Genomic DNA, 142,172 nt, shown 5'->3' with positions numbered 1-142,172 from the left:
AATTTGAACTCTAATATTCACTAATGCTAGAGTTAGGAACATTAGATCTCTTGCATGTAGTACTTACCAATGCCAGATTTGAAAGTATATCTTAGCTGAATATTCACTGGCGCTAGAGTCAGAAATATTATAGGCAAAAAATAAATAGTAGAGCATAATAGACCCTTAGCAATTTAGGACAAGACCAATAATACAACCTACTTTAGGTATAAAGCTTTAAGGGTGATAATATCTTTCTTTTTGAGTAACCAGTCATTTACCATAAAATCTCTATACATAAGTTTGAACTTTTTAGAGATCATAATATTAGATGGTGACTCTATAAGTAAGACTTTTTCCATTAAAAAAAAACATGATGTCAGGTATGTGTTCTTTCCTCTCTTTTTTAAAGGTCATTGCAATGTCGGGTAGCGACATAAATAAATAAAAAACCTTTAGCCATCCAAACTTTCTCCCTCGAAAAACAACTTCTCCTTGCAAATTAACATTGTTTTCCACTCATCTCCAGCAATGGCAAAATCCACCCCACTTCTTTGGTAACAAAGCAGTAGCCCCACCACCACGCGACACCATTTTAACATCTCACTTTTCTTCCTTATAGTCCAAGCCTTTCTTCCCCTCTCTAACCAAACCAAACACCATGACAAAGCCCATCTTTTGGTTGATCACCTCCTTTATCAATTTAGTCTTCCAACCATCAAACAACCCCTCACCTCATGTCATGTTGATAGAGCCACCAAGAGTAACAACCAAACATAGTAAGGTAGATAAAACTGACAAGAGAAAGAAGTTGATCTTCTCTTGACTCGATCTCCCCCCACAAGCATTGGTGTGCCTCATTGCTAGTAAGAGGAAGAGAAGATGCACTTTATCTAGTTGGTCTCATGCACCAACTCTTATTGGAACATGATTCCATTTGTTAATAGTTTATTTAACAAAACAACATGTGTCTCTCATGCACCACCACTTTTCAACACACTTCTAATAGCTTTTAGATGATTTTTGTACCTTTTAAAGGTCGATCTTAAACCTCAAATGAATATTTATGTGTTTTGAATGGTTTGATGTATTGTTGATTGTTGTGAACTTTAATTTTTCAGGATTGTGGACTGTGATATTTTAGTGCAAGTTTAGTGTGTATGGCGATTGTTGATTTATTACGTATATAATATTATTGTCCATAAAGTCAACCCAATATAAATGAACCATTCAGTTGTTATTCAAGGATGTTGGCACATGAAAGACAAAATTCCTTGATTTGTGATTTGATTTCACTATATTCAAAGTTATTTAGAAACATGTTATAATTTTTCTCATAGTTTTGTTTTGTAATGATAATCGTTATTATTTATAAATCCAACTTAGGATAAATAAATCATTTGATTATTGTTCAATGATGTTGACAAGCAAATAACAAGAGCTATTATTAATATATGACTCCTCATTACTTATATCTAAAAAAAAAAATTACAAATCTTTTTATAATTAATATATGTTAAATGTTGGGTTTTATTTATTAATCTTTTAATTTAACATTAATGTTTTATTACTATTAGGTTGGTTGCATACTACAAGAGGGTTGAAAAACTATATTTGTGCTTCATAACATTAAAGAAGAAAATGAAGGATAAACCTATGTGTCCTGGTGGTACAATGTTTGTCGCACTATACTTGAAACTTTTGGAGAGAGGTTAACTCTTGATGATGTTATGGACCTAGATGCAGTCGTGCTATTGATGAGCCCGGATCATTCAGTAGACGACAAAGACATAGATAGATAAATGAGTTATGTTGATATATTTTGGGATTCCAATTCCTAGAATGATATATTATTTAAGTATTTAAGATTCATTTTACATGTATATGTTTTTTTTTTATTTGCATTCCTGGGACTACTTGTAATTATGAAATGTGAGAATTTATTAAGTTTTGTTATTGTGTTTCTTTGCATGTTTTTTGAAGTGAGACAAAATTTTGGGTATAGTTCCCAAATAGGGAAAACTCGACCTAAATTTTGATAAATTCAAAATTTCTTAACTTTCTAAAATCATTAACTAAATTAAATTCCAGATTAACAAACTAAATAATAAATCTCATAAGAAACATTTATTTTTGTTAGATTTAAATGTTGGAGAAATTTGTTGCTGGGAGGGGTAGTAGCCTCATTGCCAATCCTCTAGCTTAAGCGGCCGGCCGATTCACATAAAAACAATAACTTTATGAAAATTTTCTTCCAAATATATTTTATGAGTCAAAATATATATTTTTGTCCAACTTGTAAATAAAAAAACAGAATCCAATTAAAATCTCAAAAATTTATTGTTCATACAATAGTTGTTCTTTGTTTTTTAGTTTCAACCAATCAGCTGATTTAAATGACCATTACAAACCAGTCGAATGGTTTGTCCTTCTTAATAGTACTAAAATTTAATTGATGTCACGGTTATGAACCATGACATCAATTAAAATCTTATCATGATTGTAAACTACGGCATTTAATTGATATCACGGTTTAGAAACGTGATATTTGATTAAATGTCGTGATTTTAAACAGTGATATTTAAATAAATATCACGGTTTTGAATATAATATTTAAATAAATATCATATTTCTAAATTATAAAATTAATTAAATATCATGGTTTAGAATCACGACACCTAAAAATATGCTATTTTATCAAGTTTTTTTTTTTTTCTGTAATTGTGTTAATTTGTCGTAACTTTTTATTTTGTATGGTAATTGCCGAATTTGTCCCATCCAAAATAGGTTGGATGGTCCCTCGAATTAAACTACAGAGAAAGTCGTTCGTCATACTTCATAAATCCAGATCACTTGCATGTGACAACTTTGTTTATTATGAAAACGGATGACAATTATTTTTTGACTATTCCCACGATGTTTCACGTAATTGTCCTGTCCAGCTGTGCCTCCCCACCGTCGTCGTCCTTGCATTTTTCTGGTTACAGATGGTGTCTTGTAAGATGACTAATCCACCCCCTCCAATGGGTTCTACTTCTGTCGCTTGCATCTCTTGCAAATCAAGCAAAGCCAACTCATCCAATAACAGTGAAGTTGTTTAAGTTGTTATTGTTCTTTAAAAAAATTAATTTTTTTTATATTATTTTGATATACTAATTTTAAAAATAAAAAAAATATTATTTTAATATTTTTTAAATAAAAAATATTTTAAAAAATAACTGCTATAATACCTTACAATAAACAGGGACAACACAGTTAAAAAGGATATGTAAAATAAAATATTCTTGCTTATTAATTCAGTTGTTCTCCTAAAAGAACTGGAAAAGGGGAATAAATTAGGGAAAAACTTCGATATCAAACATGATGCCTTAGTTTTTCTTTTCTTGACGAGAGTTTAAAGGCTAGTCTGTTCATGATGATTGAGATTTGTAAACACCTGAAACACTAAGAATTAATTAACGGGTGGATTAGCCATTGGATTTTTGTCTTTTTTCTAATTTCTAGACCTTTTGGATTTAAAAAGAAAAAGGAAGGAAAGAGAGTTCAAGTTTCAAATTAACAGGTTTTTTTTTTTTTCTTGGTAAATATTCTCTCCACACTTTCTTATTACTTGAAGAAACAGAAATACCCCCAGAAGACAGCATATGGCAGCCTTCTCTGTCAATGTCCCCCTCTCCCCTTCAAACTCCCTTCCACATCAAAAGACCAATTTTCTACAAAGACTTTCGAAACTCTTTTGAAGTAGACCTTCATTTCTTAACGCACAACAGAGAGACTAATTTTCAGAAATGGACAGGCAGAGAAGTTTCTCCTTCAAATCCACAAGATCCTTGGTATTTTCTTTCACAATCTCTTCTTTATTCTTTCTCGTATTTTTTACCATCTGGGTGTCCAAATCTACCCCTTCAATTCTCCAAGAAACAAACTTTGAGCTCAACAAAACCTCCCTTGTAGCGAGTTTAAAACCACTTAGTGTACAGCCCTTCAGTGACTTGACTATAAATTCCTCATCATCTGACGTGAAAAGTTCAATTTTTGTAGATACCCATTTTAGAGAACCTGAAAATATTTCTGGATTTGCTAGCATTTCAGTTATTAAAAGAAAGGGCAACGAATCTGAAACTAGTGAGAAAGACAGAGATGGTGTAAATGGTAGTTTTAGCACGGTACAAGAGATTGCGCTGGTACCAGAAACTGCGAGTGTTGAAGAGAAGAAGAGTAGATCAATTTCAACGCAGAGAATTGAAGTTCAGAGTAGTGAGAATATTGCAGAAGAGACTAGAGGAGCTGCTTCACAGGAAAAAAATGAAGCTCCAAACAAGGAGGGGATTCGAAAGAAGAAAAAAGGACCAATTTCAGTGGCAAATATTAAGACTTCGAGGAATGAAAGAAACAAAGAAAAGAGCATGAGAGAGTGTGATGTTACAAAAGGGAGGTGGATCTATGATGAGAACTATCCTCTCTACACAAATAGTTCATGTCCTTTCATAGACGAGGGCTTTGATTGTGTTGGCAATGGGAGATTGGATAAAGATTACATGAAATGGAGATGGCAACCTCAAGACTGCAACATCTCAAGGTACATCAATTTACATCAAACAGTCTTTCTCTTTCCTTTTATTTTGAAAAAGTAGGGGCTTTATGATTTAATTGAAAGGGCAATGGTGGAAAAGACAGAAGCACACAATGTTGAAAATTCTTTTCGTTTTGAAACGGGGTGTTGTTCCATTCCACAGATTCAATGCGACAAAAATGCTGGATTTGATTAGAGGGAAGAGGCTAGTTTTTGTCGGCGATTCAATTAACAGGAACCAATGGGAATCCATGCTGTGCATGCTAATGGGAGCTGTTAAAGATCCTAAGAAGGTGTATGAGACCCATGGAAGGAGAATCACCAAGGAGAAAGGGAATTATAGCTTCAAATTTGTGGTAAGATCAAATTTTGCGATACTAACAAGTTATTCTGTTGGACTTGTTGCTGATTTTTGAGATTGGTTTTGCAGGACTATAAATGTACAGTTGAGTACTATGTGTCACATTTCTTGGTTCATGAGAGTAAAGCAAGGATAGGGTCCAGGAGAGTGCAGACATTACGAATCGATGCCATTGATCATGGTTCATCAAGATGGAGAGGAGCTGACATTTTGATTTTTAACACTGCACATTGGTGGTCTCACTTCAAAACAAAAGCTGGGTCGGTATATTCTTGACCTACTCAACGTCAGAACCTAGGCTAGTGCATAGTTTTTATGGGAATTCTGATTTTTCAAACAAAAAATTGCTACTGCTGGAAGTTTTATTAGGATCTGGTTTCATTAAGAAAGCATGGAATATATTGGATGTGGCAAACTAACAACATTATTACCAGCATGCAGGGTGTCTCTAAAATAGAGCAATATAACTTTGGAAAAGACCATCTGTAGTTTTAATATCTTTGCTTCCTTGTATCTATATCAGGTCGTTTGTAACTTCTGCTGACCTTGTAACAGGATCAACTACTACCAGGAAGGTAACCAAGTTCATCCCCAGCTTGATGTTTCTATAGCTTTCAGAAGAGCTCTAATGACCTGGGCATCATGGGTTGATAGGCACATTAATCCGAGAAAGACTCGTGTTTTCTTTCGAAGCTCGGCGCCTTCTCATTTCAGGTATGTTCAGTGCTGTCATGTTCAATGCCTTGACTTCCACGTATCAAATTGTTGAGTGGCTTATGATGCATTATACAGGGGCGGACAATGGAATTCAGGTGGGCAGTGTATGGGTGCTACTCAACCCCTTAATGAAACTTCAAGTACGGGCTATTCTGAGAAGAATTCCATTGTTGAAGAGACCATCAAGCACATGAAAACTCCTGTAACTTTCTTGAATATAACTGGCTTCTCGGGCTTTAGGACAGATGGTCATCCATCTATATATGGAAAAAGACCTGGTAAGCGCTATGCATCGAGCATCCAAGATTGCAGCCATTGGTGTCTTCCAGGTGTTCCAGATACATGGAACGAGTTTTTGTCCTCTCACTTGCTATCTAAAATAGGCTCTAAACAAGGGGATACGTTTCAGTAGAAGTGATTTGTACTTTTCAGCTTGTACATTCTTTTCATTCCTCGTAATCTTTCAGGCAGGCATGTGGGGATTTTTTTTTAAAATTTAATTTTTGGGGGGGAGAGGTTTTTCTTGAGATTCAGACGAATGGAAACTGGAAGAAATTCATCACTACGAACCAGATAGAGTCCTCTGCAGATTCTGAAACGCTAGTTTTCCAACCACAAGCATGACGTCTTTACACATATACTAACACTGTGGTTACACTGATAGCGTTCAAGGAGGATGTGGATCTGATGAGACGCAAACCCACCCCAGCTAATAATGCACATGGATGCTTCAAAGCTCAAGGTCAAACAATTGCCTACCAGCCTCGAAGGAAAAAAAACAAAGTAGGAGAAGAAAAATGCCTTATTAGTTATGATAATAACAATTTTACATGAAACAACAGCATATTTCATCGGGTACTGTTGGCTTCTACAGGAAACTGCAAGATCAGTTTCAAACTCAATATCAATAACAATGTTTGACCTTATTGCTATCCTGTCTTTTTGAAGGAGTCAAATTCACAGGAAGCGCACTTGTGCGTGCATCTTTGTACAAATAAATGATGGCATGACCTGGTATAGGCAACTTATGTTCATTCTATGAGTAAGAGACTGTTCAAATACACTTAGGAATTACAGAAACATGCTCCATAATATCAAGCCATGCCAATAATCATCCATCAATGTGATTGGTGTTTCTTTGCTCTACCTTGGGAGATTGTGGAATCATCTCTTTTGGAACCCTCAGGTTTTCGAGCCCACGCGGGTGCCTGGTCTGGCCCATAGCGATAATCATAGAATAGCTCCTCACAAGCTTCTATATGCTCCTTTGCAAAGATGCCCACTCGATGATCTCCTGCTACCAGCATTACCTGAATGATCCAACATGATATCTAAGTCCATGTCGAGAATGAAAAATTAACATGGTAATCACTGAAACTTGAATACCTTAGCATAGCAATTAGGATTTGATGAATGGTTTGCAAATTTCAGCTTATCTCCCTTTCGGTAAGCATCAAGGACAAACTGGGAAAAAAAAAAAAAAGAAGAAGAAGAAGCAAGCCACATTAACCGGCGAGGAAGATAGCCACAAAAACAGACTCAGTAAATCACTCTGAAGAGGATAGAATGCGACATTAATCAACGAAGATGACAGTAAGAAAATAGATTCTGTGAATTGCATTGAACTTCAGAAAATGTAAACCAATTTAGTTCTGCAAATCAGATACCATCACTCTACTGCTCAATTGTCAAAGGAGCAGCCATTTGAACATGAGGTGAATTTGGTCTCAAAGGATAGCATTATTATTATGTTCTTACACACGGGATTATCTATTTTGTAACCAGTAACTATCACTTGCCTGATCATTCAAGTCAAAAAGGAATGATGAGTTAGCACGATCATAGATTTTCCCACGCTTATCCGCTTCTCGATGAGAGATCAATTCACCAGTATATTCTCCAAGATAATCATTTTTGTTGACGGGGTTCTGAAACCACATCATCAAATTCAATGCACAGAACAAGTCACGAGTAATGGAGAGCATGACAACAGAAGCAGGCAGTAAGTAATACCTTTAAAAAGGCTCCCCATCCAGCAACATCAGACTTTGCCAAGAGGATCTGAAGAATGATATTATATATTTAGTGTGGAAGACAAAAAATTTCTTTCAGAATGTATCTATAATATTAGTATGATAACAGTTGTTTTTCTGAATCACTCACTCTCTGCTGCTGCCTTAAAAGAAGCCTCATGTTTCCACATTGTCCATCTCCTCGTTTTGGAGGCTCTCCTAATGAGCCATCTCCGCAACTGCATAAAAACAAAAATGTTACACAAAATGCAGAAGAATGAAAGAAAGAGAAGGTCAAAGAGATTGAAAAATTCAGTAACCCTGGCCATCAATAGATCCCAGAATTTATTAACTCAAACCGGAGATCAAATTGCAAAAGAAACATGGATTGAATAGTTCAGTAATCAGATTCATGGGACTGAAAGAGACACTTTAATTCAGAACAGACAGGTTCCCATGACTGAATAAATCAATCAAACAACTTCATGCTTTACTTTTCTTTCTTTCTTTCTTCTTCTTCTTCTTCTTCTTTTTTGATATGAAAATCCCTGAACTATCACTAGTATTCTTTAAGTCACCAGATTGCTCCGAAACTGGAGCCTTTGAAACATGGAACTGGACTGATACAAAGATCAAATGTTTGTCTGCCTGGCTCCAGTTTGGATAGAAAACACTAAAGTCCAAAAATTCCAACTTCTCACAACTAGATAAAATGAGATCAATTTCTGAGACAACTAATATTCAGTTGTGAAACATCTTTTTCTACAGTAAACAACCAACTAATAACTTGAGACGAAGCCTATGAGCCTAATATTCCATTATCTCAGGGGCACATTTGTCAAATGATTCAATTAGTTTCAGAACAGCTGCTTAGACCACCATGTAAATGTTCCTATAGTTTGATAGGCATGTGGTGGTCAAGTAAAAAAAAAAACAAAACAGAGAGAGAAAGAAAAGCATTTCATCCAACTTTGTTCTGGAGCTAACATCTACTTCAATCTGCCGCCCCTATTGGATAATAAGGTCTTGTAGTATAGTGTGTGCGCATAAACTGTCACTGTTACGAAATTTGGAGGATGCAGGATACAAAGATTGAGTTAATGCCAAAAGGTGATGTACAGGTATGGCGAACTTGACAATACAATGCCATGGTGCTTACAGAAACACACACATATAAGAATGGAAATGCAATAGAGGTATGAATCTTTGCATAAAAAACAAAGATTATCAAGTATAAGCATATAAAATACTTTACCTAACCCAGCAATTCCTACAAACATCTGGGTCACATTCACGACCAGCAGCAAAGCACGGGCATTGTCGACTTCTGCATTGGCTCTTTGCACAGTGGCATCCTCTGAAGCGATTTTTGCAACTTTTCGAGCACCTGAAGAATTTTAAGCCGAGTGGTAAGAAGCTTGATCCTGATTCAAATACTACTCATAAAGATGCTGCATAGTACAAATGCAAAAGAGACTATTTTCTACATTCTATATATGTTGCATTAACTTCTGTAATCAGTAGTCACCTTATGGAAAGATACATCAACATACCCGCAATATTTCTCACAGCAAGTTCCGTTATGCAGACAAGGGCACTGCTTTCCACACATTGACTGGCATCCACAAGGTGTAAACTGCTTACATGACTGATTTTTTCCATCAGCAATTCTTTTCCAAAATGATGGATGACCAGCAGACTTCCAAGAATATTTTAGTTTCCGTGCCCTTCCCCTCCTACGAAGTAAACGGGACCTTGTTGGCATATCTTGCTCCTACAGAAAACAAAAGGTATGGAAGAGATGGCTTTATAATGTAGAAACAACTTGTGGGATGAAAAGGCAGAACCCTACAGGAAAAGAAAATGGATATTGGTAGACCCCTATGGAATCAGAAAGAACAGAGGGAGGGAGAGAAGCAGTTAACTATAACAACATATTTAAAAGCAACTGCTGAATACAGTTGGAAATCAATATTCGAATTCTCACAAATATACGAACATGATTCTCTTCCACCCTTCTTTTGTCAAGGGCAGCTATCTTTTCCTGAAAAATCATTGGCATATGCCAAATCTATGGAGTACAATCACCAAGAAAGACAGCAAACTGAGATGAGTTGAGGCAGATGGTTTCCTTACAAAGCAAACTTAAGAATATGGTAGTATAATCCTTCCTGAAATATCATAAATCATAATGCATACCACATAATCCGTATCACTCTTCCCACTGTCTTCTAGAAATGATCTTGGGGCAACAGATCTATGAGGCATCATAGCTCCACTTTCACGCATGTAATTGGACACCTCTATACAAGTCTTTAAGCCTGAAAGTAAGTTCCTTGCAATAAGACAACTGCAAAGCACAAATCATACTTTGAGCACAACGTGAAAAATAAAGACATAAAAGTTTTGTTTGGCACAAAAGATAAGTGAAGTTACATTTGGATTTATCAAAACCAGTAAGTTAATTAGAAGAGGGATAAAAATTTCTGCTCTTTTGAAACCAACATAATTACATTATGTAACACTTGGTTAATAACAGGAATTTATAGGGTACATCCAGATTCCTAATAACTGAACATGGATTGCAAGCTTGCACTCCTGCATATCTAACAGTTTTCAAACAAACATTTGACACCTACCAATGATAAAGGTATCTCAAGACATGTATTATTGGCATCTGCATGCAAGTGTGAAATGTTATTTAAATAGGTAAACCCCATACCTGTTTTTCCCAAATATCTCCACTCCCTTCAGATATAGTTCTTTCTCAATGGGTTTCCACTCAGATTTTCTTAAAACCCCTTCCGCTGCTCTGTCTACTGAGGATGACTGTTTTGGTCTGGGCACTCCAAAGACATCCTTTGCCCCATGCCCAACGTTCTCCTCAGTACCAGAACAAACAGTTTCAAAGGAATCATTGGTCGTCTTTTTTATGGTCATCTTAAGTTCAATTTTATCACTTGCTTTTTTAGCAGTGGAACCATGATCAGGAAATACACCTTCAGCAGCTTCATTTACTACATCCAAATGCAATAATCTTTTCTTTTTCTTACTAAAATCCTGCATATCATCAGGAGCCTGTGATGAGCCATCTGGTGCTATATCTGTATGCTGTGGTGCTTTGCGCTTTCGCATGTATTCTTGGTTATGTATCACCATAGCAGACATATCCAGATTCGGAGCTTCGGAAGCAGGTTCCAAGTTACAAAAAGCTTCCATGATACTTTCTTCATCTATCATGAAGTCTACACCACTTGGCCCTTCAGCATCTGAGGCTGCTGCAGTCTTTTTTTCCTCTGTTGAGGTTGCAGTTTTTGTCCTATTAACAGAACCTCCTGGCAAGTCTTTGACAACTCTTAGCTGAAAGGCATTTACATTAATATCAGACTCACAATTTTCAATGCAGAATGTAAGAACTCTAGATGAAAAATTATAACAGCATATGCAACAGAAAAGATACATTAGAAGTCATTGGTATCCATTTGATCTGGCAAGTCCCTCGGGATTGAATGAATACGTGTAATGGCAGTAGTAAATAAGAGTGTCCACATGAACAAAATATACACACACATTCTAAGAATAATAATTACCTAAAAATTTGGAGTAACAGTGTAACTTTGAGTAACTTGTTTATGTGAGCAGTACAGACAGCACAATTAGTTACCAGCTTCAAATATGTAAGAAAAACTGTCTCGTAATTAAGGAATAAAAAATTAAAAGGAGCACAAAGGATCATATACCACAGAAAGTTAACCTCTCCTGTAGCCTGTTATCTGCAGTTTATAGTTATTTTTGGTACATATATGACCTCATCTGGCCTAATGTTCTTAACATTTCAAGTTCCAATTGGTTAAAAATTGATCTTGTTGACCAGAAAAGCATCCCACTGTTTATGCTGAAAGTTTAAAATACATCAAATAAAAATTGAAGAGAATTTTCAACCAGATAAAAGAACACACCCGAAGACTACATTGATCGCTGCAAGGTTTCCGATCATCTTCATATTCAGACCAATATGACTGCTTTTCACTCTGCCAAGCAAAGCCTCCTATTAGATATAAGAACACCTTACATTAAAAAATATATACTTTATACACACACAGAGCACTCATATATAATGAAGGTTTCTACTCACAGGATTAATCAAAGTTTGCGAACAGCCATGGAGGCGGCAGTCAAATAGCTGTTCAAGATGAAAAAATCAAGGTTGAAGCAATCAAGGATTAATTCAGAAAAATTTCATCTCATGATTAGGCCAGAAATGAGTACCAAGCAACGGCGACAGAATAGGTTATCAAAAGAATCTAAAGCAGCGCTAAGGCTCTTTTCCATAGATATGCCCCTCCCAGTTCCTGAATCACTAGTATCTTTGACACTTTGGTCACCACTATATTTCTCCTCAAGAGTCCTACATCGCTCCTGCAATATCAAACTCAGTAAGTAGATTAAGCCACAGGAAACCATTTTCACCAAACACATAGTAATAGAAGCAACTAATGATGAAATCAGTTCAAAACTCAAAGCAGTTAATATAAATTCCTTTGTACTACCTGGATTTCTGTGGTGCCAACTCCAATAAACTGGCTAACAACATTCAGCACTTCCTCAGCTAATCCATGTTCCCGAGAGACCATCCTGCCAAATTTGACAGACACATTGTGAAGTACTTGGGACTGGTGGAAAATAATTGGTCATGAATTACAATCAGGGGTGTCATTAAGACCAAACAGATAGCATATTTTAACGTCTGCTGCTTCTGATTTAAGCACCAAAAGCGACAATTTTGATAAAAACAAGGACTTTAGAGTATGAATAACTACAATTGGTACATCCTAGAAGACCAAGAACGACAATAAGAACCGAATCTAATGAGAGTCTTACAGCTTTCAAACTGATCTGCGCTGTTTTTAATTTTGATCTTAATATCAGTTCTTGACATATACTCTTTTGTGAAAGTTAATTAAATTTTGTTCAACAGCGTAGCTTTTGCTTAGGTTGCTAGTTTAACAAAAAAAAAAAATGGTAGAGAGCAACACGGTTCATTATTAAGAATGCAATCATGCCATCCTAAAATTTAACAGGAAATTGCATTAAAAATATGTACCAAAATAAAATCAATCAGCTTACCACAAAATGCGATCTTCACCATCGCAAAATTCATGTTTTTCTTCCTCTGGTTCATTGTCTTCTTCACTGTCACTACAAATCAGAGCTTCACTGCCATGTTGATCATAGTATATGCGTCTCCTGCCAACCACTGACTGGTCTTCTGCCATCCTCTGATTCCTGTGCTGCATAATTGCATACTTGAAATATAACACAAAAACAAAATCTCCATATATGAAACAATACGAGGGAGCCAACAAAAATCATCAAATGTTTTGCATTAATTTCCCAACATATGGCAGGTTAAATTTCTCCAGTATCAAAAATGAATTATTGATATCCTCAAAGAGCACCCAAAAGGTAAATACAACAGCACATGTTTGCTTGCTCATTTATTTAGCACCGGGTAAAAAATGTGAAAGATGAGCAAGTACTATCTGACATACTTGTCCAAAAATATCCACGTCGTATACGGAGGTATCTTCTCTACGAACGGGAGCTTGGTACCCGTAGTGGCTGCAACTTCATGACCATTGATAACATCTTTATCACCCGATCCTTGAGCAAATCCACCATACTTACAAAGAGGAGTTCCAATTCTCAAAGATATCATTTTAGAAACTCCATTCTGCCCCATAAATGTTCTCGAAGTTGCTAATCTTAGCTGAGAAACATCGGCTTCAAGTTTCCTTCTGTTTTTCTCAACTTTATCCTATACAAAAAAGAAAATAATCAAACATGAATTGCTTTCTTGTATATAATTATTGACCAAGCCATGAATAAACGAACGGCGATCAGATCACTAGCGACCCTTGAATACGGTCAAACTTCAGACTTACTTTTATCGAAACAACCCTTTCCGCTTGAATTTGTCTTTTAAGCTGATTCATCTTGGACGTCAGGTTTCCAACACCGTTATTTGACGGTTCTCCATCTGATTTCTGCCGATAACAACAATAATAATAAGAAAAGGTAGAAATCGAATTTATAATCAATGGAGAAAATACCTTAAGCATAATAGCAAGCGATTATGCATAGTTCCATGGTGTTATCAATTAAATAATGGAAAATGAATTTATTATCAGCAGCTAAACACCTCATACATTCAATAGATTGAAAAATCTTAAGAGATTAAATGTATCAGAACTGATTTTCATTGTTTTTCCCATGCGATAAGAGTGAATCATCGTAATTATGTTAATCCAGGCCAATCAATAATTATCTATCTTATACAAGGATCAAGACCTGAATTCAGAGGTCTAGAGAGAGGAAACTAACTCTGAATTTAGAGGCAGAGTCGCTTGATCTTGACATCGCTCCACTGCTCTGCGACTCTCCACGGTGAAAGCGAGTGGCAAGCAGAGGGAACGAAGGGAGAAAAAGAAGAAGAAAAAAACATGATTCGGATACGAGATTGACACGTGGTATGTGGTACGTGGTAATGGCGTGGCCTACTCTGTATGAATCTTGTCCATCGATGAGATGCCAAGCATCCATGAAAGCCCAATGGGCTAGGGTCGTTTGGAAGCATTTAGAGTGTGTTTGGAAACGATGTAAATTATATTTTTTTAAATGTTTAAATCTTTTTATTTAAAATAAAATATTTTTATAGTTTTATATTGTTTTGATGTATTGATATTAAAAATAATTTTTAAAAAATAAAAAATAATAATTTTAATATATTTCTAAAATACTTTCAACTGCTACAAGTATTATAATTCCAAACAACAGATATTTCCAAAACACACCAGATAGTATAATCAGCCTTTCAGCCAATCAAAAGATTCGAGGTATCATTTTCAATGAAATGGAAACCCACCCTTGTCGCTCTATTTATATTGATATTTTATTTCTTGTATTTGGTAGCTTCACATTTTGTTTTAAAAGGAAAATTCAATTTTACCATTTCCTTGAAAGCTACGTGACACTCACTTGAAAATTATTATAGAAACCACTCAAATATGTGGGGTTTTTACTCTATCATCCCAAAACCGCTCTGTCTTTTATTTACACAAAACAAAAGGCAAGAAATAAGAGGTATTATGGTTTTTGTTTTTTTGTTTTTTTATAGAGATACGCCTGTCTGTTTCAAATTCACTGGGGGCATGGATGTTTTTTTGTCTTTCTATAGAACAATGAAATTTCCAAAGTAATCTTATAGGAAAAAAAAAGGTTTTATGTTCAAGGGTTTTATAGTAATTTTGTTTTTTGTTGCGCAATAAAATAACAAAAACACCCTCAGAATAAAAAAATAACATTGTCTTTTAAGGGTATTTTAATATTTCTATCATGGTTCCTTTGTTATATCTATAAGAAATAAGAGGCATATATATATATATATATATATATATATATATATATATATATATATATATAGAAAGGTTGTTGGCACCTGCTGGAGGGTTGACATCGCCTATGCTTTTTGGGCAGCATATGTGGCGATGTTCATCATCGAAGTATTGCTTTCCGCAACGGTGTTAGAAGCATCGTGAAGTCCTCTTTCAATGTATACACCGTGTGCAGGTAGTGGATGGTCAGTTCATCATCAGTGATTGTTTATGTTATTTTCTTTTCTCTCTTTTCCCTAAAAAATATACCTGGTCCTCTTTTTTTCATATATTTAAATTTCAATCTTTATTTTTTTATTTTAATTTTTTTTCTTAGCTTTTTTATGAAATTTTTTATTGTTTTAAATTTAGTCATTCAATTATATTTTCTCATATATTATTTCTTTCAATTCGATCATTATTCTTTTGGTTTCTAATTTTTTGTGCTTATCCCTTTTGTTAAAGTTTTATTGGCTTTCAATTTCATCTTTTAATCAAAGTTTATGGTACATATATATTTTTTTAATTTGATCCTCATTCTCTTAATTTTTTTTCTCTTTTGTTAAAGTTATTATTCTTTTCAATTTAACCCTCCAATCAAAAATTTTTGGTTGCCTTCTAGTTTATTTTTTGTTTTTATTTTCAATCTCGTTTTTTTAATTGTGATTTTTGTTTTAGGTCTTTTTGTGTAATTCATTTTTTCCCTGGTTTAATCCTTTAGTGTTTGATTTGCTGGGAATTGGGCTTTGCAGTTTTTCTATTCATGGTGCTTCTGATCTAATGACCTGAGTTACGAGTTTGAAAAGTAAGCGCGGGTTAACATCATTTTTTATTTATTTTCTTTTCCGATTTAATCGTTTGACATTAGCTTTTTTTTTTTAGATTGGGCTTATAACCCCAGTCATTTGTTTTTCATATTTTTTTCTGCTTTTGATTTCTTTTATTGATGTCTTTTTTTAATGTGTTTTCTTTTTAAAATAAAATTTTAATTTATTTTTCAATTAAATTTCATTCTCTATGATTTTTTTTTATTTGAACTTATTTAATAGATATTTTTTCTTAGTTATTTTGTTTTTGTTTAATTTTTTAGAATATTAACCCAAGTCATTTGTTTTCATATTTTTTTTTTCTGCTTTTGATTTTTTATTGATGCCTTTTTTAATGTCTTTTCTTTTTAAAATAAAATTTTAATTTATGTTTCAATTAAATTTCATTCTCATGATTTTTTATTTTGCTTATTTGAACTTTTTTAATAGATATTTTTTTTGAGTTATTTTGTATGTGTTTAATTTTTGAAAATATTATTCTGATTCATCTATAAATAATTTTTCATGTTTTGTTTATATTCAATTTATTTTTTTAAATAAAAAATAATTATTTTTTTGATGATATTTCTAATGTGTGCAACTTTGCATAATAATTTTTTCAGTTTTTGTTTTATCCAATCAATTTCATGTATGTGTATGTTTTTATTATCATTTGATTGAATATAAGTTTTATTTTGATAAAAACAATTTGGTAAACACAACTGAGTAAATGTTTCATGTTGCGAGATCAAATATCTTAATCTACATCTATCTCATGATTGTTTTAGGTTTTTTTTAGTTATCATTAATGGTTTTTTATTTATTTATTTATATTGATGGCTCTTGATTTATTTAAGCATGTGCTTGCATGATGTTTTTTTATTTATACTTATATATTTTTTTATTTTTTATGTTAGAAAACACGTTAGTAAATCCTATATATCCAATGTTTTTATTGAAGAAAAATATCCAACCACGATAAGTGAGTGACTAGTAATATATTATTTGGAATAGCTCACAAAAATGGGAAATAAATTACCTGCTGTGCTTTTATTTTTTTTCAATATTTAAGAGTAATTTAAGATTGTTTTGTAGATCACTCAAGACTAAGTTTTCATTTTAAAAAATTTTAAAATGCAATTTCATGTTGACTTAGTGTATCTAACAAAAAAGTAAATTCTTTTAGATATTAGCTTTAAGATAAGAAGTAAAAAAAAACATTAACCTCATTTATGTCTTGACTTATTTTTGAAATTAAATTACCAACATTATTTTTCCTTCTTTTTTTAATTAGCTATAGGAGTTTTTTTTTTTTTTTTTCTTATCTATGTTTGGCTCCTGCTTATTTAGATTTTGACTTGAAGAAAAATAATTAAGAGCATTAAATTGGCGTTTAGTTAGAGACATTTCGACTCCTTTGTCTATCGTGAATTTAGCTTTAGACTTGAAAGCAAAATAATTAAAAGCATTAAACTAGGTTTTAGTTGGATACGTTTTGATTCCTTTAATTAACTTACTAAAAATGGTTAGAAGCATACTTACAATCAATTTGGATATTTCAAGCTCATGTTATTTAAATTTAGAATTTAATTAGATAGGCGACTCGTGTTATGTCGTAAAATAATCTAATTTTTTTAGCATAAAAAAATTCTAAAAAGATACTAGTGTTTTTTAAAAAACAAAAACAAAAATGAAATTCAGGTGATTGATTGGACTTTAATAAGCTTGAGTCATTTAAATAATTTGAACTAAAAAAAATACAATGACAATGAATAAATGTTTTTAAAAAATCAACAACAAAAAAAGGTTCAAAAAACCCTATCTAAGCCCATTCGGGTTAACATGCCAAATCTATAACCTGGTCATGATACTGAGGTAACCCCGTCAAAAGCAAACTTGATAAAAATATGAAGCTCAACGACTAAACAATCAGATGCTGAAGGGCAAAATAGAATAAAAATATTTTTTAAAAAATGCAAAAAAAAAAGAATAAGAAGATTTGTGTCAACCTGTGTTAACTCGCTAACCCACGACCATGGACATAAGATTGAGATAACTCCATAGAAAGAAAAGTGAAAAAAAAAACACGAAGACTAATTCCCAATAAATCAAATGATGAAGGATGAAATTGAAAAAAAAAATAATTTTAAAAAAAGACCTAAAAAAGACCAAAGTCAACCCTTGTTAACCCTCAAAACTCATGATCCTGGTCATAAGTCTGGGACTAATATCGTAGATGACAAACCCTAAAAAAATAAAGCAAAATTCTCAATCAATAGAATGTCGAATGATGAAATTGAAAAAAAATATAGTTAAAAAGGATTTTAAAAAAAGAAACAAATAGCAATAAAAAGAACAAGGATCAAATTTAACATAAAAATAAATGAAAATTAAATATTGAGAGATGAAATTGAAAATAAAATTCAATTAGAAAAAAGGCTAAAAAACAAACAACAATTAAAAAAATAAGGACCAAATTTAATTGAGAAATTAAATAAGATCAAATAATGAGGGATAAAATTAAAGAAAAAAGATAAATAAGAAAAAGATAAAAACAAATAAAACAAATAGTAATCTAAAGAATGAGGACCAAATTGAATATAAAAACAAATTACCGAAACCCTTATATTTTGGTAAGGAGGAAAAAGAGAAAAGAAATAGAAGAAGAAAAAAAAGGTTTAATAGAACCTACTTTGCCATACACATTTGCCTGACCACCGTGAAGATCATGTCGGGACACTTCCTACACTACTGCAAAACAATGGTGTTTAACCATTGGACGATGCTGCATACGCTGTTCGAAGGGCGTATATAGTGTCCACGCGCTGACGTGTAAGCCATCTTTATATCTAATATTATTTATTTTAATTAAATTACCAAATCACCCCTAACTCGACTTAATTATAACAAACAAACCAAACTGAAAAAACAAGAACATCCCTGAGACCTAGCTTTATATTTTTCTTATTTAAGTGTAATTAAATCATTTAATTGTTCTAAAAAACAAAAAGACTAAAAAGTCTCTAAACCCTAGTTAATATTTTTTGCTTTTAAAAGTATTTAAGTTATCTTTTTGTACTAAAAATAAAAAGACCAATTTATCCGAATCAATCTAATAATAACCAATAAATCATGTGAAAAATACCTTACTACCCTCACTAGTGAGGCTATTGATTTTTTGTAGAGAAAAATAAAATTAAAATATCATTAAACTATCTTTTAAGTTTTATTAATTCAGATTTGAATCACTAAATGTTTAAACCTGACCTAAATATATTAGGTTAAAACAAGTTCAAGTTACGAGTTCAGTTATTTTTCTGACAAAAGAAAAAACTCAATTATTATTTTAAATTAAAAGAAAAAATATCCTAACTATTATGTAGTTTACTTAATTTTACACCTTGTATTTATTAATTTAAAAATTACAGAATTTAATAAATTCATAATTTTTTACGTGATAAAAAAAAATCCAAGTATTTACAAATTTGATATTATATTTCAATGTCTGAAGAACCCTGGTACATCGAGTTAAGGAAGAAGCCATTATAAAAAATTCAAGCACTCGCGCATCATTAAGAACAATCAACATTAGGGCTCCAATTATGCATTCAGATTGCAAGTTCCATTCTGGTCCCTTTCCATTATTCCTTGCAAGACCCCTCCCTGTGGTTATCTGTTGGCCATAAGATTCTGCCCGTAACAAGAAGAGCAAGAACCTCAGGAACAAAAACCTCATATCGAACCACAAAACAAGCAGTAAGTCTTCAATTTTTAAACAAAAGAAGAGATTTTGAATTGTGGGTTTTTCACTTCATGATCTCAAGTTTGTCTGTATTTTTGTCTCGGGTCATTTGGGATGTCATGCTCAAAACCACGAGTAGCAGGGCCGAGTCCTCTTCATTCCATATCACTGCTTCCAGATGCTTCAATGCCATTGAATTCGCCAACATTTGGATTAGCTGGCAGTGGACGTGATCAAGTATCTGTTGGAAATACATAGCAGAAATAGAATAAAATGAATAAAGAGTTTGAGTTTTATGGAATACTTGGTACAGCTGCAGCAGCTCAATACCATAGACTTCTCTTATTATAATTATTTTTTTGTTCTCATTACATGACAGAATGTGAAGAACATTATATAGGATTGATAAACAATCTTGACGGAGGAAATCAAGGAACTCCAAGACTTCCAAGATTAAACTAAAAAAAAGAGAAAATAAAGAGACCTTTGACTCATAAAAACAATTACTCAAGACACTGAAAATCACAAATTACATCTTAACACACCCTCTTAATTTATAATCTTCAAGAACCTCCTGAACTGCTAGAACTTATCTGCAGACATAGCCTTGGTAAGCACATCTACGTACAGGCTGATCACTGGAGTTGATGAGATCCAGATTTATCTCTTTCTTATTTACATTTCACGAATAAACTGATGACGCAATTCAATGTGTTTTGATCTTGCATGGAAGACAGGATTATTAGTCATAGCTATAACTGATATATTATCACACAGAATGATATTAGGATCGGAAACTTTCTGTTGCAAATGTATTTAGCCTCAGCGGATAATAATGCAACAGAACTTTGCTTCCTTGAACTCCATGAAATCACATTTGATCCTATACAAAATACATATCCTAATGTGCTTTTCCTTCCATCATAGTTTCCAGCCTAATCACTGTTTGTAAAACCAATCAACTTGTTGTCTTCTTGTTTCTTATATTTAATCCCATAATCTTTGTTTCCCTTATCATGCTATCATGTTAATTTCCTTAAGCAGATTTGCAACATACTTTAATTTCTTGAGAAATAAAAATCTCCTCCGATGATTGTTTCACTTGAATACCAAGGACACATCTTAAATCTGTCATCTCATACTCTTTCATAATTGACTTCTTAAATTCTACAACCATCTCTGCGTCAAGACCTGCATATATTATCAGATCATCAACCATCATAAAATCTCCTCTTTTTTTCTTCGCATAAAATGATGGTTTAAATTGACATATTTCAAAACTATTTTGATGAAAATAAAAATCAATCTTGCTATTCCATGCTCTTAGTGCTTTCTTTAAACCGTAAAGAACCTTATAAAGTCTATAAACTTTGTTTTCTTTTCCTTCTGATGGTTTCCATTCTAGCAACAGGTGCAAATATTTACGTGAAATCTACTTCATTCTTGAAAAGGTTTATGGTGTTGTTTAGTTTGTTTTTCTAATATAATATATATTGGGTAATTTTAATTATTTTGATCCATTTGATTTCTTATTTGAAAGTTATATTGTAAGATGGGATAAGATGAGGGTTCGACATGACACATTTAGTGTTTTTTTTTTTTTTTTATAATTTAGAAATAATATTATTAAGATCATTAAGAGTTCACTTCTTGTTATACATACTATTATTAAAAGGTTACTTCGACGTGAAAACAAATTTATCTTAAAATATAATTACAATTGATTACTTTTCCTCGCTAAAAGGTGCAATCCTCATGAGCTAAAGGATTCTACACTCTGGGAATTGGGGATTCGCAACTGTTTAATGGCATACTTTCGTTTTGGTTTCCAATCTCTCTGTCAATGACACAGAACAGTAAGGAATTCTTAAAAGGAAGCCAACATTTTCCCTTAGATATGGGGGCAGAGAGAAACCTTGTGATGAGATTTTAGGAAATAGAAACCATTTTATTCAGTTCGAATAATAAACTTGAAATTAATAATCTTCAATCTAAGAGTGCAAGTAGCTACTACAAAAGCAGTTTCAGAAGTTATTATTTGCCAACGGCCTCCATAGTCTCTCTGTAGAAAACTTCCAAGCTGAAAGGGAATGCAATGGTGTTCCTTTCCACCCAACAATCAGGCACTTGCCATTCTTTTCAAGAGTACATGAACTGCCACAAGGAAATTGCTTTGGAATCAAGCCAGCTTGGTACAAGGATGACTCACTAAATCCTACTTCCACCATTCTAAATCTTGAGAAAAATGCCCTCCATACGTCCATCTTCACACTTCTAGCAATCCTGTCTGTGCCCTCCATTGTCACAATATTTTCTATCCCATTAGAGAAGGTTGCTTCAGTTATCGTTCTGTGCTCAGTGTTCTGTTTCAGGCAGGTCTCAAGGCAATCGAAATATGCACCATAAAAGAACAGTGCTTCAATGAAACGATTCACGAATGTTGGTGAGTTATGATTCGCCTCAACTTCGCCGACGATCATTATTGAAGGATTAAGATTTTTAATCACTCTCATCAAATTTTCCAAGCAAGCTGGCCTTGAGAGCATGGTCCTGAGTATCATGTTAGCGACAACAACCATGGCTTCATCAGCTGCAGTTTCAAATAGCTCCTCTTTGATTTCAGACATGCACGATACCTGTATTGGCTTGAAAGTGAATGGGAAGTTCATGGACCTAGCAAAGATTTCTAACCTCTTACCAGTCTCCTCTATCTTTTGTATGCCTCTCAAGCCAACGGCAGTTATCTTAAGATGGTCTAGCCGGCGTTGACGATCCGCAAGAGCTTGCATCAAGGCTGTCCATTGAACTCCACTCCTGATTTCGAGGTCAATCAAATGGATCTTTCTTGCAGATCCAACATTTTCAATTATTGCTTGGATCGCCGTGAGTTGCATTACCTGACTAATAGGAACATTCTGGTGCATGCTAAGGTGAGCTAGGTGTGTACTTAACCCGTGAAGAGTTTCACAGTTCGGTTTTCCCTTCATTTCCTCTGGAATGAATCTTCCTGTTGCCTTATGAATCCTCCCTTGAAGAGCTTCTGCAAAGTAGTACACAACTCTCTGCAGTGGATTGGATCTCTCGGATGCAACCCATTCACAACGGCTGAGCAATCTGCTAGCACGATCAAATTGTTGGTAGCCTACCTTCTCTGCCGTGGCTAAAAGAAGGTGAGTGAGTTCTACATCCCTTGTTTCTTCCTCGGATAGGCCTGAGAGTGCATAACCAAAAGGGTGCATGAGCATGGAGAAATCATCATATCTTTGATCAGAGAATTGTATGAACCTTGATCCAGCTACTCTTATGATCTCCTCAGTTGACAGTTTCTTTCGAGTACTGAACCAAGTTTCATCGCTAGCACCGCCAAGCTGGCTGCATTCAATTTCTTTCCTACTTCCATACTTGCGTAGGAGTTGTAGAGATGATGACAGAGCAGGTGTGTATAGCGTTTCTTTACTATTTTTGGCAATACTCTCAAGCCTTTTGATTTCCTGCATTGGTTGTGCTGGTGCTGGCAAACAAGAACCAAGGAAATCATCTAACGTCAAATAACTCGATTTGGGTGGCGATTGTTGCTGTTGGGGCTGCTGCTGATCTCTAAAGAAATTAAGCCCCTTATTCTCTGTGTTATCTTGATAAGCACCATATTCAGAACATAAAGGATAAACCTGTCCCAAGTCTTCCATTGAAAATAAACGGCTTTTCTCTCCTTTGATCATTAATTCCTCTTTCTCATAACCTTCAATATGACTATACCCACGTTGGACTCCACTGAGTCAAATGAGGCATTTGCCATCTCAGAGTAGAGTTGCTAATCGACAAACTCGCACTCAAGTGAGACAATATGCTTATCTAATCTAATGAAAGCATAAACAATATGGTTATGCTTCGAAAGCTTATTTCATTACATATATTAATCATCGTAAAATCCGACGAATCTAATGGTAAGGACTGTGACATTGATGATGATATTGTGAAAAAAACAGCACGGCCTGCTTATATTAAAACACAGCTTTGAGTGGGAATAAGATGGTATATTTTGAGATATCGTTATTGCTAAATCTAATGTAAAGAGCCAAGCGGATGACAATGGTGAATTGTATCAAGTCAGTCGATCCAAATATCCTAAGAAGCTCAGCCATGCAAGAGTAGACAATAATTGAACGAATTAAACAAAGAAGAGTTGAATTTCTTCATGGGGAAAAATTCAGAATAGAATAATCACAGCTTTATAAGACAAATGAAAGAGTTATCAGTGAAGTACAAAAAGCTGCAATAAGAAATTAATTTCCGGCCAATATGTCAAATGGGGCTGGGGTAACCTTGCCAGCTGCCAGGCTGAAAATAATAAATGGTAATTCATCCATAAATATGCATATAGACAAATAAATCCGGGTAGCTAGATATATGCTTCCATTAATGTCTATGATGAAATTACCTTGTATCAGAGACGTTTGCAGTGGGTAGGATGGATTAAATTGTTGGTAGAAATTAATATCTCGTGTGGTTTTCCAAACAGTATGAGAATTTTTTGAAAATCTTGGGAGGCCTAGTTATAAATTCCAAGTCTAATATGAAAGGATGCCTAAACTCAAGGACTAAAATGAAGTCGATTTTGTAGATCGATTAATCAATTCCACCAAGTTTTCTATCGGTGTTTATTTTCCGGTATAAAGAACTTATAGTTTCACCAACATCTCGAAGTCGGTATAGGAAATGGGTTGTGGTTGAAGTGTCGATTAATCTTGCATGTTGAAGTGTCGCAAGATTTTCTTCAAATAATTCTTTTTGTGAAAGCCAAATCTTGCTTTTACTTTTGTTTCTATAAGTTTGCATCCCTAAAATATTGTTTGTTAGTCCTAGGTCTTTCATATCAAACTCCCTAGCTAACCGTATCTTTAATTTGTGGACTCAATCTTTGTTGAGGTCTATTACCAACATGTCATTCATATACAACAACAAAATGATAAAATCATCATCTTCTTCAAATATTTTGTAATTTGTACAATAGTCTAAACAGAGTCTGTTATACCCAAGACTAATTATAAAGGCATCAAATCTCTTTTACCAACACCTAAATGTTTGTTCGAGACCATATAAAGATTTGTTTAGCCTATAAACCAAGTTCTCCTTGACTATTTCAGCAAAACCTTCTAGTTGAAACATATAAATTTTTTCTTCAAGTTCTCCGTGAAGAAATACAGTTTTCACATCTAACTACTCTAAATAAAGATCAAATATAATTAAATCATTATTAACTTAACCAATAACATCTTGACATACTATCTAATCTTTGATGATGTTGTACCCATTATCTTGAAAGAAGAAAATAGGCGCAAGAACAAAGAAGACAAAATTAACAGTTCACACCACATATAGGGATTATTGACATCAAGAGGAAGATTAATGGAGTGTGGCTCCAATGGGAGCTAAAGGCAAGGAAGATATAAATAAAGAAGTAAAAAGACTATGAAATGCTACAACTGTGGTAGAAAGGGACACTATAAAAAGGGACTACTGGTATACAAAGGTATAAAAAATAACCCCGATGTAACATCCCCCTTTACTTAGGTATAAATTCCATGTAATAAATCTGGAATCAGTGTAAATTTCAGCAGAGAATCTACTAAAATTCAAGCAGAGTCTCCCCTATATTGAGAGATCCAAAGTTATCGACTGAACCTATTATACTTTAATAAATAGTCAATTCACATTCCAATCGTTATCCAATATTTTTGAACTCATCACATCACAACTCATCCCATCACACCAATCATATTTTGTATCACTCATTTCATCTCAAGAACCCTAATTAAAATATTGCTAATTTTGCATTAAATCATTAAACACTTTTTCAAATCGATATGAAAAGGTTTTGAACACCTTACCTAGTTGCTAAACGTATTTCAAAAGTCGATCCGTCAAGATTTTTCCCAAGCTTCTCTCTTTTCCTCTTCTCTATTTACTTTTTCAAGAGGAAACGGGTTATAATAGAGACAATAGTCAAAACGGTCTAACCATTTTATGTAAATCGTTCTAGCCATTTCTCAAAATGACTATATCATTTTTGTTACTAGAAAAAAATATGTCTTTTCGGCCAAAAGCTATTCTTCTTTTATCTTCTCATCTCATTTTCTTTTCTTTTTTCTTATTTCATTGCAATACAACTCGTGTCTTTATTATATTATTATTTTTAATTTATCCTAAGGTTTACACCTAATTCATCAAAACCTCAAGGACGTGTTGCCAACACTTTAGATGATAAAGAAGTTTTATATAGTAAAATAGTGACAGTCTCTGAAGATAGAATAAAGCTCACTAAGATTTGGTTAATGGATTCAGGAGCAACAAGGAACATGACTCCTTGTTGAGATTGGTTTCATACATATGAACCCATCTCTAGAGGTTCGATGTTTATAGGTAATGATCATGCCTTAAAGATTGTTAGCATTGGCACCATCAAAACTGAAGATGTACGATGGCTCAATTCATATTGTTTTAGAAGTATGACTTGCGAAAGGCTTAAAGAAGAATATTTTGTCTATGAGATAATTTGATAGTCCTGGTTGCAAGACTCGTATAGACAATGACATCATGAAAATTATCAAAGGGGTGTTAGTGGTATTAAAGGCAAGAAAAATAGCTACAAACTTGTTTTTGTTAATGGGAAAAACATATCGGGAGGTAGAGATATCAATTGCATCGGCCATTCCTACAAAAGAAAAGATATTGATGTGGCATTAAAAACTAGGTCACATGACATAAGAAGTTATTCCCTGGGTTTGGAGAGGTTTCTTTACCTTTTGTAAGCATTGTATTACAAGTAAATAACACAAGTTGACGTTTGACATATCAACAACTAAGAGCAAATACATCTTTGACTCGATTTATTCTGATGTTTGTCAAACACAAATTATATCCATGAGATAAGCCAATTACTTTGTATCATTCATAGATGATTTCTTCAGGAGATGTTAAGTGTATCTAATCAAAAGTAAAGCAAATGTGCTCTCAATTTTTAAATCCTTTAAAGTGTTAAAGGACAGAAAATGAAAGAGAATATACTAGCGATGAATTTGATAACTTTTGTTAACCATAAGATATCAAAAGGCAATTCATAACAGCAAACACTCCATAACAAAATGAAGCTCTACACAAGAATAAAACTTAAGATCTTGTTCTTATACCATAAGGAATGAAGGTCATCAACACAAAATAGATTTACAAGATAAAACGTGATAACAATAATTAAATGGTGTGTTATCATACAAGATTGGTGGTGAAATGATGTGCTACAAAAAAAGGAATATAGTTCTCTAGTAATGAAAGAACAATTAAAAATCTCTCTATTAACAAGAATAAACACCTCGCACTATCATAAATACCTCACAACTTTCTTTTGGAATTTCTCTTCTTCACTCTTGTATTTAGTGTATCGAAAGACATGGGATGTAGCCTAATTATGCCATTTCAATAAATGGTGCACCAAAAGTTGTCAATTATTGGGCAACTTTCGGTGCTAACCATTAGAATGGGATGGTAGTAAATGAAAGGTAGGCTACACATTCAAGACATCCCTTCCTAATTTTTATCAAATCAATATTTAATTTGATTTAACTAAAACAATTCAGAGTCAGGATCTGTTCAACTCACCGATTTAACAACTACACTTGCTTTACAAAGGCTATTCAAATGTTTTTAATGCGTGGCTGCGTTTTTGAACTTCTGTCATTAGTGTTGAAATATTGCTTCCAGCCTTGTTTTAAATTCGAAAGGCAGAGAAAAGAAATTTATCAAATGCATGGAGGTAAGTATGTCTATCCATACATCTTCTGTGTATGACAAAAGCTAGAAAGGCAGTTGTGATTAGATCATACAAACACCTCCTAAACCATGTCTTTTATTACACTCTTTGAATTATTTTTCTTTTTCTCAAAGCAACTCCTAAACTCGCATGTTTTCCTAAAAAACATCAAAAAGATTAAAGAGAATTCCTGGATTCATTTCCTGGTGATATTTCTTTCGTAACTTTGATGAAGGTTGAGGTGGGGATAAATGACATGCCTTTCTGCTAGCTGAGTTTTAGGTGCTGGCTGCAAGGCCTCCTCTACTCTGGGGTCTGGCTTTCTAGGTTGGAGGTGATTGCAGAGATTCAACTACAACAATTGGTGCTGGTTTTGGGGGTTTAGTTTTTGAAGTTGCTGAAGTCTGCGAGGTCCCTTGTTATGACTATCCACAAATAATGAGATCATCCAGGAAGCTGATGAGTTAATTGGCATCACTGCTTCGGGATCCAGAGAACAGAGAAACAACTTGTCCTGTCGATCTCTTTTCATGAAACTTAAGGGTTAAACTCTGCCAAACTCCAAACACGGTATCTAAATGTCGATCTAAGAGGAGGGAGAAGGTAAGAGGGCTGAATCTTATAGCCTCTCCCTTCCATTTTTCTCTTCTATTTTTTGGTATAGCACGGAGGGCAGTCATAAATCAAGCAGTCGCAGCAGGAATATACAAAGGAAGGAACGACTGATCTGACAAAAAATAACAGAGCGAGAAAATTCCAAAGCACTAGCTTTCAAAAGTAACCCACAAAATTCCTGGATATTGTAGAAGGTTTCAATATATCTTTACTTGGCAAGCTTCTGTTCCCTGTTCATCGGCCTCCAAAATCCGTAAACAGATCCCATATTCAACACTTTATTTACACAAATCTTCCATGTATAGCTGCAGGACAACATTTATGATTGGTTACTAATGGAAAAGTTCATATCCGATGAATTTGGTAGCGTTGTGAATTCACCATTAATTCTTAGATGCGTTGGAGACCAGCTTCTGACATCTTGTTCCAATATTCAGCATCTGTCGTACACTTCTTGAAGAAATCTGCTATCCTATTTCTAGACTCATCTCCATTGTTGGGATAACTGTGGGATCCTGAGACCCCATCAACAATAGTTTCTGCTGGGCCACCTTGATTGGTGGCTAGGCTAGGTAATCCACAATTCATTGCCTCAATGACTACAAGGCCAAAAGCCTCAATAGAGTGCAGCTTGAACAAAAAATGCCTTTGTATATATCTGCAATGCAGCGGTATCCACTCTTCAATCTATATACAGACTAAATAAAAGCAAATTGCATTGATCATCAATGCCACCGCCGCCACGTGCCATCATTAATTCGAAACCCATAAAAACATGCATTTCTCAACCCTTTTTTTTTAAAAAAAAAAACTTATTGAATACAAAAGAACATGTACAGATGAGATATGATAGGTATAATGTATATATAACCAAAAAAAAAAGTTCTTGAATCATTATCAATTTAAATTAAAATATATCACTTAAAATATATAAAAAAATTAAAAGATTTTAGATGTTTGTAATTATAATTGTCAATAAAAATTATATTCATCACTTATTATAATTATCAATATTACTTTACAAGATAATTTAATCAATATTTATCATATCATTTTTCTACGTTTACAGATTGAAATATTCAGAATTGGTCTAAAATCACAACTAGAATATTGCATAATATTGTTGGATTATTTTGTCGGTATTTAAAAACTGATTTTATCGAAAAATAATTTACTGATGGAATCATGGACGGTAAGTGATTATCGAAAAACTTATCATCAGTGATTTTTATTATGTCGGTCATTTCATCGATAATATAATCATTGATAAATTTAAAAACGAAAACAGCTCACTAAACAAAAAAAATTTACCAGCATCATTTTGTCGGTCAATGACAAATCACCAACAAAATGAATCAGTGGTCATTCCATCTATGATTGAATTTATATTACGGATGAAATTAACCCATCGGTGAATCACATATTGTCAGTAAGAATTCCTGTAATTTTTTTTCCAACTCCCTAAAACTTTTTGATGGGCTTAGTCTGTTAGTAATTCTATTTGAAATTGTCAGTGGTAAAATCATTTAAGTTTTTCCCAACTCTTTGGAACTTTCCAATTGACTTAATCTGTCGGTATTTTATATGATTTTAAAAAAATAAACAAAACATAAAAAATTAAAAGAAATTAAACTAACATAAAACTAAATTTTTATTATTAATTTAAAAATATTATTGAATACAATTTATCTAGAGGATAAAGGATAAAGGAGGAGGCAGAGGTGGATTTTTGTTAGGACTAGGTGGGCAACAAGGTAGACAACATGAACCACCGAGGCTTGACAACAGCTCCTCATACAATCACCTAAGTTCAATACTCTCGGACGTAAGTTGGTCTGTCTCAACACCAAGCCGAATCGTCTAAGTTTCAACTTGTTCTTATACAATCGCCTAGACAACCAAAAATTGAGAGCTTGAACTTGATTGTGAGGAACCAACGATCGATACACGACGACCCGTCCACATATCCTCGGCTGTAGTGTTTGAAATACCATAAACCTGATTTTTACTGGGTCCATTAGACAATCCAGCCTCCAACCACAAATCTAATCGAGTTTTGGATAGGTTGAATGATCATCCTCATATCTCTCCTGCAATCAAATGTTATATGTTTCATTAAAAAAAAAACAATAACTTAAGAAAAATGATTATTGAAATTCAACTTACCACGAACTTCTGGGCTCGGCTATCCACAAGTTATTGCACCCCTTTTCGACGTTCCTCATTTCACTTATGAGTTTCAAAAAAAAGCTTCATCAGTCTTGGATCACGTCCAAGAACCGTAGCCTGCAAAAGGAAGCTATTGCCAGTTAAACTTTTTTCATATAAAACAATGAATTTTTATATAAAAAAAATGTATGTAATAAAACATAATCTTACCATCTACTTTGCATGTGAAATGAACAAAATGGATTCGCTGGTGTGCGTGGTAATTCAACCATGAATCTCCTTGTTTCGGTTCTCTGCACCAGACTGAGACTGCTGCACAAAATGCTCATACTTCACGTGCTTGATACAAGTTTCTCACATCACCTTCGAGACATATAGAGGTCTGAAATCCCTCAACACAACCACGTCTTCCTAACTTTAAAGACCTATTTCTTTTGCATATTTCTTTGATTTGTTTTGCGCCTTATACCATAAATCACACAACTTATATGGTAAAACTAAATTATCAGTTAAGATAACAAAAAATAAAATTTGAACATTTAAAAAAAATAGGAAATTTTGAATTCAATCTTACCTAATGACATTGTGATTCCCCCACACCCTTCTAACAACAGCGTTGTCAACTTGCTCCAAGTAAAATTTGTCATTGCATGTCTTTTTTATAAAATAATTAATTCATTAAAATTAAAAAATTGACCAAATTAAAATAATAATAATTTTTTATGTATATACTAACCTTGAACTTTTTGAACCATGCATCAATTATATGATTCTATTCAGGATTATTAGAAACATGACTTTACTAAAACAAAAGCATTTCCATCTACAATTTCATCGTGGATGTTATCATGCGAGCAGCCTCCACATTTGTATACCTGAAATTCTATTCATTCATTAAAATTAATTGTTAAAAAATTATCCATTGTTGTTTATTTCTTAATCCTGGAGGAAAGTAAAACAAACTTACATGTTGTGATTGGGCTTCCACTAAGCAATGTATTTCGCAATATATACATGCTGCTCGAAATGGACACCCCTTCTGTGAGGTGGCATCTCATTTGATGAGTCTACATCTAGAGAGGGTGTTTGTGCCTCAAGTGTCTAGCTATGGTCGGCACCTAGCAACTTATGGTCATCAAAGGCGTTGTTAGAAGAACCAATAATGCTCCCTTCCATATTACTCACTAATGACCTTCTCTTCATCATTTAAACAAATTAAAGTATAAAAACGGAAATAATATTTTTAATATTTTATATTTTAAAAAAACTCGGCAACACCTTCTATATAGAGGAGACTACCTAAAATTTTATTACCTGCAAAATCAACCATTCAAACAACCCAACAAACATTTATATCCCTCATAAAAGGTTCACCAAGCTTTATGCAAATTAGCCATAATAAAGATACAATGAAAAGAACATGATCCAAAGTAGAAAGCAAGACAACATGAATAAATATCCAATATTTTCACATTATTCTTTCTTACAAAACAACCGAAACCTTAACACCAATTCAACTCAATATACTAAATTCTCATTAACAATTCTAAAATTTGCACAACACCATAACCCAAACAAATCTTTCTCACTAACATAATTAAAACAATAATATTAACATAGTTGAGCAAATTAACATCACATAAACCAAGGTAAATCTATCAAACATAATTGGTAATTTTGTTTTTAAGTCTTAGTGGCATGTTTCTATAATTATTTTTCAACTCTCTGAAACTTTTCGAGAAACTTAATTCGTCGGTTATTCTGTCTAAAAGTCTTGGTGGCAAACTATTACAATTTTTATTCCATTGATGATTCCATATGTAATAATTAGTGGCATGGTCCTATTTTTTTTCAATACTCTACAACTTTCAGATGGACTTAGTCTGTTGGTAACTCTATTGGTATTTTACAAACCATCGGTAATCATATCGGTGTAAAACAATTTTTTTTCTAGTGTTTTTGTATTCCCTATCTATCCAACCTACAAATATAGTAAAATCACATTACAATAACACCATTTTTATTCAATAATATAATAATAAAATCACAATAATAAATATTCTAATAGTGTTAACAATAGTTCAATATAAAAGGAACAAAAAAAATAACATTAAAGTCAATTTCATTACACAGTGATGTTTTACAAATTAATTAGAATTATCATCTTCTTCTTTAATTTCTTCAATTTCATCATTGTCGTGTCCATCATAATCTTCTTCTTTGAATTGATGCTCATCAATATCATCTTCATCGACTTCTATATATATCCACTGATTTTTAATAATCATTTAAGTCATCAACATCAACAAAAATATTCTTAGCTACACATAAACTTGAATTTTCTTCTAAGTCAATAGACCAAGCAACTCAATATACATCAATTAACTCATCAATTTGAAAGAATTCATCTCTCGCGGTTGCTTCATCGTTACCATCCTAAACAACTTAGACATGACCTCTATATTTAGTTTTCATTGTGGATAATCAATCAACCTTAGAATGATTCTTTCTAAATGAAGAAGTGTAGATGTAATAAACTTTTGGCATTACTTGGTGAAAATAAAGACATCCTTGATATTGTGAAGTCTAGCTTTTTTATTAATTTCGACCAAAACATGATGGAGATCTACTCTGATTCCTCTATTAGTGGTATCAAACCAATATTATTTGAATAAAAAGACTTTATTATGCTTTCTATGATATTATAGTTCAATCACTTTTTCTAACTTCTCATAATAATCAATTTCAAACTCATTAGAAGTTGATCTTTTAACACAAACTTTATTATTATATGTCTTTCTACCCTGATCATACTCTTCAGTATGAAAGATATATTCATTGATGAAATACTCATTATAGCACTTGATATTTATTTTAGGACCCAAACATAGTAAATTCAAACTACCACTAGCATTTCCTTTCAATTGATAAACCTAGTACATGAATACAAACATTAACAGTTAAAAAGAAATGTGTAATGAAATTAAGTATTACGAGAGATAAGAATTATTAAGTAGTGCTTACATGTGTACTGAACCAGATGGAAAATTATTCATCTTGTAATTGAAAAATTTAAGATCCAGTCATAAGTGAATTTTGAGATGGTAAAAATTAACGATGTTGCCTGTGAGAAATTTCTCAATCTATTAGTTTGTAAGATTATAAGAGAAAAATTATTTAAAAATAACAATTTAATATTATACTTACTGAATAAAAGGTCTTAATTCATCGCAGTTAAATAATACATAATTATATGCATGTCTAAATTTGATTTCTGTCAAGTATTTCCCCTCACTGTATTGTTTTATAAAGGTTATTTAGGATGGGAAAATATTGAGAAATTCTCACTCGAAGGCACTTCCTTACCGTCATCATGTCTTAGTTAGCAGTTGATTTTTGTTCTCAAATGAGGCTAAAAATAATACAAGATAAATATTGAGATCTCTTCAAAAATTTAAGTCTCGCATATTGAAGCCTCAACATGCGTCTTGTTTTTAACTTTTTTCTTGAGATTGAACATCCACATGGAATTAAATGAATGTTTTAAATTAAAAAAAAAAACAAGACAATAGAAATGTAATTAGAATGCATGTGTAATCCCTAACCTCTCGAATGGATACATCTATCTGTACTGGATATGGTCTCTAACTTTTGCCTTAAACATTAAATGTATAGGTAGATGCTTCATTGAGTTAAAGAAAGATAGAGGGGTTATCATCTCAAATTTGCTGATTGTCTGGACTATATTAGTTTCAAGCTTTTTAATATGTCGAGTATGCAACTTGTTATAACATATATATAAAAAAAAAGTGATTGGTCTTCGTAGGTCCATCTCATATTCTTTTCAACAATAAATCTTAGTAAGCAAATGGAATAAGTGTTTGCATAAATACATAGCAATCATGACTCTTTATCCATACAACTTGTTATCCTTCAAATCCATCCATTTAGATATGTTTGAAGCATATCCATCAGAAAAACACAAACTCTTAAGCTATTGGTAGACAAGTAATTGTGCATTCTTGTCCAAGACGAAGCTAACTTTGGACTTTGTGACCTGTGAACTAAAATAAACCAATTCTATATTTTTATGATGGCAAAACAAAGGTATATCCATCCTAGCCTTCATATTGTCCTTTGCTTTCCCTTTCACGTCCATCATCGTGTTAAAAATATTTTTTAAATATGTTCTTTTCAATATGCATGACATTCAAATTATGACAGAGGTGATTAGTTTTCCAAGAAAAAGCTCTAAAAAAAAAATTCTTCGCTTAACCCAGTTATAAGTCACACAAAAACAAAGAAACTTCTACTTACTAGAATGAAAACCAAACACAATGCTTTGTACTATAAGACCACGTTATAAAAAATTTCAGTGGACGGTACTGGTGATGCAACATCATTTTCAACTCTATCTATAAAGAAGTTTTTTTTGTACTTGTTATCAATTGGCAAGAACCTCCAGTGACAATAAAAAAAAAGATGTTTTACCATTATTTATTAAGGTGAAGGCCCTTTTATTTTCCATACAATATGGGCATGCTAATTTTACATGTGTGCTTCAATAAAAAAATCATCTTATATACAGGAAAATCATTGATAGTCCACATCGAAACTACTTTTATCTAAAAAAATTGTTTTCTTGAGACATCATACATTAAAGTTTCAGAGAACCACAACTACTTCAACTCATAAATCAACAATCAAAGACAAATACATATATTCCTACCTGGACTATTAGGATCGTGTATAACCATAGATAAGAACATGAACTTCAGCCTCATACACATTCCCAATGGCAAATTTTAAATCATCAGTATCACCAGCCAATAAGAATATGGTGCAGCAAATAACCAGAATGGATTGAATCCATTTGTATATAACCAAACATGTATGTTCCATGGTTCCATTCAAAATTACGGACACACCCTATTAAACTGCTTCCAGGTTTCATAATCGAAAAGGTGCATCATGACTCATCAACCACATCATGTAAATGATTCCAGATCATGTGCTTAGAAATCTTTGGAGACATGAATAACTTTTGTAGTCTAAGAGTGATTATGAAGTATCTCAGTTTTCTATTTGCAACAAGAGTCATTCCCCAGCCAGTTCTGGGTTATATCGAGCATGCCCACAGGTTTTGCACTCGGTCAAATATATATTTTCTATGTAGTACAACATGTATAAGTTTGGACACATGTTAATTTTCTAGTAACCTAGCCCAAAGGGATTCATCATGGATTTATTAGTATAGAAGTTATCTTTTAACCTATTCCCTTCATGTAAAATGCTTCTCGTCTATTTGACGATTATGTTCTAATCTGCATCGCTCAGCCCATGATCTAACTTGATGGTGAACACCTATGCAACGACTGATAATTTACTGTGATTTATGCATTCATCTTATAATGCGTCTGCATTTAGTTCTTCTTTTATGATTAAACATTCACCTGCATCACCCTAATTCATTTCCATTGTATCTATAAGCATACTCTTATAATAATTACTATATCATGTACACTTCATACACGTTGCTAGAACTAAAAGGTGACCCAACCATCATTTTTATTATGGTCTTCTAAGGAACATATGGTTTTCTGTGTGCAAACCAATACAAGGATTTCTCCATGAATCCTTTTTGTAGAATATGCATCTTAACAATATCTGGATCAAGAAACTTTTATTTTTACACATCTTACATTGACATCTAATACTGCCTCTACTAATATTTTTTGGATTGCATAGTGTGTATTTAATAAAACCTTCAATCTCATTACAATAACTCATCATACACAACTCTTCGGGTGAAACTCGATACATCCAAGAATGATCATCCATTACTTATATGAATCATATATAGAATATTGATGACAACATGTCTTAATTAATAATGTGAACTAAACAAATTATTGGTACCCAACTCTTTAGCTATCACTGGTTTAACTTAAACTTATTCAATCTATTTTAATAATATCCTTAAATCATTATTAATTTTCTATAAAAAAATCAAATTCCTCCAAATTTACTGAAATTTTCAACTTAACAATAAAATTGAAAAAATGTGAAACATACCCATTAAATAGGCTATTATTTATTTCATTATAAAACTCCTAAGTTACAAAATCAAACTCAATTTCATCAAATGACAAACAAATATAATTTTTCAAAATCTCAAACAAACCTTAATATGTATAAATCATACATTCATACAACAAATTTCTATAGAAAAAACTATAAAATAAGTAAACACACAAATAAACTACATATACTATATCAAAATGCCAAAAAATTAACATTTTAAAAATGGATTACAAAAAAAAAAAGATAGTTTTGCTTACTTGATATGTTGAATCTTCAAAAAATATTGAACCAGAATAGAGATATCGACAGATTGAGTGTTGGTGTGGCCAGATTTGTGATGATGAGATATTGATTTGTGACAAAATAAGAGGGGTGTTATGTGTTATTTTCTATAGTTTTAAAAAGGAAGAAAAAAAAAGAAATGGGAAATGGGGAAAGAGGGTCATCTATCAGGTTATGACTTAGATATTATTGACGGGTATTAACAAGGGATATATTTCCTCAATAATTCCATCTGAAATATTAACACATCATTTTTTCTTTTTTCTCTCAATCTTTCATTTACAACTGTAATTCCTTCAGTAGTCACTGATGAAAAAATTCTATTGGTGAATACCGAAGGAAATAACGAGGTAATATTCTGTCCATAAATGTCACTGTAATTTACCAATAATATTTTTTCTATCGGTATTTCAATTTGTATTTGACAATTTCTAATAGTGAATTTTCTATAATCCATTCGATTAAGATAATAATATGGACAACGATTGGATTAAGAACATAGTGGTTGCTTTGTTAATTGTCAAGTCTGTAGTGTTTGCTTTCTCTCTCTCTCTCTCTCTCTCTCTATATATATATATATATATATATATAAAAGCAAACCCAAATTTCTTTTTGTTTCCTCTCTTGCACCATTTTTTCCCCATCAATCATGCAATTAATATCGTTGTGTTTTGAATCCATCACTCAATTTCTCAATATGGAGACCATATCTTTGTCATCCTAACATAAAAATTAGTGGTATAACTAAATTGATTTCATAACCCAAATCATTAATATGATTGGAGATGTTTGTTTTATGATGATTTTTCATTAATCATCAACAATCTTAGAATATAAGAGTACCATTTTATAAGGATTTATTATTAGATAATTATATAAATCATATCTTGGGGTCTCACCTAATAACTTAAGCTATTGGGTTGAGATGGTTCTTTGACATGGTATCAAAGTCTTGTTGACCAAGCGATCACGAGTTCAAATCACACTACCCCATTTTATTTAAAAATTAAGCACAAGGTAATATGGTATTATGCATGTTTCAAGCTCAAATAACTTTCATTTGAGGGGGTGTATTAAAAAGTAATATAAATCATATCTTGAAATCTCGCTTAACAACTTAAATTTTTAGGTTGAGATGGTTCTTTGACATAGTATCAGAGTTTTGTTGATCAAACAGTCACGAGTTCAAATTTCACCACCCCTTTTTATTTGATAAAAAATAAGTACAAGTTAGTATGAATATATGCATGTTTCAAGCGTAAATGATTTTTACTTGAAGAGGTGTATGTTAGAGAATTATATAAATCATATTTTAGGGTCTTACCTAATAGCTTAAGCTATTGGGTTGAATTAGTTTTTTTGACAGTTATAGAGTGATTATGAAAGCTTAAAAAAAAAGAATGATAAACAATCTCTAGAAAAAGAGAGTTGAAACTTAAAATGATTATGCTAAGTATAGTAACGTTGAAGAATTTAATGAGTTCAAAGGAAAAGGAGAAAATGGAGAAAATCAAGTTATAAATACAACTTAAAAGGATTTGGAATTGGTACTAAATTTCTTAATTTCAGAATAGCAGAATGACTCACATTATAATTATAATTATAAATACAACTAAAACATGTGTAGTCAGTAGTTTCAGTAAATCAAGTTAATTATTTTCAAAATAAAAAGGAGAAAAATTATTGGGTTAGGAATGCGAGCTTCCTTCAAGCCCACTCTTTTTAAATGGTCAATTTTAATTTTTAATTTTTAATTTTTTTATATTTTAATTTTTTTTCAATTTAATTATTTAGTATAAGGTTTTTATTGAATTTAATCATTCAATGTTGAGGATTGGGAGTTTATTAAATTAACTAAATTAATTCAATCCAGTAAAGTTTAAAATCCAAGTTGTGGGTTTGTCAAGTTGATTAAATATTTATCAAAAAATCAAGTCAAATTTTTTCAAGTTTAAACTATTATAGTGATCAGTTTAATAATAAAACTGAAAAATTTCTAACAATTTAAATATTATTTTATTTTATTTAAAAAAATTTAGGTTCAACCTCGTGTGAAATTGCAAGCAAGAAACTAGTATACATCTAAAGCGTTATACAACAAGGAACTGAACAGAATACTTGAAAATGAAACCTTAGCAAACACATCATGAGATTTAACCTCTTGGACGTGGAACCTAAAAATACCTCACCCAATTCCAAGGTGACTTTTATTGTATGTCAAAAGTTCTCGAGCGCATACTTTCCTCTTAATTCCAAATAATCAAATGTTTAGGCGCTTCCATTTGATTCCAAACGGATATTAAGGAGGTCGATGCTCATATCACATTATTTCTTAATATTCATATAGAGCTGATATGGTTGATATAAAAATTAAGCTATCCAAATATAAGTGTGGCAGCGGTTGCTTTTACGAGTGTTTTTCACCTTGAAATGTATTAAAATAATATTTTTTTATTTTTAAAAAATTATTTTTGATATTAACACATCAAAATAATATGAAAATACCGAAAAAATATTAATTTAAAATAAAAAATAAAAAATATTTTTTTTTAAAAAAATATTTTTAGAATACAAAAACAAATAAATCGATGCATTTTATATTGGCTGATTGATTTTCAATTTTCAATTTTCAATTTTCTATTTTCTATGCATCCAATGGACTAGTCGCTAGCCAGGCTAAAAGATTCAGAACGGAGAAAGGAAGGAAAAGGTTCTTAAAACAAGTGGCCAATTAGGTGGCTCTATTATTCAGGTTTCGCCACCATGACTTTCCAGCAAGCTACCTTCGCCCCCAGCAAAGAGGTAAAAACCCATATGAAAAGGTCATAAACCAAGCATTTTTTTACGTAATCAATTGGATAACTCCAAATGGGTTGACTAATTTTACAGCTTTCTTTTCCCACAAATTTACAGTTACGAAAATGAAGATTCCTACGTACAATTCTCGGTACAATATTAAAGGAATGCGACATATTAAAGAGCAATTGCTCAGAATGAAGAACGAGAATACTATATATTAAGAAGCAAAAAAGAAAAAGAAAAAAGAGGATGAGCATCGGCGTGGAAGAGAAAAGGTCAAGTTCAGACCTTGTCAAATTCATCCTCACAGGTCTCCGTAGAATTCCGTCGTACCCTCTTACATAGCAGAATCGCCCCAATCCAGATAAGACTCTTGACAACTCTTACCATTCCGATCGTCACTGTCAGGTAATACAGCCACCAACCAACCAAGTCAGCCACTCCTAAATCCATCGACAGCTCTATCTTTGCCTCTGCTACGAAAACCAGAGACTCAACTTCATCCCTTATACTCAACCACCACAAAGTACCATAACTCAAAGCTATGGTCACCCTCTGTGCCCACTTCTCATCTCCAGCAGCACCAAAAATTGTGTCATCAACCACTGGCTTAACAACAGTTCTTGACCAGTGGATCATGGTCTCATGCAACCCCAAGAAAAATATGTATCTACACAATAAACCTCTTCGAGTATCAAAACCAGAACCATCAAATATTCCAGCAGCTATGCTCCCTTCAATGCCCAAGCCAACACAAATCTGTAAAGTGCATAACACAATCCATGCGGTGTACAATCCGGGCCGGTAAATTACGCCTGGTGACTCGCTTAGAAGGGTAGTTCTTCCTGCCAAGCCGTGAATAAGAGTAGCTATGCTAACAATTGAAACAAGAAAACACAGAATTGATGGATTGATGGACAACAATAAGGATAAGATGAAAGAAGAGGGTGATTGCTGTGTAGGATCAGATGTGATGGTCAACATATAGTTATAACTAGAGAGCCTGGCAAGGAGGAGAAATGAGAGAGGCAGCAAGAGACTGAGGAGGGTAATGGTCACGACATGGAAGGGTTCTCTGAAGATGGCACAACCTGAGAGCTTTTTTTCCTTCTTTTGCCACCCCATGGTTTTTCCCTGAAGCTGAAGCAAATATGACCTGGTGACAAACTTGGTTACGTGACAAGAAACATCAAACGAGGTCTATATTTATGTGAAGAATTAGTACGTAGTACCGGAAAAGGAACATGATCGAAGTGGTTATCACGTCCATGGTTTAAATTAGTTGAGACTGGACAGAGTCTTAGTCCATGCCTTCTTACGTTTTTGTTTGAAGCCATTATTATATCTTGTATCCTTCATGGAAAGCGCTGATAGTATGTCCCATTCAGCGGTTGAGGCTGTTTTTTTTTTATTTTTTCTTTATTAGTTTTGTGGTTGCAATTTTAAATTATATATTTTGATGCTGATTGTTTTTGAACAATTGGATGGATAGGTTTGATTTTTCGTTTGTTGTCCGAATTACTGTTTTCTGCTGAGAATTTCTTCGTACTAGAGAGATGGAGAGACTTTTAACTTAAGGACGGACATACTAAAATGGTAAGTACGTGATTCCATGCAATTGTGGAGGAACCAAAGTGTCTACAACTACTTAACGAGACCACATCATAGCCAGCTACTTTAATGTTCTTGTTCAATTACAAGTGATCGATACTATATATTGGATTCAATAAAGAATTATGCTAATCAAGATTAAAAAAAAAAAGCTAAACTCCCTTTGAAAAACATTGTTCACCCGATTTATTTGCATTATTCACTGTAACAGCATAATAGTAATTTTACCCTTTAAACTAAAAATAACATTAATATTTTTGTTTTTACAAAACGTGTTAGTTTTTACTAAATTAAATAGAGACAAATAATTTTATTTGCATTTAAAAAATATAGTGAAACAACCAAAATATCCTTAACATAAAATTCTTAAAAATAGCATTAAGGGGCAATTTGGTATTTTCACAATGTTTTTTTCATTATTATCATGTTAGTCGAGGGGCAATTTGATATTTGATTAAATAAAATAAATTAAAAAAATAATACTGCAGTTAAATGGCCAAAATTCTCTTAAACACAAAAATATTAAAGCTAGTGTCAAAGAGCTTTTTCATTTTTTCACAATAGTTTTTTTGTTATTACTATGTCAACTCAGGGCAATATATATAAGGTATAGGCATGTGAGAGCCCTCTGACACTTTGGACGATGCATGTGGCGCCTCCTGTTGGCCAAAAATACCCTCTCATCATGCCATTAGAAGCGTTGTTGCATCCTCTTCCTGTTGGTATGGTGGTAAGGCGGTTTGTTGCTAGTGGATCTTTTTTTCTCTCTCTCTTCTAAATTCACAATTTAGTTCTTTTTGTTGTTGGTATTTAAACTTCGATCCTTATTCTTTTAATTTCTAATTTTTTTCCTTAGCTGTTTTGAAAAAGTTTTATTGGTTTTCAATTTCGTTCTTCAATCTAAATTTATAGTATTATTTCTTCCAATTTAGTTTTTATTATTTTGATTTCTATTTTTTTTCGTAGCCTCTTTGTAAAAGTTTTATTTGTTTTCAATTTCATATTTCAATTTAAATTTATGGCATATTATTTTTACAAATTTAGTCCTCATTATTTTTATTTTTTTCCTTTTGTTTAAGTTATTTTTCTTTTCAATTTTACCTTTCAATCAAATATAAAATTTATTTTGTATTTCAATTTTGATCCTTATTCTTTTAATTGCTATTTTTTTAATCATTTTGTACAATTAAAATTATTTTTTTCAATTTCATCCTTCAATATTTGATTGGTTGAGAATTGAGCTTTATGATTTTTTTTCTAGATAAGGTGTTTCAGGTTTAATGACCCGGGTCACGAGTTTAAAATGTTAACATGAGTTGACAGTTTTTTATTTTAAAATGAGCTTTATATTTTTTTCTATCGGGTTATTTCAATCTCAAAATCTAAGTTTGCGGGTTGGGCATAACATCTCGGGTTGGTTCGGCTATATTATCGGGGTTACAAGTTTGTCATGCCAACTCGGGTTAACCATGGCCGATTTTTTTAGATCTTTTCTTTACTCCATTTCATCCTGTCGTATTTAGAGGTTATGAATAGAGCTACATCGTTTATCCTGTTTTGAAAAACAAATCCCCAAGCTACCATGATTACTTTTTTTAAAAAAATATATATGTTTTGTTGTTGTGTATTTTTTATCATCTAATTAAAATAAAACTAACTTATTCTATCCTATTACTATATAAATTGCCTTGTCGCCTTATCTATTACAGAAGTCAACGGATTAGTTTTCTTTATCTATATAGATGGTAGAGATGACCTTTTCCAATAATTATTCTAATATGTTATATTTTGATGGGAGAAGTATGTTCGATGTTGTTGTTCGTTATATATGTTTAGATTTCCTGATATGTATTTTTAATTGGAGTCGGTAATTGTTTATCGATGCCCTGTAATTTCTGGCAACAGAAAATCGTGTGATGAAATCGGCAGATTTTGACCAGTTCCCTCGACGTACTTGTCTCCATGACATCTACCAATTATCTGCCAATCATTTCCATCTCTGTTTGTTGAGGCCAAGTTTTCTCGGGACCCGCATTACCTTCTGCTAGACCCGCTCAAAAAGATTGTGTGCTACTACTACTCAAAAAGGGGTGGATCCCAAATCTTGGTGATACGAGAATATGTAAGTGTTTTTTAAAAAAAAAATATTAAAAAAATATTTTTTATTTTTTAAATTTTTTTTTCATCAATTAAAATCATTTAAAAATACTAAAAAATTAATTTAAAATAAAAAAATTAATGAAAAATAGATTCAACCTTAATGTTAAACACCTCCTTTTAAAAAAAATATATCATTTTAATTTATTTTCTCATAATGGTCTATGTTTCTAAGAGGGTGTTTGAGATTATGGTGACATTTATTTTTCAAAATCTTTTCACTGGGAAATACATTAAAATAATATTTTATTTTAAAAAAATTATTTTAACATCAACACATCAAAGTTGATCTAAAAATATTAAAAAAAACAATAATCTTAAAAAAAATTAAAAAATTTTAAAAATATCGTTTGAAACGCAATTTCAAATGATCTCTAAAATTATGTGGCCCCACAATCAATCCGACCGATTTTGTTATCATCAAATGTCTACAATCCAATAGTTTTTTTTTTTTTCCTAACTAATTTTCTTTAAACTTATACCTATCAAAGCAATTGGTTAGGTTAAATGAGAGATATATATTGTGAATAAAAAACCAGTCCATTTATCTATGTGTGGGTGTTTCAAAGTCAGAACTCCTCTTGGTTGATTAACAGTGTCCTTAGATTAATTTGAGTGTATATGTATATAATAAACATTAATTAGAAATGGCCCTATTTTCTTGTTGCTTGTGTTAGTTCAGGCCGTACAATCGTTCTAAAGGAAGCCAGCATTTTTATCATTAATGAATGTTAGATTTATTTTATATGGGCCTGATTTTTTTATTTTTTTTTGTTATTACTGTTAGCTCAGGCCACTCCGATGGGCTTATGGTCGGTAGACCGGATTAATTTTTCACCGGCATAAAAAAAAATGATCATGCGATGGCAATACTTTAAAAGAAATAAAAAAATATAAAACAATTAGTAAATAAAAAGAGATTGTATATATTGCAAGAACAGTGAACCACAAAGTAAACAAACAAAAATGCCATGAAGCGAGCATTTGATGCTTACACTCATGTAATTAATTTAATTTAATTAAAAACAATTTCTTTTAAAAAACACTACATTAATAAAAATTATATATATATATATATAATATTAGAAAAAAATGCTGGCATGAATTAAATATTAAATCAGAAAGTTATGAGATTTATGCAGATTAAAATATCTGATTTTATGTCGTAAAGATAAATTCAATTTTTTATTTAATTACATATTAATATTTTTTATATAGAAAGTAATAATTTAAATTCTATAGAAACAAAATAATTTTCTTGTTAACCCTTCCTTTTCTTATTAATATAATTTTCTAAAAAAAAATATTTTAGCAAAGTAGTTCATTTAATGAAATTTGAAGGCAATTATAATAAATATCCAGAACACTCTGGACGAGATTAGAATAAGAATAGAAAGATATATCTTTATTAACATGCTTTTTAGCAATCTTTAATTCAAAATATTTATTTTTTTAAAGAAAACAAAATTGTAAAATAGTAAAAGCAAGTTTTAATAAATAAAAAATAATATTTTAATGATTATGTTGTGGATGCTTTAAAAAATATAAAAATAATGCATTATAACTTTATAGTTTTATAGTGTTTGTTTTTTATTTAATAACGTGATAATAAAAAAACCTGCATAGAAAAGCGAATAAATAAAATTTAAGGAAAAAAATGACAAATTATGAAGGCTTTGACAAAAAAAATTATTTTATAATTTTATAAAAAATGATATGATGTTTTAAGAAACTAAATATAAATTAAATAATATTTAATGAAATGATATTTTTAATATATTTTTAATTTATTTATTTTAATGAGGTTTTATTAAAAAAAAGAAAAAAAACATAATGAATTCAATAAATAGAGATAAAACACTTGAGCTCGGGCGACCCAAAATGCTTGGCCAAATAAAAAGAATGAGAACGTCCCTTGAGTGGGCATATGAGCTTTTCTTTTATTTATTTTTTATTGGTAAAAAGGGTGGACTTCTAATGGGAGAAAAAATAAAATAAAAAATTCAAACAACACATCATCTATCTATCTATCTGCCTTGATTTTAACCACCCAAAGAAGTGGTCGAAAAATTAAGTCTGAATTTTAGTGACCTAATAATTTATTTTTTGATCCATTTTCATCTAAAAATATTTAATAGACATCTTTATAATATTAATAAACTAATATATCAACTCAAAATACCCTAAAATTTATCTAAAACCATAAAATCAAATCGAATAAAAAATCATTTATCAACCATGATTTACTTTTTTCAGTAAGATAAAGGAAAAAAAATCTCAATGAAACTCTCTTTGTTAAATGTAACTCGTTAATACTATAAACAACTTTTTTTTGCGATAAAAATATGATCAAACAACTATTTTTTTTTATCGTTTTCTAACAACTTTCTCTTTTATTTCTCAAACTAAAAAATTAAAAAATAAATAAAATAAACTTTTTGTTCATAATCAAGATTCTAAAAAGTTTGAGATTCATCGTATATTTTCTTTGTATTTTATATTATAGTATTTTTAAATTATGTTTTTCCACTGCAATTTAAGACTTTATCTCAAGAAATTAATTCATAAAAAGATTCAATAAAAAAAATTAGGATAAAATAAAAAGAAAATAAAAAAAGAAGTTGGGGAACAGCTTTACTGTGAAACCGTCCCAGTTATTTTAGTATTAAGACAATTTTATTGTCTAAATGTACCATTGATGCTTTATTACCAGTGGCTACCACAAGATAGAGATGACGTCTTTGTTTGTTAGCTGTATTTCATTGGGGCTTATTTGTCCACCTGCTGTTACTCAAAAGGGCTCCACCCTTTTCCTTGTTTAGATCTTTTGGACTATGGATTGGTTGGTTAGCTGGCGGCGGGCAGCTGTGCTCCATATGATGCCCCAATTTTATAATTTTTAATTAGTGAGAAAAAAAAAAAAAAAAAACATTAACTATGTCGTTATCCTTATCTCAGTGGTTCAAGTTCCTACAGTGAAATCAGAACAGATGTTAATGACTGACAGTTTGTGCTTGCTTTCATCTAAAGCTTGTTTCTCAGGCCCTCAGCCCACATGGGGTGGCGGGTGTCATGTCCGGCAGCCATCTTAGGTGGACATTGACTTCCATCTTTCTATCTAAAGATTGCCCGTCACCTCATCTCGAAACTTATCACAAACTGGGCGTAGGGCACCCCTGCTTGGGCATAATTAGAAAAACCTTTCTTAAATTAAACTTATCGTGGTTATATGATCTCACCATGTTTATGCCATAAAAGAGAAAAATATAGAGGAAATAACACCGTTTGAATATAATCATCTTTAAAAATAGTGGTTAAACACTGTTTTTATTGAAAATAATTGTTGTTTCGAAAACATCTCTCTCTCTCTCTCTCGGTTGAATTAACATGTATAAAAAAAATTAATTCAAAATTTTATGAATATCTAATAATCAAGAAATAAGATTCTAAATCCAATGGTTAATAAAAAAAGGGTCATTGATAATACACTGAAACTCTATTTTCGACTCATCCAGTACTGTTAGAAAGATCTCAACGAGATGATTTTAACCACATCTTAAAAGGCCATCAAATGTAGTCGTAATTTATTAGGGGTTTTGTTCATCGTTAATTTAGGATTAATTTTGACCTCCTTTAATGTTCTTCCAATGTGTAGTTAGAACCGTTTCGTTGAGATCTTTCTGACTGTACTAGATGTGTTGAAAACAAAGTCTTGGTTTATTTACAGTGACATTTTTTTTTTATTTATCTCTCCTACCACATCATCTTATCTCTTTTTTTTCTTGATCATTGAATTATAAAATATTTGATTGATTTTTGTTAAGGTTAATTAATTTGTAAAAGAAGATATTTTAAAACATTCACAACTGTTATTTTAAATAGTTGTATAGAAAAATATATTTTGAAACACGATTAATATTCCAAATAATAATTGGATATAAAAACAATATTATGAAATATGGTTGTATTCAGACTGTGCATTCAATATTTTCTCATAACTTTTAGCAAACTATGAGCTTTTTCAAAAAAATAAAATCCGTATATGCAGGGACGGAGCCAAAAGATACAATTAAAAGGGGCAAGATTTTAATTGTATTATTATTTTAGCTAAAATTATATAAATTATCAAGGGAAAGCTGGAAAAACAATTTTCTTGCAGGGGCTGGGGCCCTGCTTGCCACCCCCTGTCTCCGCCCCTGCGTATATGTATATATTAATATGGTTAACCAAGGAAGGTTGCTTGTTGGAAACATGGTGCAATGACATTGTCACCTTACCATATCCATTAATAACCAAATGCATTGCATCTTTTATGTTTGGAAGTTTTCCAAAATGTGTCTGACTCTGCACCCACAATAAAAAAACAGAAGAAGAAGAAGAAGTAGCGAGTTTCTTACATGGCATGCGGACCATAATAATTTCCACATGGCAGCTCCAGAATGTGTATAGACATAGAGGAGGGCCCCACTCTTCTTCCTGCCAATCAAGTGGAGGGAGGGAGGGAGGGAAGGGGCCAGAATATTTTTTCCCATATGAGGGCACCTATCTTCACATTTATGTGTGCAGCTATGTGGGTGGATTTATTTTATTGCAAGCTGAGGGTAGTGCTGATAAATGCATGGTTGTTTGTACTGAATGTGTGAAAAGAAAACTGAGAAAAAGCAACTTGAGGTTCTTGTCATCTATTGCCAGCTCCCTGTTTCCTCTCTCTCTCTCAATCAATTGGGTTAGAGTATGATCTTGATCTTCTTATTTTCTTTTTCACTGACTTCTCCAAGTTAATATTCAGAGCAATTCTGTGTTTCATCAAGGCATTTTTTTTCTTGGCATAACCTAGTTAGAAGCAGCATAGCAGAAAAACTGAGTCATGGATGGTTCTCCATCTAGAAAATTGGACTCTAATGTTTCAGAGCACACCCAAGAAATTCAGACATCCAAAAGAAGGTAGGTTGGTGCTCATTTTCTTGCTTTTGTTTTCTTTTACACTCTTGTTAAGTATAGTTTCATTTTGAAAAGCTAGCTAGTTGATTGAGAGGCATGTTTCTGCCAAGTCTTCTCCTTTATGTGCCCAAAATCATTCTTAAAACATCGAGTTCATTTTGTAGGAAGGTGGTTGAGAAGACTGTTGTTAGAGTGAGGATTGGAAAAAATGCTGGGAAATTAAAGAATGAAGGGCCACCTTCTGATTTCTGGTCTTGGAGGAAATATGGGCAAAAGCCTATTAAAGGATCTCCTCATCCAAGGTTTATCATCTTCTTTCATTTTGGATCAAGTCTCTTTTCTCTTCACTATATATCTTAATTCATGGTTTAACTCTTTTTCCCCCCTTAAAATTACAGTAGATCATACTTCTTTTCTAATGTTACTTTATCAGCTGACATTTTGGAGGTGGAAAGTGAATTCCCCCCCCTGGATCCACTGGATTTTGTGTAAATGTTCCAAAAGACTGCCTTCTTCTGTCACTGTAATTTCTCCATGATTATTTTCCCTGTACAAAACAAGAGTACTTATCAGCTGTCTCTGTTTTTCATGCCTTGCAGGGGCTATTACAGGTGCAGTACATCAAAGGGCTGTTCAGCTAAGAAACAAGTGGAGAGATGCAGGACAGATGCTTCAGTACTCATCATTACTTACACCTCAAATCACAACCATCCAGGTCCGGATCTCCACGAATCCAGCCTGAACCAACAGTCAAAAGATCCCGAAACCCCTCCGACTGATCATGTAGATCATCCCACAACTCCCAAACAAGAAAAGCCAGAAGAAGAAACAGAAGAAGGGCATGGCCACCCCATTGTGCCAAGCGCTGATGAAAATGCCAGTGAAGGTAACAGTTTTCACTACTTACAATCCCCAATAAGAATTTCTCAAGATATCATGATCAGCCAAGAAGATCCTTTCGCTGAGAACCCAGAGAAAAGTCATGATACATTGGGTATTGTCTTGGATGAGGAGCCCATCAGTTGCTCCAGACTGATGACATTTTCAGCACCCAAATCAGAAGAGAACAACGACTTCTTTGATGAACTAGAAGAGCTACCCCACATCTTCGTCTTTCACTAGCTTCACGAGGGGCAGTTTTTTCGATGAAAGGATTCCTGTTGTCCCTTCTTGATTCTAGTTTTTTTTTCTTGGCCTCTTGGGGCATCCTGCCTTGAAAAATGTTCTTAAAATGTCCATGTATAGGGCACTGCTAGGAGTAGTTATTACTTGTAGTTTCTCTTCTTTACTTTCACCAAACGAGTAAAGTGGTTACTAAAGTTGCGCACACTAACAGAAGGTAGTGGAGAGATACATCATCTTTTATCAGGTTTCTTGAGATTGAGACTATATGCTCTTTGATAGACGAGAAACCCACATTTTTCAGAGTGGAAGAGGAGAGAGTTGTGAGCATATTTCTGTGTTTTAAATTAAAGAAGGCACGAGGTTCACAAGTGAGTGCTCAGAGATCTTTTATGAGATAAGGGTCTCTCTCTCTCTCAATTTGCTTTTTGGGGTGAGTGGTTGCTTTGGTGAAAGAGATGTTTGGCCTTTTTGGAAGTAACTTATTGTTCAGCTTGATTGAGGAATACCAGCCAGCATCGCTCTTTTTTAAAAAAATTAATGGTGCTTTGTGTTTTCGGGCGTGTCAGCTGTTGTAGATTCTGCTGGTAGACAAGGCCAAGCCTTCAGATACATGTCTTTTGCCGGGGAAAGGAGTGGCATAAGCCTCCAAAAACGCCTAAACTTGTCAAATATTATCATACCTCATTTAGTACTCGTGGAGGCAAGTCATTTACATCAGGAAAAAGCCAGAGGGACGTAATGTGCATCAATAATTGGGGTATTTTATATCATGATTGCTGTTGAGAATAAAAGTTTAATGTAATTATTGTCGGGAATAATAACTGTTTTAGAAACTATATACCTCACAATTTAATTAACTTACATAAAAAAATAACTAAATTTTTTATGAAGATTTAATAGTTACAAAATGAGATTTGAAATTCAATAACTAAGAAAGAATGGGTTACTGAACTTCTATTTTTGACATGCTCAGTATTGTTAAAAAAATCTTGATAAAATGATTTTAACCATACCTTGAAAAACCAATGAACGTAATTGTAATTTGTTAGGGTTTTATTCGGAGTTAATTTAGGATTAATTACGACCTTCTTTGATATTCTTTCAATGTGTAGTTGAATCGTTTCATTGAGATCTTTCTAACGATACCGGATATGTCGAAATAGTCTCGGTATGTCCTTGATGACCTATTTTTTTTATTTTTTTTCTTCCCTCATTTTTCTCTCTTGACACTTCACCTCACCTGCTCTTTTTTTCTTGGCTATTAAAAAAATCTTGATAAGATAATTTTAATCACACTTTGAAAGACCACTAAACGTAATTGTAATTTGTTAGGGTTTTGTTTGGAGTTAATTTAAGGTTAATTACAACCGCCTTTGATATTCTTTTAATGTGTAGTTGAATCGTTTTATCGAGATCTTTCTAACTGTACTGGATGTGTCGAAAATAATCTCGATGTGTCCTTGGTAACCTATTTTTTTTTTCTTCCCTCATTTTGCTCTCTTGCCGCTTCACCTTATATGCTTTTTTTTTCTTGGCTATTAGACATTTAATCCTATATTTTAACCATTGGATCTTCGTAAAATATTTGATTGATTTTGTTGAGATTAATTAATTTGAAAAAAATAGATATTTTGAGGCATTTACTGAAACAACTGATATTTTGAATAGCAGTTATGTAGAAAAATATATTAAAATATATTCTGAGACACGATCACTATTTCAAATAGCAGTTGTGTATAAAAATAATATTCTAAAATGTAGTTGTGCTCATACTAAATTATTTTTCAAATACTTTTTCAACACATGTTATTTTCTAAAAAAAAATTAAATAAACTATGCTATTTTTTTAAAAAATCCCAATAATTAACCTGGAAAATTTTTATGTGCAAGGCCAGGCGATATGCTGCACCAATTATTATTATTATTTTTTTAATGCAAGCCCGTGTAAAGAACTAAGAAAAAAATTGTTCATCCAATGAAAAAGGAAAACCTGGAACGCTTAGAGCACAGCACAATTGATAATATTAGATTATTCTACAGTTGTTATTTCATTGTAGATGGTGATGATTTTTGAGATAATTACCAAAATACACCTACAAAAAGATTTGTATTCTAAATAACTCATCAAAATATTAATTTATATCTATAAAACCTCAAAACAAGATTTTCAAATAAAAAATTAAAATCTGAACTTATTTTATTAACTGCAGATACAATCTATATGATATGATTTGCTTTAAAGAAAAAGGAAAATTGTTGTATCATATATTATGTGTAGTTTATGGTAAAACATGTAATTGTATACAAATATTTGTAGACATAAAGATGTATAATACTATAGATATAATAATATGGATGTCTATATAATATAAAACACATTTGGAGTTAGTATCGTACCCTTAAAATTAATGTTTTAGTATTTTTGAATTGTTTTAATATGCTGATGTGAAACATGAATTTTAAAAAATATATTATTTTAATATATTTTTTTTAAAAAATACTTTGAAACACAATCTTTCTCATACTCGGAACTTAATCTATCTAGATTTTTTTTTGTCATGAAGATAAAAAATATTAGATGGATTCTTCTGATAAAAGATTTTCTTAAAGGAGGTTAAGGTAATTATACCATTATTTTATTAAATTTGGAGGCAAAAAGCAACCATTTTGGCTTTCCTTTTGTCTGTAAACAGCTTTCAGTTGAAACACAAGCCGCAATTTATAAATGAACTTTATACCATTTAAGACTAATCCGAACTCGGGGAGCCTAGTTGAAGTACAAAATAATTTGTATTGGAATGCCTCTACTCCAGCTGACCTACAAATTAAGACATCAAAATCCATATTCAGGCTCGTAGTTTTACTTTCTCGCATTTTCTCCTCTGCCCACCTTCTTTTAGCCTCCATCTTCCATGGTTTCTAGTACCACCATAAAATAAAAATACAACCCACTTCATTGTTGCAGAAATGTGCAGCACGATTCAAGAGCTTTGACATGGTGCCCTAGGCAGCGAGTAAAGAGGCAAGGAAAAAAAAGTACAGTTTTAAAACTGCCCCCAAATTACATTGCCTCTCCCTTGTGTTTTTGTTGTAATATGATTGAAGGCGATAAACATTGAAACTGTAAACATAGTAACAGAGAGACTGAAAATTATTTAACTTTTGAGGTCTATCTTGAAAATTGCTATATAATTCGGGGGCATGAGTATTTACTAAATAACCAACTGAAAGAATTTGTTGGATTACTAGCTATGCCTCGCTGCTGAATAAGCACTACTCCACATCCAAGACACTGCTCATCAAATTGGTCCTTGCAAACTCAGCACCGTGAGCGAGAATCTAGAGGTAAAGTTGGTCTGAACTCAACTATAAGCTCTCTAGCGAAAGCAGCACCATTCATTTACAATAACAATGATGCTGAATAAAAATGGTGAATGAAGATCCTAGGGAAAAGATGCACATATCCGTTCAATCTCTTTCTCAGGCTTTAGTTCAACTAAAACTCGCCCAGGATGTAAAAGATTCTGAGTGAGAGTGTGTGGGGAGAAAAGGCTCTGCCTGAACTAACAGCAAAACATGTTCTATGATTCCCTAGCACATGGATATCAATATGCTTGATCATTAAATGCTACGTGGGTCATTGTTGATCTGCCGCAGCTGCCAGTGGCTGGAGAACCTTGAGAGGATTCAAGATAACACCATCAATAAGCCCGTAGTCCTTGGCTTCTTTCGCACTCATGAAGTAATCACGATCTGTATCCTGGTTGATCTTCTCAAGACTTTGACCAGTGTGGTAGGCGAGATACCCATTTAGGTTTGCCTTGTGATGCAACATTTCATTTGCCTGAAAATTATGCCAATGTTATGAGAGATGTTTAGGCCAAAGACAAATGGTTTCAATGATATGAGAAACTGTGCCAGGAACCAACAGGTCCCATACCGCGACATAAACTCATTTCAGATCAAATCTAGTTCATCTCTGGGACACATGTACGACTATAAATCAGAAGCACTATGGATATATCAGTTAAGGATAAATAATATAAAGGCTTCACAAACAAATACAAGTTTGGGAGAAAAAGGATGGCATACCTGGATATCTATGTCAGATTGCCCACCTTGAGCTCCACCAAGAGGCTGATGGATCATTATCCTTGAATTCGGCAAGCTGTATCTTTTTCCTTCAGTCACATAGTAAAAGAGAAACATATTCAGTAAATTTTGAAGCAGCAACCACAGATTGGAACTTTAAGTCAACAAGTCAATGGAGCATTTTACCTTTGGTCCCAGCACTAAGCAGAAAAGCCCCCATACTGTTTAACCAAAAAAAAGGAGATCAAACGACATAAGACAGAATGTTAATAATGGAAAATATTAAAGAATCCTGGGTGAATTAAATGGTATTGTCAAGGGCATATTTTTTCCCTTTCCCACCATTTCATAGAATTTAAATTTAAAAATATTTTTTTTACACGCAACACAGAATGTTAGTGGTTCCATAAGCACTCTGTTCATAATGTGTCTGGAGAAAGATCAGGTAGATAGTTTAGTATACTGAGTCCTTGGCCTGTAAGAGGAAGTATGGCAGAAGTTTTGACAATTATTGGTAGACCTTAATTGGGAAAAAATGCAGCATAGAATTCAAAGGAAAAGACTTCATATATGCTGGGAAGTCAAATATCCTTCATGGAATCCCTACGAGGATGCACTATAACTCTAAGGATATAGAGGATAATCATCCAAAAGACAACCACAAGCAGCCACATACAACACTTCATACACAGGACAAGCAATAGCAGAAATATTTATCACGCCTTAAGGAATATTGGCTTTAATTTGTGTCATGGAAAAAGGTGGGTTCTGAGATCCTAGATAAATTCAGTTTCTACAGTTTTATTACAGTGATGCATCAAGCTCAACTCTGTTATCGAGAAGAAATCATTAGGTGAGCATGGCTAACCATTAGCCCACACAAACAAAGGGGGGAGTCCCAGAATCACTTTAAGTGTGGTCCAATGGTGAGCTTACCTCACCTAGTAATTTCCTTGCTGAGGATCTATCATAAGAACCTTGAGGTTGCATGATCAACAGCCATTAGCTCAAGATCTAGACACCAAATCATTTAAGTTATTCCCATGGTAAAATCACAGAAAAAAACAGCTCACCACATGCATCTACTGAGACGGTACAGATATAATTCTCTGATCATCAACTAACATTCCATATAATTCACTGAAACTTATTTCTCCCGTCCTAACACTTGGGCAAGCCTGACAAATCTACATCATATAGATTCCTTTGAAGTTTCAAAACTAATGCTGTTTGACTCATAAAGGAGCAAGGTTGGAAATGTTAAATCCAATCCATGACAGAAAAGCTACTTTTTCATAATTCAATTAAGCTCCTGTCAATAAAACATAGTTCTTCTAATAGTTGATGAATAAATGAGGCAATACATTGGTCTATAATGATTCACTGTGCAACTAAGGTATAGGTAACAGTAAAAATATAGTACATAGTATAAATCAGTGATTCCTGTAGCAGTTAGGGAATAAATGACAAGAAAGAAAACAGGGAACTAGTAAATCTTGTACCTAGCTGCCAGTCCAACACAGACAGTGGAGACATCAGGTCGGATGTGCCTCATTGTGTCAAATATTGCCATGCCTAAGAAAAAAGAAGCACAGAAAAAAGGCACAGAGAGAGAGAGAGAGTAAGCCTCCAAACAAGTAAAAACAACATTACTTCACATGCTCAGGAAACTGAAAAAAGGTAACAAATAAAAGGAGACTTCAATCTGAAAAGGAATTACCAGCTGTAACTGATCCTCCGGGAGAATTCACATACATAACAATATCCTGCTTGGAAGAAAAAGCAATCCCTAGTTAGTAAACTGTTTGCCTCAATTCTTTGTATAATCAAGGACAGTGATAAAACAGGTTCATTTTGTCTCGTGTTTGTGCATGTGTTATAGTCATGGACTTGACTAAAATCTGTTAATAATGGAAGGATGAAATCATTAACTTTAATGCTGTTAGGGGGCTCAGAAGCAAACGCAAATTGAAATGAAGTTGACAATGACCGATAAGATATCAGCCAGCCACAACGAAAAGTCACCAAACTCACTTTGTTAGGATCAACAGCATCGAGATAGAGAAGTTGAGCAACAATAATGTTTGCCATGTCATCATCAACAGCTCCACCACAGCGTATAATTCTCTAGGAATTTTAACAACACTAAGATCAAATCTCATATAAAAACAGCCAAGCATTCAATGATAGATGATAAGCAAGAAGAGAAAGAAAGATGATTGATGTATTCACTTACATGTTGAAAAAGTTGACTGATAACACTCTGGAACCGTTCATGCACCATTGGAGGTGGTCCTTGCCCTTGAGCTCCATTTGCATAGGCAGGGAAGAAGGGCGAAGAAGGGATTTGCAAATCTTCCCTACAAAACCAATTCCACATTTTCTTCTCCATTTATTAGCACATCAAGCAAATAACACACAGCAAGTTAAAAGGGGTAAATCCTACCCACCTCATAGACCAAATCCCCTGCCGCAAACTTCTCTCAGGTGCCCAAAACTCACCAGAGTAAACAGCCTTCACTGAAGACGTCTGGATTGCCTTTCTATCACTACCTAACTCTCGCAATTTGCTGCAGTACATGTAGAAAACGAGGACATTTGAATTTCTTGAGTAATTAATCACGGCACACATGGAACATTTTTCAAATGCAAGAGGTAAATTCTAGCTTACTAATAGCAATTATCCATTCTAAAAAAAAAAGATTATTCAGAGTATTTTCAATCGAGCTTAAATCCAACCTGCAATTAAAAACTTACTTTTATAAAAAGCAAAAAAAAAAAAAAAAGATAGTTCCAATACGGGTTTAGTATCCAATAAAACAAAAAATAGTTCAAAGATTCAATTTTTTTTTCCTTTATTACTCTTCAGTTAATCCAGAAACACTGATAATAATAATAATGGCAAAACCATCGGGTAATTGGCAAACATCCGTGTCTCAATTCTGGAAAAAACAAAATTAGTAAAAAAAGAGAATGGTTGACCTGTAACGGAGATGGTGGAAAGGGAAAGAAAATTTGTCGGCATTGGGAGCGGAGCCGAGTGAAGGGTTAGGAGAGAAGAGAAGAGAGGTAGATGTGGAGAGGCATGAGTGTGCCATTTTTTTAGCTTTGTGTAAAGTGAGTGCTAGATGGAAGCCCCTTTGAGTTAGCTAAGTATTATTAGCGCCTTTATCCTATAAAAGTTTAGGGCTCGAGGAGGACGATGCTGCGGTAGATGGAATTGAATTGGTAGAGTGTGTTCGAGAGGAGAGAGATGTTTATCCTTGGTCGTTGGTGGCGGGTGAAAAAACAAAAAGAGGATTTTTCTTGCTGGTGTGCAAATGTGAGAAGTTTTTACTTTTTTTCCTTTCTCAAGTTTTCTTTTGTTTTGCTGGAAGTCCAACCCCAGCAGACTCTCCATTGATCATAACAATAATAATAACAATAATAATAATAATTGAGACTCAAACCTTATTCTAATATAAAACTAGCTTCTGTATAAATCAAAATATTTTTTAAGTAAAGAAAGATTCATAACTCAAGTCATAATCCTGTAAAAATTTATAATAAATAGTAAATGAAAAAGAAATTCTTAAATAAGCTTCGATGTATAAAAAAAGAAAAGACGTGAAAAAGTTTTAGTATAAACCCGGAAGAAACTAACAACGTTAATAAACTCATAAATGAAATAAACGATGAAAATGCAAAATGAATATATATGGGAATGACAAAATGATACCTAGAACTTACTTGAGGAATTAATTAGGTTCATGTAGGAATGACACTAGAAAATTTGAACTTTTAATGTAAAATCACTTATTAACCAGTTTTACGCTAACTTGCATAAATCTCAATTTGATAGTCAAATCAGGTTGAAATTTTACAAAGAATCTCCTAATATATTGTTTTATCTTTGGGTAAATTTTAGGACAATTAGTGTTCGGGAAAGCCATAAGAAACTGTTAGCAATTGGACAGAAAAGTAAAATAGAAATTCATTAATAACATTATGATAAATAAAATGAAAGATTGAGAAATTCAATTCTTCTTCCTCTATATACTGCTGGCCAGAATTTTTAGAGAGGGAGGAGGAGAAAAGAGAAATAAGAGAGTTACACATCAAAAATCTTAGGATGATTCAAGAGTTAAGGCTTCAATTAAAGAGTAGGTGAGGATTTAATTGCATTAACTAAAAAATTAAGAGAGAATCAAGAAAGAGAAAGATAAAACAAGAGAGAGAAGCAACAACAAAAAAGGAAAAAAAAGAGGACGAGCAAAAAAATTTCAACCGTTTAGCATTCAAAATTCATTTTATTAACGGGTAAGAAATTTTAAACCTAACTCTATAAGTTCAATTAGGAAAAAAAGAGAAAAGGATTGATGCCAAATTTGTGAATTTTGGCTTAGGGCTCATTAGAGGAATTTGAAGGAAATGTAAAATTTGTTGTGATGATAGAGATTATGATAGAGTAAATTATAATGGAACGGAAATTAGAAAGAAATCATGAAGGAAAAATCATATGATTCAATAGAACCTATAGGGTCGACCAAGAGGGAACAAATTAATATATAATGGAATTGTGTTAGATTAATGCATAAATTTGTGTGGAAGATGATTATAAATAAATTTAATTATGTTGTATTAAATGATTGAATTTTATGTTGTTACGAGTTATAATTCTTGAGGAAGATTATTTAATGTTAAAGTAAATTGTTGTATTGTGTTTGATTTCTCATGTAAGGGAAGATTTGTTTTATTAAGAATTGAAAATAGATCATGGTATTAAAAGAGGTTTTGGTTTCGACCATTAAGGGGAAGAAAATAAAAAATATGAGATTTTATGAATTTCTTAATCATTGCATGAAATTGTTGTGTAAGGAATTGTTGATGATGATTCAAAATTTAAGTGAAATTCTTATATTAATTTAAAATGTTGTAAAATTATGGTACAGGAGAGGCCACAAGATTTGTTTAACATTAGAGGACTGCAACTAAAACACATGTATCAGGTAGATGTTCTACATTTGAACACTTTTAGGAATTTATAGATTTATTGACTGCAATTTCATTAAATGTGTATCATTTCTTGTAAATATAAATTATGGGGAAAAAAAATTGTTTTATACTAATTGAGGCTGGTGGTGTCTGTATCTAGACAACCATGATATTTGTTTAGATTAGTTGAGGCTAGTGACATTTGTTACTAGATGATCATGATATTTGTTTAAACTAGCTGAAGCTAGTAGCGTTTGTGTTCAAATGATCAAGCAACTGAGATAGTATATTAGACTAGCTGAAGGTGGTAGCGTCTGTGTTCATGCGACCGATATAATAGATTAGACTAGGTGAAGCTAGTGGCATCTGTTTCACAAATGATTGAGACATTTAATCTTTATATGCTTTTAAGAATAAATATGTGATCTGTAAAATTCTCAAAATTGATTTTGAGAGATATTAAATAATGAATTTGTATTTAAATTTATTCAAGTTGTTGTTGAAATTTTCTAATATAATGAAGGATTTAAATTGTCAGGTCCTTCACATATCCTAGTGGAGCAATATATATATTTAATGTCCTTTTTGTCTTTACTAATGGAACTTTTTGAAATATATCTTATTAATGTATTTTAGTTGTACTTAGGATGATACTTGTATAAATGGAAGAATTTAAGATGTAATTTAATCTCATCTTTGTTTCATTAAGATAAAAGTTTAAATATATTAGTAAGTCTTTAATTATTATATGTATTTCCTTTAATTATTTTGTTTCTTTAAATTACATGAAGGTGTGTGATAATCTAATATAATTCAATTTTAAAATTGTACTATATGTCATTTTTTATTATGGTGACGTGAATGAAAAGAATATGTGGTTGACTTGGTTGAATAAAAAGGATAAGGTCCAAAAAGATTGGATTGTGCTTGAGAAAGTATTACAGGTTATAATGTTGATATCTTGGTATCTTGAATTTATGGGGAAATTCTGCCAAAATTTTAATAGAAAATACATTTTAAAAAAATTATCTTGTTTTTGACATTATTGAAAAAAAAATTAATTAGAAATTGCATCTACAAATTAGGGATGTTACAGATCCTACTAGATTCAATAAGTTCACTTTATTAAATCATATGATAATAAAAAAGCAATTGTGATAAATCATCTAAATTAAACAAAAAAAATCATTCATGATAACACTTGCCAATATTCTGAAAAGATTTCCAATAACCTTACTTGATAGTAAAGTAAAAATTAAATGTAATTTAATAAAATAATATCTAAGATACATTTTTAATTAATCTAAGGATATAAAAAAAATATACCAATCAACAAAACATTGGAGAATGAAACTGGAAAAAAATATTAATTTTTTAAAATATATATAAAAAAAATGATTTTAGTTAACTCGGGTTAACTAGCCTTACATGCAACTTGAGTCATAAAAACAATGAATGATGAAATATCCCAATAAAGAGTAAATGAAAAAAAATCATGAAAATCAATTCTCAACCAATTTAATGTTGAATGAAGAAATTGAAAAAAAAAAGAATTCAATTAAAAAAAGAAGAAGAAAAAACCTGAGTCTACTAGGTTAGCCTGCCAAATCCACGACTTGAGTCGTGAGAACAGAATAACCTGGTAGAAACTCCCATCCCTAACCAACAAAATATAGAAGAATGAAATTGAAAAGAAAAAAAAATCAATTAACAAAAAGGAGCTAAACCAATAACTCAAGTAAACACAAGTGAACTCACATGTGACTCAGAGCATGAAACCAGGATAGCCCCATAAAAAAAAAAACCAAAAACAATTACGAAACTGAAATATTGAAGGATGAAATTAAAAATAAATGTTGCTAAAAATACCAATCAAAGGAATTGAGAAAAAATTTGATGTAAAAATATTGTCTGTTCACTTTGCTTTTTCAGAGAGAGTCAGACACAAAATCGAAGAGGGGAGACAAAAGGAGAGGGAAAAAGAAAAAGAAAAACAAAAAAGAATGGTTTGCCAGAGATCCTCTATCAACATGGCCCATTGGTGAAGAAAGCTCACCAAGATGATTCCAACAGCATCAACAAAGGACACATCTAAAAGGGGTTGGTGGGCACGACATCTGCCGTCAAAGTGCAACAACCTCCTTTGCATGCTAGCGCATGTGGTACACGTGCCAACAAATTTTTTCATTTTCGTTCAAATCAGCACCCGATTTGGCAAGTTTTTAATTTAATCCCTAAAATTTTAATTATTTTAATTCAATAAAATTGAATCTTGTTTTGCCAAACTAAGTGTCAAATGTTTTTCTCAACACCACGAGAATTTCATGTTAAGCAAAACATTGGGTTAGATCTCAAATCAGCTCAATATGAAAATGATAAAAAAATTTTTTAAAAATTTAAGTTAGATAAAAAAGAAAAAAAAATTGCTTTAAATGTTATGCCATGTAGAAAAAAGAAGAGTTTTTTTTAGTGTTCCTCTATAAGAATTTATCTCGGGAGAGAACTATCAAAATCTTCTTTTTTTTGTTTCAGAAATATTTACCTAAGAGTAATAATAAAAAAAAGATAAAATATTCACTTGAAATTTACTAAAAACATAAAATAGAATATTTTTTTAAAAAATTTTAACTTTCTATTAGCTAAGACCCACTTTAAAAAAAAAAACATGCAAAAAAAAAATTCATAACCCATAAAAAAATAATAAAAACATCTCCATTTAAAATTTCTTTTCTATAATATAATAAAATAATTTCTCTCCTAAAAATAGAATCGCATTAGTTAGCGATCACCATTAAAATTCTCGTCTTCTTTGGGAGAAAGAAATTTCTCTCTACACCAATTGCGTTGGAAGGACTTCACCAACTCACCATCAAATGGGCCTTGGAAAATCCGCTTGGTTTAACAAAGAATATTTCGCCCTCAAGTAGTGGGACTTGAAAAGGTAGAGGAATTAATATTTCGCCCTCAAGTAACATCAATTTCATTATATTGAACGCTCTGAGTAGCATCGTTTGCTTTCAATTGAAGACAAATTTCTATTAATCAATCCTTAAGCTATAGATGACAGCAGATGAACCACACATATCTGTATAATCATCCCTCTACACTGGAAAAAAAAATGCCCCCTTGTTATGTATTGACATGAGCTGTGCAGAAACTTCTTTTAGCATCAGCAGTTGGTTTTAGGATGCCTCTTGCTCCATTGCCTTGTAGCACTGTAGACTGCAAAGCGGGAGCTTTGACTTGGAATCTCGATACTTGTACGGGTTAGTACAAGAAGGGCCTGCGCACACCTCTCTTGGGGGAGGATAGCTGCATATGCAGAGAGAAAACTATCAGTAAACTATCGTTGACATAAGTTTGACCTGGTAATTTGGTGTTTTAGCATGAATTTTAAATTTGCAGAAGAAATTAAAACCTGTAGGGTTTAGAGTCGAAAATACTAGGGAGACCCATATCCTTGGGAAATGTCACAACAGTCCCTGTAGGACCCATGACCCATCTGATGGTGCTCGACATCTGGGCGTTGACAGCCTTCTCCTGAACATGAAAATGTGAGAAATTTTATTGCAGCTTTATATCAAGACAAAGCAGGAAGTTTATCAGACAACTGATAATACCTGTGCCATTTCTTCCAGACGCTTCTTCATTTTCTCTTCTCGCTTTTTCCGGCTGGAATCTTGACCAAGAATTTTTCTTATAGCCTCAGCCTACAAAATCAACCCCCCCAAAAAATAAGAAAAGACAAATACTTGTTTACCTCTGTGGATCTCTCATATGCATATGGAATACAACTGCATAAACACAAACAAACCTCAGATTCCCTCGCAGCCTTCTCAACTTGCAATCTCCGCCTCTGAGCTGCCTCAGCTTTCTTTAATTGCTGCTCGACTTCTGTAAGTTTCTCCTTTTGCTCTGGAATGAACAAAAATGAGAAATACAAGGGAAAAGACTGCAATTAATTATGAAACTAGAGTTCTAACGGAGAAAAAAACGCGTGGAAGTGATTAATTCTCACTTTTTGATGGTGCAGGTGGTAATCCATTTGGAAACTCAATTAAGTTAGTATCAGGAACAGAAGAGCCATCTTTGCTTGACTGAAGAGCCTGTTGACGCTTGGTTAAAGTCATCTCCCTCTTACCATCTGTCAATGACTCAATAGATTCCCTTTTCTGCTTCTTCTTACTACCTTCGAAATCACAATTAGATAATGATTCTTCTTCCTCATTATCTTCGTCCTCTGATGCTCGGTCTGATCTGGATATTTTCTTCCCATCTTTAACCAGCCTTGAAGCACTATTGTTTTCCAAGGTAGAAAGTTTCTGTTGCTTCTTACTTGATTCATCATCATCATTGCCATCATCTTCCTTATGTCTTGTTGGGACTTTTGACTTGAGTTTCTCTAGGTACCGAATCTCATCATCCTCATCATCATCACCATCCAGCACACGCCTCTTGGGGGCCCGCTTGCTCTTACGAACTGGTTCAGGCTTATCACCTTCTTTCCCAGCAGTATTTTTGCTAGTCCCCATTGAACAATCCTCTTTCCCGAGACTAAAACCTCCTCCAGAGAATTCCTTCCAAGGGACTCCTTGCAAACCAGGCCTCTTTCCTGAAACAAAATGATCCTCCTCTAAATTCCCCTGCAATTGAACAATTTAAAATGGTGAGATTACAAGGGATTCTGACATTAATCAATAATGAGGATACTTAGTAGGTGAGATACTGAGATAATACACATTAATGAGGTTGTTATTGTTTCATAGAAGTAAGGACATAAAGGGAGCCAAAAGAACCCCACATACAAATCTATGTGCACAAGCAGAAAATTGGCATCAACAACTGATCCAAAGAATGCAAGTATCAATCAAGATTTGGTCAAGTTACCATGCGAGTAGTTCTATAAAGATATGCAAACTCTACGTGGAAGTTCTTCATCTTATATACCTTTAAAAAACAATAGAAACCTTCCGGTGTACTATTACAAGTTCAGTAATTCAGTAATTTGTAAGTTAAATAAACATATAAACTTGAACCGCAGACACAGATAAGAACCTTCAGGTGCACAGTTAGGAGGTATGCACTTTTCCTAAGGTTATATAATAAATAAAATAATTGAAATTTAAATTGTTATTCAGTCAAAGTGTATATACAAAAAAAATGCAATGCATGAATATGCATGCAACAATTAAGAGACTACAATATTTCACTCAAGTCAAAATGACAACAGTACCTGAAGACCAAGTTTCTGCCTTGACCTGGAAGTGTCTGAGAATCGAGATTTTCTGTAGAAGACACACCATTAGTTGTTGAGTTCGGATTAATTGTGCGTGCCACACCACCAACCTTACGCTTAACATTTTTAACCTTGCTTTCGTTTCCTAAAGCATCTAAACTCACTCCAGACTGCTCTGAACTCCAACTTCCACCATTCCTTCCACTGTACATATTTGCAGTTGTAGACTCCACATCCATGCATTCCTTCAGGTTGCTTGCGCTTCTCCAATTTGCAGGGGCAAGAACACCTTCACTAAAACGTTTATTGTTAATCACACTTTTCCCCGAGTTACTGTTACAAATCGCATTTTTGCTTTCAGTCCTAGTAGCTGGAAAAACCCTGGAGACAGATTGATTAAGATTGAATTCTTTCCTCCTAGAATTGTCAGCATTCTTATAGCTAGAACCCTTGTTCCCGTCATCTGATGGTGGTGATGGCGATAATGATGAATAATCATGATTGTCTGTAAATGTCTGGGAATCCTTAGGCCTGCGAGAAATATGACTCCTCTTCTTTCTTATAGCACTTCCCTTGGTATCAAACTGCGCAAGACCCAAAACTTCCATATGGTGAAAAATTATCCAGTCCTTTGCTGCTTCACACAGATAACGAGATAGAGCAAAGTCAAAGTAACCAACAATTCCAAAGATGGTTTGTTAACCCTACATCAAAGACATACAAAAGCCAAAGAAATTATATTGGATAAACCCTGAAAAAGAACTAACACGTATATTAATTTCACATTGCATTAGAATAACCATGAGAATGAAGAACTGATACAAGAGGGAATAGAAGTGTAAAGCATTCAAAGCACAGCATCCAGGGAATTCATTACAAAACGAAAGATACAATAATACATCATGGGACTAAAGCCAACTAAAGTAAGCAGAATTCAAAGATAGAATGGAAAAACCACACCCATTACTGGCAACGACACAGTCTGGTTACATCAAGCTCAACAATGCAAACATCAAAGAACCCAAAACCCAGTAACATAAAACCTCAGAAGATAAGCAGATACCAGATAAAGCACCAAATAACTCAATAGTGGAAACTCCATTAGAAAAAATGTACAAAATTTAACCATATAGGAAATCAAAACCCGGCAAATTGAAAACCTGAACGAATTGGTGTGACATCAAACCAAGCGAAAGGACCCATCAATAAAAACAGTCGACACCATAGAAGCAGCTGAACCCGTATCAATCAAAGAAAACGCCCAGTTGTAAACCAAAAAGAACCCCAAATGACAACACTAAACTCAATTCTCATGAATCCTAACCAGAGGCTAAACACACTAAAAAATATCACAAATCAATCAATATACGCAGAAAAACACACAATACAACCATGCATTGATCGGTCATCACAAACAAATAAAAACCCATAAAAGAGAAGAAAACAAAGACCCTTACCGGAGAAGAAAGGAGGCGCAGGGAGAAAAAAGCGAAGAGAAGAGAAGAGAAGACCAGAATAAAAAAAGAGAGAGAAGAGAGAAATAAAAGAGGTAGAAAGATTTGGTGGTCTTTGGTTAAGGTTATAATAAGTTTAGAGAGAAAAGGAAAACTAGGGCTAGAGAAAGAAGAATGAGAGAGGTAACGTATTAGAGAAGGACTAGGACTTGTAATAATCTCCTTCTTGTTCTCCATTTTTTGGCTATTGCCACACCACCCGCCCGCACTCTGTTCTCTTTTGGGGTGATTTTAGCCCAAGCCCTCTTTTGCTGTTGATGTTGTTGTTGGTGTTTTTGAATCGGTCGCTTGACTCGGTTGATCCAAATGGATGAGGGATATACGCAATTTCTCTCTCCCTTCTCTCCCTTTCTGTCTCTCTCGTGTCTTTCTTTTTATTTCCCTCCTCTCCTACCGCGGTTATTCCACTGCAAGTTTATGCGCAGGTTAAGGCCCTGCGCACCGCACCCGCATGCTTACACGTTTTTGTCACGTGGCTGGTATTATTGGCACCCCTTTTTCTTTTCTTTTCTATTGTTATTTTAGAATGATACTTATTTGACGAGGAAAATGACAGGGGCCTTTTGGTATATTTCTCAAATTTTTAAAAACTGAATGTCAAAAACACTGAGTAATGTTATAATTATTTGGAAAACTGAAATCAGAAAAATAAAGAACTATATTTTTTTAATTTTGTTCAAATACAATATCTTTTTATTTAAACAATTAATTTTTCATTTTTTTAAATTTTCATTGAGTTTGAAAAAAAAAAACATTTTAGAGCTTCTTTACAGTTTAATACAAGATTCTTTTAAAAAAAAAAACAAATATGAGCAATATAATTTTTCTCTTTTATATACCAGCATTTTTTAACAATATAAGAAATCAAGATTATTTTTTATATATTTTCATATTTATTTAGTATCATAAATTTAATTCTTATTATAAATCTAACATAAAGATTTTTTATTAACAATATAACTTTTTCTTACACCGCTCTCTCACCGCACCCAGAGGGTTTGTTTGGCAGTGTGGTTGCGGTTGCTTTTAAAATAGCTTTTCGTGCCAAAATGCATGTCAATAATTTTTTTATATTTTTTAAAAATCATTTTTGACATCAGCACATCAAAATGATTTGAAAACACTAAAAACATATTAATTTCAAGTTAATAAAAAAATAAAAAATTTTTAAATTTTATCAAAAATACTTTTGAAACGCAGAAACAAACAAGACAACTCGTCGGGGTGGCTCGAGCCTCGTACCGTCGTACGTGTCTCAGATGCTGTGGGTCCGACTTGAAACCAAGTCGAAGACAACAACTTCATGATCAAAGTCAAGACTTGTGGTCAGCCGCACTGGGATCGAGGCTGACTGAATAAGGATTAGGTTCATAACTACCCAAGTATCTGATAATAATGCATTTTCTTAAAACAGGAATGCCAAGGACATTTGAACTTTTTACTAGATACTATATTATTATTACAATTAAAAAAAACTAAAACATTTGGGAAATCACTAGCTATTTACTTGTGGTATGCTGTGCGATGAATATTTTTTAATAAAAAAAATGAATACATGAACTTTTTAAAAACAAACATTCTTTTATATAAAAAATTCTAAATGTAGATTAAAACTTTTATCCATCCATCTAATTAAATAAATTAAGAATTATTTATATAAATAAATAAACAAAAATTATAAACAAAAACTAAAAATTAAATTGAAAAAAAATCAAGAAACGGATGTAAATCAAGATATTTGATCTCGCAACACGAGTTATTTACCCGATTGTATTTAATAAATAATTTTTTTATTAAATCAAATGATAATAGAAATACACAAACACATAAGACTAATTGAAAAAAAAATATAAGAATTTTTTTTTTATTTAAAGCTGCACATATTAGAAATATTATTCAAAAATAAATATTTTTATTTTTAAAAATAAAAATAAAATTAATCTATATAAAAACAAAAACAATTCATAAATGAATCATAATAATCTTTTCAAAAATTAAATACATACAAAATAATAATAATAAAAACTCTATTTATAAAAGGCTAAACAAGCAAAATAAAAAAAAATCATAGAGGAATATTAATTGAAATATAATTTTTTTTTAAAAAATAAAAAAATATCACCTAAAAAAAAAATGAAAGAGGCCACGCGTTGCTAGGCTTAGTAAGCCAGGCAAGCACGTCTGACCAATTTAGTAAAACCCGCACATAGGCCCTTAATTGTTTTTAAATTGATGGGCCCTAAATTTTTATTTCCCCATATTTTGGCCATTATGGGGCCTAAAAAATCTAGGTTCATTTTTTTTTTGCTTAGAAACTTATTTTTTAACTTTTTATTTTATTTTATCCAAAACACAATAATTCAGACAACATGTCATTTGATTTCCCCATATTTTGGCCATTATGGGGCCTAAAAAATCTAGGTTCATTTTTTTTTGGCTTAGAAACTCATTTTTCAACCTTTTTATTTTATTTTATCCAAAACACCTAGAAAAGAGCCTATAAACCTCAACAGACTTATAAACGATATTAAAAAACTGAAAAACCACATAAAAACCTAAAATAAAAAATCTTCTCGAGCTTAGATATGGTTTTTATATATAAAATTTCAAGGTGAAAAACACCTATGTGGGACTTTCCTAACCAAATGGAACATATTGATACCAAGATCGATCATTTTGGTAGTCGAAATAGATGTCAACACTAATTTTCTTTCTCTACTACTGAAATTTGATGATCTTTCTTTCTTGTCTCTCAAACCAAAAACTAAAAAATAATAAAAATAAACTTTTGTACCAAAATTGAATTGCAAAATCATTGAGCGACCTAAGAGGTATAATCTAATAAAGTTTGAAGACTAAATCAAACTGTTTGTGAGAACTTTAAAATCATCACCCATTTATAGTGTCTTTTCTACTTTAATCTTCTGTCTTTCAATTTTATCCTTAGTCAATAATTTTGATTCAATTGTTCATTAATTTGGCTCTAAAAAGATGCAATCGCACACAAAAAAACATTTGAGGATAAAAAAAATAAAATTTGAACAATGAGTCCACAAAAGAAATATGAAAACGTGAATAATGTTTTTATGCAGGGTGTTTTACCCACAACGTTTATAGTTTTGTTAATTGTTCACATAGGCAAAAAAATATTGTAGATTATAAAGATAATTGGCTGATCTTTTAGTCCAAGCAATCTGATCCATTCTCCATGGTCAAGGTATCTAGTGACTTGATATGAAAAACCCGGAGGGTTGGTAAGTGGTAGCGGTTGATGCTTGGTAAGCCAGGTGATAAGTAACTATGGTAGTAGCATGTGGTGCTTGGTAAGCTAGGTAACCGGTAGCTGCAAAAGATTCTATTTGATGGGTATAAGGACTCTCCGATGGTAAAATTATTAATTTTATAGAGAGAAAAAGTGCAATGATATTTTAGAGAGATAGACTCTGAAAATATGTATACTAAAAATGTTAAGAATGAAGAGATTGTGCACCTTTTTTTTTATAGGTCTCATGGTGTATTTATAACTCATGAGTCTTGTCACTTTGTGAAGAGGAAAGACTGAAGTGTAATTTCACCTTTGTGATATTTTGAGTTGTATTATACACAAAATAATACATATTGAATTGATATAAAATACCGAGGTACCCGCACGTGGTTCAGAAAAAAAATTTATGGCGAGTGTTGGGCTTGGGTAAGGTGTCCGAGCCCATTAGAGGTGAAACTAGATCCGGGCGTGCTTCTTGAACCCAAACACACTGAGCTCGGATGTGATAGCTCGAGTCCACGAGGGCCCGGGGGTGCATGCCCAGTAAATTGAATGGGCATACATGCACTCAGCAAATGCCCAGTGCACTACATAGCACCCATGCATGGAGCACGGGCTCGAGCTACTTACCCAAGCCCATGTTCCTGGTGTGTGGGCTTGAGCTACCATGCCCGAGCTAATGTTTCTTGGATATTTTTTAGTCTTTTTTTTTAGATGATTTTTTTAAGTTTATTTTGAAGGATTTTTTTAGTCCATTTTATTTGGATCTATTCGGAATAAATCAAGGAGGAGACAAATTTCAACAAGGTTAACTTGTAATCCTCGAAAAAGATTAACTATATATTAAGCTAGTTAATGGAAGGGAATTTTTTTTTAACAAATACAATGAGCTCATTATCATTACCATTAAATGTGATATTTATGTTTGTGTTTACTTTTAAAAAATAGTATTTTTAATATTTATTTTTGTTATTTATTCTAAAATATTTTTCCATGAAAAGTAAGGAAAAATATTTATTAAATTCAAGAATTTCAAATGTTTGGGTTAAAATATTAAATAGAAAATTATAAAATAAATAACTATAAAATATTAGGTGAATATGAAAAACAATTATATTGATGTTTCTAGAAGATTAAAGAGTTAAAAATACGTGTTTTGAAGAAAACAATTTTCACATTTAGTTAATAAACACGTTTTCTTTAATTTTCTAGTTCTTAGAATTAAAATAAAATGAAAAGTTTTCAACAATTAAAAATTATTGGTTTCAAAATATACCTTAGACATGCATGAAAGCAATGAGAAAGCAAGCCAAGAAATTAATTACAAGTCCAAACATAATTGTGTTTGCCCTACCTCATAAATCCAATTTTTTTTTTAAAAAAAATCTGACTTTTCCGAACCTTCTCATTTATCCCGAAGGAAAAATGATTCCTTAGTTTAATCCGAGGAATCTTACTATGTAAATATTTGATATGAGTAAGAATATATCCTCACTGTTTGCAAAATATATCTTGAAATTAAATATCATTAACTTAATTTATTATTACTTTACATGACTTGATATAAACAAAAAGTAACCAGAATCCAGAGAAAGAATTAGATTTATTATTAAAAAGAACTTTATAATAAACTTTGGTTAAACACATACCAGCGCACCACCAAGATTGATTTTCTTCCTGGGAGCTAAACTTGAATGCTACAGCCTTCTTAACTTATCTTAGCATTCCAGTGTTGAGATTGTCAATTTCACACCCCAAAACTTCCTACGGATACCAGGGCTGCATGCGTTAAAAATTAACCTTGTAGTTTTTTAAAAATAAACCTTAGTATTCTTTTTTTGGAATAAGCAAACCTTAGTATTAATTCTTGATTCCATCAAATTGAGTTTTACCTTTCTATTTCTGGATTGTGATCTTGAGGCATTTGTGATGATATATCTGAGTGTTCTACTGTTTGGTTTCGCTTATTTTCAGATTTTAGGTTGATGGGAAACGGCTTCAATTCACTTTCAAATCGTGTTGGTTTCAAATCGATTTGTTATTAGCCAAAGGAAGAGTAAGAACGTTTGCATCAGGATCGCTATGCTTTATTTTTTAGCAACTCAATCGAGAAAAACTGTGATTTTTAAGAAATTTGCTCGATACTGTTCTTGTCGGAGTACTAAGTTTGCTCAGGAATCGCTAAATGAATTACCTTACGAAGGTTCAAGTAATGGAGCTTTAGGATTCTTCATTTATAGAAATGGGATTTTTCATGAAATATAGTTCTAAATCACAGATACTTTAGGGTTCAACTAATACTTTTAGTTCTGTATTCGTAGATTGTCGGTTTGGTTTCTTTTCCAGACAAGAAAAGACATGCATGCAAACTGGTGTTTATGTTGAAAATCTCAGAGCACGTATTTACAATAGTGAAAGATGTGACTCAACTCCTCATAAAAGGTTTGATTTCAATTTTCTTCTGCTATGAAGAATCATGAGAGTGCCTGTGATGTAAAATATTTGAGAATGTGTTTGGCTGTTGTTATGATCATCATTTCTGTTCTCTTGGAACAAATTATTCCCAGAGTTGGAACAATATATATATACTATGTTTTATGCAATGCTTTTCTTTAATTTATTTTTTATTTTTTAGGGAAATGATTTATTTTAATTGGGAAGAAATTAATATTTTGATAATTTTATAAAGAGTTTATTCTCTTTTTCTGACTACTACTTGGCCTAAACAACTAGTCGTTTAATGCGTTAGCTATCTTTGATCTTTTAATTTCTTCCGAGTATCTTGCACTAGTTTTCCTCTTCATTGTTCTCATATATCAACAGAAAAAGTCTTGTGCCTAGTAACGCTTTTAATAATCAAGGAACACCCTCAGTTTTGGAAAATTAATCCGCTGTGAAACAAAAAGACGAAAAAGTTGCAGGTATCAGTAAGAAGGATCGGAGTAATCGATGCATAAGACCTCGATGAAATTAATGCATGCTTCCTCACGATACTATCCAATATTCTCCGCACAAAACAGGCGCGCGCACACACACACACACACATATATATGGCAAGACAACAAAAACAAAAGAGTCTCCCTCCCATATGATATCATGGGCTTTCTAAATTATTGTAACTCCTGGGACCAATATAGAAATCGATATGCTAATGCTGCCCAGCTTATCCAAACGATCATTAATCTCCGCCAAAGGAGAAGCAATTTCACCTTGCTCGGTAAAGGCATCCTTGCATGTTTCAGCATATCCTATGACGCCATTAAGCAATTGAACCAGACTGTCCATGTCGTTAGAGGAAATTGCAGTCAAAGCTTGATCGAGGTCGGTCATTCCAAGGTCAAATACTTCTAGGCATACGCTAAGGCAGTCCTTAACCACGCCGTCTGTAGAAGGATCATTACTTAGTTTCGTGGCCATGGCTGTTGCTTGCTCATAGCCTTTGTGGAGAGTTTGTATTCCCATTTTAAGGACTGAAAGTGGTTCGATTGCACCGGTTAGAGAAGGGCCAAAGATGGCAAGACATTCTGCTTGGTGATCGGTCACGCCACATATTTTCTTCAGCGCGGCGTTGTTGAATGGTGATGGCAATACGGAAGGAGAATGCGGTGGGTAATCAGGTAATGATGGGTAAGAAACCGGTGATTGTGATGGGGAGGAAACTGGCGGTAGGGATTGCATGAACGCTGAAGATGCGACATGCAAGATCATTCCAGGGGGACCATGGCTATCGTCACTGCTGGCATTGCGAGGGATGCAAATGGCCTCAGCAAAGAGCAAGAGAGAAGGAGAGAAGATAAGGAGGAGGAGGAGGATAGACTTGTTGAGCTCCATAACTTTGAATCTCTTGACAGAGAGAAGAAATGGAGAGACAATTAGATTAAATAAAAGTGATTGGACAATGGGACACATCAAGTATTTATGGGATCTCTAGGGGGGTGAAAAGGTTGATCCCAAAAAATAGGATTGCAGGCAGATTTTGCAAATACTCTAAAATACTCTGGACTGTCGGTTTTGCATTTATGTTCTGGAAATCAACACATCAACGATGGCCAGCTTGGTTTTCCAGGAATAGTTTCATAAAGGGCATAGCGTCAAGGATAACAACAGAGAGCTTCATCCTTCTATTTCCTTATTTTAACCTGAGGAAAAAATATTGACTCTTCCTTTCGGTTTTCCAGCCAGGCCAGAAATTCGCGTTCTAACACGATGTCTAGCTCTTCCTTGTTGTATCCAGGCAGTAGCCAGAAATTGGTGTTCCAAATCGTTTTCCATTAGAACCAAATTCATAAACGTTGCAGCTATCATCCACTTGGTCTGTGGTTGGACTTCAGACAACAGGATACTGATATCTGGTGGCTTAATTTTTGAAGAAACGATCAGTTACCATTAACCATGTCATGAATTACACATCAAGAGTAAGTTATTCACATTTTCATATAAAATGCTCATTTCACCGAGACCAATTTTCTTTCTCTTTGCTTTTTTCAGTCTATATTCTTAAGGTCAGGGAATTCTACGACTTGAAGTTGCGGAAGCAGGTGGCCTCATAACTAATTGAGGAGATGATAAATACAAGTACGTGGGCGGCGTAGGCTAAAAAGAAAAGGGGGTGGAATAATATACGACCTGTCTCAGACTAGTGCAATTTATGGTATGGCTCTTTTTTTTTTCTTTTCCCTTCTTGGTGACATATCATATGATTCTTACCTCATTGGATTAAGAGCAATGACTCCATAAGCAATATTGTCCATAATATTCTTAGGTTATTAAGCGAATTTCGTTCTCCAAGTGGCTTGATTTGATTGGTATGATGCAGAGAAAATTGATACAATGAACTACCCCATATGAAATCGATCCTATACTCATTTTTGGTTTGGTTCTTGGTATATGAAAGAATTACTATTATTTCTCTATGGCCGGGAATAGTAGCTTGCTAGCCGATTTTGATTGTGATGCAAACGGAAGCTAACATATATAAATTTCATTGAAGAAAAATGTTGTAGATCTGAATTCTTTATTTTTTTGAAAAGTTAGTGTATTTATATATATTTCTTCATAAGGTTTATAAGATTTTTAAATAAGCTAAGAAAACTTACCTCTACAAAAAAATAATTTAACGTCGAAGACATTATAAAAATTAAAATATAATCTAAAAATTAAAAATAAATTCAAAATATTTAGGAAAAACAATAAAATTAGCCTAAACAACAATTTTTTGACTTAATTCTGAGAGATCTATCAGTCCGATAAACAACATAGTGGCTTTAAATGTAAAATTTGTTTGTAGAATTACTTGGAAAAGTTTGAGCTTGATTTAATAATCGGATCTCTTGTTATCATAATTTTAAGATATTAGCCTAGTTTGATATGATCAATTTTTTTATTGAGTCTAAATATATCTCACTGATTTATAAAAATATCTATTAAGTTATTTAGATAATCTGACTGAGTTAGATTTTCATTTAGAAATATCAAATTTTTATCTAAATACTCAAAATCTTTAATTTTTACAGGCTAGATTATATCATCTTGAATATAAACTATAAAGACATGTTAGGGTAATTATGTTAAATATTGAGGGGAAGAAAAATAAAAATATACATAGTCAACTATTGCATTAGTGAAACCATCATTGGTTACCATATCACGATAATTATCTAATGACTCAAAACTTCTAAAATATTACTAGATTATTGTTTGTGTTCTATTATGGGTTAGATTAATTTTTTTAATGTAAACAAATATTCATGTTTTTTAGTAAAAGAAAATTAAACTATACGAGAATTGATCTGATGTGACCTACTTGACTTAACAGATTTAAATACAATTTAAACAACTGATAAAAATATAGTTTGATTTAAAAAAATCAGGACATGTTTTTTTTAAAAAAAATAAAATGACAACATATTATATCAACTCAGATCAACCGGTCAAATCTGCTACTCGATCATGAGATCTTGATAACCCTATAGAAATCAAATATAAAAAAATATTAAACTTAATTCTCAATTAACCTAATATTGAATGATAAAATTGAAAACAAAATTCAACTAAAAAAACAAGTCAAGTCAATTTGTCAAACATGGGCCATAAGACCAGGATAATCCTTAGAAAGCAAATAAAAAAAATTTATGAAACTCAATACTCAATCAACCCAATATTTAAGGGTAAAATTAAAAAGAAAAAAAAATCACCCAATTCAATCAGCCAAACCCGTGATTCGGGTTAACAAGGATAACTTTATAGAATGCAAACTGAAAGAAATTATAAAGTCTAATTCCCAACCAACCTAATATTGAAGAATAAAATTAAAAAAAAATCAACAAAAAATGACAAAAAGAAGTTGATACAACTAGCCTAACCTGCGACTTGAGTCATATGATAATCCCATAGAAAGAAAAAAAAAATATAAACCTCAATTCCCAATCAACCAAATTTTGAATGATTAAATTGAAAAAAACAAGACAAAAAAAAAATAATCTAAGTCAACCCGAGTTTACCTACAAAACCTAGGTTAGAAGATTGAAATAACTTCATAAAAAACAAATATTAAAAAATAAATAAAAATGAATCGATTCAACACAATTATCCCACAAAACTCGTGACCCGGATCATGAGATCAAAATAACTCCATAGAAAATAAATCAAAAAAAATATAAAGTCTGATTCCCAATAAACTTAATGTCGAATGATGAAATTAAATAAAATATTAATTAAAAAATAGAAAAAAATAACTTGAGTCAACATAGCTAACTCGTAAAACTCACGACTTGGATTATAAGACTAAGATAATTCCGTAGAAAGTAAATTAAAATAAATTACGAAGCTTTATACCCAGTAAATCCAATGTTAAAGGATAAAATTAAAAAAAAATCCTTAGAAATTTTGAGAACCAAAATGAAAAATTGCTTTCAATGTTCTTTGCTATAGTAAAAAGCCAATGCTTTTAGTATATGTTTAGTTTTGGAGATGATTTTCTAGTGAATTTAGAGATTTGGGGATGTAAGGTGATTATGGAGAAACTTAATACTTATCGGGACTTACTCAAACAATACTATTATTTAATAATAATTATAGTTTGTGAAGGTAAGTAGTTGGCTTAATCCCATTAAATTTTACACATGTTTTATTTTGTATTTAATTTGCATGGTTTTACATGTACAATAACTAGTAATGAAGATTTGTGTTGAAGTTTATTGTAGAATTGTACAAAACAATAGAAGATTGCGACCATAAAATATAAGACGAAACCATTTTGGTAGGAAGAAGTTAAAGAAGATCCGGGTGTCAAAATCATTCACAATTTGGTTCTGTAGAAAGGAGTTATACAAATTGAAGGTAAGAATATCTTAAATCATCAGAGTAAATCAATAAATCGATTGCACTTGAGGGTCTAGCTGCTGTGGTCAATCGTGTGACTTGTTCCGCCCCTGTCCCGGGTTCGACCCTCTATGTGCACGCCTGTCACCCCCGCGGTGCCTTACCTGCTCCTGGGCTTGCAGGATGTCCAGTGGGCCGTGGGGAATAGTCGTGGTGCGCGTAAGCTGGCCCGGACACCCCACGTAAATCAAAAAAAAAAAAAAAAAAAAAAGGATCAAAGAGAAACATTTGGCCTTAATAATACAAGTGTCTCCTTCAATAACATAACTTGTTATTTGTGGGAAAGAGACTCTCGAGGCAGAGGAATAAAGAATGAAATTTTTAAAATTCCTATTTGTGACCAGTGATGGAGTCCCACATCCATATAGTATGTTACTGAAACATGTATGCTTCTTAGTTCTTGCATGACATGGGATTTCTCGATTATTTTAACTCCTAGGAGCAATATAGTGATGTCCACGGTGATGCTAGCTAGCTTATCCAATTCTGATCAATCTCCTGCAATGGCGATTCTTCACCTTGCTCGAGAAAGGCGTCCCGACATGTTCCTGGATATGATGCTACGGCACCAAGCATTTGAGTCAATCTGTCCATGTCGTGACATGAAAATGCAGTCAAAGCATCACTGAGGTCAGCGATTCCAGAGTCAAAAGACTCTAGGCATATGTCAAGAGAGTCCCTGGTCATGGCTGATAAAGAGAGATCCTTGGTAGAGGAAAGCAGTTGCAGTACAAGATGGAATTGAATGGTAGTGTAATTGGACTTGGTATAGAGCTTTTGATAGAGTCCAATTATAAAATTAAGTTTGGAGCACTTGTTTGGAGTCCTATCTCATTGGCGAAGATTTATGGGATTTTGTTAATGGAGATGATACTGCAGCTACTGAAAATAATGCTCAAAATGTTGATTCTCTCAAGTAGTGGCACAAAACAATACCAAGGAAGAAGTTGTCTTGAAAAGGTCAATCTCTCATGCTTTGTTCGAGCATGTTCTTCGCTGCAAATTCGCAAGTGAAATTTGGCAAAGGTTACACAACAAAAAGGATGAGGCAAGGCTGCAAATGCTTGAAAATGAGCCAGCAAAACACTACTCAAGGTAATCTTTCAATCACCCAATACTTCTTGAAAATGAAAACCTTGTGCTAAAAAATTTGTTGATTCTGAGAAAGGTGAGAAGTCTTTGAATAAAGAAGATTGGGAGAGTTGTTTCATTGCCAAAACAATAAAAAGTGGTGCTTCTATTGATTTTGAAAATTAATGGATCGTGGACACTGGTTGTGGTCACCATGTCACCGGGGATGCCTCCAAGTTCTCAAGTGTTCATTCCTTCTAAGGAAGTGATGGCATTGTCACGGAAAATAATTTAGTTCATCCTGTGGAAAAAGGAAGGTATTGTTGTTATTGATGATATCCGCAGTAATTATATTACTCTTGAGAATGTGTAAAGAAAAATCTTTTCTCAGTGACTAATGTTGTAGATGCTTTAGCCCTCATGATGTGAAATTCTTGTGCAACATCAAAGAGTTAGAAGTTGATATTGTTCATCCTGGCAAGAGAATGGATGATTTATATATGTTATCATCTTCTTTATCTTCTTATGCTGAGAAGACGTGTAGCCATCAAAATGCTTCTTTATGGCATACTCGTCTTAGAAATCTTAATATGAGTAAACTGAGAGTTATGGTGCAGAAAAGTTACTAGAAGGACTTCCCAATCTATCCAGCTTTGGTGGGGTGAAATTTGCAAGGGTTGTCAAAATTTATCTCTCCCTAACGGTCCCTATGAGCTGATTCGATCCAAGCTTGGACTTGTTTTGAAAAAATATCTTTTAAGAGCCTAAATTAAAGATATTTTTTTTTGAAGTTTCTGCTATTTAAGTTTTATAGTTTTCCTATGTTTAGTAGTTAAAGAGCCTTTTGGTTCTCGTAAGAGTTTGTTCTAGTTTCCTGGAGTCAGGAGTATTTGTTTTCTAGTCTCTTTTATGTATTCTGAGAATGTGTGTTGGTTCTTCTCATGTTCTGTCAGCTTGTTTTCTTTTCTTGTGGTCTTGGGATAGTGTGACTTAAGTCTTTCTACAGTTTTTCTTACAGACTCGGCTGCCTGGTTAACTATTTTTGCATTTATGTATGACGGAGGTCATCAGTCATCGCATCAAGAATTTTCAGGTTGGTTTTTCCAATAATAGTTTCATAAAGTGCAGAGCAGCTAAGGATGACAGCAAAGCTTTTCTTATTTTTTCCTTGCCTCTAAATGATGTCTCGTTCTTCCTTGCTGTGAACAAGATAGCCAGAAATTGGCTTCCGAATTTTTTGCCATGGCCAAATTCACAAACGTCGGCTATCCCCACTTGGTTTGTGGTCAGGTTTCAGGTAACAAGATACTGATACAATCGCGCGCTTGCTCCTGGAAATGGATTTCTAATAGTATACTCGGCTAGCTGGAGATTGGATTATTGCTTTAGGAAAATAACATTTTCTTTCTGTTTGGTCTTGGAAGTATTTTTATGTAACCTTCTTGATAATCCATCCTTCTCTAGCCATCTAATTGGATCATAAGTAGAATAATGTAAGATCATTTCTGGGAATCTCTTAATGGCAAGTTAAGTTTTGCTTGTATCTTGATCTTTTATTTTCTCCCCCTACTTTTGTTTTCTTTGGCTACTGCCTGTGCACCCTCGTATTTTTCCTCTTGATTGTCAAGTGTTGGTTTGAAATGATCAAGAAACACAATCAGCAATGCCATGAAGTATTGTCGAAGGCAACGAATTAAGTTGTTGCTTGCGAGTGTCCAGGTATTTCGAAGCTTCATTAAAGAAAAATAAAACAGTAGAACTTTTTTTTTTCTTGGTGGGGGAGAGAGGGAGGAGATTCAATGAAGGTGAGGAAACGATCAGTACGAGATTTATGCAGAAGACCAGTAAAGAATGTCGAGCAGCGCAATATTATTCTCAGTCAAAGAGGATTATTTTGAAACTATGAAGACATGTTAAAAGGCGTCATCACATTCCTGATCGAATATTCCTCTACACAAAGCATGATATACATGACAGAACAACTAATGATTAATTTAACTCCATTGGAGAGATGCAGAAATGGCCAAGTTGATGCTAGCCAACTTATCCAGATGCTGAGCCGTCTCTTTCAATGGTGATTCGAGGTCTGGTTGCTCGGCAAATGCTTCCTCACATGTGTCAGAATATGTTAAAGCGGCACTTAGCTTAGTGCTCAGCCTGCCTATGTCGTGAGCGGAAATTGCAGTCAAAGCGTCATTGAGAACAGCGATTCCGCTATCAAAAGACTCAACGCATGTGTCAAGGGGGGCCTTAACCGCTGCTGTTGTAGAGAGATCGTTGATTACTTTCGTGGCAACAGCCGTGGCCTCTTCAAAACTCTTTTGGAGAGCATGTATCCCGATTTTAAGGACTGAAATGGGATTGGTTTCGCCAGTTAGGAAAGGAGCAATGGTGGCAAGACATTCTGCTGGGTAACGGGTTACGTCACATATTTTCGTCAGTGCAGCATTGTTGGATAGTAATGGCAGTGTGGAGGATGAATGTGCTGGAGAATCAGGCGGTGATGGGGAGGAAACTGGCGACGGAAATGGGGATCGCATGGTGGGGGAGACAACTGGAGGTGGCAATGGGGATCGGGTGGTTGCCGCAGATAAGGAAGACATGGCCGGCCCTAGGGCATCAGCAATCCCTGGAGCCTCAAAAGTGGCCCCGGCCAAAAATGGGAGGATAGAAGAGGAAATAAGGAGAAGGATGAACTTGTTAAGCTCCATTATCTTCTCTTCTCTTGGAAATAGAGCAGAAATGGAGACACAATGTGAGGGCCGATGGGAGCAACGGGACAGAAAGTATATATTTATGGGATCTTTAGAGGGAGTGAGTGGGTTATCCAAGAAAATAGGATCACCATGCAAATTTTGCCAAAGCTCCAAGTTTGGTGTAACTATTTATGTACAAATATTAGTGGCCACGTCCTGGCAACCCAGAAATTAGGGTTCCAATTTCTTTTCCTAAACCAAATGCAAAGATCTGCAGCCATCGCCCACTTGGTTTTTGGTGGATTTCAGATAACAAGACAATAATTTGTCGATGCTAAATATATCAGAAGCGTGTTTTTGTTATTAGCTCCTTCTCTTCTCATAGACTATATTTTCAAGGGCAGGGATTTCGGTGACCAAGGTTGCGAGGGAAGCAAGGGGAGGGAGGGTATGATATATCTAGCAAGCAGTTGTCTTGCAGCACACATGAGATAGCTAATCTACTCGCTGATTCATGAATAAATTTTCTAAAAAAATAGGAATTAAATACATAGTTTGTTTTTTGAAACCATGAAGACTAATTAAGTAGTTAGTTTTGTTAAACTACGGAAGTTAGCTATATATAGAAGAAGGGTTGAAGAAGATTGATAACTAAGAACCTTGGCCCTCGCTATATATACAAAATTTCAACAGCCATGTAGAGTAGCCACGCTGCTTTTGAGGGGACTTGGCAGCGGTGGTTCTCCACAAGGCAAAACAAAAGGCAGCCACTCCACCAATCACAACTACAAAATCTATTCCAAAAAGAAATCTACTAAATATTTCCCCACTTGGGGCTATCAGATTGCTTACTTCAAACTACCTTCGAGATATTCATCGTCCTTCATGAAGATCTTCAGAGAAAACTGCTGTCCGAGAGATATTGTCGTTATCTAAGGCACTTAGGCTAGAGTATGGACCAGAGGAGAACATTGAAGATGTCCCATCAGATTCGAAGGTATTAGATGACTGCCTCAGGTTGGCCCGGGCATTGGACGTTGACATGGAATCTTGATATTCCATTACACGGTGCACCATTTTAAGTGGCTGTACTACTTCACCCATGGTCGGTCGCTGGCTTGCCTCAGAGGCAACACAAGCTGCTGCAATTGTGCAGACTCGTACAAAATCTTCCTTGGGATATTTCCCTCCAAGCCTTGGATCAGCGAGCTCTTCTAACTGGTCCTTGTCTCTCAGAATGGGCCTGGCCTGAAAGCCATAGAACAGGATCTGTTAGCCTATCCAGAATTTTAATAATTGTTAGGTATCCTTTTGTATTGCCAGGTATCAGGATATGAATTCGAGCTCGTTTGCTACTGTGATTGAGTTGGAAAAAACAGTGATTGAGTTGGAATAATCTACGACCTGTGTCTCATACTAGTGCAATTTATGGTATGATCACTTTGTTTCCCCCTTCTTGGTGACATATGATATGATTCTTAGATGAACGCCTATTTATTTTTGCGTTTCAAAAATGTTTGAAAAAATTTTAAAAAAATTATTTTTTTATTTGTTATAGATTAATATTTTTTGTGTTTTTAGATCATTTTGATGTGCTGATATCAAAAATAATTTTTAAAATCTAAAAAAAATTATTTTGATGCATTTCTGAGTGAAAAACACTCTAAAAAATAACCACAAATACACTCTCAAACAAGCTATAAGAGCAATGACTCCATATATAAACAATGTCCATAATATTCTATATGGCTGGGAAATGTAGCTTGGTAGCCGATTTTGATTGTGATGCAAACCGAAGCTAATAGCATGTAAATTTTAATGAACAAAAATGCTGTAGATTTAAATTTTAAATGTTATTCTTAAAAAGAAGTAAATGTTTGATGTCTATCACCATAATAAGAGGTTTATTGAAATTTTAAATAGGTTAAAAAAACCTACATCTACTAGAAAACAATCTCAAGTCGGAAAGTATTATGAAAATTAAAACATAATCCAAAACTAAAAAATAAATTCAAAAATATTTAGGAAAAGTAATAAAATTAGCCCAAACAATAATTTTTTAGTCTAATTCCAGGAAATCCAACAATCCGATAAACAACATGGTGGTTTCAAATGTAAAAACTACTTGTAGAATTATTTGGAAAATTTTGAATTTGATCCGACAGTTAGATCTCTTGTTATCACAGTTTTAAGGTATTAGCCTAATTTGATGTGACCAGATTTTTTTTTTGAATTTAAATATATCTCACTAGTTTATGAAAATATTTGTTAGGCTACCCACCGAGTTAAATTTTTATTTAAAAATACTAAATTTTTATCTCACTAGTTTATAACGTACAGTTTTTACAAGCTTGATTGCAAGGGTAATTATGTTAACCACTGAGGGGAAGAAAAATAAAAATATATATGAGTCAGATATTGCATTACTGAAACCAATCATTAGTTACCGTATCAAGATAATGATCTAATGACTCAAAACTTCTAAAATGTTTTTATTTTATTTTATTATGTAGCAACCAAGAAGTCAGGGTTACCCCACGATGCTTTTTAGTTATATTACTGTATTATTGTTGGCATTATTATAGGGGATGGATTAATTTTTTTAATATGAAAAAATATTTAATTTTTTAAATAAAAGAAAATTAAACTATATAAGGATTGATATGAAAGTAAATAAAAAAATTTTTTAACCTAATTCTCAATTAATCTGATATTGAATGATAAAATTAAAAATAAAATCCACTAGAGAAATCTTACCGTTTGAAGATTTCTGGGCAAACCACTCTCGGAACAGTAAGAATCGCCGGCTTACTTCTCTTCTTTCTACCGTTGGATCAATCTGAATTTTGGATATGTGATGTGTATGGTTGTATTACACATTCGGAAGATGAGATGAAACCCTTCCATCAAAGTGTTCATGCACGCTCAATAGTGGTTCGTCAATCTTAGGTCAGTTTTGATCTATCTCCGATCTAGGGAGATCCAACCGTTAACTTGAGCTGATATTTGGATATGTGCTGTATAAGATGTGTGTTTACCTTTTCACCGTTGGGATTTGTTATTGTTTGAATTGTTGGTGAGTATTTGTTGTTTGAAGCTCTGTCCAAAATCTGTCATGGCTTCCAATCCGAAACCTCAAACGCTCAAAGCTAACACCACCTCCTCAACCACTAAACATTCCACAAACCATCACCAAAACACCTAAAATACAGCCTCCCCAATGCAGGTTAGGTTTCTAAAATCCCAAGAATCAACAAACAATCAAAAATCCATTTCCAATAGCCACCTTGACCCAAAACAACAACCACCCCCTAAACAAAATCACAATATTCCTAGCCCAAAAACCCAGAATAACCATTCCTTTAACATTTCAGTGCCACTAATTTACTTTGAAGGGTTCCCCATATGGGTTGATTACCATCGCATAAAGGCTTCTTTTAACAAGTTTGGCTCTGTACTCAAACTCTATGTATCCAGGCGTGTCAACAAATCAGGGAGTCTTTTCGGTTTTGTAACAATAGCATCAAACTTTTCTGATAAAGTTTTGCTAGAGAGTGTGAATGACATTTGGTTTGAATATCACAGACTAAAGGCAAATTTCGCCAGACACTATAAAAAGATTCCAAGAGAGAACAAAGCTCCCGACAGATCAAAACCCAAAACAACTATAAGAGTGCCTATTAGTGAGAGAGATGTAAGAAGTTACAAAGAGGTACTGAGTGAAGGGAAAGCGGAACAAATACTTCTGCCTGTGGCTTCTGGACCAAAGGATTACTTTGAAAAACTCTCCCTTGATATTGAAGAAGAGGATTATGCTTGGCTAAAGAGATGTCTTCTGGGAAAAATAAAAAAAGGATCTAATTACTCTTCTATACGTTTTGGACTAATCCAACATGATATAGATTTTGCTGGACTGCGCTTTCTTGGGGCATCTCAGGTCCTTGTAATTTTTTATAATAGAGACATATTAATGGAATCATGGAGGAAGAATAATAAATGTTGGGATGTACTTTTTGAGGAAATTCGTCCTTGGGTTGAGACTGACACAACTTTGAATCGGATGACCTGGATAACAATAACAAATCTACCCATTATAGGGTGGAATTGTAGATGCCACACGAAGATTTTAGAAAGATCTGGTCAGATGATAGGTTATGATAAAACTACTCTCAAGCATTTTGAACTATCACAGTTACGGATCCTCATTGGTACACAACTGGATAAGGTGAATAAGGTGATTATTTTGCAACTCAATAATCAAACATATCAGGTTAAAATAGAGGAGATGGACCAGTTACATTACCCAATTGCTGGCTCTATTTCATACACCATGGATGACTTTCAGACATCCTTAGAGCAAGGGGATGAGGATGATGAGGATGACTCGGTTGATGTGGCTGAGGGCGTAGACACAGATGAGGATAGAGCAGGTGTGTCTCCATCAGTCACTAGGACTCTTGGGGGCGGCGGCAGCGGGTTGGAAAAATCAGATCTGGCACAAGATGGAGACAAGCTATCAACTTCTGACGATAACTCTCTTATAATATTTAATGCTCTTCATCTTGATGTGGTGCAAGATCAACATGTCGCCTCATCTTTAGAGAGATTTCCAGAAATTATGGCATACAATCTTTCTTTTTCTAACAGCAGCTATATAAAAAGCAGTCTCATTCCCAATGCTCTTACCCTATATACGGGACAAGGCACTCCTATTTTGAGAGAAGATGTTAGAAACCCTGCAGCTGCCTTGGGCCTTGACTCCCTTGTATTGGCCCAGATTGAAAGCCCAGTTTATGGCAGTGGATCTCAAAGCCCATCTGACGTTCTCTCTATTTCATCTGGATCAAACAACGATTTAGCCCTTCAATCAACATATAATCCTCAAGCCGTAGTAATTCTGGAACCGCAACACATGAATCACCCTGTTATTTTACACTCTGATGCAAACACAAAAGAGAGTGCAACTGCTATATCTGCAAAAACAAGAAGGAAGTTGTGACGTACAAAGATGATTACAGCTTATGGAAGTTTGAATGAAACAGTTAATAAGAGTGAGATGGATATTGAGGACTCAACAATACAGAGGTGTAACAGGAGGAACTTGCTAGCACATGGCGAAAACAATAAACCTTCTGAGGGTGATGAGGTTTGTTTAATGCTGGAAATAGGAGAGGCTTTGCAGATTGAAAAACCTCACAATTTAGATGACTTCACATCTTATATAAATCAGCAAAGGCGTAAAGAGAAGGCTGATTGGGAAGCATCCCAGTGAGCAGATGTTCCACTTTGTTCTATAAGGATTTTAAATCTCTTTTCTTATGCAGATTCTTTCATGGAATTCTTGTGGTTTGGGGTTAGCTAGAAAGAAGAGGACAATTTCAAAGTTAATCAGGGATTTTGATATAGAGGTTTGTTTTTTGTTTGAAACTAAGTTACAAAGTTATTCAGGCAGATTGGCTATGTGGGATAACTCTAAGTTTGCGGTATCATCAGTGGAGTATGGCCATGGTTGGATCGGGTTATTTGGGCAGAATGTCTTGACTGGCTTCTTAGGGGCGGTGGTAGGTGTTTATACCCCTTGCAATCAAGCTGACAAACTTCTTCTTTGGAAGGACCTTCGTATTCTGGAGGCTGCTTTTGAGTGTCCTAGGTTTTTAGCAGGTGACTTCAATGAAACTATGTTGCGAAGTGACAGAAGCAGCGACTTCATTAACAAGGTGGGTTCAACGGCTTTTAGACTTTTTATTGATGATTGTAACCTAATCGAGTGCAACATGTCATCAGAGGGTTTGTACACCTGGTTTCGTGGGGGATCCATGAGTAAACTAGACCGCATTTTTTCTAGTCCTTGTTGCCATTTGCAATTCCCCCTTTTGTCTCTTCAACGGCTTCCAAGAGGGTTCTCTAATCATTGCCCTTTAATCCTAGGGGTTTTACCTGCAGAAAAAGGTTGGATTCCTTTCAAATTCATGGATTGTTGGCTCCATCATCCAAATTTTAAAGATATCGTAAAGGGTATATGGGATGAAGCTTGCAATGAATTTTCAGGTCATTTTAAGCTCATTAAGAAGCTCAGCTTTATGGCAACTCGGCTCAGACAGTGGAATAGGGTTGGTTTTGGGCATCAGGAGACTGCTTTGGCATTGATCCAAAGCAATATTTCAGCTATAGAACATAAATCAGAGTATGGGCAATTATCTACTGCAGAGCAGAACTCGCTTGATTCATTGATCAAGAAGTAGTGGCAATGTAACTTGCATATAGAAAGCATGTGGCGTCAAAAGTCTTGCCAAATTTAGTGTCGCCTGGGTGATCGCAACACGCGTTTCTTCCATCTAGTTGCTAACTTCAGGAGGGCTAAAAACCATCTCCTGAAAGTGGTTCATAATGGTTCTGTTGTTGAAGGCTTACCGGTCATAAAAGATGCAGCAGTTAGCTTCTTCTCCAACTTATTTAGAAGTCCTGATAGATTCTGAATTGGTTTAGGGCCTGTTGGTTTTAAAACACTCTCGGCTTCTTCTTCAGCTAGCTTGGAGCGAGATATCACTTTGGAAGAATTAAAGCAGAGTGTTTGGGATTGTGATGGGAGCAAGAGTCCGGGTCCAGATGGTTTCAATTTCAAATTCTACAGGCTTGCTTGGAATTTCATTGCAGATGATCTGTTAGACTTGGCTAAGTATTTCTTCAAAACAGGTAGGCTTCCAAAAGGAGTCAATCATGCTTATGTTCATCTAATTCCGAAGATAGCTTCCCCGGTTGGCTTCAAAGATTTCAGGCCTATTAGTTTGATTCATGGCATTTACAAGATAATGGCTAAGGTTCTTTCTAGCCGTCTGAAAGCGGTTATGCATGACCTTATCAGTGAGAATCAAACAGCTTTCTTGGCAGGGAGGCAAATAATTGATGGGTTTTTGGTTGCCAATGAAGCAGTTCGTTCCTTGAAAAGATATAGAGTGCCGAGCCTTATCTTTAAGGTGGATTTTCATAAAGCTTTCGATAGTGTGCAGTGGGATTATTTAGAGCAGGTTATAAGGCATATGGGTTTTGGTGAAAAATGGATTAACTGGATCAACACTTGCATCTCCACTGCAAAATTATCAGTGTTGATTAATGGATCTCCTTCTAAGGAATTCTTGATGGGCCGTGGGATTCGCCAAGGTGACCCCCTTTCTCCATTCCTTTTTTTAATTGCAGTAGAGGGATTATCTGTTTTGTTTCAAAGAGCAGCTTCAAATGATCTTTTCAAAGGTATCCCTTTTGGAGACAGCTTTTACCTCAGTCACCTACAATATGCAGACGACATTTTGATCTTCATGCCTGCTAATCTTCATATGGTCAAAATAGTTAAAAGGATCTTGTTGTGGTTCGCTATTTGTTCAGGATTGCACATTAACTTTCATAAAAGCTCTTTAATTGGCATAAATGTTGGGGAAGATACTTGTGCTAGTATGGCACATTCAGTCTTTTGCAGATTTGATTCCTTGCCTTGCTCTTATCTAGGCATGCCTTTGGGATCCAATCCTAAAAGATTGTCTACATGGAAGCCTATTATTGAGAATTTCATAAGAAAGTTGAGCATGTGGAGAGGTCGTATGCTTAGTATGGCAGGGCGTATTTGCCTAATCAAAAGTGTCTTGAGTTCATTGCCAGTTTATTATATGTCTTCTTTTCTTATGCCGAAAGGTGTCTGTAATATACTAACATCTATTCAACGAAGATTCTTGTGGTTTGGAGTGGCGAAGCAAAAGAAAATCTGTAAGGTACAGTGGCGTATTGTTGTGAAAGCTAGAAAAGAAGGAGGCCTCGGGTTGGGTTCTTGAATGTCTAAAAATATATCCATGCTTTTCAAATGGATATGGAGGCTAAGATTACCAGACAATGCCTTATGGAAACAGGTAACAACTCATTTTTACTCCCCAACGTTCGAGAACGGAATCCCAAAATTGCATGGTCATATTTCCCCATTTTGGAAAGATGTTTTGTCAATCTTGGATCCAAACAGTGTCATCAGCTTAGTATTGCGTGAAAACATTAAATTCATGATTGGTGATGGATCCTTCATTCTCTTCTGGTCTGACGTGTGGATAGGATCAAATGCTTTACGTAGCATTTTCCCTAGGCTTTACCAAAATTCTACTTTTCGGAATGGTTTGGTTAATGAGATGGGTCAATGGGTGAATGATCAATGGCGGTGGAATTTGGTTTGGCGTAGGAACCTCTTATCTTATGAAGAGCAACAATATCATCATTTGCTCTCAATGCTGGAGCCAATGAAAATTCGACAAGAAAAAGATGACAAACTTATATGGCTATGCAATTCTAATGGAAGCTTCTCAATTAAATCTTGTTGCACCCTAATTAATAATACCTCCTTTGCGAATGATAGAGTTTTCGAAGCAAATGTTTGGATTAAAGGGGCCCCTCCGAAAGTTCAGGTGTTTCTCTGGTTGGCAGTACAGGACAAAGTTAGTACAAGAGCTTTTTTTCATCAACGGACTGTTTTGTCTGCCACACAAGCTTCATGTGTCTTTTGCAGCTCAGATTTGGAAACCTCAGAGCATCTTTTTATACATTGTAACTTTTCTAGGAGTGTTGGGATGAAAGTTTTGGATTGGTGGGGTATCCAATGTTGTTTACCGAGAACACTTGACTCGTTGCTTCTGCAGTGGCCTGAAATGGTACATGGCAAATTCCAAAGATCAGCTTGGAGACTAATTTCAAGTAGTATTATTTGGGGTATTTGGTTGCTGAGGAACAAAATTGTTTTTGAGGAGGGAACTATAAACTTGTTTGATTGTTTCTCCACCATCCTTCATCGGGTTGCTATTTGGTTGCATACTCAAGATTCAAACTTCACTTATACAGGAAATGACCTCTTAAGATCTTCTGATGGCATCAAATTGTGGTGTAATAAGAAATCTTAGGCAGTCTTTTTGTTGTTTGCTGTAGTAAATCAGTTTTTTATTTTCTCATATCCCTTGTATTTCTCTTTAACTATTGGCTTTATGGCCTTCTTAATATACTCTCGATGATTATCAAAAAAAAAAAAAAGTCAAAGTGTCTTATGGTTCTTTTCTGAATGATTTGTTCTAGCTTCCTCTCTAAGAGTACTTATTCTCTAGCCTCTTTTGTGTGTTGCGAGAACGTGTGTTAGTTCTCCTACTATAAAAAAATCTGATTGTTCCGTCAGCTTGTTTTCCTTTACAGAGGATTGTTTGTGATCTAGAGCCAGTGTGACTTATATCTCACTATTGTTTTTCTTACATGGTAGAGGAGCTACAAGGGAGGTAGGTGGATGTTGCAAGACCCTTGGTAGAGGAAATCAGTTGTAGTACAAGATGGAATTGAATGGTCGTGTAATTGGACTAGGTAAAGAGCTTTTGATAGAGTCCAATTATAAAGTTTGGAGGACTTGTTTGGAGTCCTATCTCATCGGCGAAGATTTATGGGAAGTTGTTAGCGGAGATGATACTGCAGCCCCTGAAAATAATGCTCAAAATGTTGATTCTCTTGAGCAGTGGACACAAAACAATGACAAGGAAGAATTTGTCTTGAAAAGGTCAATCTCTCATGCTTTGTTCGAGCATGTTCTTCGCTGCAAACCCACAAGTGAAATTTGTCAAAGGTTATACAACAAAAAGGCTGCAAGTGTTAGAAGTTGATATTGTTCATCTTGGCAAGAGAATGTATGATTTATATATGTTATTAAAGATGCGTATCCATAAAAAATGCTTCTTTATGGCATACTCGTCTTAGAAATCTTAATATGAATAAACTGAGAGTTATGTGCAGAAAAGTTACTAGAAGGACTTCCCAATAAATCCAGCTTTGGTGGGGTGAAATTTACAAGGTTTGTCAAAATTAGTCTCTCACTAAAGGTCTCTTTGAGCTGATTCGATCCAATCTTGGACTTGTTTTGAAAAATTGTCTTTTAAAAGACTCGTTGACTAAATTAAAGATATTTTTTTTGAAGTTTCTGCTATTTATGTTTTATAGTTTTTCTATGTTTAGTAGTTAAAGAGCCTTTTGGTTCTCGTAAGAGTTCTTATCCGGGTGATTTGTTCTAGTTTCCTAGAGCTAGGAGTATTTATTTTCTAGCCTATTTTATTAAATACCGTAAAACCTGTAACGATTACAAAAGTTCATAGGATATCTCTATCCTATAGATTTCTTAAGGTATTTCAAACAATAGCTACAACAATTATCACTTCTCAGTCTCAAATTGAATTGTAAATCATGCAGATGTTGGCCAAATATACACAAGCATTACACATAGAATGAAATACTCAACAACTTAATGTAATAATTCAATCGATGAAATTGTTCACATATTCATAGTAAGGTTACATAAAAAATCCCAGAATAAAAGTCTACTCCATAGTAAAATTAAATAGAAACAAACTTGATACGATGAACATCACTCAAAAGCAGAGAATGACAATGAAATAGATAGGTGTCCTCCAAATCTTCTTTGTTTTTGCCTCTATTTCTAGTCCCTCTTTGTGCCGCCTCTTCTTCTTTCTTTAGTCTATTTTAGGGTTTCTTTATGTATGCACCTTTTCCTTGCAGACCCCTCTTTTTTTCTTTTATATTGTGGCCTTTTTACCCCCGCTGGAATTAAGACAGTTTCCTTTTCTGATTTGAATTCCTTCCTACCCAGACATTGCGGCCAGATTTGAGGCAGGAAACGTGTGAATTCAAAGATCTCTATTTCTGGAGAAATTGTAGAAAATCGAAGCTTCTTTCCAACACCACAGATCTTGTAATTTTTAGACCTCTGAGACTTGAGATAAGGGCCATAAACCGAGACAGTATTTGGAGTGTAGGAAGTTTGGGTCTGATTCAATCCCTGTTTTTCAACTTGCTTTTTGGGCTCCGAAACAACAAAACTGAGTTATATGCCCTTCGTATGTTTTGTAGACCTTCATCTCAGATATTTGAAAATGATGACGAACATCTAGAACTGAGTTGTATAACTTCCTTTGCAGCACACAACAAATCAATATTCAGTTTTACTACCAGATTTTGCATGCTCAGTAACCTAGTATCTGAAAACACATTAATTTCCCATGAGATCAATAGTTCAAAAAAGGATCCAAAATTCTAATTACCTTGTGCAACACATCCAAAATATTTCAAAATCAAGCATGAATAGTGGAAAATATACATGTTAAAAATTCCCTTATCAGTTGCCTGCTTAACTATTTTTGCATTTATGTATTACGGAGGTCATCAGTCATCGCATCAAGAATTTCCAGGTTGGTTTTCCTAATAATAGTTTCATAAAGTGCAAAGCAGCTAAGGATGACTGCAAAGCTTTTCTTATTTTTCCCTTGCCTATAAATTGTTGAAGTTATGGCACCAAAGCTAGAACAAGGTTACTTAGCTGTGATCTCACTACAAGATTTCACAGTTTTATCGACGAACAGATTCCGTCGGTATGAGATTCAGAGTTTATCGGTAATTTTTTTACCTACTAAATCGCCGATGGAAAGAGTCCTTTGGCATACCATTCGTTGGTAATACTGCATTCTGTTAATAAGTCTGTTGGTAAGAAAAAATAAATTACTGATGGTTTTACAGACGGAAATTGCGCACCAAAAAAACAATCTCGTTGGAAATATATTGACAAACTTATTCCGTCGGTGATAGTGGCATATCCAATAAATATGTTGCAGCTCTTGGTAAAATGTCGACGGACGATAGCCGCCGGTGTAACCGTCAGTGATTGTGGCATTTCCAGTAAATATCTTTCAACTCTCTGTGAAATGCCGACGGTTACATTCCGTTTGTAAATCCGTCGGTAGGTATTTTTAATTTAAAAAAAACATTATTTAGAATAAATAATATAAAATTATATAAATTAAAAGTAAAAAAACCAATTATGCAAATAAATTTTATTAAATATCAAAAATAAAAAAAATAAAGTTAAATAATATTCATTACAAATTGAATGTGTTTCCAAAAAAATATTAAATTAGCACAATGGCGGATCTGGAGGAAGAGGAGGAGGAGACTGGTTGTTATACGGCCAAAAAAAGAGCGCACATGTATCACCACTCTGTGATGCCCATGTTCATGATCATTTGAACGAAGCTGTTCATAATTCGCCTAGAGTTGCTCGTATTTCTCAGTGAGATGAGTCGTGTGTTGCTACAAGGCCACGAACTCCTTAGATTGGGTGCTTGATACTGATTGGGAGCTCCCAACGGTTGAGACATTATGGGCCGCCCGCAAGTTCTCGGCCCTACTGTTGGAGAGCACATACACCTGATTTTTATCGGGTCCACCGGACGATCCTACCTCCATCCATAAATCCGGATGGATCGAAGGATCGTCCCCATATCTCTCCCTCAACCGACTATTATAGCACTCCTGAAAATAAAAAAAGAAATCATCATATTCAATTCAATAAAAATAATAACTTACGAAATAAAATGGTTGAATGAACATACCATAAAGTGTTGAGCGCAGTTGTCAACGAACTGTTGCACCCCCTTTTAGTAGTCTTGACTCCGCACGTGCGTCTCACCAAACAGCTCCATTGGGCTCGGCTCACGTCCAAGAGACGTAGCCTATAAGGAAAAAAATTAATTAAGTAACAACAAATTATTTAATGATATATTTCATTTAAATTAATCTTATCATCCGTTTCGCATGTGCAGCAAACGGAACAAAGCCGTCGATGTGCGTTGTCACCGAACCATGAATTGGTTGGTTCTGGTTGCCAGCACCGTACTGTGAACGTCATGTGCTCAAGATATTGCGGCCATATATCTGCGGTTTGAAATCCCTCCAAACCGCCACGTCGTTCTAGCCTTGAAGACTGTTATCTCTTGCATTTTTTTCTGTCTTTTTTTATGCTTCATACCAAAAATCACGCAACCTACTTCCATAGCGAGAAATTAGATTTTAAAACATAATTTTTAAAAAAAAATATTGTATTTTTTTCGATGTTACCTAGTTGTCGCGTGATTTTCACACACCCTCCTCATAACAATGACATGCGCACTGTTCCAGCTGAATTTGTCCTGTGTATAAATAATTAATTTTAAATAAAAATAATAATTTATTTACAATTATATTAAAAATTTATTAAAAATAAGGTGGAAATTAGAAATTAACACCAACCTCAAATCTGTCAAACTATGCATCGATTTGAGGTATCCACTTAGGATGTCTGGATACCTGACTCCATTGAAATAATGGAATCTCCTTCGACAATTTAAACGTCGATTATATTACTTGGGCGGCCTTAATGTTTGTGAACCTGAAAATAAATTAAATTAATGAAATATTGATTAGTTGTTCATAAATTATGTTATAATTAAAAAAACTAAAACCGAAACAAACTTACATTGAAATGTCTTCCTTCCACTGTGCCTCGTACTTGCGGGTGAATTAATTCCGCTGCGAAGGCACGCCGCCTCTGCGCTGTGAAACCGCGCTGGGAGAGGCAACATCGGTAGACGGCACAGGTGCCTCTTCTTGATTGGCACCTAAGGATAGGTCATCATTGCTGCTAGAGGAACTAGCTGCGACCATATGTGAGCGATGAGTTATTGATTTCCTTCAACGCATCTACACAATTTTATATGAATAATTATATAATTAAATTCGATTGTTAAAAAAAATTCGGCAACACCTCCCCTATACTGGAGACTACCCAAACTTTTCAAACCTACAAATATTGACAATAGCCACAACCAATTGATCTTATTCAAAAATCTTGTATATAACATAACATCTATACTAATTACCAGGTAAATTCAACAATAACAATTAAAATTCAACAAATTATTCAATTATTATATCAATACAAACAATAAAATATATTCAATAAATTAAAAAAAAAACTATAGACTAACAATTAAAATTAATGGAAATAATTAAACACATATCATGCAATAATAGAGTAAAATTGAGAGAAATAATGAAATTTATTCCTACATTTTCAATTACTAATTACAAGGTAAATTCAACAATAACAATTACAATTCAACAAATTATTCAATTATTATGGCAATACAAACAATAAAATATATTTAATAAATTAAAAAAACAACTATAGACTTTAGGAATGAAAAATGCTTACCTTAATAATGTGTTTATTTCAAGACTTTATCTACATTATAAAAATACACCAAAACAAAAAACATAACAAAAATAACAATAGCTAAAACAAAGAAAAAATAAATCTTGAAGTAAGATGAAGTAGAGGAAACACATACCTTTTAATTTGCTGAAGATTCAAGTAGAGATTACAAGCAAAACAAACAAAAGATTTGAAGGAAATGAGAGGAAAAAAAACAAAAATGAAAGATGGATAACGGAGCAGATGAAAAAATGAACTGAAGGGGCGGTCGCTGGAATTTATAGCGCAGTTTTACCAACGGATATTTAAATAATATTAATTTTAATTATTCTGTCGGTGATGTTTCAAAAATCCATCAGTAAATTTTGAATTTTGCACCAAAATTTGTAATTACCCTCCATATTTTTCGCGGTCCATCGGCAATTGCACGTGGTTAGAGATGCATTTAATACCCCGTCCTTTGGAATTCGCACCATCCATCGGTGATTATGAACTGTCGACCAATGTCGACAGACTGTATGTCATCTGTAAAGTCATCGGTGATGATTGTGGCATTTCCAGTGAAGCTACTGTGAAATGCCGACGAACTATATTTCGTCCGCAAAGTTGTCGGTGATTATTGTGGCATTTCCAGTGAAGCTACTGTGAAACGCCGATGAACTGTATTTCGACCACAAAGTCGTAGGTGATGATTGTGGCATTTCCAGTGAAGCTGCTGTGAAATGCCGATGGACTGTATTCCGTCCACAAAGTCGTCGGTGATGATTATGGAATTTCCAGTTAAGCTACTGTGAAATGCCGACGGACTGTATTTCGTCGGTATGAACGTTGGGGATAATGCACTGTGCAAGAAAGATTATGTTTGTATTGTTTATTTACCTTCTTGCAAACACTTAAATTACAAACTGTCCATCGCACAAAACAATAACAACAATGCTTAAACAATACAAACTTATAAAATAAATATTTTGTGTTACAAAATATATCATCCATAATATATATTACATGAAAAAAAAATGTTTCACACATTGCTTCATTCTGATAGTTAGTCAGAATTTTCTTCTTCTTCGTCGTCAATTGAATAGTCATCACCTTCATCGCAATCTTCAATATGGATATCATCATCATCTTCATCGACATTTGCTTGTCCGCTAGAGCTCAAAACAACATTCAACTCCTCTGCGTCAACATCAACAAGACTATCATCGAAAACACGAAAATTTGAATTTTCTTCCAAGTCAATCGAAGGAGCAACTCGATATGGTTCAACCAACTCATTAACTTGAAAGACTTCATATCGCACACCTGTGTCTTCGTTCTCATCCTGAACAACCTCGACACGACCCCTAGGTTTCGTTTTTAAAACGGATAACCAATCAACTCTTGGTCGATCCTTTCTAAATGAAGGGGTGTATGTGTAATAAACTTGTTGACATTGCTTTGCGAAAACAAAGACATTGTTTACGTTGCAGAGTCTAGCTTTTGAGTTGATTTCGACCAGACCATAGTGAGGATCAACTCTGATTCCTCTGTCAGTCGTGTCATACTAATAGCATTTGAATAAAAACACTCTATTCTGCTCGCTATGATATTACAGTTCGACGACCTCTTCTAATCTACCATAGTAGTCAACTTCTAACTCACTACTAGTCAACCCTTTAACACAAACACCGATGTTGTATGTCTTTCTTCCATGCCCGTATTCTTTAGTATGGAACACATATCCATTGAAAAAATACTCATTGTAGCACTTAACTTTTTCTTTTAGGGTCAGGCTTAGTGAAGACAATAACTTAGCAACACTTCTTCCCATTTGATAAACCTTGTATATAATGTACAGTAAAGAACAGTAAACGATAATTTCATAATGACATGCATACAGTAATTTTGCAAGACATAATGAGTTTGTGATAGTACTTACATGTGTTCTGAACCACGTGACAAATTGTTCATATTGTAATTGAAAGATTTGGGATTCGGTCAGCTGTGAGTTATTGGACAACAAATATTGTCGATGTTGCCTGCAAGGTTGTTCCAAATTATTGAGCTTATGATATTACAATATATAAATAGTATATTATTAACAAAGTTTAATTAGTAGTACATATATATATACTTACTGAATAAAAGGTCTCAGCTCATCACAGTTAAATAAAACATAATTGTGTGCTTGTCTGAACTTTATTTTCGACAAATATCTTCCCCTTACGGCATTTTTAGGTGTGGGTCATCCAGGATTGGAGAATATTGACAAGTTCCCACTGGAAGGCACTTCACCGCCATCATCATGTCGTGGAACGCGATTGATTCTCATAATTAGATGAGGTTCGAAATAGTACGAGATAAATGTTAAGATCTCCTCAACAATATAGGCCTCACATATCAAAGTTTCAACATGCGCCTTGTTCTTAACCTTTTTCTTGAGATTGAACAAGTACCTGCATTGAATTAATCAAATATTTTCAATTAAAAAAAACAAAGAAAATACTTTTATATATGAATTACATTGCAACTGTAATATCTAACCGTTCGAATGGATACATCCATCTATACTGGACCGGTCCTCCAATTTTTGCCTCGAACGGTAGATGTATGGGGAGATGCTCCATTGAGTCAAAAAAATGATGAAGGGAATATCATCTCAAGTTTGCATAGTGTCTCGATGATATTTGTTTCAAGCCTCTCAATGTGATCAACATTCAACTTGGTGGAGCATATATCTCTAAAGAAATGACTGATCTTCGTGAGTGCATCCCATATCCCTTTTGGCAACAAATCACGATAAGCTAATGGAATGAGTGTTTGTATAAACACGTGGCATTCATGACTCTTCATTCCATACAATCTGCATTCCTCCATATTAACAAACCTTGATATGTTTGAGGCATGTCTATCGGGGAAACACAGACTCTTAAGCCATTTGTAGACTAGTAGTTGTGCGTTTTTCTCTAACACGAAGCTTGCTCTTGGTTTTGCAACCCGTGACCCATCACGAACCAACTCCATATTTTGATGGTTACAGAACAAAGTTATATCCAATCTAGCATTGATGTTGTCCTTTGTCTTCCCCTTCACATCCATGACGGTGTTGAAAATGTTCTCAAACACGTTCTTTTCTATGTGCATGACGTCAAGGTTATGGTAGAGGAGATTGGTCTTCCAATAAGGAAGCTCCCAAAAGATACTTCGCTTTACCAAATTGTGGGTCAAATCAAAACCAAGAAACTTCTACTTACCTGATTGAAGACCAAACACAATGTCACCGTACTCTGATACAACATCATGTAATTCTTCACCAGAAAGGTGCGGGGGTGCAACATCCTTTTCAACTTTGCCAACAAAAAAAATCCTTTTTGTTCTTTCTGTACCTGTGATTCAGTGGCAAGAAACGACGATGACAGTAAAAAAAAAAGCTTTACCTCTGTTTGTTAGCATGAATGCCTTGTTGTTTTCCATGCAATATAGACAAGCTAAAATGCTTCTTGCTCATTCAATAATTTTATCATACCCGGCCCCACTCAACTCATTATCTGACATAATGGTGAACACTATTATGGCCGATAATTTACTGTGGTTCGTGCAGTCATCCCATAATGGTTCGTCGGAATCTTTCAACAAATCAAAAAACCTAGTTGCATCTGCATGAGGTTCTTCTTCTACGATTGGATATTAACTGACATTACCTTAATTCATTCTCATTGCATCCATAATCATATTCTTGTAAGGATTAGTGTTGTCATTTGCAACTTCATGCACGTTGCTAGCACTAGAAGTTGACCCAACCACCCTTTCTCCCATGCTCTTATTACGAACAAATATTTCTCCATGTGCATACCAACACCGATAATTCTCTATAAACCCTTTGTGTAGAAGATGCATCATTACAACATCTGGATGCAGATACTTTTTATTTTGACACTTCCTGCATGGACACCTAATACTACCTCCAGTAAAATTTCTGGGAATAGATGTTGTAAAATTAATAAAACCCTGAACCCCGTTACAATAATCCATCCTTCGCAATCCTTGGGGTGAATCTCGATACATCCATGAACAATCATCCATGACTTCTATCGAACCTCTATAAAATTATGATGACAACATGTATTAATTAACTATGTTAGGTAAATAAATTTGTAAAAATATTGGTTTACCTCGAAATTATCCAACAAACTAATTGCAACTTCTCATAAATATTAAATATTCATTATCAATTATCAATGTCCATACAAATTTATACATATAAATTTACGGAAATTACAACACCGCAATAGCATTAATAAAAATTACAACAGACCCGTTAAACAAGTATTAATTATTTCACCACAATACATGTAATTCGATAATTAAACAAAGTTTCAACAATTTACAAACAAATACAATTTTATAAAATCTAAAACAAACCATAAAAAGTACAAAATTATACATTCATATACTACAAGTTTGTTTGAGAAATAACAATAAACAAGTACATATACTGACAAAATACATATCCTAAAAAAAACAATAAAATTGACATTTAAATGTTAAAATTAAAAAAGATAGAATTACTTACAAAAATTGATAAAATCCATAATAAATCAGAACACGGATGTTGTGACCACAAAACTTAAAGAACTATGACTTGTGCTGAGAAGAGGGAGATTTTTTTTAGGGGGGCTAGTTGTTTGCAGTTTGGGAGGGGAGAGATGGGATGGGGAAGAAGAAGGAGAAATAAGGGAGGAGAGGGTCGGCAGAGTGGTGATATATTAACTTTTACCGATGAAATCACCGACGGACTCATTCCATCAGTGACTCTATCGGCAATTCTGATGGTGAATCGGTCACGTCACTGTACAGAGATCCCGGTTTGAATCTCTCGATAATTCCGTCGGTAAAATCGCCCACAAAAACTTCAACGTCAACGAACCAGATTTTTTTAAAATTCTGAATATTCCGTCTGTAATTTTGTTGCTATATACCAACCAAAGTATTCCATCGGTATATACCGACTGTATTATAGACGAAAAAGATTTTGTCGGTAATTATGACCGCACATTACAGACATAATTCTTTCGTCGGTAATTCCATTAATTTTAAGTGAATTTCTTGTAGTGTCTACTGCATTGTTGTCTATCTGTTAATGACAACATTATGAGCATTATCTAGATTAGTATGTTTTTCAATTTGTTTTAAGTTTATCCAAGACTAGTTTGTCACATAACTCCTTTGATAAAGAAGATGAAGGCTGTTACGTTCTTTTTTTGTTTTTTCAATTCTGTAATGTTTGTTTCCTTGTATAAATAAAAGACAAGGGATGGCAGTAACCCACTAAGACAATTCAGCTCTTTGTTCTTTTTATCGTAAAACTCTGTTCTATGTTCTTTTCTTCGTCAATTAAAACAAAAGTCTGTTATGTGTATATCAGTTATTTCAACATAAATGATGTCTCGTTCTTCCTTGCTGTGAACAGGGTAGCCAGAAATTAGCTTCCGAGTATTTTGTCATGGCCAAATTCACAAATGTCGGCTATCCCCACTTGGTCTGTGGTCAGGTTTCAGATAACAAGATACTGATAGACCCGCGCGCTTGCTCCTGGAAATGGATTTCTAATAGTATACTCGGCTGGAGATTGGACTATTGCTTTGGGAAGAACATTTTCTTTCTGTTTGGTCTTGTAAGTATTTTTATGTTGCCTTCTTGATAAACCATCCTTCTCTAGCCATCTAATTGGATCATAAGTAGAACAATGTAAGATCATTTCTGGGAATCTCTCAATGGCAAGTTAAGTTTTGCTTGTATCATGGTCTTTTATTTTCTCCCCTTACTTCTGTTTTCTTTGGCTACTGCCTGAGCACCCTCTTGTTTTTCCTCTTGATTATGATTAGTGTTGGTTTGAAATGATCAAGAAACACAGTCAGCAATGCCCATGGCTACAAATTAAGTTGTTGCTTGCGAGTGTCCAGGTATATATTTCGAAGCTGCATTAAAGAAAGATAAAACAGCAGAACTTTCTTTTTCTTGGTGGGGGAGAGAGGGAGGAGATTCATTGAAGGTGAGAATAACTGTATATACTCTTGTATAAATAGACGATGCAATCAATAATAATCTGCATTCCAGCAAATTCTGTTCTTCTCTCATTAATTTACACACATTACCGATCGAATATTCCTTTACACAAAGCATGATATACATGACAGAACAGCTAATGATTAATTTAACTCCATTGGAGAGATGCAGAAATGGCCAAGTTGATGCTAGCCAACTTATCCAGATGCTGACCCGTCTCTTGCAATGGTGATTCGAGGTCTGGTTGCTCGGCAAATGCTTCCTCACATGTGTCAGAATATGTTAAAGCGGAACTTAGCTTAGTGCTCAGCCTGCCTATGTCGTGAGCGGAAATTGCAGTCAAAGCGTCATTGAGAACAGCGATTCCGCTATCAAAAGACTCAACGCATGTGTCAAGGGGGGCCTTAACCGCTGCTGTTGTAGAGAGATCGTTGATTATTTTCGTGGCAACAGCCGTGGCCTCTTCAAAACTCTTTTGGAGAGCATGTATCCCGATTTTAAGGACTGAAATGGGATTGGTTTCGCCAGTTAGGAAAGGAGCAATGGTGGCAAGACATTCTGCTGGGTAACGGGTTACGTCACATATTTTCGTCAGTGCAGCATTGTTGGATAGTAATGGCAGTGTGGAGGATGAATGTGCTGGAGAATCAGGCGGTGATGGGGAGGAAACTGGCGACGGAAATGGGGATCGAATGGTGGGGGAGACAACTGGAGGTGGCAATGGGGATCGGGTGGTTGCCGCAGATAAGGAAGACATGGCCGGCCCTAGGGCATCAGCAATCCCTGGAGCCTCAAAAGTGGCCCCGGCCAAAAATGGGAGGAGAGAAGAGGAAATAAGGAGAAGGATGAACTTGTTAAGCTCCATTATCTTCTCTTCTCTTGGAAATAGAGCAGAAATATGGAGACACAATGTGAGGGCCGATGGGAGCAACGGGACAGAAAGTATATATTTATGGGATCTTTAGAGGGAGTGAGTGGGTTATCCAAGAAAATAGGATCACCATGCAAATTTTGCCAAAGCTCCAAGTTTGGTGTAACTATTTATGTACAAATATTAGTGGCCACGTCCTGGCAACCCAGAAATTAGGGTTCCAATTTCTTTTCCTAAACCAAATGCAAAGATCTGCAGCCATCGCCCACTTGGTTTTTGGTGGATTTCAGATAACAAGACAATAATTTGTCGATGCTAAATATATCAGAAGCGTGTTTTTGTTATTAGCTCCTTCTTTTCTCATAGACTATATTTTCAAGGGCAGGGATTTCGGTGACCAAGGTTGCGAGGGAAGCAAGGGGAGGGAGGGTATGATATATCTAGCAAGCAGTTGTCTTGCAGCACACATGAGATAGCTAATCTACTCTCTGATTCATGAATAAATTTTCTAAAAAAATAGGAATTAAATACTTAGTTTGTTTTTTGAAACCATGAAGACTAATTAAGTAGTTAGTTTTGCTAAACTACGGAAGTTAGCTATATATAGAAGAAGGGTTGAAGAAGATTGACAAATTAAATAAGAACCTTGGCCCTCGCTATATATACAAAATTTCAACAGCCATGTAGAGTAGCCACGCTGCTTTTGGGGGGACTTGGCAGCGGTGGTTCTCCACAAGGCAAAACAAAAGGCAGCCACTCCACCAATCACAACTACAAAATCTATTCCAAAAAGAAATCCTACTAAATATTTCCCCACTTGGGGCTATCAGATTGATTGCTTCAAACTACCTTCGAGATATTCATCGTCCTTCATGAAGGTCTTCAGAGAAAACTGCTGTCCGAGAGATATTGTCGTTATCTAAGGCACTTAGGCTAGAGTATGGACCAGAAGAGAACATTGAAGATGTCCCATCAGATTCGAAGGTATTAGATGACTGCCTCAGGTTGGCCCGGGCATTGGAGGTTGACATGGAATCTTGATATTCCATTACACGCTGCACCATTTTAAGTGACTGTACTACTTCACCCATGGTCGGTCGCTGGCTTGCCTCAGAGGAAACACACGCTGCTGCAATTGTGCAGACTCGTACAAAATCTTCCTTGGGATATTTCCCTCCAAGCGTTGGATCAGCGAGCTCTTCTAACTGGTCCTTGTCTCTCAGAATGGGCCTGGCCTGAAAGCGATAGAACAGAATTTGTTAGCCTTTCCAGAATTTTCATAATTGTTAGGTATCCTTTTGTATTGCCAGGTATCAGGATATGAATTCGAGTTCGTTTGCTACTGTGATTGAGTTGGAAAAAACAGGTGGAGTAAAATTTGTGTTTGGTAACCATTTCAAAACCGTGATTTTGAAGACTCGGACTACTTAAAAAACCTTGGTTTTAATAAAGCTGAAATTTAATGCTTTTTCAAAACCATGGTTTTGAAAACACAATCCCAAACGGAGCGCTCCGTTTGCGATTATGTTTTCAAAACCATGGTTCGCATCTAAAACCATTGTTTTGAAAAAGCGTTAAATTTAAGCTTTATCAAAACCAAGGTTTTAAGTGTAGTTTCAAAATCATGCTGGCCAGAATTCTAATGATGGGCTGAGATGGTCTGTATACTACTAACCCAAGTGACAAGGTTCTCTTGGCCGGATGGTTGTGACATATCTACAGGCATCCTTCCAGTCAGCAACTCGAGGAGGACAACTCCATAGCTATAAACATCACTTTTGACTAGTAGATGTCCGGTCATAGCATACTCAGGGGCTACATACCTATAGAGCAATAATACCATTTCATCTCAATACCAAATTGAGAAAACATATAATTAAGAAGAGAGAGGAATTCTGACAAACCCAAATGTTCCCATGACCCGAGTGGAAAGATAATTTGCTCTGCCTTCAGGTGCCTGTTTGGCAAGACCAAAATCAGAAACTTTCGCATGAAAGTTCTTCTCAAGCAATATATTGGATGCCTTGAAATCTCTGTGGATGACACAGGGTTGAGAGTCCTCGTGTAGGTACGCAAGTCCTCTTGCAGCATCAAGTGCAATCTTCATTCTGGTATCCCAATCCAGACGACAGTTTGCACCCAGAGGGCCTAAGGCATGCATATTTGGAGCAGCATTAATATTTGAATAATATAATGCAATACATTCATAGCAAGGATTCAGATACTATACAAATGTGTACCAGTCCAACCCATCAGATTCTCAGAAATCCGATGCAAATACAGAAAAACATTAGTTGACTGTTAATGCAATACCAGTTATCATTAGTCCACTTGATATTCCATCGCTGATGTGGCCATTTGAAGGCCAAGAAAGAAAGCTCTATTGATGGTTAACAGTCAACAGAAAGAAGAAACAGATGGGGTAACAATCCAGAGTGTGTTAAATTTCATATCTTGCGTGCACTCATGCTGCGAAGTCATTTTACATCAAACATTAGAAAGAGAATAGGTCAGGTGCAAAATTCTACTGATGTGGACATGATGTTGTTTTCACACCAGTGTTAAGCCAGGTTGATACCAATACATTCGACTAAAGAGCCAAACATGCTCAGAATAGGTAATGAATAATGCCTAACTTTTCTATAATATATATTCCATCTTATTGCAAGCAACTGAAAGTAAGAAGAAAATACCATATCAAACATCAAAATGCTAGGAAGATCTGGAATTGGAAAGAAAAATATCAAATTACCATGGAGCCAGGCCTCTAGACTTCCATTTGGAACAAGCTCATAGCAAAGTAGGTTTTGTGAAGAGTCACGACTGCTATAGTAGCCCACAAGTTTGACAAGATTACGGTGATGCAGCCTGCTAAGCATCTCAACCTCCACCAAAAATTCTTTACCCCCTTGTTGCCCTCCACTAGTAAGCCTCTTAATTGCTACAGCTGTGCCATCACTTAAGACACCTTTGTAAACTCTACCAAACCCACCCTCTCCAAGTATGCTTGCAGATTCAAAGTTGTTTGTTGCTTCTTTAAGTTCTTCATAGGCTAGAAACCGTGTACTTGAAGGATGTGGAAGAGAACCTGCTGCTGGAACTGGATCTATGGTCCTTGGCTTTACTGAATTGGAAGGAAAAAAAAAAAAAGGAAACCTGATAAATCATTAAGAAAGACAACGTGAAAGCATTGATGAGCAAAGAACCATAAGAAAACTTTTAACAAAAAAGATCCAACATCAGGAAGCATTTTTATTCAAGAGGTGTGGCTGCAAGCTTAATCTTGTTCAAGCAGAAACATTTTATCATTGGGAAACTATGGCAAATCAAGTACTTAAAGTTGAGAACATTCTAATGTCAACAGAAATCAGATGCAAGCATTATTATAATGAATTAGAACAGTGTGGCCAACATTTTCTTAAATGCCTCTATAAAAAGCATAGCAGATTGGTTTGTCTAGGTGTGACACTCAACATGCCCCCTTCTTCAGTAAACAAAATTATCATTTGCAGGAAACTTCTCTTCTTGGCTTCCCCTTCTGAGATAGAGCTCTCCAACACATTCTATATTACTTTATAAAAGAGCATGAAAGTTTGTCTAGTTATTTTTTTAATATTCCCGAACCTATCAATTTAATATGGGTGGAATGCACAAATTACACCCCTAAAGGCTGAAGGCTGCATATGACACAGCAACAGCACTTTGTGAGGAAGGATTTGACAGAATGTCTGCATTCCTTGTATAAAGATCAAGTAGAGAGAGGAACTTTTCACAATCAAGAGAAAACCTGATAGGTCCCATGAGTGACCTGCTACTGGCAATGATAATCAGGAATAATGAACAAATTCCTAATATAAATCTGAGAGACTAAATGTGTGGACATTGATATTTAAAATACCTACCAGTTTCTTTAGGGGATGCTTTAGGCTTCCCTTCACGGAATACACACGAACAGATAATTAGCATAGATACAATGGCAATAATCACAATGCCAGAACCAATACCCAGAACAAGAATCAAATTTGTATGTTTGTCCTTCCTTGAAGAACCAACCGATGTTGATGTTGAAGTTGAAGATTGATGTGCCGGTGCCCTCATGGGCGATGAAGCAACAATAGGAGCTGTATACGAGAGGTAAAGCAACTTCAATGTACATACTGGAGAACTAAGATCTCTATGGTGTCTACTGCCATACATTTTGGAACCTAAACAAAGATTTTACAAGATAAAAATATCAAACAGCAAACTGAATTCCAGCATAATCTCATCTCCAAATCTAAGACAATGTCAACTGAAGGCTTAATTTTAACTCTTGCTTCTTTACTTTATTCAATGATCTATTATTTATCACCACTATTATACCACTTGACAGTTAGAATTTTTCTTTCTTTTTGCTAGAAAAGGCAGCAGTTCATGTCATATTACAACAAGCAGCAGATTTTTCCAATGCTGCATTTGAAAGAAAAATTTGCATAAATTTGAACAGTCACAGAAACATATGCTAGAATTGCACATTCTGATATCCAAACGAAGATATTACATGACACACAGCAAACTGAAGGTTATAAGAAAATAGAAGCACTGTCCAATAAAATTTCTCTCTGATTCTCTCTACGTTCATATGCAAGTCTAAAATGGTCAAAACTTAAGGCTAAATTCTAATTTCTTTTCATTAGTTTGTTCAATTATCTATTTATTTATCATCATTGTTATGAACACCCTTGTTAGTGTGTTTATCGTTTTGGATAGAAAGGCAACATTTACATCAAATCACAACACACATACAGCAACTTTTTTGAGTGCTTGATTTGACAATAAAATCAGTATAAATTTGAACCATGTGCCCTTGTACTTGGATTGAAACTAGAAAGTGGCTATAACATATCGTTTGCAGAGACATGTTAGTATTGTACAGTGAATCAGGTGGCCTCTTCCTGCAATTTGGTAGGATCCTAATGGGCCACAACTATAGGTAATTCCTCTTGCTCAAACTCATACAATACCCTCTTTTTTATTTTTCTTTGGTAACAAAATGATTTTATCAGGAAGCATACAAGTGATGCTTGGAAATACACACAAGGCAAAGTTGAAGGCAGTCAAGAAAAAGCTATATGCAATGGCTAAGACCCACTACATATAAAAACCACATTGGCACCTTAAAAAGCAAAGTTTACCTGGCGAAGGTGCAGGAGGTTCAAACCAAGTAAGATTCAGGAGTTTATAATCACCCACATGAGAGGAGTCAAAGTGAACCTTATGCAAGGCAAGCGAAGAGTTTACTGCAGATGCATCACTGGCAGAGAAACTGATTCCTGTGTGAGGAATGATATCCATTGAAATATTTAATCTTGATAAGCTTAGTAAATAAAAGTTTATCAGCTCAATTTGTGAAACTAGCAAGCCCAGCTGGGAAGATAATTCTTCTAGAAACAGGTTCCAATTAGGATTTTGTGAGACATTCAAAAGGAGAAGGTCAAGCTTTATTGGATACACACAGTGGCAACCATGACTCCCTCGTTTCAGCACCATGTCTGGTTTACAACAATCTGCAGAAGGAAAGATCAATTCTAATGTCAAATTCTATAATCACAGCACAATCATAGATTTCATTAGTGGGAATGAGTTTATCTATAAGTTAAGCAAGAAGTTCAGCACATTATCAAGACGGTTTATAAAGAAGTAAGACATTAACAAATATTGCCACTTTCTCTTCAATGGTTAAGTTGCTTTACCAACATATGAACCGTGAAAACAGGAAAGGAGGAAAAGAAAGGTGTTCACACAGTATATCTTACCAGAAAAAGAAGGAGATAATGGGGACTGAGCTAAAACAGTAGGATTTGTGCCATCACCAGACTGAGTTGGAGCAACATCTACCAATCCAACACTGGGAGGCACCAATGCATTCTTCTTCATTGATGGTTTAGACAAGTGTGAACTAGTCGGGGGATGGCCGGAAGTTATCAGTGGACCATAATTAGGAGGTTGGGTTGGTGCTACCACAAATGCCGGTGCACCATGAGGTGAGAAATGCTTTTTCCGTGGTTTATGTAACGATGGTAGATTGTATGGGAGGGGTAGATCAGGAATGGCAGGTGCAACCAGAGGCACACTAGATGGAGATAAGATCGGCCCTCTGAATTGATCATCAGCTAAATCGGCATTGGTGATGGGAATTAAATAGCATAAAATGATCAAAAGCTGCAGAAACAAATACCAGACTCTTCTCGATAATCCTGCAACACCCATACAAAGTTCCAATCAAGAAACCATAACAGAAACACCAGCAACAAAGTAAATGCAATTTCATTAGACGAAAATGTTAAATCTAATAACATTACATCTAGAAACATAAGAAATCAAAATTTTAAATCTTCTAATAATGAGACCGAGTGTTGGAAGCTTTCTTTGTTTATTTCAATTGGACTATGAACATGATAACGTATTGTGCCGATAATATCAGAAATTTGGTTAAACCCTAACAGAACAAAACAAAAACAAAAAACTCTGCAGTGTAAGCTAAAAATCTCAAAGAAAAATCAAGTTTAGTAGCCTTAAAAAGGTTTTAATATTCATGAAGTGCAACTTCTTTCCTCGGTTTTTTCTTTTATGAAGTGCAATTTCTTTCCTCAATTTCCTCATTCGTCAAAAGCAAAAAAGCAGCATTAATGCGTAAAAAACAGAAGGAGATAAAAATTACCGCCGCGGCTTGAAATTGCAAGCACCGACATCACCAACGCCGTTAATTGAGAGCACCCGTCCCGTCAGATCTGTGTGATTTCAAGCAAATCCACGGCGATACCACACTCTAGCGAGCACAAGAACCCAAACAGATGGACTGAAAGCGTAACACTATAAGCAAAACTCGTTTGGGAAAGACAGTGAAGGAGGATCCAAGGGTAGAGATATTATCATAGGAATTGGAACACGGAGTTGATAACTCAGAGCAAAACCCTCCATTACTGAGTTAACTTGAAGAGCAGGGATTATTGAGGCGGAGGCTCCAGAAAGAAGAGAAAAGGGGAGAGACGTTTTAATGATTGTTATGGAGGAGAGACATCGGTTTGTTTGTTTCTTTCACTGTGCAGCACTGGAGAAGCTTTTTCGTTTTTGGAAATATTTTCGTCTTTTTCTAATTTTAAGACTTTGTTTTTCACTCCTTTTGTTTTTTTTTTTGCTTTTGAGTGAGAAAGCATGGGCACAGGCACGCACAGAATTTTTATAATCTACCCTATTCGCTGACGGAAAAGGACAGACTAACGGTAAAAAAACCGGTGTCCATTTTGTTTGTGAGTGACCCAGCAGGATGTCAGTGGTGTTTCCTGCTGTTTTTAAAAAATATTTTTAATTTAAAAAATATTTTTAATTTAAAAAATATTAAATTAATTTTTTTATAGTATTTTTAATATTTTTGATATGTTGATATTAAAAATAAAAAAATATTTTAATATATTTTCAAATAAAAAATTATTTGAAAAACAACCTAAACCAAAATCTCAAACATATTCCTCTAGCTCGTTGCATTTTATGCCATAAAATTTATGGTGTAGCTGGTTTATTTTATTGAGACCATTAAAAACATTTTGGCATTATCATTAAATTTAATATAGCTACTCAAATTTAAAATATCTTAACTTGATTTTTTAATTATTTCATATTTTAAATTAAATAATGTGAAACATACTTTTACATAACATTATTAATTAGGTAAATCCTAAAAAAAACTAGCAAAGAAAAAAAAAGTTTATTCTATTCAACTCGTTAAATCCATGATCGGGATTATAGACTCTACTGAGTTGAATTTTTTTATTTTATCATATGATAAAAAAATAATAAGATTTAATAAAAACTCAATATTGAAAAAAAAAACATAAAGAAATAACAAAGAAAAAAACCAAATGATGAATAAAAAAAAGCAATGGATCTATTAAACCAAATGATGAGGCATGCTATGCATCACCACGCATTAACCAAGCGTGCTATAGAATAATTGTGTTGATGAACAATTAAAATAATATATTAAAATGGATTAGTATTTATATGAACAATTAAATTATAAACCTCGGATTTTTCCAAGTTATTAAAATAGTTAATAATAATAATAATAATAATAATAGAACAAATTAAAATAGATTTTTTTAGGAGTGTTGGGACATGAAAGTAAATAAAAATAGATATTTGAGCAAATGAAAAACATAAAAGATTAAGTTGAGATCAAGTTGAAATTATAAAAACCTTGGGGCAAAGGTGCAATGAAGGAAAGATTGACCATATAAATACGTTCATGGCTTCTCCATGAAGCCAATCATGGCCGGTCACCTTGCTTAAGAAAAAGGGGAGAGTTTTTATTGATTTTACTTTATTTTCACCTTAAATCCATCCATTTAAACACTAGTTAAGAGAGTTTAGGAGCATTTTTAGATAGTAATTGAAGATTTCTTGGATCTTTGGGAGATAGGAAGTGGCGGGTTGGAAGGAGAGAAAGAGGAAGAAGAGAGAACTTATTTCCATTTGTTTTCTTTTTCAATTTTCTTGTGTCTAAGTGGTACCTTGATGAATTTGTGTGAGAAAAACATTATGAAAAACTGAGTTTAAATGAATTATTATCCTGATATTGAAGATGTTGTGCTATAATCATGTTTTTAGATGTGGGAAAAGGATTTGTGACAAGGAATTAAAAAGAAAACTTACCCCACCTCCATGGATGAGTGATTCGGCCAAGGTGAAAAAAATGAAGGTGTGGAGTTGTTTGATTGAATTATGGTGATTTAATTATGAATATAATTGTGTTAGTTGGAACGAAGAGAAAGTGGGTGACAAAGAAATTGAAAGAAGAAAATTTTCCTTTCTTTTTTAAGGGCTCGTTAGGAAACAGAGTCTAACCCGTGTTTCTAAAAAATTTTAAAAAAAAATATTTAAAATTAATACTTTTTAGTGTTTTTGGATCGATTTGATGCGCTGATATCAAAAATAATTTTTTAAAACATAAAAAAATATCATCTTTTTAAAACACTTAAATTTTTTAATCAAATAAAATAGGTGATTCAAATTGAATGAATTAATCTTGTTGTTATATTTATATTATGTGTTATATAATTTTTGGTACATCACCCTTGTATGAAGTTTGGAGTAGTAGTTATTATTAGTATATCTTTTGGTTAGAAAATTGTATCAACCCCTAGATTTATGATCAAAACTAAAAGCAAGAACATAATAATTCAGTTAAAACTATGGTAATTTTTTTTTGTTTCCAATCAATCAAAAATCTAGCAGAATTTTCTCTATATGTTTAGGTATCAAGTTATCGACTCTTCTTTCATAATTTTCAATTATTAAATTTTCTATATGTCCTATCATCCAAGACTTCTTCCTCCCGTTACATTATTATTTCAAATATTTATAAAAAAGGACTATTAATAAAATTATAATTGAATTAAGTATATAATTAAAGAAGAACTCATAATTAAATTTATACTACAAAAAAACTTTTGATAAATTATTGACACGTTGAATTTTAAAATTTATATTACATAATAAAATAATAAATTCATTCATTATAAAATGATACCCAATAAAATATAATGAAACTAATTTACTGGTAAGCATGATATGAGGATGCACTTGGTTGGAATTTACTTAACTCTTATCTTCCCTATAAACCAATATGAGAGAAAAGGAAAGACATGAAGGAAAGAAGAAGAAAAATCAACTTCTCTCCCTCTCCAAAAGTCATTGGTTGTTCTCAAGGAAAGGGAAAAAGTTTTTTATTTATTTATAAAAATGCCACTTAATAAAGTCCGACGTGTTATTTTTGTCAAATCTCTAACCATCGGTATTTTTCACGTGTCAATTTATTTTTTATTTCATAAGAGTTTTTACACTATTTAAATCTGAGGATTTTCCTTTTAATTTGTTATTTTTCAGTTAAGAATTACGCTAATATTTAACTTGAGGTTTATAACTCAGGTTGACTTGAGTTGTTGTTTTGTGTGTTTTTAATTCAATTTTATTTTAATTTTATATTTTAATATTGTGTTGATTAATAATTAAATTTTATATTTTATTTTAATTTTTTTATAAAAAATTATTCCAAACTCATAATTCAAATCATAAATTTAATAGATTAACTCGATTTGATACTCCTAAACCACAAAAAATTAGAGAGTAGTTTTGCCTTTTATCATGACATATATTGCCGGGTGCCCTACACACTTGTCCTTTTCTTGCTAAAAGTTTATCTGCAGATTTATTATCACCGAGTTTGAATTTTCTTATTTTTGGGAAGGCAGCGAATTTATATACTAATGAAAGGTCCAAATCTCGGCATAGACTAGTCAAGTAAAGTAGGAAGCTACACAAAAACACAAATGAGACTCTCAATATTGGAAATTCATATGGTTGCTCAAATTGCCAATGAAGGGAAATCCCAATAATAATCTTCGTTCCTCAAATAAATAATCAAGACATAGCATAAAATAACCAATTTCATAATAATATTTAGTTATTATTTTGGGATAAAAAAATAGAAATAAAAAAGATCAAAATATTTTTTTACATATTTTTTTAATAATATTAAATTCACTTCAAAACCGATTTTTATTAACAAAACACAACCCGAATTTCCCTTAGTCGTATGAATCCATGTTGTTTAGTTAAATGGTTCGAATGACAGCAGGCCATTTCAAGGGGCCTACGCAACCGCCCATGCAATATCCCACATATCATGTTGTGGTATTGATATTATGATCGAAATCATGCCACCTATCACCCACTAAATCATGATTTAAAAATCTATTATATAACTATTTAGGTGGTGGTCCAGTGATAAGAGTTTGGGATCAAGAGGTTTATTTCCTCTGTGATCTCAGGTTCGAGCTCTGTGGTTGCTTATATGATAGCCACTGGAGGCTTACATGGTCGTTAACTTCAGGGCCCGTGGGATTAGTCGAGGTACGCGCAAGCTAGCCCAGACACCCACGTTAAACTAAAAAAAAATCTATTATATATATATAATTTATTTTTAATATAGGATGATTCAAAAATATTTTAAAAAAATTAATTTAAAAAATAATAATTAAATCTTAACAAAAGCATGTTTAAACTCAATACCAAGACCCTAAAAATAATTAATCATCATTATTCTCCTCACAACCTCTAGTGGTTAACTTCTTTTTTCTTTCTCAACTAAAGAAAACAACAGACAGGTTGTTAACTTGCCATTACCAAAAAAGCATTGAAAACAGGACACGAACCCACCGCTTGTTATTACAAATTAAATAGTAATAATAAAAATAATTAAGGAGGCAAAGAATATTCAATTTCCTGTCACGTTTTTAGGTGCAGGCTCATGTTGAACGGGCTTACTTACATAAAAGGGCCGACCATAGGTTAAAATGGTCCGGCCCAAGATGTATATGCATGGGCTGTAAGTCCACAGTAAACCTAAGCCGATCAGCCCAATACCGAATTTGTGTCCGTCATCAAAGGATCGAACCCATCTTCCGTCTCTGTGAACACTCAAGAACCGGGACGTCACGCTTTCCTCTTTCTTTAAAAATAAATAAATTAAATAATAATAATGATAATAATCCCCAAAAAATCACACTCGCAAGTCTCCACGTTCAATTAGGGTTTTACATGCCAATCTAGGGTTAATTGAACAAGAAGAAGCAGCAATCATGTCAAAGCGAAAATTCGGATTCGAAGGGTTTGGCATAAACCGCCAAGCAACGTACAACTTTGAAAGATCCCAAGCTCCGCAAAGGCTCTACGTCCCTCCCTCCTCTCGCCAAAACCACGATAACTACGAGGATACCGACCTTGACAACATCGATTACGACGATAATGATGCCGCCAAGGAGAGTGCAGAAAATAATGGCTCAGCTGCCGAAATTGACCCTCTGGATGCGTTCATGGAGGGAATACACGAGGAGATGAGGGCAGCACCACCGCCGAAGGCTAAGGAGAAGGTGGAGAGGTATAAGGATGATGATGATGAAGAGGATGATCCTATGGAGAGTTTTTTGAGGGCGAAGAAGGATCTAGGGTTGACGCTGGCCGCAGATGCACTTCGTGCTGGTTATGATTCCGATGAGGAGGTTTATGCAGCGGCAAAAGCTGTGGATGCGGGGATGCTGGAGTATGATTCTGATGATAATCCGGTTGTTGTTGATAAAAAGAAGATTGAGCCGATTCAAGCTCTTGACCATGGTTCTATCGAGTATGAGCCTTTTAGCAAGGATTTCTATGAGGAGAGCCCATCGATTTCAGGTAAATTTCCGAGGAAATGCTGTTTTCTTATTACTTTCAGCTAAGTATGTTAGGGAAACTGGAATTTTGTAATGTGAAATAAATCCTTATTTCATGTTTGATTTTATGCAGAGATGAGTGAGCAGGATGTTGCGGAATACATGAAGAGTCTGGCTATCCGTGTTTCAGGTTTTGAAGTTCCAAGGCCAATTAAAACATTCGAAGATTGTGGTTTTTCACCACAACTGATGAATGCTATTGCGAAACAAGGGTATGAAAAGCCTACACCAATACAGTGCCAAGCTCTGCCGATTGTGCTTTCCGGTAGTGATATTATTGGTATGGCTAAGACAGGTTCAGGTAAGACTGCTGCTTTTGTACTTCCTATGATCGTTCATATTATGGATCAGCCTGAACTCGAGAAAGAAGAGGGTCCGATAGGAGTAGTATGTGCGCCTACTAGGGAATTGGCGCATCAGATATATTTGGAGACAAAGAAATTTTCTAAATCGCATGGGATACGGGTCTCTGCTGTGTATGGTGGAATGTCCAAGCTTGATCAGTTCAAAGAACTCAAGGCGGGGTGTGAGATTGTTATCGCTACACCTGGGAGATTAATTGATATGTTAAAGATGAAGGCATTAAATATGTCGAGAGCAACTTACTTGGTACTTGATGAGGCTGATCGGATGTTTGACCTTGGATTTGAGCCACAAATAAGGTCTATTGTTGGTCAGATTAGACCAGATCGCCAGACTTTACTATTTTCAGCTACAATGCCTCGCAAAATTGAGAAGTTAGCTAGGGAGATCCTCACTGATCCTGTGAGAGTTACAGTGGGGGAGGTTGGAAGGGCCAATGAGGATATTACTCAGGTTGTTCAAGTCATTCCTTCTGATGCGGAGAAGTTGCCTTGGCTTATCGAAAAGCTACCCGGGATGATTGATGAGGGTGATGTTCTGGTTTTTGCTTCTAAGAAGGCTACTGTAGATGATATTGAGTCACAATTGGCTCAAAAGGCGTTTAAAGTTGCAGCCCTTCATGGTGATAAAGACCAGGCTTCTCGGATGGAAATTTTACAAAAATTTAAATCTGGTGTCTATCATGTTCTTGTTGCAACTGATGTTGCTGCTCGTGGACTTGACATCAAGTCAATTAAGTCTGTGGTCAACTTCGATATTGCAAGAGAGATGGATGTGCATGTGCATCGCATTGGTAGGACTGGTCGAGCTGGTGATAAAGATGGGATTGCATACACTCTTATAACTCAGAAAGAGGCACGGTTTGCTGGTGAATTGGTTAACAGTTTGATTGCTGCTGGTCAGAATGTCTCTGTGGAACTTATGGATCTTGCTATGAAGGTAAGTTTTTTATAGAATTTTCCTTCTTATTTGATGCTTTATAATACATCTCACACATCTTAGATGCTTAAATTTGTTAGTTTGTTCATCATTTTACAGAATCTTAATCTTCCCATTACACTCTTTCTTGGTGGGCTGGTCAGCAATCACCCTTGCATAAGTTACAAACTGGAAACCAGTTGAACATCCAGTTTGTCCCAGACATATAGTTCTTTTGGTGCAACAACCTTATTGAATAACTGTAACAATGAACATGAGTTTCATATAATGGCTTATTGAAGTGATAGCCCATATCCTATAAATAGTCGATTGAAGTAGCTTCTTGTATGGATAAGACAATGAGGATGAACCACACATAAATTGATGTCTTAGTCACCAATGTTTCCTTAGGTGCCTTTCTAATACAAGAGAAGATAATACTTTAGGTAACAGTTGAAGAGTTAAAAAGGAGAAGGGAGACTACAAAATACTGTAGATTATCATGTCCATAGTTGATTGAAGTAGTTCTCCATATGAAATTAGACAATGAGGATGAACCGCACAGAAATTTGATGTCATAGTCCTATGTTTCTTTGTGTGTTGCTAATACAAGGAAAGAGAAATATTTTAGGTTATGTCCAAAGAGTTAAAAACAGGAGAAAGAAGAGGAGGGAGAACAGAAAATACTCCAGGTTTTCATATTAATAGTTGATTGAAATAATTTTCCATATGTAACAAGACAATGAGGCTGAACTGCACAGAAAATGGATGTCGTAGTAACTATGATCTCTTCTGCCTTGCTAAGGAAGAGAAAATATTTTACATGATGACCAAAGAGTTATAAAGGAGGAGAAAGAAAAGGAAAGATAACTAGGATAAGGGAGATCTTTCTATAATTCTCTAGCTTTTGTTCGTCCTACAGGACTAAAAGTTACATCATAAATAAAGCCCATTCACAGGCTTCATGAGATCATAAAAATAATTATACCCTATATATTTCTCAATCCAACATGAGCTTATTAGATCAACATCCTGGAAGGCAACAAATTGAAAGATTATGTTAAAAGGATCTTTCCAGGATGAATGCTCAAATCCAGGTGAAGGGCGTTGGTAGCACAAAAGAGACCAAACAAGATTGTTCATGATAGATGGATTTGAAAGGTTTCAACAGTCCATATTAGGATGTTTTCTGCTGCATCCTCATGTTAATGGACTTTAACAGTTTTTTCTTGGACTTGGAGTGGAGTTTTCTAGTTTTCCCTGTATGTTATGTGTTACTAAATAAAAATTAGTTGCACCATTGCATCCATTTGATGTGTTAATCTCTCTCTCTCCCGTATTTACATGCTAGCACATAAGTTAATTGATGCACATGTAATGAGACTGTTGAGTGACATTTACCATGTAAATCATTAGGATGGGAGATTCAGGTCCAAACGTGATTCCAGAAAAGGAGGTAAGCTTTTTCTATCCTGCATATTAAATTGCTTGAGAGCTGGGCGATATCTGTGTGTACTTGTAATTGCTTGCTTATTTCATTACTCTAGCATGCTTGAGAGTTGGCATCTTCTTCTAATTAATGATTTGATTTCCCAAATATATTTTCAAGGCAATTTCTTTTTCCTTAAAATGCGAAGACCCAACTGTAGATGGTGTGGAGTAACACAAGTACTGTCATTTTATTATATATTTTTTCTTGCTAATCAAGGAAGTTATCTCATTCTTGATTTATAGAATCTTCATTGAAATGCTTACATGAAGTGTAATGTTGTGTGCAGGTGGGAAAAAGGGTAAAGGGAGGGGTGGAGGCAGTCGAGGTGTACGTGGAGTGGATTTTGGTCTTGGCATTGGTTATAATCCAGAATCCAATAGTACCTCATCTCCTGCTGTTACAAGTCGATCTCCTGCTGTTACAAGTCGATCTACTGCTGTTAATTCGCTGAGGACGGGGGTGATGGCACAATTCAAGAGCAACTTTGTTGCAGCTACATCAAACTCCCAAAGTCCAGGCTTGAATACCAGTTCAAGTGTTTATGCTAACAAGAGACCAGCACTGCGAGGATTTGTCTCTGGTGGTTCAATTGGCGGAGATATGAATAGACCTCAGACAACCAGTTCATTGGCTGGATTTGTCTCTGGTGGTTCAATTGGAGAAGATATGGATAGACCTCGGACAACCAGTTCATTGCCTGGATTTGCCTCTGGTGGTTCAATTGGAGGAGATGCAACTCAAACTCGGACAGTCAGTCAGAACTCTGGAGGAAATACAAGTCAGAAGAATACAGAAGGGTACGTGTCCCAGCTGAATTTTCCATTATTTTCTTTGCTATTGTTTATGTTCAGTTGGAGTGATTTCAAAGCATGGACACCTTCTTTATTTTGAGATGATTCCAATTTTAATGCTGACAAGGCCTTTTTGTTGCTTTTACCATTGCAGTTCCAGAGATAGAGGGAGAGAAAGGCGGAGGCCCTCTGGTTGGGACCGTTAGATTCATGAACAGTCACAGAACTCTCACATGGATGATGCATGTCTTTTCTAGAAGCCAAAATGATCTTGTTTGAGCTTTTATGCTTAGCGAGTTCCTTGTGCACTGGTTTTGTAGCTTGCTCCTAATTATGTATCATGCCATAATTGTTTTTATGAAAGTTATATTTCCTGCATAATAATCAAATATGATTTGATTTTCCATCATTGAGCTTTGTTCCACAGCATGAAATTCTAGAAGACTTTGGTCAGTAGTTTGTAAACAACTACCTATACTGTCAAACAGTGTTGCAAATCTTCTGATTACATTTACAATCTAATTTTGGTACTTCTAAAGAAGTCTGATTATCATTCTCTCTAGATAGCAACCGTTGATAAAGTAGGCAGCTTTAGCTATGCTACATGTGTGCTTAAAAGACGCCGGCCTATGTAGGTCGTATTTATTTTTTTTCAACATAAAAAAATATTCAGGTGTTAACATGTTTTCTAACCAAAAAAAAAATTAATCATGTGGAGGTTGTTCAATGTGATATAATCAATTTTATATGTTCGAAAATAATCTGAACGACTTATAAAAATATAATTTGACTAAAAATATCAAGATGATATTTAAAAAAATACACTAATGCGATAACATATTTATATTGGATCTACTTGGATTTATTCTGATGGATTGCATGTATTAAAATTAATTCAGGTTAACTTGCTAAATTTTCAAACTAGCTCATAAGACCATGATAACCCTGTAGAAAGCAAATATTGAAAGATGAGATTGAAAGCAAAATTCAATTAGAAAAATGAGTCGAGTCAACTCAGGTTAACCTATCAAATCTTAGTCATGAGATCGAGATAACTGCATAGAAATAAAATTGAAACAAATTATGATGTTCGAATCGTAATCAATCCACTGTTAAAGAATGAAATTGAGCAAAAAATCAATTAAAGAAAAAACCACTCGAGTCAACCGATCAAACTCGTGACTTGATTTATGAGGTCGGGATAACTTTATAGAAAAAAAAACCGATATAAATTATGAAGTATAATTCTCAATCAATCCAATATTGAAGAATGAATTTGAAAAAACAATTAAGAAAATGAAAAAAAATACTTGAGGCAACCGAGCTAACCCGCAATTCAGGTCATGAGACCGTGATAACCCTATAGAAAGCAAAATAAATAAATTATAAAACACAATTCTCAATCAACCCAATGTTGAAGGATTAAATTGAAAAACAAAAGAAATTAAAAAACAAAAAATATTCCAAGTCAACCCGGATTAACTTGTCAAACTTAGATCATAAGACCAAGATAACTCCATAGAAAGAAAATTAAATAAAAATTATGTCAAATTTCTAATCAACAAAATACTGAAAAATGAAATTAAAAAAAATATTCAATTAAAAAAGGATAAAAAAAACCTGGGTCAACCTGACAAACCCACAAAACTCGTGACCCGAGTTATGAGACGATGATAATCCCATAGAAAGCAAATAAAAAAAATATGAAGTCAAATTCTCAATCAACCCAATGTTAAATGATAAAGTTGAGAAAAAAAATGATCATAGTTTATCCTAGTTAACTTGTCAATCCTGAGTCATAAGATTGGTATAACTCCATAAAAATTAAATCGAAATAAATTATGAAGTCCAATACTTATTAAACCCAACATTGAATAATGAAATTGTAAAAGAAAAAACCTTGAGGACCAGAATGCAAAAGACCAAAGCATTTCATTGTTCGTTACTACAATGAAATGTCAAGGCCTTTTAGTATATGTTAACTAGATAATTGTTTGTGCTATGTTACGGGTCTGATCAAGTTTTTATTGAACAAAAAACTGTATTCATTGTTGTTAACATATTTTTTAGCAAAATAAAAATTAAATTTATATGGAAGTTGACTTGATGTGACATAGTTAACTTTACAAGTCCAAAGACAACTTAAATGACTGATAAAAATGTAGTTTGATTAAAAAATCAAGATGATATTTAAAAAAAAAATATTGAGATGACAATATATTGAATATACTTGGATCAACTTAGGTTAACTTGTCAAATCTTCAACTCAAGTCATGAGACTTTGATAACCTTGTAGAAAGTAAATAAAAAGAAATCATTAAACCCAATTCTCAATCAACCTAATATTGAAGGATGAAATTGAAAATAAAATTCAATTTGTAAAATGAGTCAAGTCAACCCGGGTTTACATGCGAAATCTTAGTTACGAGACCAAGATAACCACATAGAAAAAAAATTAAAACAAATTATGAAGCTCAATTCTCAATCAACCGAATGTTGAAGGATGAATTTGAAAAAAAAAACAATTATTTAAAAAAAGGATAAAAAAACCATCTGATTCAATCAACTAAATCTATTGCCCAAATCATGAGGTCAAAATAACCTCATAGAAAGCAAACTGAAATAAGTTATGAAGTCTAATTCCTTATAAACCTAATATTGAATGATAAAATTAAAAAAAGAACAAAAAATACTCGAGGTAATTGGGCTAACCCGCGACCTGGGTCATGAAACCATAATAACCCCATAGAAAGAAAATACAAGAAAGTCATTAAGCACAATTCCCAATAAACTCAATATTGAAGGATTAAATTGAAAAAAAATCAATTCAGAAAAGCAAAAAAAACCATCCCGAGTCAACCCGAGTTAACTTGTCGAACCCGAATCATGAGACCTGGATAACTCCATAGAAAAAAAAATAAAAAAAAATTATGAAGTCAAATTTTCAATCAACCTAATGTTGAAAGATAAAATTAAAAAAAAATTCAATTAAAAAAGGACAAAAACAAACTTTGGCCAACCTGGTTAACGTACGAAACTTACAGTCCAAGTGATGAGACTATGATAACTACATAGAAAAAAAAAATGAAGTCAAATTATCAATCAACCTAATATTAAAGGATAAAATTGAGAAAAATATCAATTAAAAAAAATAAAAAAATGAGCTGAGTCAACTTTGGTTAACCTACTACACATGGGTCATAAGACTGAAATAAATCCACAGAAAATAAATTGAAATAAATTATGAAGTTTAATATCCATTAAACCCAGCGTTGGAGGATGAAATCGCAAAAAAAAACTTGAGGACTAAATTGTATAAGGCCAAAGCATTTCACTATTCATCATTAGAATGAAATGTCAATGCCTTTTAGTATATGTTACTAAATTAGTGACCCATGCTACACCGCAGGCCGGCCTAATTTTTTTTCCATTGTAAAAAAAGGAAATGAAGGCAACGTTCTTAAAGAAAAAACAACAAGACCTAAGTCAGTGACTTGACTCAAGTCAATAAGCCTATATAATTTTCACAATATGAATAAAAGATGAAATATATATATATATATATATATATATAAACAACTTGCATCCATCCAGGTTAGCATGAAAAATATGCGACCTAGCCGTGACACCAAGGTAACCCTGTTAGAAGCAAGTTGAAAGCTCAATTATTAAAAAATTTAATGTTGACGGGTGGAAATTAAAAAATAAATAAATGAAAAACACAATGAAAAAAAAAACATATCCTGGTCAAGTCGTGTCAACTTGTTAACCCCACGATCATGGGCATAAAATTGAAATAATTCAATAAAAAAGAAAGCTAAAAAAAAAAGTGAAGATCAATTTTCAATAAATCAAACATTGAAGGATGAGATTGAAAAAAAATTTAATAAATAATCTAAAAATAATATTAAGGTCAATCTATGTTAATATTTGAAACCCCATTAAAGATAAACCCAAAAAATAACGAAGTAAAATTTCCCATCATAAAACACTGAAGGATGAAATTTGAAAGAGAAAAAGCAATAAAAAATGGAACCAAAACAAAACAAAGAACAATAAAAAAAAAAACAGATAAAAGTTGATACAAAAAAAATCAAAATGAAATGTGAAGTATGGATGACAATGATTACCTTGTGTGTCGATTTCTTGATATCCAAACTCTATATGTTACCCATTGGATAAGAAATATAAAAATTCATAAACTATAATTGAATCTTCAATAACCACGTGATCAATCATATGCCTATTATTTGTTATTCAATATATATATTAAATTATAAAATTATAATTTTATGTCAATGCTAAGATATGGATATGTCATAGCTAGATTTTTTACCCTTTTTTTTAATTTTTTAAATCCAAAAAATAAAAATAAATAACAAAAATCTAAAAAATATATTTTGATGGATTTGCGTCGTTTCGACATTTTCAACGTCTCTTCTAAAGAATTCAAAAAAAATTTAATACGCTTATTTCAAAATCATTGAAAAATTTTATTGAGTCGATGTTGATATTGTATTTTTAAAAAATATAAAAAAATAAGAAAAATGAAAAACAAAACATATTTGGATAAGGGGACCAAAAATAGAAAAAATAGAAAATGAGGGATCAAAGTTTTTTTTGTTGTTGCTTGGGGACCGAGCAACTGGGAGGAAAAGAAAAAAATTATTTTACCTATAAATATGTGGTTGTACCAAAAAAAAAAAAGAGGAACATATTAGTCAACAAAAAAAAAAGAGTAACAATAAGAAACATAAAAAGACTCATATATTCTCTCATCCTCTCCCACACACGCCAAAAGACACTCAAAAAACCCTAGACCTGATACTCCTACACCCAGCTGTCATCCATAAAGATGATGGAACAAAAAGAAAACATCATGAGGGCCATCTTCTTTAGCATTACCATGACCCTTTCTCAGTCAAAACCATAAAAAAATTAATTTGAATTCCTCACTTTTTTCTACCCTCACATATTTAATATTTGGAACTGTAACCTACACAAGAGATGCTTTTTTGGTATTAAACGAATCGGTTCCCTTCCACAAAAACAACAACAATAAAAAATCTTTCTTTTAAAAATTCAATTTTTATTTTAATTTATATATGGCCAAGCCTTATAAAAATAAATTATATTATCATATTTTAGCATATTAAAAAATCACAAAAATAGTCCTTTTATTTTTACATGCATTTTTGGATTTAGTAACCAGTTTATTAAAGTCTTGAGAGCTTGACCTACATTTTAAAAATACTAAAAGAATTTATTTTGTTTGTCCCAGCATCAAGAATTACGAACTCATATGTAAAATATATTCCTGATATTAAAAGAAAAAACAAAAAAATATTTTTTTACTCTAGAATGATAAAGTTTTAATCTAATAAAATAAAGACCTCCTTATCGAAGAGAACTTTTCTTAAACTTTAGATAAACCAACAACAAGAAAATATACAATAACTTAGTTTATATCAGACAAACAAACAATGCAACTTACCTTAGGTAAGTTGTATTAGGGGTGATACGTCTTTTCTATATATAACAAGTCCTCTTATCCATACTTTGAGAGCAGTTAAAGTTTCTAGTGACCAGAATATTAGGTAGCAACTCCATCCCTTTTTGACTGATAAGAAATAAGAATTCTTTATTCTTTCCCCCCATCACCAGAGAGATCCCGAGCTGAGAGGACAATCCTCACAACGCTACACACGTGCAATAAGATATATCATATTGCATTGAGAAAATAAAAATATTCAACAAATAAATCTATATAATATAAATATACATTTCATGTTAACTTTGAGTGGGTTTCGGTTCGATTTTGATCATATTCATACCTTATCCATTATCTATTGGGCAAAGTAACCACAAAGAAACTATTGACCTGTTCAGGTTGATATCCATCGAGTTCAGATTAAATTGTCATCTCTAACATCGAGAGATGAAATTATTTATCCTTATGAATATTTATTATCTAGCAATTATTTAGTATTAAATAAAAAATAAATTAACTAATATATGAATTTGAAGTGTGTATCAAATTATTAAACTATAAAATAATAAATATTATACATATATAAGTGTTTTATTTCAATATCACTATCAAGATGTGTATATATCACATTGTATTAAAACAATAAAAACACTTATATATTAGTTAATATAAGTGTGTATATATTCTCTCACTCTCTCTCTTATATAATAGATTCGAGCGAGTTTCATGTATGTTTTGATAATATTCATTACTCATTGAGTAAGGTAACCATCCAGAAAACACCAATCAGTTCGGGGCGGGTTGAGGTGATGCTATTGAGTTCAGATTAAATTGTAATCCTTAATATTGAGGGATGAAATTGAAAATAAAATAAAATTAGAAAATTATTAAAAATAAAATAAATAGCAATTAAAAGAATGAGGACTAAATATCAAATAAAAACTAAATGAAGAGAGATAAAATTTTTTAAAAAAACTAACCTACAAAAGGTATAAAAAAAACAAAATAGACAAAAAAAATCAAAAAAATGAGGACCAAATTTGAAATGAAAATCAAATCAAATCAAATCAAATGATAGGGATGAAATTGAAAAAAAAACCTACAAAAATTTTAAAAAAAATAGATGCAAATAAAAAAAATAAGGACCATATTTTATAAACAAAACAAACGAAATGAAACTTATGTCCTTTGCTTAAGAGAGGAGAGAAAATGGGGAGGAGGAGAAAGAAGTCCGCCAGAGCCACACCGTCTGTCTTCTGTCATCACGAGCGTCACCTTTGGAAAGATCTCGATGCACTACTTCAAACACCGTTGTGAAAGGTGGTGTTTGATTGCGGTAGAAGCACACACTGCTTAAAAGGCGCAAATTTCTCCTCGCTAGTGTGTGCAGTGCATATGCTAACAACTTTTTCTTTTTAAATATATATATATATATATATATATATATATATATATATATATATATATATATATATATATATTAAAAGCTCAATCATCTTTAACTCTAACTGACAATTACAGAAAAGCCAAGGAAAAAAAAAAAAACTTTGGACTTAAGCAAAAAAAAAAATAAAATTGCAATGATATTTAAATAATTACATTGTTAAAAAAAAATTAAAAAACCATAAATGTTCCTTTGCCCCGAGATTTTTTTTTTTTAAAAAAAGGGTAGAGTAGCAATTTAATTGCTCAATAAGAATATGAAGAGACCAATTCACCTCTCAAACAATTGGCAATGCCAATTGAACCCATGAAAAAACCATTTTGCCCTTCAAAACTCAGCCCTTTCTTTACAAATATGGAGGGTAAAATCGTCAATGCATTGCATTACTCCACGGTGCACCGAGTCTTGCTTTACGGTGGGTTTATATATATATATAATTTTAATTATCGTGTACAGGCGAGTGAAGATGGGCTTCCACACATTCCAGTGTTAGGCATTCACATCTCCTTTTCCATCTGCAATTTCTCAGATCTCTCTCTCAGGACTCTCTCTCTGCGTGTTTGTAGACGCGTAGAGAGTGCATCGTGTTGACTATGGTTTATTAGATTGTAGGCATGGAAAAGCTGATATATCTCTTGACTGTAGATAGATAGATCATAGATACATTTCATAATGATATGCAAGTTAAGAAATGTCAGTGATGAAATCTTAATTAAATGACAGTGAGCAAACTATGCCTTTGGACATCGCATTATGACCATGTCTGAAGCAGCTCCCCTTCTTTTGCTTGCAATTGGGCATACCTCCAGGCAAGGTTCCTTGAGAGTGCCGTCATCTTCAGGTAGCGGAGGAAGGACCCCAAATTTGAACTGTAACATTCGAATCACAAGATAAATGGCTGTGGAAAATCATATTTGCAAGTAAATAACCAAACACCATTTAGAAGTTGTTGGGAAGCATACAGGAACTATTGCAAGTGGAGCTTTGTTAAATTCTTTCTCGAATTCGATTATAGAATTCTGATGGCAAAGGTGTGATTCCCTGTTGCCTATCTTGATGTTCTGCCTATCTACATCTAAAACCAGAAATTGACGAGTGCTTAAAGGAGTCAGTTTCTATGATACCTGACAGCTATAATCGTTGAAATTTGGTTCCATCAGTAAAGGAATCCCCATGTAATCCTTGAAAAAGGTCTGAAGAACCAAATCACAAGAAGTAGAAGCAAAGAAGTAAGAAATGTTCGCAGAATAGGTACTGTGAAAATGCTTTAGAACTGCCAGAAATTTAACAGTGTAGATCATATACCTGAGTTGGAAGCTTGCAAGTGTTGACACAAATCCCTACACATTTGCTTTCTTCTAAATACTTGCATCTTTCTACAAAAACCTGCAGGAACCAATAGCGGGCTCAGGATTGCCTATATTCATAGCTGAATTTCAGCTTCACTTGAACACACATACACTAGTTAGACTGGGAAATTGGGAGACTTACCCCACTCTCCCAGGAGGATCCATCAGGAAGATCAACAGAATTAACCTTGCATATGCCCATGAGCCACTGACAAGTGATTACAGTCACTCTTGCTTCAGAAATTAAACAACAAGACGGTTATAACTTTGAATTAACAATCCATTCAACAAGCATCGGAAGGAAAAGGAAACAAAATACATGAAAAACAGAAATGGAAAGTAACTCCCAGCTCACCAACCATCATAGCAGCTAGTTTTCCTCCTCCTATAGGTGATACCAGCGATTTATACAGATGGAGTAAAAATGGAGGAAACAAGGACCTCAGTATTCTAACCTGCCCTGCCCAATATTTACTTAGTCTGTCTGTTAAGAAAAATGAGTGATAAATAAAAGAAGAAGAAGGAGGAGGAGGAGGAGGAGGAGAAAACAAACAGCTGCATCTGTAGTATCAGAAGGGGTCCTCCTCAACATGAGACGACTGGCTACTTCAATCAATCCATCATATCCTGCTTTCTCTGAATCCCATCCAACTTCCTGTTAAATCCCTTGAAGAAAATAATTAACATCTACTAACAATTAATTTATTATAATCTACAGGTTGAAATAAAACTGACCTTCACCATTTTGTTACGAAAGAGATCGAGAAACCAATCATCATAGAATTGATACCTGTACTCCTCCGACCTTGGAATAGTACTATCTTCTGCTTTTACCTACAGTCACGTCAGACCGCCCGTTGTAATTAATTATCAAACTGAAATTGATATTTAAAAAGAAAAAATTGCAAGGAGCGAACCGGAGACTCTGTCCTGTGAGAGGAGCATGAGGCAGGAAGATTTGTGCGTTTTGGAAGACAGTAGAAGTGAGGGCGTGAAGGAAATGATGGGATGTAGGGAGGACGAAGAAGAGCCACTGCCTTCATCCTTCTTTTCTTTCTTCTTTTTTTAACCTCTACCTCGTCATATCACAAACTAGAAAAAAAAAAAAAAAAAAACATATCGCAAACTTTAAGACAAAAACGGCGCGTTTTTTATTTTACAAGTCGAAAACTAGAAGCGTTGGGGTTGTTCAGTAATAGAAAAAACACAAATCAATTTACCCTATTTCTATTTTGTCTCGATATTTTTTTTATAAAACAATTATATATACATGTTTTTTTAAATATATTTTTATAGTTTAAAATATTTAAGTATAAATCAGAAATTTTATACATATATAATCAAATAAATCGAGAATTATATATGCTAATAAATAAATAAAAAGTCATTAATGATATCTAAAAATTAAACTTAAAAAATCGAGATACAGATATAAATCAAGATATTTAATCTCGTAAGATGGGTCATTTACACTATTATATTTACTGAATTTTGTTTATTGCAATAGTTTTTTTATTCAATAGTAAACACATTAAATTGATTGAATAAAATAAAAAAAATATTATGCAAGACTACACATATTAGAAATATTATCTGAAAATAAATATTTTTTATTTTAAAAAATATATTTTATCTATACAAAAGATGAATACAAATTATAAATGAATTACAAAAATCACTTCAAAAAATAAATGCATAACCAAAAAATAATCATCATTTACAAGAGAGAAGGGGTATTAATCTTAATATAAATATTAAAAAAAACATATAAAAACAAGCATTAATTGAAAAACAAATTAGGAAAAAAAGAAAAAAAAGACTTGGCTAGCCCGCTTAGCCCATTTCATTAGGGCTCGTGTGACTGGGCCCTTATTTTTTTTTGTTACACCTGGTCCGCCCTAATGTTTTTTGGAAAAAAAATAAACGACACGTTGTCTGATTTTGCCTAGATTCCTGCCACTATGGTGACCGGAAAATCGAGGCTTAATTTTTTTTTCCCTAAAAACCATTTTCAACCTATTTTGACCCAAAACTCTTTGAGAATCATGATAAACCTATTTATGACCTTAAAAAAACCAAAACAATCATCTCAAAAATCAAAATCAATTCAAAACAAAAAATCAACCCGAGCTCAAATTTTTTTCATGAACTTTAAACGTAAAAAAAAACACCTAATATGAACTTTCCTCATCAAAAGGAATAATTTAATATAAATATCGTCTATTTTGGTGGCATAAATCGTTGTCAATAACATGTTTCTCTCTCTATCATCGGAATCCAGCAACCTCTCTCTCTCCTCTTTCAACCAAGGACTAAAAAATAAAAAGAATGAACTTTTGTACCAAAATTAAATCTGAAAGTATTGAGGAACTGAAATTATATAATCTGCATTATTTTTTTAAGTTCGAGGACCAAAGTGCATCTTTTTCAAAACTTATGGCACGCCATCCATGTTTGATACCTGTTTCATTTAGGTCCCTCTTCTTCCAATCTCACCCTTTCATAAGAAATCAAAATCAATTGATCTTCAATTAGAATTAAATTGTCGAAAAAAAGTTTGAGGATCAAAGTGAAAAAATAAAAAAATTTGCACAATCCATCCACAATAATATGTGAGAGAATGAACAGTGAAATCATGCTCAACAAAAAACCCACGCCTTTTAATTTTATACTTAATTTTCTTTCTTTTTTTAGTTTTCTTCTTTTCTTTTAGTTTTTCTTTTCCAATATTTCTTAAAGTTTCATAGCATTTTAAAACTTAAAAAACTAAAAAATATATCCAAATTGTATTGTTTTCTATTTGAAGAAAAATAACAATAGAAATCATGTTCAAATTAACTTGTTTTTCAATATATTCTTTACATTCTTCTTTTCTTCTACTTGTCATAAACACATCTTGTCAACTAGGACTTAATTATGTGATTATAAATTTTAATTTTGATAAGTAAAATCTGATTTAAAAATTCAACCCAATCCATTAACCCAAAAGGTAAAAAAAAAAAAAAAAGCTCAAAGGTTCAATGTTATACAATGACTTCCTTTGAATTAGAGCATGATCTTAGCATTATGCCTCCAATATCTTCGATAATATAGGTACATTGTGTTTGGTGTAAGTTCTTTTGTGTCCGTCTTAATTAAGAGGACTTTGCAACTTAAGATTGGAGTTTTAAGTTAACTGGTTTGAATTATCAATTTAGTTCTAGATCTACTCATGTAATTCTAAATTTATATTACAAAGTTACACGAGCATCAATATGATTAAATCCACTTCCACATAAATAATAGTTCAACTATAAAAGTACCCAGATAATTGAAACAACTCAAATGTAAAGTAAATTCAATAACTTAGGATAGGAAATGAATACTTACATTCATAGAGTGATTCATACTCTAATTACATCCATGAAATGGAACTCTTGGATAATAGAACATCTTTTTGATAATTTTGTTTATGGAATTGAAACTGCAAGCCTACTGATTACAAAGAAAATTCCAAGCCTACTTGATAACGCCTACATAGTTACCGCCTATTGTTTTATCGCCTACAAAGTTATTGCTTACTGGTTTAAGGTTTGAATGGTCATGAGAACCTGATAAAATCGCAATGCAATGATTTTAGTTTTTTGTTGAATTATTGAGTTGTGTTCTTCTTGGTTGCCTTGCCTTCTTCTTTAAATAGGAAAGTTCAAGATAACTTTCAGTAATTATCCATTCATCTTATTCAACGTAACTTCTGGTAACTACCCAGCCACCCTATTCTTAGTTTACAGAACAAAAGAAAATAACAAATTGTTTGGTTGATGAGATTTCATAGTAATCTAAAATTACAAGTTATTGTTGATGATATTGTTGGTGGTGGTGATGGTGCTACTACTACTGTTATTGTTGAGTGTTTCTGGTGATGAATGATGGGTGGAGAATGGAGGAGAAAAACAAAGGATGGAGAAAAATTGAGAGAGTATACTTGTATATGGTATAATTATAATTAAATAAAAAGAGGAAGGTCATTTTTGTCAAAAACATTCATTAAAGATGAAAAAAAACGTTGGAGAAACGTGTTTTCTAGGAGAGAAGAATAATTTTGGAAAACATCTTTTTCCAACTTCAAGCTTTGTGGTGGAAAATGAAAAAAATTCTTTTTTTTCTTTTTCCAATTTATAAAAACACAACATTTAAACATAAAATCTTTTTTCCATGTATCTTTTTCTATTTTTCTTGGAAAAATGGAGTAATACTCCATTACCGGACAACGACTAGCATTTAAACAAATCAATTTTGTGATTGCATAGTTATAAGAAAATGCACATGGATCCCTAAAATTTTAATCACATGGCATAAATCATCATTCCATCAAAATCTATTAGCAATTGTTGTTAAGAGATTAACGAGACGTGTCACGATTCTAAAAAAAAATCTTTAGTCATGTGACATGTTTAAAACACACGTTCTTACAATATTGGACACTAATATATTTTTTAGCCTAAACCTAGATTTTTAATTAAAATTTAATAAAATCTTTGATATAAATTAACTATAGCAGTATTATATTATATAGAGCACAAATCATACAAAAATTATATACAAACCGATGTAATAAATGTTTAATTAAATATTTTTTTATAATATCCACTAATCAACCATTCTTTATCATATATATATATATATATATATATATATATATATATATATATATATATATATATATATATTACTTGGAGTTTAAATAACTAAATATTTTCACCTAAAACTCAATAAATCTATTTTAAAAAAAATATTTAACAATAGAAAGAGTTTCATAATCCAATGATAAATTTTTTTTGTTAATTTGTCTCTTTTATCACCATTTAAACTTTTTCAAATTCGTTGTAATCTTTAGTTTTTTTTTTTTCACCTATATGTGTTAAAAAACTTAATCTAAATTCAATCTTATTTTTATCTATCAATCTAGTATAAAAATAATAGCCATAACAATCCTCAATCTCAAATTTTCATCCACCAATATTTCTCTCTTGTAAAATAGAAGTATAAAAAAAATCTATTTAATATGAAAGATTGATGGGACACTAAACCTAAGACACTGTTCACGAACACGAATGATCATAGATGATGGAAGGTAGCTCAAAATATTGAGAAATTAGGTTTTAGTTTATGTTTTTTGGTTCATATTATTTGAAATTTTAGTTGAGCTTTGTTATTAGATTTGATATTATTTTATTTTGAGTTTCAGTTTAATTTTAGTAGGCCTTTGACCAAATAATTCATTGTTTTAGGATTTATTATTTATATATAATTTTCTTGACACTTCTAATAATTTTATGATGAATTAAAGAAAAGTTGTATAGTTGCAATTCTTCTCTTCCTCCCTCTTTCTCTTTCTTTCTTTTATTTAGCTTATTTCTTCTTCTTTTTTGGCTTATTCTTCTTTTTATTTCTTTCTTAGCTTCAAATCTTTTTTTGTCCCGCATTGCTTTGGTATTAGAGATAAGGTTATTTTAGTTGTTCTCACAATTAAAAGATCCATCACAAAAAAAAAAGTTTCTTTTAGCCTACGGTTTACAATTAAGATTTGAAAAAAAAAATCTCTAGCCAAACACGTCTTTACACCCAAAACCCGCCACCCAACTATCTCAACCCCTTCTGTATAATCAACCATCCAAATTAGACCACCCACCACAACATGCCGCAACCCCCACCACGAGATGAGACCTATTGACTATTATCAAACCCACCCAATATAACAGCAACCTAACATAACACTATAGTAGCTAGCTAAAAAAACATAAATCATACCAAATTCAACCCACCATAGTAGATCATCTTCTCTCAATAGCCATCAACCATTCAACATAGCATACTCTCCTGATCAACCACCATCACAGTCTAGCAATAGTCCTTCCCGATCTCTACCACTAACTATAATAAACTAGTAAACCCAATAACACCAAACGCTTGAGATATTAGGAACAACCATAACTGACGCCTACACCCATTCATCCATCACAGTACCACACTATCTATGATGATGACCAACCACCAGTGTAGGCATCTTCTTCCATTTTTCTCATAACAACATCCAAATTAAACACAATGATTGAGATTTTAAAAACCCTAGCTCGTTAAATGAAGTAGGTTTGCATCAATATAAGTGATTTAGTTTGAATTTAAAGGATTTGAAATTGGGGATTTTGAAACCCTAGATTGCTAGAAGAAAAGGAAAGAAAAAGAAATACCCAAACACCATTATTTTTAGAGAGAAGGGTGAATACAAAAGAAATAAACATAACTTTTTTTGCCACATTCCACAACATGCTTTTTACTTTTTATTATAGTCTTTTTTCTTTTATCATACTTAAGAAAGTAAAAATAGGGGTAAAAAATCAAACCAAAAAAAGTCAAAAGTTACAGTAAAATAAATAAGTGACTATATGAAGAAAAAAACAAAAGCAGGGAAAAAAGTGACAAGTACAAAACTACTTCAGTGGTACTATATTAGTCGACGAGTTAGTCAACACAACATCATGTTAATGTGCTACTTGTGTCAGCAATTGTTTGTGTGATCCAAGTGGTATATCACCATTGTTAAGCATCACGGTCGATAAATTACTCTACCTCTAGATTTGTTGAATTTTACTTCTTTGGTATTGCATTTGTTATTCAAATTATCATTGATAGTACCTTTTATGCCTAAAAAAAATTATTCTTGCATTACAATCTTATATTTTTGCCATTCAAATTTAGTCATTAATACTTTGTATTAATTATGGATCTTATTGAAAATTATGGAATATTGTTACTTTATTTGATTAATCATTTGCACTTAAAGGTTTAGCATTAAATGCTTACATTTCTTATAATGTATTCTAGTCTTGTTTAATCTAAAAAAATAGAATTACTTTTATCTTTACATTTTATTTCACTTGTAAAAATTAAAGTGATCTCATTGCATCTTTACATTAGTGTTACATGGATTTGTGAATATCTTGAAAACACAATAAAGTTTACAATTACCAATTATCATGGATTCGACATTGAGTGATATCTTTAGAACCAATCATGAGCAAAACACTGTAAAGTTTGCAATTATTAGGTTGGGTATAATTAGATATACCTTGACACAACATGAGGGAAATGAATATTAGAAAATAGCTATTATCTTTCACACCTATATCAAGTATGGGATAAAATTTGCAAGAAAATTATTGACAATAAGAGTTGTATCAATGCAATATCTTCTAGTATTATGGCTCGCTTATGACTAAAAATCGCTCTTCATATTAAGTCCTATAGTGTGTCATGAGTTAATAATACCTCCATAGCAATCTTAGATATGCATTTTCCCCATCAAATTTCTAGACAATTATGATGAGATTTGGTGTGATGTTATTCCAATGAATATAAGACATGTTATTTTGGGTAGGGCATGGATATATGATATTGATGTCACCTTTTATGGTGGGTCAAATCATTCTCTTTCACTTTTAAAGGTAGAAAGATCTAGTTCATTGGATTACCACCAAGACCTAGCAATAAGAATAAAGAGAATATAAACGAATAAAGAATTAACATAATAAGTCCAAATGAGTTTAAAAATGAGGTTAAAAAATAACCTATTATGCCTAGTTTAGTTGAAAAGGAAATCTCAATAAACTCTTAAGGGGAACCATATGAGGAGGCAAGTATTGTTAAAATAATAAATCCAAAAGAGTTTGAAAAATATATTAATAAAAAGTCTATTGAGTCTTCTTTAGTTGTAGAAGAATTTTTAGGAGACTTTAATAGAATTGTTTGAAGAGGTAAGTGCAGTGTTGAAAAACTTTCAAGATAGTCGTCCATCTAAGCTCCCTGATTTTTTACCCCATATACTCAGCATCCAATATGTCATAGATTTTGAGCAACCTCCTAAGCTCATTGATGTGTTATCCATATATTTGACATCCAACATGTCATAAATCTTGAGCGGTTTGTTGAGCTCCTTGAATCCTTACCCCTTATTCATGATAAGAAGGATAAAGATGATTTCGATATACTAGGTTATGTCCAATATATATCCACCCAGGATTCAAAAGTCTTTGTTTCATTCCACACTCCTAGTATGATGTTCATAGTCACATACCTGGGATGCTTGTAGGTCTTCTTCTCATGTCTCCCTATACTAGAATGTATGAGTTAACTAAGTTTTTGGCATGTAAAGTTCATGATTTTCATGTTGAGATTATAAAATGAATTCAAGCAAATAACAAACAATATAAATTTAAAGTTGATTTACTTGAGTATAATGACGAATTTAATATTTAAGATTATTTCATTATACAAATTAGACCTAAGCAATGTCCTTTTAAAACCAGTCAAAAATTACAAGCAAATATTGTTAAAACATTTAAAGTGAAATTTAATAATTAAGTATTAATTCAATAATTAATGAATTATTGTAAATTTTATAAAGTGTTAGAAATGGTTGATTCAGATATTTATGTTATTAATCTACCACCAAACTTTGGTATTGGCTTTACTTTTAATATAAAGGACTTAATTATATATAAATTACAACATCTTATCCTTGATGATCCTTTTGAATCTCTTACACCATTAACTTTATCATTTGCACAAAAGGGATATATTGATGTTATTTTAGATGTACAATTTGTTTCTATCAGGGATGATGAAATTCAATGAATCCTAGTTCACGAGCACATTGATTGAGTTAGAGTCTATTAGGGTTATTATAGAGACATTGCCAAAAGTTAGTCTTGATTTTTGGGAGCATTATCAAAGCCTCATTGATCTACACTCGACGAGGTTGAGTTCTTCCAATCCTAGGAAAATTGATAAGGATACCAGACCCGAGATACGGTTCATGCACACATATGATCATAAACTATGAAGGGTAATTCAAATTGTTGAGAGATTAGGCTTTAACTTATGTTTCTGATTTCATATTATTTGAAATTTTAGTTGAGTTTTATTATTAGATTTGATATTATTTTATTTTAGACATCAGTTTAGTTTTAGTAGGCCTTTGGCCAAATAATTAATTGTTTAGGGTTTACTATTTATATTTGATTTTCTTGACATTATAATCAATTTTATGATGAATTAAAGAAAAGTTGCATAGTGCAAAACTCCTCCTCCTCCTCCTCCCTAATGCAAGTGGAAGCTAATACGACAACAACATAGAAAACACAAAACATTTTAATGAGCAAAAATGGTTGTAAATGTAAACTCTAAATTCATAATTTTATTATCTGAAAATTAAATATATAGTGGTTGCTTCCTCAAGAAGCTTACAAGACCTTTAAATAAGTCAGAAAATCCTACATGTATTAGAAAACCACTAGGAATCCAAAAACATATAGAAAATAAACAAAAAAAATCCAAATTAAAACATAGAATCCTAAAAAACATGGGAAAAACAAAACAATTTGCCCAAATAAGGACATTCGGTCCTAAAACCTGATTATAAAAGATCCGACAATCCGATTAAAGACAAAATCGCTAATCGTAGAATCACCTGAAAAGACTTGAACCCGATCCAACAGATGAATATTCTATTATCGCAGCTTTAAGGTGTTTACCTAGTCTAACGCGATCAGATCTCCTCTTAAATCAAGACTTGTCATATTAATTCATAAAAGCATCTGCTAAGTAATCCATATAACTTGTCTGTCTCGTACTCTCATCTAGTAATATCAAATTCTTCCCAATATTGAGAGCCTTTAGTTTCTACAAACCCAACTATATCACACATTTCTCCTCTTCAGCTCCTTTCTTTTCTCTTTGGCTTCTTCTTATTAACTTTTCTTTTTCTTAACTATTTTGTTGCTGTATGTCAAAGATCCAAGCAGAATAGAATGAGATTGAAAGACTTGTGTAAATAAGTCTTAAATGATTTGATTAATAGTTAAAATGAACTCCCTCGAGTAATAAAATTATGAACACATGCCGTATTAGATACCACCAAATCCATTCGTAACGGAACTATACAGAGTCGGATGGAGGAACAAAAATTGAAAGGATCCAATTGCAATTATCTGAACCACTAGGTTAGATTTGACAGAAGTGCTATCGATTAGGGACCAAAAGTAAATAAAAATGGAAAACAAAAATAATAAGTAAAGCCCTACCAAAACCTCTTTCTCCAGAGAGAGAGAGAGAGAGAGAGAGAGCTTTAATTAACACTGAATTTGAGTTAAGTGCATGGCGAAGAGTCCAAGTCGTGTAATCTGGACGGGTTCACGGGCGGTGCGGCATCTTTGCGTGGCGGCAGAGGCGGTGCCAGTAGCGGCGGAAAAACGGAAGAGGATGTACAGGAGGTTATCGGAACTGGGGGCAAGTGGAGGGAGCGTGTCAAAGACGTTAAATGAGCTCATATTGGAGGGTGGGAAAACAAGCAAAATCAATCTCACTACTTGCATCAAAAAGCTCCGCAAGTACGGCAGGTTCGACCATGCCATTGAGGTCCGCCCGTCTATCTCAAATTTCTTGAATTTTTCACACCACGGGTCCTACCCTTAAATCCTCCCTTTGGTGCTCATTTCCTTAAAAACACAATTCTTATTATTATTGTTGTTGTTATGATTACTATAAGCTAGTTGTATGGCCTTCATCGGTTGCCTTTTGTTAATTTTATACTAAGATTTGGGCGTACTACCTCTATGCCAATGCCAGTCACAGTGAGCCAAATTGGAAAAGGAAATTTTCTGGACACAGCTTTTGTTGATGGACAATATGAGTGTTGGGAATATTACTGAATTCGGTAATAAATGTGGCTATAGTCTATGGCTATGAATGCATGGATATTTTGTTCCTAGAGATCCCAATATTAATACTAGTCAAGTGCTTTGGTTTGGCAGTCATGATGACTTGTTACTTGTAATTAAGATTTGGAAAACAAGAAGTGTGTGCTTTCAAGTCGTGTGTCGATTTTTCTGTCTATTTGTACTCCTCAAATTGAGCAAAATTGTTGCTTTGGCTATTGTCTGTTTGGTTAATCGTTGTACTCTAGTTTGTAAGCTATGTGTTTTCTTTCTTTGTTTCCTCTATTGTTTGAGTTGTTTGTGATGACTTTTGATTTTTGTCTTGTAGGTAATGGAGTGGATGCAGAAGAGGAAAATGAACTTTTCCCATGTTGATCATGCAGTTTACCTAGATCTTACAGCAAAAACCAAAGGGATTGCTGCAGCCGAGAATTATTTTGACAACCTCCCACCATCTGTGCAGAATCATGTTACTTATTCAACACTTCTGAACTGTTACTGCAAGGAACGTATGTCTGAAAAGGCACTGACTCTTTTTGAAAAAATGGACAAAATGAAGCTTCTTTCAACTTCTATGCCTTTTAGCAATCTCATGACCCTGCATATGAGATTGGGGCAACCTGAGAAGGTGCTCGACATAGTACAGGAGATGAAGCAGAGGGGCGTATCTCCTGGCACCTTCACTTATAATATCTGGATGCAGAGCTATGGATGTTTGAACGATTTTGAGGGAGTACAGAGAGTTCTAGATGAGATGAAAATGGATGGCAAAGAGAACTTTTCTTGGACTACATACAGTAACCTCGCTACAATCTATGTCAAGGCTGGACTTTTTGACAAAGCTGAATCAGCTCTTAGAAAATTAGAGGAGCAGATAGAATGTGGACGCGATTGTGATTTTCAGAAAAAACGCAGACATGATGCTGACCGTGAAGCTTATCATTTTCTGATTTCCCTTTATGCTGGCACTTCTAATCTAAGTGAGGTCCATCGGGTGTGGAATTCACTGAAGTCAAGCTTCCGCACAACAACCAATATTAGTTATCTTAACGTGCTCCAGGCTCTTGCTAAATTAAAAGATGTCGAGGGTCTACTGAAGTGTTTCAAGGAGTGGGAGTCCAGTTGCCACAGTTATGATATGAGGTTGGCAAATGTCGCTATAAGAGCCTGCCTAGAGCATGATATGTATGAAGAAGCAGCGTCAATATTTGATGAAGCTCTTAAGAGGACCAAAGGACTATTCTTTAAGGCCCGGGAGATGTTCATGGTTTTCTTCTTGAAGAACCATCAACCGGATTTGGCTCTGAAGCACATGAAAGCGGCGTTTTCCGAAGCCAAGGAGATTGAATGGCAACCAGATCAGAAAACAGTAAGTGCTTTTCTGAATTATTTTGAAGATGGGAAAGATGTTGATGGTGCTGAGAGACTGTGCAAGATATGGAAGCAGATTAATCGTCTGAACTCTAATGCTTACATTTTGCTGCTAAAGACTTACACAGCTGCTGGCAGATTGGCTCCAGAGATGCGGCAGAGGTTGGAAGAAGATAATATTGAAATAAACCCTGAGCTTGAGAACTTGCTTGAAAGGGTCTCCCCTAAATAGGCTTAGTTCAGGGAAGCCAGAATTAAGAAATGGCTAGAATTAGCCATTTATGTAACATTGAATCAGATTTTAGAGATGCTTCCCGTGACTAACAAGGTTTAAATTTTATCTTGGAAGCAAATAACTACCAATTACATATTTGATATTTGATTTCCTACCTTCCGCCTATATATATATATATAAAAGAAAAAAACCTTCTAACTACTGATTTTGAATTTAATAGCGTGGATTTTTCAAACAATACCTATCATGTTGTCAATAAGATGAGTTCAATGCGGCAAAATAAGAGTCTTCAATTGTCCCATCCTTTATTCATCGTAAAATTTGTACCATCCAGCCTGAGAAATAAAATCACCAGAACAGAATTGGCTCAGTATTCACGCAAATTTAAACAGCTTGATTCTCAGCAGGTCTCCATATCATGGTTGTGGCCTCTAATGGGATGACTCATCCCAAAATGCACCACTGTCCCTATGGCAAGTTTGAGTGGTAAAAGACAATCCGGAATAAGGCAGCATGGAAAAGCTTCGGATTAGCACAACAGCTTTTAGATTTTCTGCCTCCAAGTCACATCAATGATCCCAGCATGAGATCTAGGTATGTTCTCTTCAATTTCCTGACAAACATTAAAAACTACAATCAACATTGACCAAAAATAAAACTCTTACAACTGAAGGTCTTGCATGAATCAGTAACAAAGTAATTTTTCAAAAAATCATCCAACAGATAATCCATCTGTTTCTGGGCTCTACAGGAGCAGTTAGCCCCCCCACAGTAGTATCTTCAAAATATTGGTCACTACAACTTAGTAAAGTTTCCTGGTAGTATAATGCTTGTTTGGTGAAAAAAGAAGATGCTGATATAAATTCCCAAAAGACAAGTCATGACAGCCAAAAGGATGTTGAAGTCCGTTACTTGAACAACATCTTCTCCTCGGTCATCATGCTTTGTCTTGGAAGCTCCAAACATGAATGCCTCACGTTTCAAACTGATCAAAGAATAACAAATAAACTTAACACCTCAAAAGTTTCGGGAAACAGGCTGTTGAACCATTGAATGAAGAAAAACGAAAGAAAATAAAATTCAAGCTAGTAACCACGTATCAAGTTGACTATAATGCTTCCCTCTCAAAGTCCAGTCTTCTGTATCCCCAAGAAGACCACCATCCCCTGCTTGAATTACATAATGCTTCATTACACGATGGAAAAGGCATCCCCTTGAAGTGCCCCTTTTCACTGCAAAACCAATTAAATCAGAGGTCTGAAACCAGTTTTTTGTTCCAAAAAGTTGTTTATGCACCAGTATTAGATAAATCAAACTATAAAGAAAAGAGAAGAAGATTTCTGATAGAAAATTAAATATCACAAACAATTTCTAATGTGGAGAAAATGTACATTTTTATCCCGAAGTTGCATTACGGAGTAGGGACCATCAAGTTTATACCATATACTCCAAACCTCAACCAAATGGCTTGTCGATGTATCTACTTCATAAATAAAAATATGAACAATTAAACCATAATTACATCATGAGACTATAGACACATTATCAAGCATTCTGTAGCAGGATACCTTAAAAAGCTGTCTTAAATTTCCTTTGGCATAACCGAACCCTCCAAGTTGTCCTACATCACCTTGCAATTCCTTCCATCCCAAACCCCAAAGCATGAACAAAGAGCCAAAAAAATTGACCATTGTGATTTTCAACAGGAATACCAAGCATTACGATTACCCAGCTCTAGAAAATAATAATAACAGACAGAATCCATAAAAAGAAAAGCCAAGAGAGAGCTGGTGAAAGAGCAACCAGGCTGCACCTTGATATGATGGTACAAATACTTATAACAAAGAAACCATATCACAAAGCCACGCAGTGCTTCCATATTACGGTAGGCGTTCAAGATGGCACGAGAAAAATACTCGTAAAAAAAATAGTCCTATGCTCAGTCTCCCAAGTACAAAGTGAATTTCCCAAGTTACGTTCTAACTTACAAGTTGGATGCTTAACCCTCTTAAAGCATAGATGAGTTCCTTATGGAATATATAATTCAAATGCAAGTGCCTCAGCTAAGATGCCTATTGATGAAACCTTATGCATAGATCCAATAAAGAACCTTGTAAGCTTTCAAACTTTACAAATAGGTCTCTCAGTATAATATTTTAAAGAAAAAACTACTTTAACACTCCAGACACTCTGATACTCTAGACATTTGAGCACGATAATACTTTGCCTCCATCTGTTTAAAAATTACATTTTACTTACTGAGCCAATATCAAATTCAGATTTTGATGAAAAGCTTAAAATATGTCTTGACTTCTTCTTTTTTTTGCCTTCTTCCTTTTTCTTTTTCCCCTTTCTTCTCCTTTTGCTTCTTTCTCCTCTCTCTCTCTCTTCGTCTCTTTTCTCTCCCTAAACATCTCCTCTCTTCTCTTTTCTCTCTTTAAAACAATCATCCCTTCTCTCTCTTCAAAACAATTTCTGAATAATAGAACAAATATATTGAAACTCTCTCTTTCATAGGGCAATATAGATCCAAGATTGAAATTCCAAATTCAAATATTGCTACCTTAATTCATTTTTTGTTAGAAAAAAAGAAGATGCATAAATTATGAAAGAACTTTGGATATTAAATCAATTATAATGATATTTTTGTAATATTTTTGAAATTTTTCATTGATTAAGTTCGCTCACACCTCACTTGTAAAGTATTATCAACTATATAAATAGTAGAATGTAAAGTGGAACTTTTGAAAATACAGTGACAAAAAATTATATTGTCATGTTCAAATGTGAGGGTTCCTACTTTAAACAAAAGGCAAATTTCAGGACCATTGATGACATCGACTATAAGAAGAGCTATTCATGAATCTAAAAACTAGAATATTGCCAGTCCATATTTGACAATAGCACTCGCTCAATGGTGCCATTACAAGTTTAAATGGCACTACAGAGTGGGAGTGCTATTATAACAATGAGTAGCATCATCATCACCAGCAGGAACAGTGGTCGTAACTAAGCTGAAACTCATTGACAATGCCATGAAAAACAACGCTGAATCTCCAAGTAAGAACCAGGCACCTATCAATCTAGGTTTTTTACCGGTCTTTCAAAACATACAGCCAGAGTTGTCCAGTTTACCAATATAACTGAGTGAGAAGCATGTTAACTCAGAGCTAGCAAGAATAAAATCTGACCTAACTAAAGATTCCAACTAGCCAAATGAAAACAAAGTTATTTTGTGCATTCTTAAAAAAAGGCTCTTTAGGTGCATTTCTTCTAGAGAATATAAATGTCTAATGTATGTACACCCAGCGGGCATGTTTCATTCATTTTAGGCAAGGAGTTCATTACAGTGCACTACATATCGTCATCTGATGCTACGAAGAAAATTCCAGTGTACTGTTTATTCCAAAGTAAAGGCTATACTGGACTCTATAAGGATAAGCTTTGCAAAACCTTTCGACAAAACAAAGTAGAAAAGTTAAATCGCTCAGCATACAGAGACATACTGCATATCCAGGGAGATCATATTTCTTTGAATCAACAAAAGCATGACCACCCTACAGCAGACAAAACCGGGCAAAATTAGAGTCTGGCAGATTAAAATCAAGCTCTTGCATAAAAATTCTGAAACGCATGCATCAACATGCAAAGTCAGCCAATCTTGCATTATCGTTTTTACAACAATTTACAAATGATTCTGTTGTAAATACCAGTCAAAAATCTGGGATTTAAAGGGCATTATCCAATTATGATCCCACCCCGAAATTAGGTTCTTTGAGGTAAAACTAAGAAACAAACCTTCCACATCTTTTACATGAGGCGGCTGCTCTCAAGGCTCAGACCAACACCATTACAGTAGCAAGCCCAAGAACTTTACCATGCCACAAGAATGGTCCCTATATATTTCAAACTTGTATAGAAACATAGGTAGTAGAGGGGAATAAAAATAAAAAAAAAGACCACGGTAACCATCAAAACAAAAGGTTCTCTACAAAATGTACCCCAAAACCCGATTCAACATTTTCAGTCTGCACACTTGACCTAAACACAAGCCTCAAATACCTTCATTTCCATACAAATAGATACAGGCATTTACCACCTGAGAATTCCCTCAATTAGTAAAACACGCCGAGTATAATAACAGCCAAAGAGAGAGATGCATAATCCAAGTTGACAATCAACACACAATAAACTTGCATCTCCACAATGAGAAATATTTTAAAAAATACAGATCCAGATCCAGCTAGTTTGGCGCATCCAAACTATAAAATTAAGCATAATTTATTACAACACAGAGGATTAAGAATCAATCTGAGGACTTGACAGACCTTAGCGACCAGTGTTTATAGATAGAATACAAGAAAAATAAAGTCAAGAGAAGAATGAGGCAGTATGAAACAATAGAAGTGACGCTCATTCGACTCGGCGCTTTCTTCTTTTTGCTCTGTTGTAAGAGATCTTGAGGTTTGATCCTTGCCATCTTCAACTCCCTATACTCCAAATCGCCACAGGCTGGTTTTGTATATATTTACTGAAAATAAGCAGACTATAGATAAATATTTTCTTTATAAAAAAAAAAGGCAACTATTTAACTTGGATTTTAAAATTGAAACAATTTTCTTCTTTTTTTTTCATCATGGATTGGTCAACAGTAACTAAGATCTAAAGAGATTCATACTATTTTATTTTTATTTTATTTTGAAATAAAAGATTGAAACCATTATGAAAATAATTTAATAAAAAAAATTGAATATATATATAGAGAGAGAGAGAGAGAGAGAAGCGGTACCTGTTTGAGAGGTGAAAGTCTCTCTGCTTTCTAAAAGATGCTCGATTTGGTTTTGAAGTTTTGTTTCAAAGTCTCGGTATTTATTTGAGCCACCAAGCAAAGCAAGAGAGGCTCTGATTGGGCCAAACTAGGAGATGGGCCTGGTTTAATTAATTGTACATGAGCCCGGAATGTTGATCTGTGGTGCGTGACTTTCGAGTTTGGTCTTGTGACTCTGACTCGAACTCTATAGTGTCCTCACGGATTTCTTGCTATGAAGCTGCAAGATGTTGCAGTATCATACCTGATTGGCAAATTAAAAGAGTTCCTGGTATAACTTTTGGAAGTTTGCCAGGTTATTTGAACATATACATTCATGTTTGCTACTTGGTTTAAGCTGGATACACGGGTTGTGATTGCGATAGTTTTTAAAATA

At 33.6% G+C, this 142,172-nt stretch overlaps 16 protein-coding genes across 33 annotated transcripts in view; 4 read left to right on the top strand and 12 right to left on the bottom strand.

Moving 5' to 3' along the window:
* The first annotated feature begins 3,397 nt into the window (after positions 1-3,397).
* LOC7460458 (protein trichome birefringence-like 6) lies at positions 3,398-6,141 on the top strand. Of its 2 annotated transcripts, XM_024594793.2 has the most exons (6): positions 3,398-3,812; positions 4,064-4,558; positions 4,716-4,908; positions 4,983-5,173; positions 5,469-5,627; positions 5,706-6,141. In XM_024594793.2, the coding sequence occupies exons 1-6, from the start codon at positions 3,643-3,645 to the stop codon at positions 6,040-6,042; spliced, it is 1,545 nt and encodes a 514-aa protein (XP_024450561.2). In that variant the 5' UTR covers positions 3,398-3,642; the 3' UTR covers positions 6,043-6,141. The 2 variants fall into 2 exon arrangements, with proteins under 2 accessions (XP_024450561.2, XP_024450560.2); XM_024594792.2 differs by having other exon boundaries at positions 3,625-4,558.
* A 273-nt stretch (positions 6,142-6,414) lies between these two features.
* Positions 6,415-14,191, bottom strand: LOC7481403 (histone-lysine N-methyltransferase EZA1). Of its 7 annotated transcripts, none has more exons than XM_024594783.2 (18): positions 14,027-14,191; positions 13,588-13,689; positions 13,195-13,460; positions 12,770-12,928; positions 12,193-12,277; positions 11,912-12,061; positions 11,778-11,825; positions 11,602-11,673; positions 10,365-11,002; positions 9,842-9,992; positions 9,630-9,713; positions 9,196-9,416; positions 8,898-9,029; positions 7,794-7,881; positions 7,644-7,691; positions 7,430-7,558; positions 7,017-7,094; positions 6,415-6,940 (listed from the first exon to the last, which is right to left on the bottom strand). In XM_024594783.2, exons 1-18 carry the CDS (start codon positions 14,060-14,062, stop codon positions 6,749-6,751), a joined length of 2,679 nt encoding a protein of 892 aa, XP_024450551.2. In that variant the 5' UTR covers positions 14,063-14,191; the 3' UTR covers positions 6,415-6,748. The 7 variants fall into 7 exon arrangements, with proteins under 7 accessions (XP_024450551.2, XP_024450552.2, XP_024450553.2 ...); XM_024594784.2 differs by having other exon boundaries at positions 9,642-9,713; XM_024594785.2 differs by having other exon boundaries at positions 9,630-9,686.
* A 7,359-nt stretch (positions 14,192-21,550) lies between these two features.
* LOC7460460 (DELLA protein RGL2) lies at positions 21,551-28,793 on the bottom strand. Its single transcript, XM_052450210.1, has 4 exons — positions 28,760-28,793; positions 28,461-28,641; positions 28,255-28,347; positions 21,551-23,394 (listed from the first exon to the last, which is right to left on the bottom strand). Exons 1-4 carry the CDS (start codon positions 28,791-28,793, stop codon positions 21,648-21,650), a joined length of 2,055 nt encoding a protein of 684 aa, XP_052306170.1. The 3' UTR covers positions 21,551-21,647.
* A 10,599-nt stretch (positions 28,794-39,392) lies between these two features.
* On the bottom strand, positions 39,393-40,627 carry LOC7460461 (uncharacterized). The gene has a single exon (XM_024596019.2). The coding sequence runs from the start codon at positions 40,499-40,501 to the stop codon at positions 39,659-39,661; it is 843 nt and encodes a 280-aa protein (XP_024451787.1). The 5' UTR covers positions 40,502-40,627; the 3' UTR covers positions 39,393-39,658.
* A 6,852-nt stretch (positions 40,628-47,479) lies between these two features.
* On the top strand, positions 47,480-49,608 carry LOC7460462 (probable WRKY transcription factor 69). Of its 5 annotated transcripts, none has more exons than XM_052450881.1 (4): positions 47,694-47,876; positions 47,982-48,092; positions 48,250-48,387; positions 48,685-49,453. In XM_052450881.1, exons 2-4 carry the CDS (start codon positions 48,016-48,018, stop codon positions 49,205-49,207), a joined length of 738 nt encoding a protein of 245 aa, XP_052306841.1. In that variant the 5' UTR covers positions 47,694-47,876; positions 47,982-48,015; the 3' UTR covers positions 49,208-49,453. The 5 variants fall into 5 exon arrangements, with proteins under 5 accessions (XP_024451788.1, XP_052306841.1, XP_052306840.1 ...); XM_002301478.4 differs by having other exon boundaries at positions 47,696-47,876; positions 47,982-48,088; XM_024596020.2 differs by having other exon boundaries at positions 47,480-48,088.
* Positions 49,609-52,361: 2,753 nt separating this feature from the next.
* On the bottom strand, positions 52,362-56,619 carry LOC7481404 (ATP-dependent Clp protease proteolytic subunit 5, chloroplastic). Its single transcript, XM_002302734.4, has 9 exons — positions 56,285-56,619; positions 55,753-55,872; positions 55,539-55,662; positions 55,337-55,429; positions 55,023-55,068; positions 54,805-54,877; positions 53,489-53,523; positions 53,303-53,391; positions 52,362-53,054 (listed from the first exon to the last, which is right to left on the bottom strand). The coding sequence occupies exons 1-9, from the start codon at positions 56,398-56,400 to the stop codon at positions 52,848-52,850; spliced, it is 903 nt and encodes a 300-aa protein (XP_002302770.1). The 5' UTR covers positions 56,401-56,619; the 3' UTR covers positions 52,362-52,847.
* A 4,624-nt stretch (positions 56,620-61,243) lies between these two features.
* LOC7460463 (uncharacterized) lies at positions 61,244-65,419 on the bottom strand. The gene is given in 8 exon segments (XM_024596220.2): positions 61,244-61,588; positions 61,695-61,816; positions 61,897-61,986; positions 62,091-62,191; positions 62,295-62,919; positions 63,510-63,556; positions 63,559-64,216; positions 64,970-65,419. Coding segments are annotated over 7 exon segments (1,677 nt in total). The 5' UTR covers positions 64,121-64,216; positions 64,970-65,419; the 3' UTR covers positions 61,244-61,458.
* A 5,977-nt stretch (positions 65,420-71,396) lies between these two features.
* LOC7460464 (putative pectinesterase/pectinesterase inhibitor 26) lies at positions 71,397-72,122 on the bottom strand. Its single transcript, XM_002302736.4, has one exon. It carries the CDS (start codon positions 72,120-72,122, stop codon positions 71,397-71,399), a length of 726 nt encoding a protein of 241 aa, XP_002302772.3.
* Positions 72,123-78,587: 6,465 nt separating this feature from the next.
* On the bottom strand, positions 78,588-79,523 carry LOC18110145 (pectinesterase inhibitor 10). The gene has a single exon (XM_006388381.3). The coding sequence runs from the start codon at positions 79,451-79,453 to the stop codon at positions 78,737-78,739; it is 717 nt and encodes a 238-aa protein (XP_006388443.3). The 5' UTR covers positions 79,454-79,523; the 3' UTR covers positions 78,588-78,736.
* Positions 79,524-79,930: 407 nt separating this feature from the next.
* LOC7460466 (proline-rich receptor-like protein kinase PERK3) lies at positions 79,931-107,596 on the bottom strand. Of its 3 annotated transcripts, none has more exons than XR_008058565.1 (9): positions 107,153-107,593; positions 106,248-106,688; positions 105,627-105,998; positions 104,355-104,573; positions 103,205-103,576; positions 102,357-102,600; positions 102,128-102,275; positions 101,098-101,687; positions 79,931-80,097 (listed from the first exon to the last, which is right to left on the bottom strand). XR_008058565.1 is itself a non-coding variant. In XM_052450634.1 (9 exons), the coding sequence occupies exons 1-9, from the start codon at positions 107,181-107,183 to the stop codon at positions 80,312-80,314; spliced, it is 2,202 nt and encodes a 733-aa protein (XP_052306594.1). In that variant the 5' UTR covers positions 107,184-107,596; the 3' UTR covers positions 80,083-80,311. The 3 variants fall into 3 exon arrangements, 2 of the variants coding, with proteins under 2 accessions (XP_052306594.1, XP_002302774.2); XM_052450634.1 differs by having other exon boundaries at positions 80,083-80,455; positions 101,457-101,687; positions 107,153-107,596; XM_002302738.4 differs by lacking the exon at positions 79,931-80,097 and having other exon boundaries at positions 101,068-101,687.
* On the bottom strand, positions 99,562-100,514 carry LOC18096428 (pectinesterase inhibitor 10). The gene has a single exon (XM_006386652.3). The coding sequence runs from the start codon at positions 100,444-100,446 to the stop codon at positions 99,730-99,732; it is 717 nt and encodes a 238-aa protein (XP_006386714.2). The 5' UTR covers positions 100,447-100,514; the 3' UTR covers positions 99,562-99,729.
* Positions 107,597-112,020: 4,424 nt separating the features above from the next.
* On the top strand, positions 112,021-116,733 carry LOC7460468 (DEAD-box ATP-dependent RNA helicase 24). Of its 3 annotated transcripts, XM_052450453.1 has the most exons (6): positions 112,022-112,722; positions 112,834-114,062; positions 115,458-115,497; positions 115,820-116,143; positions 116,210-116,330; positions 116,479-116,733. In XM_052450453.1, exons 1-6 carry the CDS (start codon positions 112,131-112,133, stop codon positions 116,528-116,530), a joined length of 2,358 nt encoding a protein of 785 aa, XP_052306413.1. In that variant the 5' UTR covers positions 112,022-112,130; the 3' UTR covers positions 116,531-116,733. The 3 variants fall into 3 exon arrangements, with proteins under 3 accessions (XP_024451408.1, XP_052306413.1, XP_002301515.3); XM_002301479.4 differs by having other exon boundaries at positions 112,024-112,722; positions 115,820-116,330; XM_024595640.2 differs by lacking the exons at positions 115,458-115,497; positions 116,210-116,330; positions 116,479-116,733 and having other exon boundaries at positions 112,021-112,722; positions 115,820-115,984.
* A 7,141-nt stretch (positions 116,734-123,874) lies between these two features.
* On the bottom strand, positions 123,875-125,696 carry LOC7481405 (beta-carotene isomerase D27, chloroplastic). 2 transcript variants are annotated; one of them, XM_024594876.2, is made up of 8 exons: positions 125,526-125,696; positions 125,344-125,442; positions 125,162-125,263; positions 124,928-125,063; positions 124,751-124,842; positions 124,565-124,645; positions 124,384-124,452; positions 123,875-124,128 (listed from the first exon to the last, which is right to left on the bottom strand). In XM_024594876.2, exons 1-8 carry the CDS (start codon positions 125,649-125,651, stop codon positions 123,991-123,993), a joined length of 843 nt encoding a protein of 280 aa, XP_024450644.1. In that variant the 5' UTR covers positions 125,652-125,696; the 3' UTR covers positions 123,875-123,990. The 2 variants fall into 2 exon arrangements, with proteins under 2 accessions (XP_024450644.1, XP_002302776.2); XM_002302740.4 differs by having other exon boundaries at positions 124,964-125,063; positions 125,526-125,694.
* Positions 125,697-134,699: 9,003 nt separating this feature from the next.
* On the top strand, positions 134,700-137,115 carry LOC7460469 (pentatricopeptide repeat-containing protein At1g02370, mitochondrial). The gene is made up of 2 exons (XM_002301480.4): positions 134,700-135,063; positions 135,691-137,115. Exons 1-2 carry the CDS (start codon positions 134,803-134,805, stop codon positions 136,963-136,965), a joined length of 1,536 nt encoding a protein of 511 aa, XP_002301516.4. The 5' UTR covers positions 134,700-134,802; the 3' UTR covers positions 136,966-137,115.
* A 397-nt stretch (positions 137,116-137,512) lies between these two features.
* Positions 137,513-140,775, bottom strand: LOC7481406 (peptidyl-prolyl cis-trans isomerase CYP21-4). Its single transcript, XM_052450209.1, has 6 exons — positions 140,767-140,775; positions 140,475-140,525; positions 138,537-138,608; positions 138,062-138,225; positions 137,881-137,953; positions 137,513-137,581 (listed from the first exon to the last, which is right to left on the bottom strand). Exons 1-6 carry the CDS (start codon positions 140,773-140,775, stop codon positions 137,513-137,515), a joined length of 438 nt encoding a protein of 145 aa, XP_052306169.1.
* A 363-nt stretch (positions 140,776-141,138) lies between these two features.
* Positions 141,139-142,172, bottom strand: part of LOC7460471 (ribonucleases P/MRP protein subunit POP1) — a 6,420-nt gene continuing 5,386 nt past the window's right edge. The window contains exons 10-11 of one of the 2 annotated variants that reach the window (XM_024595380.2): positions 141,758-142,172; positions 141,139-141,499 (exon numbers count right to left, since the gene is read on the bottom strand). The exon at positions 141,758-142,172 is cut by the window's right edge and continues 531 nt beyond it. The gene's annotated coding sequence lies outside the window, so the exon portion shown is untranslated. The remainder of the gene's footprint in view (positions 141,500-141,757) is intronic. The other variant, XM_052450445.1, reaches the window with a different exon arrangement.

Source organism: Populus trichocarpa, chromosome 2 (genome assembly GCF_000002775.5).
Source record: "Populus trichocarpa isolate Nisqually-1 chromosome 2, P.trichocarpa_v4.1, whole genome shotgun sequence".
In the NCBI taxonomy this organism is placed as follows: Eukaryota; Viridiplantae; Streptophyta; class Magnoliopsida; order Malpighiales; family Salicaceae; genus Populus; species Populus trichocarpa.
This window is presented reverse-complemented; position numbering and strand designations above follow the sequence as displayed.

Coding starts and splice junctions, on each gene's coding strand:
- LOC7481404 (XM_002302734.4), bottom strand. CDS start 56,400: ATGGCACACTCATGCCTCTCCACATCTACCTCTCTTCTCTTCTCTCCT. Junction 55,663..55,752: donor CAGGGGATTTGGTCTATGAG/GTGGGTAGGATT, acceptor TTGGTTTTGTAG/GGAAGATTTGCAAATCCCTT. Junction 55,430..55,538: donor TCAGTCAACTTTTTCAACAT/GTAAGTGAATAC, acceptor TAAAATTCCTAG/AGAATTATACGCTGTGGTGG.
- LOC7481406 (XM_052450209.1), bottom strand. Junction 138,609..140,474: donor ATGATCTCCCTGGATATGCA/GTATGTCTCTGT, acceptor TTGGGATGGAAG/GAATTGCAAGGTGATGTAGG. Junction 137,582..137,880: donor GAGGAGAAGATGTTGTTCAA/GTAACGGACTTC, acceptor AATGTTTGTCAG/GAAATTGAAGAGAACATACC.
- LOC7481403 (XM_024594783.2), bottom strand. CDS start 14,062: ATGTCAAGATCAAGCGACTCTGCCTCTAAATTCAGA. Junction 11,674..11,777: donor CGCAAACTTTGATTAATCCT/GTGAGTAGAAAC, acceptor TTTGCTTGGCAG/AGTGAAAAGCAGTCATATTG. Junction 11,003..11,601: donor GCGATCAATGTAGTCTTCGG/GTGTGTTCTTTT, acceptor AATGCCTTTCAG/CTAAGAGTTGTCAAAGACTT.
- LOC7460458 (XM_024594792.2), top strand. CDS start 3,768: ATGGACAGGCAGAGAAGTTTCTCCTTCAAATCCACAAGATCCTTGGTA. Junction 4,909..4,982: donor ATTATAGCTTCAAATTTGTG/GTAAGATCAAAT, acceptor TTGGTTTTGCAG/GACTATAAATGTACAGTTGA. Junction 5,628..5,705: donor TCGGCGCCTTCTCATTTCAG/GTATGTTCAGTG, acceptor TGCATTATACAG/GGGCGGACAATGGAATTCAG.
- LOC7460468 (XM_002301479.4), top strand. CDS start 112,131: ATGTCAAAGCGAAAATTCGGATTCGAAGGGTTTGGCATAAACCGCCAA. Junction 112,723..112,833: donor GGAGAGCCCATCGATTTCAG/GTAAATTTCCGA, acceptor GATTTTATGCAG/AGATGAGTGAGCAGGATGTT. Junction 116,331..116,478: donor AGTCAGAAGAATACAGAAGG/GTACGTGTCCCA, acceptor TTACCATTGCAG/TTCCAGAGATAGAGGGAGAG.
- LOC7460466 (XM_052450634.1), bottom strand. CDS start 107,183: ATGTCGGTGCTTGCAATTTCAAGCCGCGGCG. Junction 106,689..107,152: donor TGCAATTTCAAGCCGCGGCG/GTAATTTTTATC, acceptor TGGGTGTTGCAG/GATTATCGAGAAGAGTCTGG. Junction 103,577..104,354: donor AGCATCCCCTAAAGAAACTG/GTAGGTATTTTA, acceptor CTTCCAATTCAG/TAAAGCCAAGGACCATAGAT.
- LOC7460469 (XM_002301480.4), top strand. CDS start 134,803: ATGGCGAAGAGTCCAAGTCGTGTAATCTGGACGGGTTCACGGGCGGTG. Junction 135,064..135,690: donor GGTTCGACCATGCCATTGAG/GTCCGCCCGTCT, acceptor TTTGTCTTGTAG/GTAATGGAGTGGATGCAGAA.
- LOC7460460 (XM_052450210.1), bottom strand. CDS start 28,793: ATGGCACGTGGCGGCGGTGGCATTGATGATCAAT. Junction 28,642..28,759: donor CGGTGGCATTGATGATCAAT/GCAATTTGCTTT, acceptor TTGGCCTTGTAG/TCATTGAGGCAATGAATTGT. Junction 23,395..28,254: donor AGGGAACAGAAGCTTGCCAA/GTAAAGATATAT, acceptor CATTTGACTCAG/TGGAGTCCAACGTGGGTATA.
- LOC7460464 (XM_002302736.4), bottom strand. CDS start 72,122: ATGGAGCTCAACAAGTCTATCCTCCTCCTCCTCCTTATCTTCTCTCCT.
- LOC7460462 (XM_024596020.2), top strand. CDS start 48,012: ATGGATGGTTCTCCATCTAGAAAATTGGACTCTAATGTTTCAGAGCAC. Junction 48,089..48,249: donor ATTCAGACATCCAAAAGAAG/GTAGGTTGGTGC, acceptor TTCATTTTGTAG/GAAGGTGGTTGAGAAGACTG. Junction 48,388..48,684: donor AAAGGATCTCCTCATCCAAG/GTTTATCATCTT, acceptor CATGCCTTGCAG/GGGCTATTACAGGTGCAGTA.
- LOC7481405 (XM_024594876.2), bottom strand. CDS start 125,651: ATGAAGGCAGTGGCTCTTCTTCGTCCTCCCTACATCCCATCATTTCCT. Junction 125,064..125,161: donor CTGATACTACAGATGCAGCT/GTTTGTTTTCTC, acceptor TGGGCAGGGCAG/GTTAGAATACTGAGGTCCTT. Junction 124,453..124,564: donor CTTGCAAGCTTCCAACTCAG/GTATATGATCTA, acceptor TTGGTTCTTCAG/ACCTTTTTCAAGGATTACAT.
- LOC18110145 (XM_006388381.3), bottom strand. CDS start 79,453: ATGGAGCTTAACAAGTTCATCCTTCTCCTTATTTCCTCTTCTATCCTC.
- LOC18096428 (XM_006386652.3), bottom strand. CDS start 100,446: ATGGAGCTTAACAAGTTCATCCTTCTCCTTATTTCCTCTTCTCTCCTC.
- LOC7460461 (XM_024596019.2), bottom strand. CDS start 40,501: ATGGGGTGGCAAAAGAAGGAAAAAAAGCTCTCAGGTTGTGCCATCTTC.